This window comes from Aquarana catesbeiana, linkage group LG05 (genome assembly GCF_042186555.1).
Source record: "Aquarana catesbeiana isolate 2022-GZ linkage group LG05, ASM4218655v1, whole genome shotgun sequence".
Taxonomy (NCBI): Eukaryota; Metazoa; Chordata; class Amphibia; order Anura; family Ranidae; genus Aquarana; species Aquarana catesbeiana.
The window spans coordinates 5,078,417-5,211,987 of record NC_133328.1 but is presented as its reverse complement, the minus strand read 5'-3'; the positions used below and the strand labels follow the sequence as shown (position 1 = coordinate 5,211,987).

Genomic DNA, 133,571 nt, shown 5'->3' with positions numbered 1-133,571 from the left:
CACTCTAGGAAGTAGAACATGTTTCCCTGTTTTTAATTTATTAATTGTTTGAAAAAGAATTAAAAATGTATTAAAAAAATGGTGAGATGCTGGAAGCACTTTGTGTAAAGGTATAATTCTATGGGCTGTCGCTGTCACATTCATAGGCAATTGTACAGAGGAAATAGTTCAAACACGGAATATAAAAAAGTATACTGAAAGAAACAAAGAGGTATACAGAGGGAGAATATAGTCCGAATTGACAAAGTTTGCCTTCCTTGTATCTCCAGCCAAGGCCCCACTGAAGGTGGTGTCAAGGGACAGGAGGAACACAAGTGCCAGGAGATGTTGATTGCAGAACTTGTGGCTGGAGATGTAACCTCTGTGGATCAGGCAGGGCATCGGGTCAGGAACAGAGGAGATGAAGGGTAGCTCAGTTGAGGTTAAAGGGGTACTCCATCGGGATTGCAGGTTCTGGATGCGTGACTTGCTGGAGCTCCCAGCAGGCTTGAGGCAGGAACACACTGTGACAACAGTAGCTGAAGGACAGCCAGAGCAGGCACTCAGAGGTGACGTACAGCCAAAACGAGAGATGGAAGCGTAGTCAGAAGGATAGCCAAGGTCAGCAAAGAGAGCAGGCAGTGAGGTACCGGATAATCAGATAGGAACGTGGTCAGGAGAAGCTGAAGTCGGGAACCAATGAGCAGAAGCATAAGCAGAATCCAAGGTTGGGTCAATAACAAGCCAGGTCAGCAACGGATAGCATACAGGATACAAGCAGGGCACAAGGGAACAGCTTAAAATCAGTCAGCAATGAGCATGAGTCTGAGCATCCTTTAAATAGGCCATCTAGTGCATTGTGGTCGTGCCTCAGCATGTGCACGTGGATACCATCCATTGGGCAACACCATGCGCATGTCACGCCTATGCACCCGACGTGTCACAGTAGCTTCCTGACAACACTCTTAGACTGTTCTTGAGCTGGAGAAGAGAGAAAGAAAATGCTGTGAGCCTGGCTGTGCTTGCACTACAATTAGGGGGAGGAATATGCTTGCTATTAGTGGTTCCTAAGGGGGTACAGTACAATTGTTTGATAGCTGGCAAGGAATTAAACTCATTGACTTTTGGGGTGAGATCTCCGCACTGCACAAATGATGTACCTATTATGAGGTGTTCTTACCTTACTTTCTAGATTTTTATTTACTTTATCTTATGAAAAATGCAACGAGAGGAGAGGGAACACACAAAGGGGGAGGGGAAACCTAAAAGTCCCAGGTGGACAGATATGGCGAGAATATTTTACTGTTGGAGTATGCAAGACATTTAGGAAGCCAGGATATCACACTGTTGGAAAACCTAAGACATAAAAGAAGCCAGGATATCACACTGTTGGAGAACCTAAGACAGTGGTAGTGCTGGGGGGAGTTCTGTTCAGCCAACTTAGGTGCTCTTGATCAAGGTCATCTGCTGATCCGAGAAATGTAGTGCGGACATTTAATGGAAACTATAATCACAGGTAGTGTTACTCACTGTGTCTCCGACTTTGTGGTGTCTCGCAGAAGTGACACCTATGCCGAATTTAGGAGATAGGGTCTCCTCCAGCCACTCCCACTTCACATTCCTCACCAGTCAGCTGCCCTCTAGTCTCTGTCCCCAGCCATGCCGTGAACTGAATGGGCGGCTGCGAAAAGACTGGGAGAGCGGTGCAGGCTTCAGGAACAGCCCAGGATTTGGTGACCCCTGGCAGATCGTCATTCGACCCCCAGGTTGAGAACCACTAACCTAAGACATATAAGAAGCCAGGATATCGCACTGTTGGTTGGAAAATCCGATCATTCTGAACGCGGTGACCTAAAACACGTATGTCGGGACTATAAACGGGGCAGTAGCCAATAGCTTTCGTCTCTTAATTTATTCTGAGCATGCGTGGCACTTTGTGAGTCGGATTTGTGTACACACGATCGGAATTTAAACGATCGGATTTTGTTGTCAGAAAATTTTATAGCCTGTTCTGCAACTTTGTGTGCCGGAAATTCCGACGGAAAAAGTCCGATGGAGCCCACACGGTCGGAATTTCCGACAACACAATCCGATCGCACCATCCATTTCCATCGGAAAATCCGACCGTGTGTACGGGGCATTAGGGTGCCTCAAACTGTGCCACCCGTGACCCTCATTTGGGTTCCCATTGGTAAGTCAAGACTAACTATAAATACTCCAAAGTACCAGTTTATCTATTTTGATCTTTAGCATAACCCCCCCCCCCGTCTTTCTATTATGTGTGACTGTTTAACGGTAAGATTGTATCTCTTTATAGATGTTTAAGGTCAACTCCTCCTGAAGAAGCAAATAATTCCACGAAACATGTTGAGGATCACGCTTTGGACCCACATCTTTTGAGGCTCCACTATATTGTGGGGTTCCCACTGTTTAGTCTGTACTATTCTGTCATAGTATGCAACCAATGTTTTATATATTGCTTATATCAATGTGTTCTAATTTTTGTTCTTTATAATAAAATAATATTTTTTATACTCAATTGTCCATTCCCTGGGTACCGAGACGGTCCATAAATAATTCCTATTTGTCGTGGGGCATTTTATTGGAGTAGCTCCTGACATCTCCTATTCCTTCGTCACTTTAAGCTCCAGGATGATGGTACCCGCCCCTATTTCCTTATACCTTTTCAAAATGAGGCCTCATTTTACAGCCTTATTGATGAGGATGTTTAATATTCTGCCAGCGCTGTCAATTAGTGTATTCAAGACTGGGATGCCATTAAAGTTTATGTGCGGGTAGGCGTCCCAATACTTTTGACAATATAGTGTATTTGAGGTAGCGCAGCCTATATACCTTTTTGAATATCTGTACCATTGGGTTGAATTGTCTGTTATGTACCTGAATCTTTCCAGATGGTTTCAGCCTCTGGTCAAGAAGAACGAGCTGCCTGCAGCCTCATAAATGTAATAATTGGTAGGTAAGGTTGCTGTGCGCAGCAAATTATCTTCCCCGGGGATCTAAACTTTAGATTTTCACAGTTTCTTAGCAGGTATTCCTGTAAATACAACCTGTATTATCTACAGAGGGTTTGCTACGAGTCTCTCAGGTGGTGAAAACTTGCAGTTTCGGTTCTCCGGGACTCGGCTGGGGGTTGGACGGGTTCTACGCTCTGCCTGTGGAAACGACTTCAGCAAGCAGGTTCAGAAAATAAAACCTTTTGCTTCCAGTAGACATGCGCACTGCGGGAAAAAAATGTGTTCATTCGTTTTTTGGGGGTTTTTTTTCCATTTTTTGGGTCATTGATTATGATCACAATTCGTAAATTTGAAAATCCGAAAATAAGAAAATCCAAAAATTCGAAAGAATAACTAACTAATAATAACGAACGATTAAATTATAGGTATTGGAATTTCCTTTCAAATTTGGCTGTTGGTGAACGTAAAGAATTTATCCGAAGTTGCGAATTATCCGAAATAACGAATGCCGCATCTAAACGAATGGAACAGAACGAATTAATAATAATAAATAACAATAATAATATTAAAAAAGTTTTTATTATTATTATTGCTGTTGTTTATTATTATTAATTCGTTCTGTTCCATTCATTTAGATGCGGCATTCCTTATTTCGGATAATTCGTAACTTCGGATAAATTCGTTACGTTTACCAACAGACAAATTTGAAAGGAAATTCCAATACCTATCATTTAATAGTTAGTTATTGTTAGTTAGTTATTCTAACTATTAAATGATTGGTATTGGAATTTCCTTTCAAATTTGGCTGTTGGTGAACGTAACGAATACGAATTTATCCGAAGTTACGAATTATCCGAAATAACGAATGCCGCATCTAAACGAATGGAACAGAACGAATTAATAATAAATAATAATAAAAAAGTTTTTAATATTATTATTGTTATTTATTATTATTAATTTGTCACGTTCCATTCGTTTAGATGCGGGATTCGTTATCTCGGATAATTCGTAGCTTCAGATAGATTCGTATTCGTTACGTTCACTAACAGCCAAGTTTGAAAGGAAATTCCAATACCTATCATTTAATAGTTAGTTATTATTAGTTGAGGGTCAATAATGCGCTAAATATCAACCTTCGAATATTGCACAGTGCCCCAAAAAACTACAAGTCGATGAATATATCCTTCACTATAAAGAAACACAAATATTTCCAGCACACCGGCTGATGTGACCAGTGAGAAAATGTGACACAAACACCAAATAAATTCAAATAATTCCACACTAAAATGTGACACAGATGCCAAATAAATAGATGGTTCCACAATAATTCCAATAATAAATTTGAGTCTTTTCTAATTAATTCACATGTGCTGAATGATTTTCAAGCCTCAGTATATGATCACGGTGATAGGCGGTCAAATCCGAGTTCCTGCTGCTTTTTCACATAACGCTGGATTTAATACAAGCCTCGCTGTGTTCCCACAGTGCTCAAAAAGAAAAAAAAAAAAAAAAAGAGCCATTGCGCAGATGGTATAACATAAAATATCCTGTGCGATTAGAGCAATATACACTCACATATTCCTGCAGAGTAGATCGCATATAGATGTGGTCAGTTGCATACAATTCAAAGCTCCTCATACGCTGAAAATACCCACACGTCACTGCGGGTGACGTCACTGGCTCCTCCCGACGCGTTGCGTCACTAGACACGTGACTTTTTCAAGGGTGACCGTGTGATAGACTTGGTTAGTATTTATAGCATAGTGTGCGTGCCGGTTGCGGTGTAAGAGAACTGCTCTGGTGCACACACGTGCACTCACGGGCAACAGCAGTGTAAGAGAACTGCTCTGGCGCACACACACGTGCGCATGCGCGCGGCCACGGGCAACAGTGGACTTCCAGGGAGCGGACTGCGTGCACACGCAGGAGCGCGTCCCTAATGCCAATTGGCGCTTATGGCCTATTTAAAGGGTGCTCTGACTCACAAACAGCGCTGCGCGGTCTTCAGCTGTGTCCTGATCTTCTGATTCCTGTTATACTCTGCCTGATACCTCTTGCTGAACCCGGCTTACCCTGACTCTGCCTCTGGACTCTGATACATTCCTGATTACCGGTTCCTGATCTCGGCTTCCATTTTGACCTTGCTTCTGCTCATGCCTTTGTACTTCGCCGCCCGCCTGTTACCGAACCCGGCTATCCTTGAGACTCTGCTCCTCGCCTGGCTCAAGCACTGCCTGTTGTCCTGCCTGTGGCACCGAGCCTACTACTCCATCTGCAAGTTCTGCAAGCAACACTTACAGGCACTCGTGTTCCTCCTGACCCTAGCCACCATCTGTTCCACCTTCAGTGGGGCTTGGGCTGGAGATACAAGGGAGGCCGACCTCGTCATATCAGACTCCTACCAGGTACGTGACACATAGTGACACAGGAGTTCAATGCATCATCATGCCATTACATGCGTTCTGCCCCTAATTTGAATGGCAGTATTATATATACAGGATACAATTTTAATATACATATAAACCTATTCATTTAAAAACAAATAAAAACCAAGTTAAAAAACAAGACCTCTACTGAATGTTAAGGAGCTAAGACAGATAACTCCCTCCAGTGGTGGATCTTATTATTGCATCAAATTCTTATCACCAACTCCTACGATGTTAGGCTAGCAATGCGGGAGATTTATTTAAAACCGATAAAAATATGAATCTTATTAAAAATCTGATATAAAACAATTTAAGTAAAAATCTACGTTTAATCCCATGGACGAGAGGGTACACATGCTAAAATTCTGGGCCATTTAAAAATATAAATCGCATTGGAGGGGTAGCAATCGGGTAAGAGAATTAAGCAAAAAAGAATCAAAATGGATATTTGACATGTGTACCCCCTCACCCAATGGGATTAAACATAGATTTTGACTTAAATTGTTTTATATCAGATTTTTAATAAGATTCATATTTTTATCGGTTTTAAATAAATATCCCGCATTGCTAGCCTAACATGGTAGGAGTTGGTGATAAGAATTTGATGCAATAATAAGGTCCACCACTGGAGGGAGTTATCTGTCTTAGCTCCTTTTTAACATTCAGTAGAGGTCTCGGTTTTTTTATTTGTTTTAATTTGTTTTTAAATGAATAGGTTTATATGTATATTAAAATTTTATTCTGTATATATAATACTGCCATTCAAATTAGGGGCAGAACGCATATAATGGCATGATGATAGAAAATTCGAAGTGTGGCGCTATTGTTAAGTATAAGCAGAAAAACTAAGCATAGAATGACATCACAAAATTACAATGTGAACCAAAAAAATGCCACATGAGCACATGTGACAGTGACTGGTAAGCAAAATAATAATACATATATGTGTTCAAATCAAATAAACATCAAAAACAAATTTCAAATATAAAGTCCAAAACACCAAAGAAAAAATCTGTGATATCAGTGCATAAGCAATGATGAGCAGGTGTTTTCTTGTACGTGCAGAAAAGCTTTAGACCCGGTAGCCTGGTAGATAAATGGACCGTAAAAGACCAGAGGTGCACGGAAGTTTGAAGACAGTGCCAGGACCATCACCAGAAAGTATGGAGGCTTACCGGAAGTAGTGGCCTGAAATGGCATATGCCATACAGGTCAAAGAGGCTTAGTGACCAACAGGTCTAGATGTATTATCCGGTCAGATGTATTATCAGACAACGTTCATTGGTGAACAGAGGAGCCAGCACACATGTGAATTAAATTGCAGATCTAGCAGAACCACTGAAGCAAGGAGACAAAAGTGAGCGCGTTCAGCTGAACCAGGATGTTGGTTTTGAGGCATGGGATGTGACACCTGGACCCAGCACAGACCTTCCAATTGTTGATGTAACATCCCCTGAAGCAAGTCAAACAGAGGGCCAAAAAGACCTAGAAGTGGAAGAAACTAGTCGTGAGCCTCTTGGTTGCGCAATCGTGCTGACCAATTCTTCCCCCCCACGGTTTGTGTGATGAAGACATCTGACCGGATAATACATCTAGACCTGTTGGTCACTAAGGCTCTTTGACCTGTATGGCATATGCCATTTCAGGCCACTACTTCCGGTAAGCCTCCATACTTTCTGGTGATGGTCCTGGCACTGTCTTCAAACTTCCGTGCACCTCTGGTCTTTTACGGTCCATTTATCTACCAGGCTACCGGGTCTAAAGCTTTTCTGCACGTACAAGAAAACACCTGCTCATCATTGCTTATGCACTGATATCACAGATTTTTTCTTTGGTGTTTTGGACTTTATATTTGAAATTTGTTTTTGATGTTTATTTGATTTGAACACATATATGTATTATTATTTTGCTTACCAGTCACTGTCACATGTGCTCACGTGGCATTTTTTTGGTTCACATTGTAATTTTGTGATGTCATTCTATGCTTAGTTTTTCTGCTTATACTTAACAATAGCGCCACACTTCGAATTTTCTGTTGTTATTTTTGTCCCCGAGTCTACGGGTGTGTTGGCTGCTTCTTTAGTTTGTTTTTAGCGCAGCGCTGTACCACATTTTACAAATATTTTTCAATGGCATGATGATGCACTGAACTCTCGTGTCACTATGGCAACCGGTGCGCACACTATGCTATAAAATACTAAGCAAGTCCGTCACTCGGTCACCCTTGAAAAAGTCACGTGTGACACGCCTGGCTCCAATACTACAAAATCCCTGACTTTGTGCAAGTGTAAGAATGGATGCCAAAAGGTGGTTACATCAAATATTGATTTGATTTCGATTTTTTTTTTTTCTGTTCGCTCACTTTGCATTTTGTAAATTGATAAAAACAATTACAATATAGACTTTTGAAAGCATTCTTACTTTACAGCATGCATTCACACCTGTATTTTGCACAGACATTATATATATATATAGTGGGAGATTAGCTCGTGGGGATCACTTTTTCTCGCAAAGGAGGTCAGCATACAGGCAGTTTTCCTAAAATCGGGCGTGTTGCCCGATTTACAAGTGGTTTGCAAGTCATAAAAAAAATAAAATAAACAAAAACAGTAAATCAAATCCTTGCCGTTCGGCGCTAAACTAAACATTAGACTGCTCTCTATACAGTGCAGGGCTGGTCCTCGTCACCCACAAAATATGAGGCAAAGCAAACCTTTTTTTCAATCCAAACAAACAGGGCTCCTCTCTCTCAGATTCCCTTCTGAGACTCAGGCCAGAGCTCTGCTGTGTTCTCTTCCTGCTCATTTAAAGTCCACCTGAGTGTGGACCCAAGTGGACCAGAACATCCAGACCGGAAGCTAGCCTGCCACAGAGGCTGGAAAAACCCGGGCAGGATTCCGGTTCAGTCCCTTACAATAGAACGAATGCGAGGTGAAATATAACGATTATCCACTACATCACCTCGCACACTGTCACATATCCTCCCCCTCTACTCAAGCCCCTGTGGCTGAGCAATTGACCCAAGCATACAAGCATGATGGAGAGGGCATCTGCATTATTTTGGAGCTTGCCCGGCCTATGCTCTACTGTAAACCTAAAGGGCTGTAGAGCCAGGAACCATCTCGTCACGCGGGCATTTTTCTCCCTGTTGTCACACATCCACTTTACGGGAGCATGGTCGGTGACCAGCTTAAATGACCTACCCAACAAGTAATACTTCAGGGACTCCAAGGCCCATTTATTAGCGAGGCACTCTCTCTCAACAATAGCATAGTTTTTTTCATGCTTATTCAGTTTCCGGGCTCAGGTATACAACCGGGTGCTCCTCGCCATCCCTGTTCTGGGATAGAACAGCACCTAGGCCAACCTCAGAGGCGTAAGCACCGTTAGTACACAAAGGGCCTGTTTTAACTTCCAAAACGCCTCCTCGGCTTCAGGATTCCATTTGACCATGCCCGACCCTCTACCCTTCGTCAGGTCAGTCAGAGGGACGGCAATGGTGGCAAAGTTGGGTATAAACCTTCGGTAATACCCCATAATGCCTAAGAAGGCCCAAACTTGTTTTTGGTTTACTGGTTGGGGCCACTTTTGAATTGCCTCAATCTTATTGGTCTGAGGCTTGACAAGTCCCCGGCAAATAACGTACCCAAGGTAATTGGCTTCCTCCAGGCTTATGGCACACTTTTTTAGGTTGGCCGTGAGACCTGCTTCCCTAGAGGAATCTACCACTGCCTGTACCAGGTGCGATTCCCAATCTGGGCTGTGGATGACCACATCGATCAAATAAGCAGCCGCATACGGGCGATGTGGAAGTTTTGTCCACTACTCAGGAGTGGAAAAGGCAGCCTTCTCCTTGGCCAATTCAGTTAGCGGTATTTGCCAATAGCCTTTCGTTAGGTCTAGGGTTGTTATGTAGAGAGCCTGTCCCAACCTGTCCACGAGTTCGTCAACCCAAAGGCATCGGGTACGTATCGAACTTGGACACACTGTTGAGTTTCCTAAAGTCGTTACAAAATCTGATAGTACCATCAGGTTTTGAGACCAGCACTATGGGGCTCGCCCAATCAATGTGGGACTCTTCTATCACGTCCAACTAACATATTTTTGATTTCTTTCGCGACTGCCTCTGGTCTGGCCTCTGGAATTCTATATGGCTTTACATTTCCCCGAATCCCTGGTTCCGTCACTATGTCATGCTGGATCACCTTGGTCAGTCTGGGTAAGGGGGAGAAAAAGTCTCTATTTTTGTGCACAAACGCCTATCGTCACTTTGTTGTGCCACGGACAGGGAATCCGCTATGGGGACGTCAGATGTCATCGATACCCAGTCTGTTGGAGGTGGGAAAGCGCCCAGTAAATTATCTCTGTCCTTCCAGAACTTTAAGAGATTCACATGATAAATTTGGTGTGGTTTCCTTTTCCCTGGCTGGTAGACTTTGTAGTTTACCTCCCCCACCCTTTCGACAACCTCAAAGGGATTCTGCCACTTGGCTAGGAACTTACTTTCCACCATGGGAACCAGTACCAACACTCTGTCCCCGGGGCTGAAAGTACGGACCTTGGCACCCCGATCATAAACTCTCCTCTGGGCCTCCTGGGCTCGCTCCATATGTTCTCGCACCAGGGGCAGGACAACTGCGATTCGATCCTGCATCAAGGAGACATGCTCTATGATGCTTCTATATGGGGTGGCCTCTCCTTCCCACGTTTCTTTGGCGACATCTAGCAGCCCCCTGGGATGTCTACCATACAAAAGCTCAAAGTAGGGAATAGCCGGTGGATGCCTGCGGAACTTCACGTATGGCAAACATGAGATATGGTAGCAAAAAAATCCCAGTTTCTCCCATCTTTGTCGACCACCTTTTTCAGCATACTTTTCAAAGTTTTATTAAATCTTTCGACCAGACCATCCTTTTGGGGGTGGTAGACAGAGGTACGGAGATGGGAGATTTTGTATAATCTACACAGTTCCTTGGTAACACTGGACATAAATGGGGTGCCCTGATTGGTTAAAATCTTGTTTGGGATCCCCACTCGACTAAACACCTGGACCAACTCCTTGGCGATAGCCTTGGTGGAGGTGTTGCACAAGGGTATGGCCTCGGGATAGCGCGTCGCATAGTCCAGGATCACCAGAATATGCTGGTGACCCCAGACAGATTTCATAACTGGCCTCACAAGGTCCATGCCAATCCTCTCAAAGGGGACCTCGATTATTGGTAGAGGGACAAGGGGGCGACGGCATTTGGCACTCGGGGCGCGATTCGCAGTACTCCTTGACATGTGCATACACCCCAGGCCAGAAAAATCTCTGGGAAATTCTCTCCCTGGCTTTTTCAATACCAAGATGTCCCCCCATTACATGACCATGGGCCAGGTCTAGCACCACCCTGCGGAAGGGTTTGGGAACCAGTAGCTGTTCTATCTTGTTCTCTCCACTTTTTACAATAAATTGTTTTTAATGACCATGTAGGGGAAAGACACCCCCCCATCCAACATCTTAACATTTTCCCTGGCTCTCATGAGGGTGGCATCTCGCAGTTGCTCGGTACAGAAATCCTCTCTCCTGACCTCTAAGTTGGGTACCACATTCTGGCTACTCTCATTGTCAGGGTCAGAGGTATTCTCCTGTTTGTTACCCTCGGGCTGGGAGCTAGCATTCAGGTCATCCAGCTCCCACGACGGGGAAAGGAAGAGGATCTCCAGCTTCCTCGATCCCACCAACAGCACCCCCTTCCTTTTGGCAGAAAGGGTCCTGTGAGAGTTCCTGTGCTTCCCCAGCAGGGGGAGCTCTATCTACCAGCCTCCCTTTGCTCTCCCATGAATTCCAAAAATGGGGAAAATCTCTCCCCTCTAAAACTCCATGAAGCAGTGAAGGTACCACCCCCACTGAATGTGTTACACTGCCCCAGGGGGTATCAACCTCAACCACCGCTGTCTGGTAGACCTGAGTGTCCCCATGAATGCAAAATTACCCCAATAGTACTGGGGTGTAGTTTTGTGGGGTTCACACAATCATTCCTGACTAGGGTCACCACACTACCAGAGTCTAGCAAGGCTGTGAGTGGCTTTTCATCCACTGAAACAACACACATCTGTTTTTCAATGCAACTCTGACATGATGCAGTACATGCGACCTGTGCAAACAGAGAAATGTGTCTTTTCATAAAAGCATAATCACATTGCATAGGTTCATCATCTATAGGACAGTTTGCAGCAATATGCCCTAATGTATGGCAATGAAAACACTGTATGGTGCCCTACCCCCAGTCCTCTTAACGGCCCCAAAGACCTTCCTTGCTTCTTTGGCCAGTCTCCAGGTCTAGGAGCCACAGTCTCATCAGCTGTTACAACAGTCTTAACCAACTTCCCCCTGCTCTTGAACCCCAGCACAGTCTTACCAGAACCACTGGGCGATCTTGCACCCCTAGAGACACCGAAGTGGGGCGTAGATGGGTTCACCAAGTCCTCAGTAAGTATGAGCTCCGGCGTGTTCGCACAGCCCATGTGCCGAGCCCGCCAGGAAGTCGGCACGGCGCTAATCACAGGCAGTGAGAATTTTCCCGATGTGCAGCTGCAAAGATCGGGAAATGTCTCACTGCCTGTGATTAGCGCAGCCCCGTGCCGACTTCCTGGCGGGCTCTACACGTGGAGTGTGCGAACACGCGGGAGCTTATCCTTAGTCCTCAGTGGCAATGTACCTCTTCATTAGGTCCACCAACTGGGTTGCAGTTTTGGGGTTCCCCTGTCTGACCCACTTCCTCAGAGTAGCAGGGAGCGCATGCAGGTACCGGTCCATTACCGCACGTTCTACAATCTGAGGGCCTGTCAAGGTCTCCGGCTGCAACCACTTCTTGGTGAGGTGGACCAGGTCGAACATTTGAGAACAGGGTGGCTGGCTGCTGGAGTAGGTCCACTGATGCACGCGCTGGGCCCGGACTGCCATAGTGTCACCCAAGCGTGCGAGTATCTCTGTCTTTGGAGTCTCATAGTCCTGGGCCTTATCCGGTTCCAGATGAAAATAGGCCTTTTGAGGTGCTCCGGTCAGAAATGGGGCCAACAGACCCATCCACTGTTCTTTTGGCCAACCTTCGCGGACAGCAACTCTCTCAAAAATCGCAAGGTATGCCTCGACCTCATTGGCAGGTGTCATTTTCTGTAGGTGGTAGGAGGCACGTACCGACTTTGGTTCCACTGGCACAGGAGGTGCGGACCCCTTTTTCAGTTCCACCAGAGCCTCTGCGAACTGCCGGTTCATTTCCTGACGGGCCGCCTGTTGTGCTGCAGCGGCCTCTGCGACTCGGCGGTTGGTTTCCCGCTGAGCTGCATTGGCCTGTAGAAGGGCCTTTAACATCTCCTCCATCTTTAGAAACTGCCCGCCGAATCCACCACGTGTGGGAGACTAGCTTGTGGGGATCACTTTTTCTCGGAAAGGAGGTCAGCGTACAGACAGTTTTCTTAAAATCGCCTGCTTTATTTACAAGTGATTTGCAAGTCATAAAAAAAATAAACAAAAACAGTAAATCAAATCCTTCCCGTCCGGCGCTAAACGAAACAGTAGACGGCTCTCTATACAGTGCAGGGCTGGTCCTCGTCACCCACAAAATATGAGGCAAAGCAAACCTTTTTTTCAATCCAAACAAACAGGGATCCTCTCTCTCAGATTCCCTTCTGAGACTCAGGCCAGAGCTCTGCTGTGTTCTCTTCCTGCTCATTTAGAGTCCACCTGAGTGTGGACCCAAGTGGACCAGAACATACAGACCAGAACCAAGCCTGCCACAGAGGCTGGAAAAACCCGGGCAGGATTCCGGTTCAGTCCCTTACAATAGAACGAATGTGAGGTGAAATATAGCGATTATCCACTACATCACCTCGCATACTGTCACAACATATATATATATATATATATATATATATATATATATATATATATATATATATATATATATATATATATATATATTTATATATATATATATATATATACACATATATATACACACGCACACACTCACTATATTACCAAAAGTATTGGGACGCCTGCCTTTACACGCACATGAACTTTAATGACATCCCAGTCTTAGTCCGTAGGGTTCAATATTGAGTTGGCTCCGCCCTTTGCAGCTATAACAGCTTCAACTCTTCTAGGAAGACCGTCCACAAGGTTTAGGAGGGTGTCTATGGGAATGTTTGATCATTCTTCCAGAAGAGGATTTGTGAGGTCAGGCACTGATGAGAAGGCCTGGCTCACAATGTCCGCTCTGATTCATCCCAAAGGTGTTCTACTGGGTTGAGGTCAGGACTCTGTACAGGCCAGTCAAGTTCCTCCACCCCAAACTCGCTCATCCATGTCTTTTTGGACCTTGCTTTGTGCACTAGGGCGCAGTCATGTTTGAACAGGAAGGGGCCGTCCCCAAACTGTTCCCACAAAGTTTGGAGCTTGAAAAAAATGTCTTGGTATGCTGACACCTTAAGAGTTCCCTTCACTGGAACTAAGGGGCTAAGCCTGACCCCTGAAAAACAAACCCCCACCATAATCCCCGCTCCACCAAATGATTTGGACCAGTGCACAAAGCGCAATTCATCACAAAGGTGTTTGGGGTGGATGAACTTGACTAGCCTGCACAGAGTCCTGACTTCAACCCCATAGAACACCTTTGGGATGAATCAGAGCGGACATTGCGAGCCAGGCCTTCTCATCCAACATCATAAACGCACTTCTGGAAGAATGGTCAAACATTCCCATAGACACACTCCTAAACCTTGTGGACGGCCTTCCCAGAAGAGTTGAAGCTGTTATAGCTGCAAAGGGTGGGCCAACTCAATATTGAACCCTACGGACTAAGACTGGGATGTCATTAAAGTTCATGTGCGTGTAAAGGCAGGCGTCCCAATACTTTTGGCAATATAGTGTATATATAAATATATACACATACTTTTTTTTTGTTACTTTTTTCCAATGAAAGTGGAGTTACCCTTTAAGTAGCTTATGCATTATTATTTATTAAAGAATGGGCTCTAATATTTTTGCATACGATCGAAAACATATCACGTTTCCCCATTGATGCGAGCGATCGGCCTCTGTGCTCCCTCCTCCCTGCAGAGCTCTATATATACACACAGTTCCTCTGAACACACGTGTCTCCTTTCCTGTCCACCACAATGGTTTGATGATGGGGTGGGGTTACATTCCACTCTGGCCAATCCCAGCAGGAAGGTCTCCTCACCTGGCCTGCAATTGGCTGCCCGGGAGGCGTGTCCGTAAACCAGATTTGTGGAATGTATAAACCAGTCGTCATATGGGCGAGCCACATTGGCAGCTCATGTTACTCACCAAACGAGCAAGAGATCCATGAATGAGGTGAGGGAGGACATTGTTACATAGTCTGGTTGAAAAAAAGACACAAGTCCATCTAGTTCAACCAATACAAGATATTAAGACAATGCAAAGGAGATGGATCTCTGGGAGTTGCATGTGGAATATACAGAGATAATATGGGGGTGGCAGAGTCCGATTCCAGGAATGTGTCATTTGAAGACCAAGAAACGACGTACATGTGACTCCGCAATTTCTATGGAATATCATTTGAAGACTTGGGATTGCCCCGTCTGATCCTGGAATATATACGGGATATTCTCTACACTACTGAGGATTGCCCCGTCTGATCCTGGAATATATACGGGATATTCTCTACACTACGGAGGATTGCCCCGTCTGATCCTGGAATATATACGAGATATTCTCTACACTACTGAGGATTGCCCCGTCTGATCCTGGAATATATACGAGATATTCTCTACACTACTGAGGATTGCCCCGTCTGATCCTGGAATATATACGAGATATTCTCTACACTACTGAGGATTGCCCCGTCTGATCCTGGAATATATACGAGATATTCTCTACACTACTGAGGATTGCCCCGTCTGATCCTGGAATATATACGAGATATTCTCTACACTACGGAGGATTGCCCCATCTGATCCTGGAATATATACGAGATATTCTCTACACTACGGAGGATTGCCCCGTCTGATCCTAGGATATTTATAGGATATCCAGTACTTATATTTGCCTCCTCCTGATCCTGGAACATAAATGGTTTATCTGGTACACAATGGAGCATTCCACCTCCTGATCCTGGAACGTATATGGGATGTTGTCTACACTATGGAGGATTGCACCAACTGACTTGTAGAGTGAACATTCATTGCATGTCTGCAGGTTGTCCCATGTGAAGGTGACCTCCTCTCCTTCATGCACACAGCTGTTTCTGATCAGGGTTACCTATGATAGTCTCTGTTGTGATATAGGGAATCATTTTTTCGGCTCTCAACGGGGGAAGGGTCTCGGCATTTCCAGATTTGTTTTGGGATTGCTTGTCCTTTAGCCAACCTCGGGAGGAATACATTTACAGGAACTTGGGTCGGAAACCCAGAGAACAGGTAAATTATGTCTGATATGGTCCAATAAAGCCCCTAAAATTTCCTCCATTCCTGCTACTTTGAATGGTATCCCAGATGTGTTAATCAGGTTTCTGTTGTGCCTAGAGCAGGGATCTTCAAACTGCGGCCCTCCAGCTGTTGCAGAACTACACGTCCCATCAGGCATTGTAAAACTCTGACATCTACAGACATGACTAGGCATGATAGGGATTGTTTGAGAAATTTCCATCCTCCTACAAATTTTCTCATCACTACAGTAAAAAAACAATTGTCAATTTAAGCTCATTAACCATGTCCCACCAGGGATGGTAAGGGTCCCTCATAATGAGCACAGCAGGTGTACAGACCCGGGAACTCAGCACAGGGACGGTGGGAACCCCTCATAATGGGCACAGCGGGTGTACAGACCCGGGAACTCAGCACAGGGACGGTGGGAACCCCTCATAATGGGCACAGCGGGTGTACAGACCCGGGAACTCAGCACAGGGATGGTGGGAACCCCTCATAATGGGCACAGCAGGTGTACAGACCCGGGAACTCAGCACAGGAATGGTGGGAACCCCTCATAATGGGCACAGCGGGTGTACAGACCCGGGAACTCAGCATAGGGAAGGTGGGAACCCCTCATAATGGGCACAACGGGTGTACAGACCCGGGAACTCAGCACAGGAATGGTGGGAACCCCTCATAATGGGCACAGCGGGTGTACAGACCCGGGAACTCAGCACAGGGATGGTGGGAGCCCCTCATAATGGGCACAGCGGGTGTACAGACCCGGGAACTCAGCACAGGGATGGTGAGAACCCCTCATAATGGGCACAGCGGGTGTACAGACCCGGGAACTCAGCACAGGGATGGTGGGAACCCCTCATAATGGGCACAGCAGGTGTACAGACCCGGGAACTCAGCACAGGGATGGTGGGAACCCCTCATAATGGGCACAGCAGGGTGTACAGACCCGGGAACTCAGCACAGGGATGGGGGGGAACCCCTCATAATGGGCACAGCGGGTGTACAGACCCGGGAACTCAGCACAGGGATGGTGGGAACCCCTAATAATGGGCACAGCGGGTGTACAGACCCGGGAACTCAGCACAGGGATGGGGGGGAACCCCTCATAATGGGCACAGCGGGTGTACAGACCCGGGAACTCAGCACAGGGATGGGGGGGAACCCCTCATAATGGGCACAGCGGGTGTACAGACCCGGGAACTCAGCACAGGGATGGGGGGGAACCCCTCATAATGGGCACAGCGGGTGTACAGACCCGGGAACTCAGCACAGGGATGGTGGGAACCCCTAATAATGGGCACAGCGGGTGTACAGACCCGGGAACTCAGCACAGGGATGGTGGGAACCCCTAATAATGGGCACAGCGGGTGTACAGACCCGGAAACTCAGCACAGGGATGGTGGGAACCCCTAATAATGGGCACAGCGGGTGTACAGACCCGGGAACTCAGCACAGGGATGGTGGGAACCCCTCATAATGGGCACAGCGGGTGTACAGACCCGGGAACTCAGCACAGGGATGGTGGGAACCCCTCATAATGGGCACAGCGGGTGTACAGACCCGGGAACTCAGCACAGGGATGGTGGGAACCCCTCATAATGGGCACAGCGGGTGTACAGACCCAGGAACTCAGCCCAGGGATGGTGGGAACCCCTCATAATGGGCACAGCGGGTGTACAGACCCGGAAGCTGAGCCCAGGGATGGTGGGAATAGGGTTGCCACCTCATCCCTTTAAACCCGAACACATATGAATTACACGGGTTCTGAGACTAATTTAGTGCAGATAAGGCACCAAGTGAGTTTAATTATCACCTTAATCAGCCACAGAATCTGTGTAATCAATATGTGTTCGGTTTTAAAGGGATGAGGTGGCAACTCTAGGTGGGAACCCCTCATAATGGGCCTAGCAGCTGTACAGACCCGGGAACTCAGCGCAGAGATGGTGGGAACCCCTCCAAAATGGGCACAGCGGGTGTACAGACGTGGGAACTTGGCACAAGGATAGTGGGAGCCAGTGGCAGCTTTTCATTTTTTTGGGGGGGCCACAAACAAACCTCCCCCGATCGGCCGGCGGCACCTCCCCAACCTCTCCGCGCTGTTGGTCGGTCAGGCACTTGCCCCATTTAGGTAGCATGCAGCGGCTCTGTGTCCGCTCCTCCTCCTCTCCTCCTCGGCATCCAACAGGATCGCCTGTCCTTTCAGCCAAAGGTGATGCGTCTCAAAACCCTCTTCCTGAATGGCCGGGAGGAGGATCGGTGTTATAAAAGCAAATATTCATTAGCCGTTGTAACACACCTGGGTGGGATCGGAGCGCATTCTCTGCGCCCCGAGCCCACCCTATTTTGAAGCCTATTAGAGCCTCTGGCTCTAATGAGGTGCTTCAAAAAAAACACCCACCCCATTGGAATCCATGCATCCTGCGTACTGAGGCCAGACGCATGGATAGGGGGGGGCGGCGATGGATTGGGGGGCTCGGGGCGCAGAAGGAACTGTGAGCTCTCTGAAGGAGAATAGCGGAATATTTAAAGAAAAATATAGAAACAAGGAACGGTTTAGCCGAATGAGAAGAGGAGCCACTTCCTGCATTGAAAGTAACCCAATCAGTGAGGAGATGCAGGTACCAACAGAGTCAGCAGCAGTGGCGGCTGGTGTTCAAAATTTTTTGGGGAGTGCAAAAAAATTTTGAGAAAAAAATCATCAACTGCTGCCAGTGTGCCCATCAAATGCTGCCAGTGTGCCCTTGAATGCCCTTAGTATAATCCCCGCTCACCGTCTGCCCAGAACTTACCTTGTCTTGGTGGGGAAGCTGGTGACGGCGACGAGCCGGGTCCTCCATGCATCTCCTGCCGTCTCCTGTCCTCGCCTCCTGATAGGCGTCCAATAGTGGCGCCTGTCGTTTCAGCCAATCAGGTGGCGGGTAACAGACCCGAGCACCTGATTGGCGGAGAAGCAGTTTAGTGTTAGGAAAGCGACTAGTCATTCGCTTTTCTAACACAGCTGAGTGACCTGCGAGCGCCCAGCATGGCACTCGCAGGTCACTTTTTTTGAGGCCTATTAGAGCCTATGGCTCTAATCGGGTGCTTCAAAAACACCCCCCGCCGCTGTAATTCAGGTGCCCTGCACCCAAAAATGGGCCGGGCGCCTGAATAGGGGGTGGCAGCGTCGGCCATAGATAGATTCATGCATTGTATGAATCTCTATTGGTGATAGAGGGGGTGGCAGGAGAGAGGGGGCGGCGCCCATGCGCCCTTAAGGCACGGGTCGCCACTGGTCACTTCTCAGCAGAGAGTGAGAAAGTGGGCCCGGAGGATGAGCCCAGCTGTTCAGGCATCTGCTGAGCCGTCAATTGTGGAGGCCTCTGTCCCCCTCCTGCTGCAGCAGAAATATGGAACATCTGAGCAGGAGGTTCTGGCATGCTGGAGTTCATCACGAAGCTGGAATCCCCTTTGGGTGTGGATTTCTCAGATGATGATGAGATGGACACTGTTCCTCGCGCTGTGAAAGAGAGTCCTGTGGAGAGAGCAAGATTCATCAGGAAGTCTGCAGCAGCTGGGGGGAAGTCTCATCCCACCGTCAGCCATGACATTGCAAAGGTAACAGCACAGCAAGCAGGTACAGTGTGTGTGCAGGATGGTGATGTAGACTTTATTAATGACAATGGGCTTGCTGAGGGTTGTAGTGCTACGGGCAATCAGCCCAGACCCATAGACAATGTACGACATGCAATGCAGTCTGAATTGCCTGCTGAAAACAAAGCTACAGATGAAATCGGTTAGCGTAACTGTCAGCTTCTGGGGGAAGAGTCTGCAGAGAGGAGCTCCATGGACAATACAGTGACTTTGCCTGGACCAGACACAGCGGCTGTTCCTGAGAATGGTGGAGATGCTGGGAGCAGTAGTGCTACAACTCTCCAGGAGTCTGCATTAGCCAAGATTGAGCTTGAACCCAGGAAAGAAGCTGAGTGTTCAGAGCAGGGGGAGAGGGCGGGTCTCACCTCTGTTAATCCTAAGACTGCCATCCTAGCTGAATCAGACTCTCTGCCAGCTGGTTTGATTGTGTCTAAAGACAAGACTGCAATTGGTGTGTCTGTAAAAAAAACTTATGCTGATGTTGCTGCTACAGGATCTGGGAAGGGGGAGCAAGCAGGGAAGAAGCATGGAAATGTTTTATCTTCCTCCCTGTTTAAAAGGAGGAATGTTGTGCAGCTTAGATGGGAGGGGGGTGGTCTTCCTCCGCATAAGAGGGCAATGGTGGATAAGATTCTGCAGATGGGGTTTAGGCCCACAGATATCTTCGCCCTGATCAGTCCGGCCAGTTCCTACGAGTACGATTTGTCCTTTATCTGTCTGGAGTCTTTGGACATAATTTGGGAGAAATATGAGTAAGTGTGTAGGGGCCTGCCGGACTGGAGAGGGCTCATCCCCAAGCTTGTATCATGCCAGCCACTCATTAAAATGGTGATCGTTCTTGTCCGCAATGAGTCCATACCACAAGGGGATTTATCTGTATGGTTAAGGAGGTATGGAGACGTCCTAAGCCCCCTAAAGAAGATTTTGGATGATCGGGGAATATGGACGGGGGGATGGTCTGTGCAGTTAAAATTAAGTCATTGATAATGTCGTCCAGCATCTGCCATCCTCAGCTTTCCTGGGGAGGGACAGGCTGACCATCTTCTACCCAAGCCAGCCAAAGCTCTGCAATAAGTGTGGAGATAAGGGGGATCTTGCATTCTCCTGTCCGGTGATAAAGTGCTCTCTGTGTCAGGGTGTAGGACATTTGGCAAAGGATTGTAACATTATAAGGTGCAATCTGTGCAATGCGGTGGGACATCCTTACAGTCAGTGTTCTGAGGCAATGCATTACAAGCCTGAGGCTATGAGAGAGTTCTTCTGCTTGGACATGGAGGATGCTCAGATCTCAGCAGCTGGAGTGCCTGTGATTCCATCTGAGTCTGTGCCAATACCTAATATGTCTGTGTCTTCCCAGTCTGTGGTGCCCCAGTCTGTGCATTTACCTAGTGTTCCCTGTCTTCCCAGTCGGTAGGTAAGGTATCAGTTACCGAGAAAGTGTCCAATCCTTCTGCGTCTATGTTTTACAAAATTGCAGAGGCAGCAAGAGGTACAGGTGCATCAAGTGCGGTGCCAGTCCCCCTTCATCCATGCTGCAAGGTTTCTATTGAGCATCGTGGGGTGTAGAGGAGTGGGGAGGATGGTGAAGAGGCTGGCCTAGTGGTAGGTAAGGGAAGGGAGAGTGGGGGGGAGGGTAGGAGTGGGGAAGCTGTGGATTCCGGTTTGTCTAAGGATGATATGGAGTGGTTGGAGGATAAAAGGAGGAGGGGCAAAAGAAAGGGGGGAAAAAAAGGGGGTTTGGTTACCTCAAGTCCTAAGGTTTTGCCTTTGGCAAATGACGTTGAGGTCCTGTCAGATGATGATGATGAATGGGACTCCTTGGGTACGGCATCCTCTATGGATGATGAGTGCCAGGGTGCAATGAAGCACGAGAGGGAGTAGTTGGGCTAAGAAACGGCTGCCTCAATTACCCTAATGGCAGTTCCCACTCCTTTAAAAATAAAAACCATTAATGTTGCCAGCTTAAGATCAGTAAGTGCTCGTCACATGGCCTTATTTTTGCTCAGCGAGTTTGATGCTGACATTTTGTTTTTGCAAGAAACCCATCTGAGTAGTCTGGCCGATATACATCTGGCAAAGAAGGAGTGGAGACGTAGTCCCTCATTTTGGTTTCTTGCGGCCGAGCCTTACAGCGGAGTTGCAGTCCTTTTTTCTGGTATGGTAACGTGCCGGCGGGTAATTGAGGTAGAGATAGGGAGATGCATGGTCTTAGACGTCTCTGTGAAGGGGCATGACTTGCGCCTGATTAACATCTATGGTCCCCAGACGAAGTGGGACAGGAAATGCCTCTTTACAAAGATTAAGCCTTTTCTTTTTACGGCCCAGCAGGTTATCTTTGGAGGTGATTTCAACACCATTACTAGGTCTAAAGACAGGAGAGGTTTCAGAGATAAGCTGGGCTATGACACCCTTTTTTTTCAAGGCGATAGGAAAGCAGATCTGGTAGATGCCCACATTAAGCGCTGCCCAGACAGCACGGGGTTCACTTTTCAGCGAGGTAATAGTCAGAGTAGGATAGATAGTTTGTTTGTTTTTTGTTTTTTTTAAAGGGAGATTTTGCTTTTTCAGCACCTGTGTGTCAGGCAGTGGAGTTTTCCGATCACTGTATTCTATCTATGACTCTGAATGCCCCAGACATGCCACCTAGGGGGAGGGGTGTTTGGAGATTGAATTCGGCCCTCCTAGAAGACGAGAGCGTAAGACAATCTTTTGAGGGTTTTTTTCAAGCACAGGTAACTATCCTAGACTTTTACAACAGTAAGTCAGAATGGTGGGAGCTTGTAAAAAAGCGGACTGTTGGGCTTTTCAAGGCCATAGGAAGAAAGAAGCAGCAAGATAAGTATATCACCTACAGCGTTTGCGGAGGAAACTTGACCGCCTTGTTTCGAATGGAGGTGATTCTGGGGCGATCTCTGAGGTGAAGCTCCTCAGGAGACATCAATATGACTGGCATATGAGTTATGCAGAGTGGGTGTATGGGGCATTCCAGACTCGTCGGGATTATGATTTGGAAACACTTTTCTTAGTTAGTCTAGTAGTCCGTTATTTCACGTGGAGTGCACGGTGTCAGGTATCCTTACGGAGTAAAATCCTCCCTGTCAAAGTGGTGGTGCAGGACATTCTGGGTGAGGTTGGGAAAATTCAGGGTCTTGAGAAAGGCAGGTGGCAGCTGGAGGTCTGGATAAGGGCGTGGAGGAATATCAGGACTCTGTAGCTGCTGCCTGTTGATCTCGGGGTGTGCGGCTTTTCTTTGTATTCTTGATTCACTCCCCTAGATTTTCAGATCAAATATATTTTTGATAAAAGGCTCCATGCATGGTGACGGTGATGTTCCTCAGTCTGGCTCTCCTGTAGGGATTGTGTTGTGCGCAATTTGGTTTGTACCATTTATAATGTTCTTGTTTTGTTTAATCATATTCAATTATTTTGTAAATATGTTTTATTTATTTATTATGGTTTTATTGTATATAAGTTGTAGTTTGTAAGATTTTTCAATAATTTAAAATTAACCCCTCATAATGGGTACAGCGGGTGTACAGACCCGGGAACTCAGCACAGGGATGGTGAGAACCCCTCATAATGGGCACAGCGGGTGTACAGACCCGGGAACTCAGCACAGGGATGGTGAGAACCCCTCATAATGGGCACAGCGGGTGTACAGACCCGGGAACTCAGCACAGGGATGGTGAGAACCCCTCATAATGGACACAGCGGGTGTACAGACCCAGGAACTCAGCACAGGGATGGGGGGGAACCCCTCATAATGGGCACAGCGGGTGTACAGACCCGGGAACTCAGCACAGGGATGGTGAGAACCCCTCATAATGGGCACAGCGGGTGTACAGACCCCGGAACTCAGCACAGGGATGGTGAGAACCCCTCATAATGGGCACAGCGGGTGTACAGTCCCGGGAACGCAGCACAGGGATGGTGGGAACCCCTCATAATGGGCACAGCGGGTGTACAGACCCGGGAACTCAGCACAGGGATGGTGGGAACCCCTCATAATGGGCACAGCGGGTGTACAGTCCCGGGAACGCAGCACAGGGATGGTGGGAACCCCTCATAATGGGCACAGCGGGTGTACAGACCCGGGAACTCAGCACAGGGATGGTGGGACCCCCTCATAATGGGCACAGCGGGTGTACAGACCCGGGAACTCAGCATAGGGATGGTGGGAACCCCTCATAATGGGCACAGCGGGGGTACAGACCCGGGAACTCAGCACAGGGATGGTGGGAACCCCTCATAATGGGCACAGCGGGTGTACAGACCTGGGAACTCAGCACAGGGATGGTGGGACCCCCTCATAATGGGCACAGCGGGTGTACAGACCCGGGAACTCAGCACAGGGATGGTGGGAACTCCTCATAATGGGCACAGCAGGTGTACAGACCCGGGAACGCAGCACAGGGATGGTGGGAACCCCTCATAATGGGCACAGCGGGTGTACAGACCCGGGAACTCAGCACAGGGATGGTGGGAACCCCTCATAATGGGCACAGCAGGTGTACAGACCCGGGAACGCAGCACAGGGATGGTGGGAACCCCTCATAATGGGCACAGCGGGTGTACAGACCCGGGAACTCAGCACAGGGATGGTGGGAACCCCTCATAATGGGCACAGCGGGTGTACAGACCCGGGAACTCAGCACAGGGATGGTGGGAACCCCTCATAATGGGCACAGCGGGTGTACAGACCCGGGAACTCAGCACAGGGATGGTGGGAACCCCTCATAATGGGCACAGCGGGTGTACAGACCCGGGAACTCAGCACAGGGATGGTGGGAACCCCTCATAATGGGCACAGCGGGTGTACAGACCCAGGAAGGATGGAGAGATACAAAGTAACATTGTTTATAAACCTATAAGTCGGACAGGAGTTGGGTTCCTCTTACACTGATCTGGTGCAGTTTGACCGCACTGCAGGTTTGGTGCAAATTAGCTGCACTTTGATCAGATGGGAGATAGAGAGATACAAAATAACATTGTGTTACATTTGAATCTACTTTATTTCTACCGGAGATCAAATAGTTCAGCATTCATCTGCATATGATGTCAGCTAAAGCAACCTGACAAGCAAATCATTTTTTTTTTCTTAAATAACATCTGTTCATATTTAACCCCTTTTCAACCCTTAGTTTACCATAATCAGCCCAAATTGACTTATTTTCCCTTTAATATATAACTAAAGGCAACCCTTTTTTAAAAATGTGGGTATAGTGGAGAGGGATGAGAACCCCTGTCAGTTTTTTTTTTTTTCCTGCTGTCTGTGCCTCCATTAGTGGAGATTCATTGGAACAGTAATATTGGATGCTATGGGATGCTGATACTGGTGACAGATTGGCATGAAATGAGGTACAATACTTCATAAATCACTACTTATTAACATGGCAGTGTCCCCATCCCCTGACCTGATTGGTTTGTTTAATCCATGTTTTGTTTGCACTTCTGGAGATAAGTGGTAAGAATGCAGAAAATGCGTATTTTCCTGGGCAGTGGGCAGCGGGAATGTTAAGGTCAACATGCTGTGTCTGCCAGTGATTGGCACCTATTGTTATCTAAATCAAACAGGAGCAAGGTGAATATATTCCACACTTCAGTGAACACGTGACCTGATAATACCTTGTGTTTTTACATTATACAGCCCTGTGTGTGTTTTTAAAGGACTATGTGCGGAATGCCTCTGGGCCAAGAAGCCAACCCCAACCCCTTGCCACAATGACCCATACTCCAGGATTTACCTTCTATAGCACCAACAGTTTGCACAGTGCTTTACAATACGAAGTGATACAGTTAAAATACAATTCAATACAAGAGGGTTAGGAGGGCCTGCACATGAGAGCTTACAATCTAAAAGAGGGGGCAAGTGATACAAAAGGAAATAACTGTGTGGGAATGAGTTGATAGAGAGTAATACTCCAGTTAGTGATTAGTGATTACTTTTCAGGGATTGCCTAGAGGCAAACAGATTGCGGTAGGGAGTTCCAGAGGATGTGAGAGGCTCTGGAGAAGTTCTGGAGACAAGCATGAGAGAAAATGACAAGGAAGATAGAAAGCAGGAGGTCATGGGAACAGTGACAAGACAGTTTGGGTGATACTGAGTTGAGTGTGATAATGTAGCTCAGGGTTCTGGAGGTTAGGTTTCCTTGAAGAGATGAGTTTTTAGGGATCGACAAAAGGCAGAGAGAGTAGGAGATGGCTGAATAGATTGAGGTGGGCAGTTCTAGAGGATGAGGGAGGCTCTGGAGAAGTCCGAAAGGCAAGCATGGGAGAAAATGACGAGGGAGCTACAGAACAGGAGGTCTTGGGAACAGCAAAGGGGCGGTTTGGCTGATATTGAGACAACATTGGTGATGTAGCTCGGGGCAAAATTGTGAATGAGTTATCTCAGTGTTTCTCAACTCCAGTCCTTAAGGTGCCCCAACAGGTCATGTTTTCAGTATTTCCCCCAGATTAACAGATGTGGTAATTACTAAGGAAGTGAAACTGATCAAGTCACCTGTAAAAAATAATGGAAAGCCAGAAAACATGACCTGTTGGGGCGCCTTGAGGACTGGAGTTGAGAAACACTGAGTTATCTGGAGGGTAGGATGGGTTTCCTTGAAGACATGAGTTTTCAGGGATCACCAAAAGGCATACAGAGTGGGAGCTGGCTGAATGGATTGAGGATGGGGAGGCTCTGGAGAAGTCCTAGAGGCAAGCATGGGAAAAATTATTAGGGATCTAGAGAGCAGTAGGTGTTGAAAGGAGCAGAAAGGACGGTTTGGATGATATTTTGAGACAAGGTAGGTGATGTAACTCAGAGAAGAGTTGAGTTGTGATAGGTGTAGGTGGGATAGGCTTCTCTGAAGAGATACAGTAAGCTTTCAGCAATCTGGTTAAAGACAGAGTAGGCGATAGCTAAACAAATTGGGGATGTAAGTTCTAGAGGATGGGAGAGGCTCTGAAGAAGTCCTGGAGGTGAGCATGAGAGGAGGTGATAGGGGATCTGGTGAACAGAAGGTCTTGGAAGAAGCAGAGAGTACAGTTTGGATAATATTTTGAGATGAGGTTGGTGATGTAGCTCAGTCAGAGCAGAGTTGGGATGAGATAGGTGAAGGTTGGATAGGCTTCCCTGTAGAAAAGAGCTTTCAGCAAAAGGCATACATCTGAACAGTTTGGAGAAGGGAATTCTAGAGCAGTGGTCATCAACCCTGTCCTCAGGGCCCACTAACAGGCCAGGTTTGCAAGATACAAAAACAGAAAATGACTCCTGCACACAAGTGGTCGACCAAATGGATGAAAGGGAGACACAGGCCTTGCTGCCCTCAAGGATGGGGAATCCTAGCAAACAAAGAAATAAAAAGAGAAAAGGGCGCACCAGCCATGTGCATTATCTTTTGTAAAACATTTATTGAGTAAAATGATAAAGGAAATTACTCACAAGCAGTAGTAAATCATGTGCCGTAAACCTTGGACATCAACAAACAGCGAGAGGTTAAAATGATGAAGGAAGCCTTCCAAAGGTCTTTTAGAGGAATATATAGCACTGCTTGCTAACGCGTTTCGAAGGGCTCGTCCCTTCTTCATCAGAGCTCAGCAGTGAACCCTCCTTCAGTAAGCCCTATATATATAGTGAATGCCAAAAAGGCACAATCAATGGATGGGGCAGGGCACATAGGGCTCCTCCCTCTCTGGGAAATCCTCCCTCCTACACTCTTCGCCTGTACAGGTGGATAGACCATAATTGATTAATTAGTTGATAAATAGATTGATGAATAAATTCATTCATTAATAAATATAGTGTAAAAACTGATGAGTATCGCTGTGGTGTAATACAGTTGAGACTCAGCAGGGGCTAACCATAGGTGTACATGATAGGCAGTGATAGATGAAAGAGAGAAAATATATATATATATATATATATATATATATATATATATATATATATATATATATATATATATATATATATATATATATATATATATATATATATATATATATATATATATATATATATAGTTGGGCGCAGAAAGGTGCAGAGTGGCACGGGATGAATGCATCTATTGGCAGGAAAGGAAGTACCATAGTTAGTAGGCTGACATATATAGATGGACACTATACCTTTAGTGTCCAATTCGATCCGATCGCTGTGTAGCTACAGTGTATGTGAGCGGCCCGCCGATCCTATCCGGATGTGCAGTCAATGCTGGAACGCACGCCAGTGCGTTTGCGTTCCAGGCAGGAGGAAGGGGCGGTGCGCATCACTTCCTCTGTGCCCGCTGCCACTTACCGATGACGTAAGCGGCAGGGGATAGCGCGGCGCCATATTGCTAGAGGCAGACACTCGAGGAGACGAGGCCGGCACAACATAGGTCACGGGTCTGCCCTGCAGACAATAGCTGCGCAAGCCACAGTACCAAGGAAGCAATGCATAACTCAACAGGCTGTCGCACGTTGAATCACAGGGGCCACTGCATACTGACAAACAGTGAACATACGTACATATCTCATATATTTACCAAAAGTAAAGCCAATAGTGACTAGTGGATGGTATATAGCTTGTATAATATTATACTGAATAGTATTAAAATTGTCAACAGTACTAGTAATACATATATACACATATATGTGTGTGTGTAGATAAATTCACAATTTTACAAGGTGCACAACCCATATGCTAATCCGCATATAACGTGAATGCCCATATCACTGAGTACCATGAGACAACCGAGGTTGCAAAGGAAAGTTGTGTAGATGAAGGACTAATCCAGGCCAGACCAAAATGTAAGAATTTTTTTAAAAATATATAAAAATAATAATAATAATAATACAAATTGTGTAAAAGAGTAAGAGTTAAAAATTATTCTTAATACGTATAAAAATAATGATTGGATACACCGGGATGGTACTGAAGGAGTGGACACATGTGGCACGAACAGTAACTAGCATAATGACTACTTAGTGCTAATGTGGTCATGATAGTCATCGTATACCCCACAACGTGGGGTGGGGGGATGAAAAGGATATATATGTGTATATATATGTGTAGTATTTTCCAGGCAAAAAGCCAGGTGGTCCCTTCCTCATTACTGTGTGCAACATGTATAACGTGACAAACTTGTCACTAAAAAACAAAGGAGATACCTATATCATAGATGCTAAACATGTCAATAATGGTAACACAATAACAACATAACCACATTTTAATAAAAATTAGTGATAGATTTGATTAATCATAAGTCACTAAAAGAATGTGAAATACGATACACCCGATAAAACTGAAAAAGATCTATTAGAATGCAACAATCGAAGTCGACCTAATATCAGAAGCAGAAAGGTGTGTGTGTGTGTGGACAAAGTGACAGTGGCACATAAAAGCGCCATAAGTAGGTACTACGGAGTCACGTGATTTTGTGAACCTCAGGGTCCTCATTCAGGCCCCCGGGGGTCATACTCCCAAGGGTGAAGATCCAATAGGCTTCTCGTTTGCAGAGCCTTTGGTGTCTCCTACCCCTATCGAGGCCGCCTCCAATGGATTCGATCCCGAACACTTTCATGCCTGATGGATCACCATGATGGACTTCCTGAAAGTGCCGAGGGACCAGATATTTGACACGTGTATTTGTGATGTCGCATTTGTGTTTGCCGATACACACTCTCATAGGACGGGAGGTACGACCTACATAAAGGCGTCCACATGGGCAAAGAATGCCATATACCACGTGGTCCGTCCCACAGTTGATGAACTGCTTTAGATGATGTATTCTACCGTCTCTGCCAGTGACTGACTTTTTTCTGTGCCACATGTATTGACATGTGCCACAGTTCCTGACACTACATTTGTAGCTACCTTTCTGGTCAAAGATAGTTGACCATGCATTTATGGACCTGTTTCGGGGATCCCTCACCATACTGGGGGCTATAAGACCTCTCAAGTCTCGTGGTTTTCTATATACTATGTTTGGTCCATCAGAAAGGTGCTCACTTAACACTGGATCGTGTTTCAGAATACTCCAGTTTTTCCGTAAAATGCTTTGTATCTCAAAGGCTTTGTTGGTGTATTGTGTGGAAAAACGGGTCTGTATGGTATCCTGATTGATGGTGGAGACGGATGATGGATCATATGTCGGAGTTTCGTCATACAAGAGGGCATATTTATTGAAGGCAGTCTCAATAAGGGTGGAGTCATATCCCTTATCCAGAAACTTGTTACGAAGGACCTTGCTTTGCTCTAGGTAGTCACATTTCTTGGTGCAAGTGCGCTTCAGACGGCAGAACTGTCCAAACGGGTGTCTGCCTAGCAATATGGCGCCGCGCTATCCCCTGCCGCTTACGTCATCGGTAAGCGGCAGCGGGCACAGAGGAAGTGATGCGCACCGCCCCTTCCTCCTGCCTGGAATGCAAACGCACTGGCGTGCGTTCCAGCATTGACTGCACATCCGGATAGGATCGGCGGGCCGCTCACATACACTGTAGCTACACAGCGATCGGATCGAATTGGACACTAAAGGTATAGTGTCCATCTATATATGTCAGCCTACTAACTATGGTACTTCCTTTCCTGCCAATAGATGCATTCATCCCGTGCCACTCTGCACCTTTCTGCGCCCAACTATATATATATATATATATATATATATATATATATATATATATATATATATATATATATATATATATATATATATATATATATATATATATATATATATATATATATATATATATATATATATATAAAAATATAAAATATATAATAATTTTCTCTCTTTCATCTATCACTGCCTATCATGTACACCTATGGTTAGCCCCTGCTGAGTCTCAACTGTATTACACCACAGCGATACTCATCAGTTTTTACACTATATTTATTAATGAATGAATTTATTCATCAATCTATTTATCAACTAATTAATCAATTATGGTCTATCCACCTGTACAGGCGAAGAGTGTAGGAGGGAGGATTTCCCAGAGAGGGAGGAGCCCTATGTGCCCTGCCCCATCCATTGATTGTGCCTTTTTGGCATTCACTATATATATAGGGCTTACTGAAGGAGGGTTCACTGCTGAGCTCTGATGAAGAAGGGACGAGCCCTTCGAAACGCGTTAGCAAGCAGTGCTATATATTCCTCTAAAAGACCTTTGGAAGGCTTCCTTCATCATTTTAACCTCTCGCTGTTTGTTGATGTCCAAGGTTTACGGCACATGATTTACTACTGCTTGTGAGTAATTTCCTTTATCATTTTACTCAATAAATGTTTTACAAAAGATAATGCACATGGCTGGTGCGCCCTTTTCTCTTTTTATTTCCAGGTTTGCAAGATAACTGAAATACATCACAGGTGATATCATTTGCTGCTCAGTGATTGCAGTATTCTAGTCTGCATCTCCCCCAAGATAATACATAATACCCGGCCTGTTAGTGGGCCCTGAGGACAGGGTTGATGACCACTGTTCCAGAGGATGGGAAAGTCTCTGGAGATGAGCATGGGTGGAGGTGATAAGGAAGCTAGAGAGCAGAAGTGCTTGGGAGATGTGGAGAGGATGGCATGGGTGATATTTTGAGAAGAGGTTAGTGATGTAGCTTAGGGCAGAGTTGTGAATGGCTTTGTAGGTTGCTGTTGGCATTTTGAATTTCAATCTTTGGGTAGGCAGAAGCCAATGGAGGCATTTGGCAGAGAGGGGTGGAGGACATGAGCAGTTGGTAAAGTGGATGAGTCTGGCAACGGCATTCATGATCGACTGAAGGGGGGGGGGGGATAGCCTGTTTAGGAGTAGGCCAACAAAGAGGAACTTAAAATAGTAGATACAGTTTCAGGAATGACCCCCTAGATGGTCAATGAGCTGGAAATAAGGAATTTTGCTGCTTCCAGTGGGAACACCTGTTCTGGAGATACCTCTGTTTAGAGACTTTACCTTCCAGTGGTTTTAACATTTCCCAATTCTTTCCAAAATAAACTCTTACCAGTCCTTGTAAATACATATTTGTTCTATGTTCTGTTCATAACTGATTATATAACTGTGCCATAAATGCTAAAGCACATGATATGCCTTTGCTAGCATAAAATTTGCTACTTTGAACTTTACAATAGCTTCTCCAACGAACCATGAAACGGTTCAGTCACAAGGAAAGGGTGTTAATAATTGTCACACAAAAAAGGAGGGTGAGGGGCGTAATAATTGTTAAAGTATGTGGAAGTGAAGTGCTGTAGAAGGCTGTTTTTGCACACCTTAGATGCTGGGTAGATGCAGAACCTCGATCTCCGTAGAGTTATCTAATACAGAGTAAAAAAAAAGGTTTCCAATTTTGAAATCCCAGCCAAGCTCTGCTCATCTCTTTGATCATTGATCCTGCTTGTCCTACCTACCCTAGGCATTGTCTGACCATCATGGGGGTTCCAGAGAAGTTCCAGTTTGCCATAGACCGTGGTGGGACTTTCACAGATGTCTTCGCACGTTGTCCTGGAGGTAAAGTCCGTGTCATGAAGCTGCTGTCTGTGGACCCGGCAAACTACAAGGATGCCCCAACTGAGGGTATTCGACGAATCCTAGAGGAGGTAAGGACCCTTGTTCTATAGAAGGAGTCTATAGTTTTGTCTTTAGGAATATACTGTATGTGAGAGTATACAATATGTGATGTCTTCAGCTGACTAGAAATGGTGCTATCGGTATGAATTGATATTTTACAAAGTGCATTCTCATTTAATTGCCTCCAAACAGAAACTGGTTAATGTGCTTGACCCCAATGTGAACATATTTAGCTTTTTAAAATGAAACTGCCCTTTTGTCTATGTGGGCAAAGAAACAAGTTTACCTAAATTCCAGGTATGACCATTTTTTTTCATTGTTCTGGCTTGGACCAATGTAAGTATTTATGTGCCATACCTGTGGGATGCCTGCAGAAGCTGGAAATGACTGTAGTAAACACTGCTACTACATAGGAAGTCACATGACTCAGAATGTGGCACCACATCCAAATACACCATGAATACGGGGAGAGAGAACCAAAGGTGAATATGGACTTTAAATAAATTGGTAGCCACCAGTTGACCCAAATGAAATAGAACACTCAATTGAATAAAAATTCAAATGTATTATTCATATTAAAACCATTACATAATAACAAACAATTTCAAACATTGAAAACAAGTATTCCCATATGTATATATGGTATTGTCCCAAATAAGTGTGTCCTATATGCACACAAAAGAACCTGTCTATATGCCCATGGATATGATGGACTCTGTGGTAGGTCCATGGAGAAGGTCCTACATATCGGGTCCCTGCAGAAATTCAGGGTACCGAGGGATCCCTACCCGTTTCGCTTTACAGCTTCCTCAGGAGATCCTATTGGTACTAAGAGATGCAATATATATATTACAATATGCCCATACAAATGTACATATTCAAAAGTAATTTATACACCAACATCAAAAATGAAGTGTATTGTATATATGGCTCATGGGACAATAGAATTGGAGAGCCATATATACAATATACTTCATTGTTGGTGTATAAATTACTCTTGAATATGTACATCCCTCAGTACCCTGAATTCCTGTGGGGCCCTGATATGTAGGACCTTCTCCATAGACCTATCAGAGCCCAGCCGAAATTCAGGGTACTGAGGGATGGCTACGCGTTTTGCTTTACAGCTGCCTCAGGAGATCCTATTGGTAGTAAGAGATGCAATATACATTACAACATGCTAATACAAATGTACATAGTCGAGCGTAATTTATACACCAACAATGAAGTATATTGAATATATGGCTTGTCCGAAACCATGAAATCCGGCCGAGACAGTAGTACAGTTAAATCGCGCTTCACACAGAACAAACGTAGCCAAAACATAGCCAAAGTTCAGTAACCGGAATGGATAGTCCGCCAAGCCAGAAGTCAGGGATCAATGTAGTGGAACAGCAAGCAGGATCTGGAGCCAGAAGGGATGTCAGCAAAGCAAGTCTTGAACAGGATCGCATGAGATAGTTTCTGTGAATGTTGACCAAGGCGAAGACAGAGAACCTCTGGACTGAACGGCTTAAGTAGGCAGGACTGATGAGCAGGATATCATCAACAGCTGAGTAACTGTGCAGAGATAGAAGCTTGCAACTAGCTGAAAGCTGAGCAGCCAACTCAGAGAAGGAAGGGCTGAGCCCAGCCCTGACAGTGCTCTTGTGTTTTTTTTTCCAATTCTATTGTCCCATGAGCCATATATACAATATACTTAATTTTTGATGTTTGTGTATAAATTACTTTTGAACATGTACATTTGTATTGGCATATTGTAATGTATATTGTATCTCTTAGTACCAATAGGATCTCCTGAGGAAGCTGTAAAGCGAAACGCGTAACGATTCCCTCGGTACCCTGAATTCCTGCAGGGCCCTGATATGTAGGACCTTCTCCATAGACCTACCACAGAGTCCATCATATCCATGGCATACCCACAGGTTCTTTTGTGTGCATATAAGGACACACTTCTTTAGGGACTATAGCATGTATATACATGGGAATGCTTCTTTTCTATGTTTGATATTATATAATTGGTTTTAATATGATTATATAATAAATTAGAATTTTTATTCAATTGAGTGTTCTATTTTTTTCATTTGGGTCTACTGGTGGTTACCAATTTAAAGTCCATATTCACCTTTTGGTTCTTTCTTTCTGTAAACACTGCTACTACACCGATACTACAACACTACTACAACGAGGACTGCTAGCTTCTAGGTCCTGTGCAAAGCTCCAGCTTGGACCAATGTAAGTATGTATGTACCATACCTGTGGAATGCCTCTAGAAGCTGGAAATCACTGTAGTTTTCTTAATGAATGCAAAGTTGCTTTAAATGCTGGCCCTACACTTCGGCTGTATCTGCTTTCTCTTCTGTCCGTCAATGCTGAATTCAAAATCTCCTTCATCCTGGTTGGAACAGAGATAAGGCAACTCAGGAAGCTAGCTGTAACAGTCAGGGGTCAGGCTTGGAGACCAGTAGCTATAGCAGTAGAGAGGCTCCCACCGACCAGCTTGATAAGTAAACAAGCAGATCATCCTGGTGGATGACGTGGGCTCACCCTTGGTACAGGGTCTAAGCACTAACTGGTATTTAACAGAGCTCCTGATGGTGTAGATGGTTTTTGCTGCATATTAGTACCAGGTCATGGTCCTCAGGATCGCCCCACCAGGAGGTGAGCAAGCCGGGCTCCTGCAGCAGATATAGCAGGTTGGGATCAAGCAGAAGCGTAGCCGGTAAACAAGCCAAAGTTCGGTAACTAGTGGTTGCAGGTTGGGATCAAGCAGAAGCGTAGTCAGTAAACAAGCCAAAGGTCAGTAACCAATAGTTGCAGGTTGGGATCAAGCAGAAGCGTAGTTGAGAAACAAGCCAAAGGTCGGTAACGAGTGCTAGTGGAGATTAGGACAGTTGCAGGTACGCAAAGGAGCAAGATATTGGCTGGAGAGCATATTAATCTGCCAAATAGGAAGTGCAGAGAGATGGCTCAAATACGAAGTTAACGGGAGGAGTTCAAGGTTCACCAGAGACGAGGCAAGAAAGTTCAAAGAATCAGATAGGGAGCTGTCCAGAATCTCAGGTGGCTCAGCAAGAAGAGCCACCACTGGACGCAGCAAAAGTTGTGGATTTGGATCCTGGTCCTGACACCGGCGCCACAGGATGAACGGGAAAGGGTTGTTTGCTTCCTCATACATGGAAGTGTCAGATATTTTACTCTACTTCCAGTGGCTAAAGGGAGCGCATGGGAGCTAGAATTGTGATTGGAGGGAGGAAAGGAAGGCCTTTAGGTGCACCCCCCTGGGCAAGCATGTGCTTACTAAAGCCCCTTTCACATGGGCATTGTCAGGTAGCAAAAACAGATGGTTGACGTCCCTATCAAAACCAGGCCATGGGCATCGGACAGCTCCGTGCACACTATACAAATTGGAGGGGTTTCCTCAACCAAGGATGTTTTGTTTGCACTATAAAGCAGAAAAGTTACATAGTTACATAGTTAGTCAGGTTGAAAAAAGACACAAGTCCATCCAGTTTAACCATAAAAAAAAAATATATAAAGCCAAAAAGTGAGCCCTCTATGACCTGTGAAATCTTTTCAAAAATTCTATCGCGTTAATATGTCTAATGCTGGTATTTCAGAGTTTGGACTGAGTTTTGAAATCTAATGCAGGTTTCTTAATGCAGGAAACAGGATCTGCGTTCCCTCGGGATTGCCCCCTGGACACTCAGCAGATCGAATGGATCCGGATGGGGACCACCGTGGCCACCAACGCCCTGCTGGAAAGAAAGGGAGAACAGATCGCTCTGCTCATTACCAAGGGCTTCAAAGATCTGCTCCACATCGGGAACCAGGCCAGACCCAAAATCTTTGACCTGGCAAGTTTTACTCATTCGACCTTCGTAGAAAGTAATATCTGAGGGACAAGACCAGATATCTTCCACAACATAGTGTCTGACCCTCCTCACCAAACACCAGATACCGCCCACAACATGGTGTCTGACTCTCCTCACCAAAGACCAGATACTGTCCACAACATGGTGTCTGACCCTCCTCACCAAAGACCAGATACTGCCCACAATATGGTGTCTGACCCTCCTCACCAAAGACCAGATACCGCCCACAACATGGTGTCTGACTCTCCTCACCAAAGACCAGATACTGTCCACAACATGGTGTCTGACCCTCCTCACCAAACACCAGATACCGCCCACAACATGGTGTCTGACTCTCCTCACCAAAGACCAGATACTGTCCACAACATGGTGTCTGACCCTCCTCACCAAAGACCAGATACTGCCCACAATATGGTGTCTGACCCTCCTCACCAAAGACCAGATACCGCCCACAACAAGGTGTCTGACCCTCCTCACCAAAGACCAGATACCGCCCACAATATGGTGTCTGACCCTCCTCACCAAAGACCAGATACCGCCCACAATATGGTGTCTGACCCTCCTCACCAAAGACCAGATACCGCCCACAACATGGTGTCTGACCCTCCTCACCAAAGACCAGATACCGCCCACAACATGGTGTCTGACCCTCCTCACCAAAGACCAGATACCGCCCACAACATGGTGTCTGACCCTCCTCACTGCCACCACATAGCCCAAAATTAAACTAGTTAAAGTGATAGAAAAACTGGACATTGACTTTAGAAGTAGTGCAGCAAGGTCGTCTAAAGCCCAGGGCAAACATGTCAAACTGTGCCCCTCTTCCAAGATGTGTGAGCAATATGGGTCAGCAAAAATCCCCCAACAAAAAAATTGAGCACTTATCTGCATGCTTGCCCCCAAGCATAACCCCCCCCCCCCCCCGTCCTCCCAGTGCAAATTCACCCGCCTGCTCAAATCCCCCCTCCCAGCATAAATCTTTGCCCCCTATCTCCCAAATCCCCCCAGCAAATTTGCCCCTCTGGAAAAAATCACCACTCCTAGCACAAATCCTCTACCTCTCAAGTTTCCCCTCCAAGTACAAATACTCCTCCGCCCCCCCACCCAGCACAAATCTTTGCCCTGCCCCCATTTCCCAAATCCCCCCCAGCAAAAATCACCCCCTCCCCCCTGAAATCGCCCCTCTGAGTACTCATGCTCCCCCCCCCTTCCTCCTAGCACAAATATTTGTCCCTCCAGCAAAAATTACCCCCCCTCGAAAAAAAATCACCCCTCCTAGTACAAATTCTCTACCCCTCAAATTTCCCCTCCGAGTACACATCCCTACCCCCCAATCCACCCTACTGGTATTAATACCTCCCCAGTAATAATGTCTACTCCTAGCACAAATTACCCCCCCCTGGAGAAAAAAATCACCCCCCCCCAGCACAAATCCTCTACCCCTGAAATCTCCCCCCTGAGTACCCTCCCCCTCCTCCTAGCACAAATCTTTTCCCTCCAGCAAAAAATTACCCCCTCTGGAAAAAAATAACCCCTCTTAGAACAAATCCTCTACCCCTCAAATTTCCCCTCCGAGTACACATTCCCTCCCCCTCCCCCCCAATCCACCCTACTGGTACTAATCCCCCCACCACCCCAGAAATAATGTCTTCTCCTAGCACAATTGCTCTCCCCCTCTATCTTATCACCTCTACTAGCACAAACACTCTCCCCCCCCCAACACAAATCCTCCCTAAATCACCACTCCTTGCACACACCCCCCTAAATGTTTCCTCCTAGAACAATTCTCACCCCTTGTTGCCGCCCCCCCCCCCCCGCGCAATTCCCCCCCTCCCAATACAAATCTCCTGCCCCTCACATGATACCACAGTGCCCAGGGCAGCTATCCCTCCTGCCCACCCCTTGTCCCGGCCCTGCCTACAGCAAGTAGATTTAGCATGCCGTTAATGATGTCACAGGCACTTGTATAAACCTTTATTCTTTGTAGATCCCATGCGGGAGGGGGGGTGGGGGGGGTTTTAGGAGCTCTTTGATGGGAATCCCTGAGCTGGGCTTTAAAGAGGTTCTGAGGGCTCAAAGTTTTTCTTTCATGCATTTTATGAGGGAAGGTAAAAAACCTTCTGTGTGCAGCTTCCCTCCCCCACCCCAATACTTACCTGAGCCCCAATCACGATCCAGAGATGTGCCCCAGAGCCTTGGCTCTCCCTCCTCATTGGCTGAGAAGGCAGTGGGAGCCATTGGCTCTCACTGCTGTCAAATCACAGCCAGTGAGCCAATAAGGGGAGCAAGGGGGTGGGGACTACCCACGGCTCTGTATGTGAATGGACATTTTTGGGTGCCCCCATTGCAATCTGCTTGCTCTGGGGGCACTCGGCAGGAGGGAGGAGCCAGGAGAGCTGGTGTGGGACCCAAGATGAGGAGTAGAGGTGCTGCTCTGTGCAGCCATTCACTGGGAAGATCAGTGTTCTGCCGTTTCTCCTCCCCCAGCTCTTATGCAACTGAGATTTCTTTATAAAAAGGTGAAACAGGTATTTATAAAAAATGTATATCTATACAAAATTGTTTTGCCTTTCATTTCTATTTTGAACTGAATGGGTTGTTTTTTTAGATATGTGCAGAACGAAAATATTTTTTTTTTTTTTTTTTTTTTTTTTGTTTCGATTCCTTATTTACATAAATTAAATTCATTTAATTCTTTTTCGGAATTTGTTTTGTCTATTAGAATTTTCCAAATTATGTAGCATTGAACTCAACTCAAACAAATTCAGAAAAACCGAATCGATTCAAATTGCATTCGAAATCAAATTTATTCTATTCGAATTTTGGAAGATAGTTATATTCTTTCTATTCTTCTTTTCTATTCTTTTCTATTCTATTAAAATTTTGGAAGAAGGTTATATTTTTTTCAAGTGGTGGTTTTTTTTTTTCCTTTCTATTCTATATTCTTGTTTTCTAATTCTTTTATTTTCTAGTATAATCTTTTCTATTAAAATTTCGGAAGAAGGTTATATTTTTCTCAAACTTTTTTTTTTTTTTTTTTTTCTATTCTTTTTTATTTTATATTATATTATTTTCTATTCAAATTTTGGAAGAAGGTTAAATTCGATTTTTTTTTTTTCTATTCAATTCTTTTCTGTTGTATTCAAATTTATTCTATTTGAAATTTGAATTTCAGAAGATGGTCATAGTCTTTCTTTTTTATTCTATTCTAATATTCTATGATATTCTATTCCTTTATTTTCGGTTCTAGGATATACTTTTCTATTTTTATCCCTTCTTTTTATTTTCTATTCTAGTTTTTTTTTCTATGCTTTTATTTTCGGTTCTGTTTTACTCTATTACATTCTATTCCTTTATTTTCTTCTCTGTGGAAATTCGAATTTGATTCGAAAAAAATATTCAAATTTTTTTTTTTCGGCATTTCGGATTTAATTTAAATTTCGTTACTATTGTATATTTGGAAATTTGGATACAATATCCGAATAAGGAAAATTTTATTTTCTAAAATTTTCAATTCGTAACAGAATAAGCCGCAGATGTTGTTTTACAAGGTGATTGTTTACAGTGAATTTAACTGTCTGCCTTCTCTCATGCAGGAGGTGCGGGTGCCGGAGGTGCTGTATGAAGAGGTGATAGAGGTGGAGGAGAGGATCGTCCTCCAGCAATCTGCCTGTCAGCTTCAAAAACTCCCTTCAATGGAAACCTTCATAGGTGAGCCTAACCAGTCACCGATCGTTGTCACATCTCGGTATTCGGCTCCATTCACACACGGGCATTTCGAGTAGACGTGTGCGAGTCGTTTCGTTCCGAATTTGTTTTTTAATGCATTTCAACAAATTTAACACATTTTTCAGAAAATTCGCAAATCTGAAATAATAACTAACTATTTAAATTATAGGTATTGGAATTTCCTTTCAAATTTGGCTGTTAGTGAACGTAACGAATACAAATTTATCCGAAATTCACAGCCAAATTTGAAAGGAAATTCCAATACCCATAATTTAATCTAAACAAATGGAACGTAACTAAGTAATAATAATAATAATATTAAAAATAATAACTATTATTATTAAAACTTTTTATTCATTAGATCCGTTCCATTTGTGTAGATGCGGCATTCGTTATTTCGGATAAATTCGTATTCCAATGCCTGTAATTTAATCTAAACGAATGGAACGTAACTAATTAATAATGCTAATAATAAAAAAAAAAATTTTTATTCCCATTTATTATTAATTCGATCCGTTAATTCGAATTAATAATGAGAATAAAAAGTTTTTATTATTTGTTTAGATGCGGGATTCGTTTTTTCGGATAATTTGTAACTTCGGATAAATTCGTATTCATTATGTTCACTAACAGCCAAATTTAAAAGGAAATTCCAATAGCTGTAATTTAATCTAAATGAATGGAAGTAATGAATTAATAATAATAATAATAATAAAAATGTTTTATTCTTATTTATTATTAATTCGATCTGTTCAATTTGTTTAGATCCGGTATTCGTTATTTCGGATAATTCGTAACTTCGGATAAATTCATATTCATTACGTTCACTGACAGCTAAATTTGAAAGGAAATTCCAATACCAATAATTTAAAAGTTATTATTAGTTAGTTATTATTTAGAATTTTTGGATTTTCGATCATAACGAATGACCTGAAAAACTATTAAAAAAAAATACGAGTATGAAACGAAAATGAACAAATTTTCTCGGCAGTGCACATGTCTCATTTTGAGATTGCGGCAGAACCGCTGCAATTCTTGCGATCTTGAAATGCACTACTATCGCAAAACGCGGGTTTGGGTGCCATTCTTTTCAATGGAAACTAAAAGGTGGTGCCGTTTTGCCACGCGATCCGTTGCATCGCATCGCATCGCATCGCACGAAGCTTGTCGTCCAAAAAAAGGAGCGGGAGCTTCTCTTGGGTGACAAGCTTCATGTGGTGCGATTCGCCGCTACAATTTGCGGCAAAACGGCACCTCCTTTTTAGGTGCTATTGAAAATGGCACCTGAACCCGCGTTTTCCGATGGTAGTGCATTTTAAGATCACGGGAAAAATCGCAGTGATTCTGCCACGATCCCAAAACGCCCAGACGTGTTTGTTGATGGATCAAAGTCGCATGACAAGTCGCACCCCATTTCTGGCTATGGAACTGTTCAAATCGGGGGCCACACCGACTGTCACTTTGACCGGCACTGTTTTTGGCAGTTTCTTGTGCGACTTGCATTGAGATCTGGGCATGAAGTTTCACAGATGTTGGCAAACCGCACCTCAAACCTCACTGACCAGCGTCTTTGAAATCGCACCGGAGTCTTGCAATTTCAAAGCCGCATTCAGTGTGAACCAAGTCTTATTGTAAAGCAGTAAATATACACTATATTTTCAAAAGTATTGGGACGCCTGCCTTTACACGTACATGAACTTTAATAGAACACCTTTGGGATGAATTAGAGCGGAGACTGCGAGCAAGGCCAGGTCCATAAAGACATGGATGAGCGAGTTTGGGGTGGAGGAACTTGACTGGCCTGCACAGAGTCCTGACCTCAACGCCATAGAACACCTTTGGGATGAATTAGAGCAGAGACTGTGAGCCAGGCCTTTTCATCCAACATCAGTGCCTGACCTCACAAATGCTCTTCTGGAAGAATGGTCAAACATTCCCATAGACACACTCCTAAACCTTGTGGACGGCCTTCCCAGAAGAGTTGAAGCTGTTATAACTGCAAAGGGTGGAGCCAACTCAATATTGAACCGTACGGACTAAGACTGGGATGTCATTAAAGTCCATGTGTGTAAAGGCAGGCGTCCCAATACTTTTGATCATATAGTGTGTATACCCGAATATTCTTCTATGGTGGGTTGTCCAGCTGCTTGTTGCTGTAGCGCCCTCATACTCTAGGAAAGGTACAATAGGAATAGATCTTGGGATTGGTGGTCTTTGGTCCTCTTTTGGCTCATTGTTCTCCTCCTATATTCAGGTTCCACAGGAGACTCCCTGGAGGTCTGGGAACCGCTTCATCTGGAAGATCTGAAGATCAAGCTGCAGGGGGCGCTGTCCCGTGGGATTCGCAGCCTGGCGGTGGTCCTAATGCACTCCTACACGTGAGCAGCACCAACACCCACCTACCCATATCCACCTACCCATATCTGTGATGACAATTGGAAACGGAAGCATAGCTAACAGTTAACTATGCTTCAGCTATGAATGAACACAGTGCGTGATCGGAACCAATCACTTAGTGTGTTCATGCAAAAAATGAAGGATCTTGTAAATAACATTTATTGGCCCCTTCCCTGCTCTCCATTCACGCAGCAGTCAGCAGGAGAGGAGAGGAGAGGAGGGGAAGCCAGCAGTGTTGGAGGGGGGGGGGGCAGAGGAGCAGACAGTGGGGGGCAGGCGCCAAAAACAGAGGGGCAGGGTGGAGGGGGCAGCATATACTGGTACCCATCCCCTGTGTTTTCCTCCTGTGGCAGCTGAATGCTGCAGGGGGGAGATGAGAAGGCGGCTCGGCTTTCAGCTGCTATAGGAGGAGAATACAGATCAGTTCCCCTGGATTAGGGTGTGCCTAGGCACACCCGACACACCCTGTGCGCACGCCTCTGCCCTCCAAGTTGAGTTCTGTATCTGTGCAATGTTCCGATGAACTTGAATACATGAAACCCATGAAGGTCTATACTTTATACACAACGCTACTCTTTTATTTGTGGATATAAATAAGGATTTAGAAACAAACTAGATATGTCCACGAGTGGTGGCACGCCGGCATGGGTGGGTCACATCTCTGCAATTCAAAATGAATGGCACTACAACAAAATAAATAGGTTGGCACACGGTAGGTACTACAAGACACGGATCTGGACATGACTTTTAGGAGAAGAGACCTTTGAAGGTGAGAAGATCTTGCGATGGTTTGGAGATGTTCAGTGATCGGTCTCTTTCTACGTTCTACTCAGGTGGTCCTCACATGAACACCAGGTTGGAGAACTGGCCCGTTCTCTGGGGTTCACCCACGTCTCTCTCTCCTCGGAGGTGATGCCAATGATCCGCATGGTGCCCAGGGGCTACACCGCCTGTGCTGATGCCTATCTGACCCCATGTATACGGAGATACCTGGACGGGTTCAGCAGAGGCTTTAAGAACCAACTTAAGGTGAGACAAAGGACCGGCTCAGAACTAAAGAATCAGCACTGCTTTTCTTTGTAAATACACAATATTGTCAAAAGTATTGAGACGCCTGCCTTTACATGAACATTAATGACCTCCCAGTCTTAGTCCGGAGGGTTCAATATTGAGTTGGCTCCGCCCTTTGCAGCTATAACAGCTTCACCTCTTCTGGGAAGGCCGTCCACAAGGTTTAGGAGGGTGTCTATGGGAATGTTTGACCATTCTTCCAGAAGAGCATTTGTGAGGTCAGGCACTGATGTTGGATGAGAAGGCCTGGCTCGCAGTCTCTGCTCTAATTCTTCCCAAAGGTGTTCTGTCGGGTTGAGGTCAGGACTCTGTGCAGGCCAGTCAAGTTCCTCCACCCCAAACTCGCTCATCCATGTCTTTATGGACCTTGCTTTGTGCACTGGTGTGCAGTCATGTTGGAACAGGAAGGGGCCATCCCCCAAACTGTTCCCACAAAGTTGGGAGCATGAAATTGTCCAAAATGTCTTGGTGTGCTGACGCCTTAAGAGTTCCCTTCACTGGAACTAAGGGGCCAAGCCCAACCCCTGAAAAACAACCCCCCGCACCGTAGTCTCCCCTCCCCCCACACCATAATCCCCCCTCCACCAAATGGTTTGGACCAGTGCACAAAGCAAGGTCCATAAAGACATGGATGAGCGAGTTTGGGGGTGGAGGAACTTGACTGACCTTTGGGATGAGAGCGGAGACTGCGAGCCAGGCCTTCTCGTCCAACATCAGCACCTGACCACACAAATGCTCTTCTGGAAGAATGGTCAAACATTCCCATAGACACCCTCCTAAACCTTGTGGACGGCCTTCCCAGTAGAGATGAAGCTGTTATAGCTGCAAAGGGCGGAGCCAACTCAATATTGAACCCTACGGACTAAGACTCCATTCACACTAGCGCGTTTTTTGATGCATTTTGCATTTTGCAGAAATGCATGGGAATTTTTTAACATGGGTTCCTATGGAACATGTTCACATCAATGCCTTTTTGTTTGTCTGCATTTTTGGAAAGGGTCAGGGACTTTTTTTCATGCAAATAGAATTCAATGGACAAGCATCAAAAACGCAAGTGCACCGTTTTTGCACCGTTTTTGCACCGTTTTTGATGCATTTTTGCCGTTTTTTTTTTTTTTTATTTTTTTTAAATTTTTTTAAAATTTTTTTTTTAGACTGGAAAAAAAACTGTAAAAAAAAAAAAAAAAACGCAAATCGCGGCAAAAAAGCTGCTCAAAAACGTGGCAAGCATGAAAAAAAAACCTCCAAAAACGCCCAAAAGCAACATGCATAGGTGTGAATCCAGCCTCAGGCTGGATTCACACCTATGCATTTTTAGTGCTTTTTGCATTTTGCAGATTTGCACTACAGATTGTGTTCCATAGAAAACAATGTTAAATGGACTGTAGTGCAAATCTGCAAAATGCAAAAAGCACTAAAACTGCTATAGGTGTGAATCCAGCCTTAGACTGGGATGTCATTAAAGCTCATGTGTGTGTAAAGGCAGGTGTCCCAATACTTTTGACAATACAGTGTCTGTGTGCTCCCTGGTTTGGAACCTCTCCCTCTGTAGAGTCTAGAGGAAAATCAGGAGACGGAAATACTAACTAGAAACACTATACAAAGCCTGCTGAATTTGGCTACTGGAGCTAAAATGCAACTCCGATTTTAGATAAAGATTTTCACAAAGAACCTTCTACCTGCAGGATATACAGGTCCTCTTCATGCGTTCAGACGGGGGCCTGACTCCGATGCACAGCTTCAGCGGTTCCCGCGCCAACCTCTCTGGACCAGCAGGGGGCGTGGTAGGATACGCCATCACTACCTATCAGCCCGACGATCCCCAGCCTGTCATTGGCTTCGATATGGGAGGTGAGATGGTAGATGAGAAGCCCAGCGGGTGGATATTCCATCGTTCAATCAGTCCTAGGCCTACGCAGGAGTTCTGTGCTATGCCATGCTGGGGGGCGGGGGGGGGGGGGGGGGGGGGGCAATTTGTTTCTTTTTTTTTTTTTTTTTTATTTGTTACTATTCCGTTGTGTTCTCTTGGCCTAAGGAGAAGCAACAATTGTCCTAAAGAAAGAAAAAAGAAAAACAATTCAAGTTGAGAAGAGAGAGAACCTCTGTTGGGATTAGATTGCTGTCCGGTTATCCCTCAATCCCTGTCATTGAGAATTTCAGCAAGTAACCCCCCCCCCCCCAAAAAAAAAAAAATAAATAAAATAAAAAGATCCTTATAGTTTTTTTTTTTTGCTCTTTTTTTTTTTTTTTTCTTTATTTTCTTTCAACTAAATTCCGGTACAACAAAGCAGTTAAACAATGATAGACGGGAAAAAATAGCATTAAACATTTGTTAAAGAACGATAGAATAAATAAAAACCAACAAAACAAATCATAAATCCATATTTACCATCCCCCCCCAAGTCCTTTATAATAGACACGCCCTTTTTTATTGTATTCTCTTGGTCAAATATGTTGAATGTAACTTGGAAATTGTCCCATGAATGATGTCACCATATTGGCGTTGATACTTCTTTGTATTGCACTTGTTAAAACCTTCCTGAAAATCCATCAAAATAAAAAAAAAAAATTCCCATTCATTCATCGGTGTAGCTGAGGCTGCAGAGAAAGGGACTGAGGAATCTATGTCCTCATTCTCAAGCTCTAATGTGAGACCTTGGGGGTGGCGGGGGGTTTAGACTCCTCATATTTTACCAAAGCCCCACCAACAGGGCATTTTAAAAAAATGCATAAATAATAATAAAAAAATAAAAAAATGTAAAAAAATAAAATTCTTAAGAATAGAAAAAAAAAAATGAAGGACTTGTTTACATGTGCTTTGCTCTCCGAAGAGCAGTCAGCATTTGGATCACTCTTCAGAGAGCATTTGACAGCCTGTAAGGAGGCCTGCTGCCTCCTCGCCTCCTGTTTTTAGTGCAGCACAACCATGTAGTCGCGGGGCGCTTCCAGAGCAGAGCGGTATTCACTTGAATGGGTCTTGTTTGATGGAGGTTTATATTAAAAAATATTTAAACTTTTGGGAAAAAAAATATGACTCAAAACCATTACAGGTTTTTTTTTTTCTGTTTGTCTGGGTATTGGTTGTATTTAATCCCAACCCCCCCCCCCCCCCCCCCTCCGATCATGTTCCGTCAAGATTTGTTTATTTTTACCGATAATCCGCTTTCCAGTTACAGGGGACATTTACACTGATAAGGCACTATCAGTGCTGCCTCATCAGTGCAGCTTATCAGTGCCCATCAGTGCAGCAGATCATTGGTGCCCATCAGTGCCTCCTCATCAGTGCAACATATCAGTGCAGCCTCATTGGTGCCCATCAGTGCAGCATATCATTGCCCCCTATCAGTGCCTCCTAATCAGTGCAGCCTCATCAGTGCCCATCAGTGCAGCTTTTCAGTGCCCATCGGTGCAGCATATCTGTGTCCATTACTGCAACATATTAGTGCCAATTAGTGCATCATATCAGTGCCTCCTTATCAGTGCAGCAGATCATTGCAGCATATCAGGGCAGCCTCATTGATGCCCATCAGTGCAGCCCATCAGTGCAGCTTATCAGTGCCCATCAGTGCCTCTTCATCAGTGGCCATCAGTGCAACATATCAGTGCCTCCTCATCAGTGCAGCATATCAGTGCCGCCCATCAGTGCTTCCTCATCAGTGCCACCTATCAGTGCTTCCTCATGAGTGCAGCATATCACTGCCCATCACTGCAGAAGATCATTGCAGCATATCAGGGCAGCCTCATTGGTGCCCATCAGTGCAGCTCCTCAGTGACAATCAGTGCAGCTCATCAGTGCCCATCAGTGCCCATCAGTGCAGCTCATCAGTGCCCATCAGTGCAGCATATCTGTGTCCATTAGTGCAACATATTAGCGCCCATTAGTGCAGCAAATCAGTGCCCATCAGTGCAGCCTCATCAGCACACATCAGTGAAGAAGAAAAATTACTTTTTGCAAAATTGTATAACAGAAAATAAGAAAAAGGTGTTTTGTTTTTTGTTTTTTTAGTTTGTTTGGCAAAAAATAACCCCCCCCCCCCTCCCAGTGGTGATGAAATACCACCAAAAGAAAGCTCTATTTGTCTAAAAAAAAAAAAAAAAAGATAAAAATGTGTACAGTGTAGCATGACGGCGCAATTGTCATTCAAAGTGTAACAGCACTGAAACCTGAAAATTGGCCTGGGCAGGAAGGGGGTAAAAGTGCCCGGTATTGAAGGGATGAAGTGATTTATCTCTCCCTGTGTCTCCTTGGGAAACATTTATAGCATATGTCTTGTCAGTGGGATCATCTCAATAGTGACCCCCCCCCCCCTTCTCTCTCCACCTTCCTCTGGTTGGTAGGTACATCTACGGACGTCAGTCGATACGCCGGCGAGTACGAACACGTCTTTGAGGCCACCACGGCCGGAATCAGTATCCAGGCCCCGCAGCTCGACATCAACACGGTGGCTGCAGGAGGAGGCTCCATGCTTTTCTTCAGGTGAGAGAATTCTACATTGTCCCCGTTTATACACTTTACACTTTATTAAGTTCTTCAGAATAACTTGTCCCGACTACTAGACGGCCTCAATCTGTACAATAATGTTTGTAGGAGCACACACCCGCGTGCGCTTCACATTCTAAGACCGCACTGTCGCTAACAGATCAATGGTGGCCATACATGCTTCCATTTTTTTTTTTATCCAATTACTGTGCAAGTCAATCAAAATGATTAAATACGCAAGCAATCGCATAGCCATAACTTTTTTTTTCCGATCAATTTAGACTCCGTTTTAGATCAGATTTGATCTATTGTCCTTGTGTGAGCTCAGTGCCGGTGTGGTGGGTGGTGGGCAGTGAGCTCAGTGCTGGTGTGGTGGGCAGTGAGCTCAGTGCTGGTGTGGTGGGTGGTGGGCAGGGAGCTCAGTGCTGGTGTGGTGGGTGGTGGTCAGCGAGCTCAGTGCTGGTGTGGTGGGCAGTGAGCTCAGTGCTGGTGTGGTGGGTGGTGGGCAGGGAGCTCAGTGCTGGTGTGGTGGGCAGTGAGCTCAGTGCCGGTGTGGTGGGTGGTGGGCAGTGAGCTCAGTGCTGGTGTGGTGGGCAGTGAGCTCAGTGCCGGTGTGGTGGGTGGTGGGTGGTGGGCAGTGAGCTCAGTGCCGGTGTGGTGGGTGGTGGGCAGTGAGCTCAGTGCTGGTGTGGTGGGTGGTGGGCTCAGTTCTGGTGTGGTGGGCAGTGAGCTCAGTGCTGGTGTGGTGGGTGGTGGGCAGGGAGCTCAGTGCTGGTGTGGTGGGCAGGGAGCTCAGTGCTGGTGTGGTGGGCAGGGAGCTCAGTGCTGGTGTGGTGGGCAGGGAGCTCAGTGCTGGTGTGGTGGGTGGTGGGCAGTGAGCTCAGTGCTGGTGAGGTGGGCAGTGAGCTCAGTGCTGGTGAGGTAGGTGGGGGGCAGTGAGCTCAGCTCTGGTGTGGTGGGCAGTGAGCTCAGTGCTGGTGAGGTAGGTGGTGGGCAGTGAGCTCAGTGCTGGTGAGGTGGGCAGTGAGCTCAGTGCTGGTGAGGTGGGCAGTGAGCTCAGTGCTGGTGTGGTGGGCAGTGAGCTCAGCTCTGGTGTGGTGGGCAGTGAGCTCAGTGCTGGTGAGGTAGGTGGTGGGCAGTGAGCTCAGTGCTGGTGAGGTGGGCAGTGAGCTCAGTGCTGGTGAGGTGGGTGGTGGGCAGTGAGCTTAGCTCTGGTGTGGTGGGCAGTGAGCTCAGTGCTGGTGTGGTGGGCAGTGAGCTCAGTGCTGGTGTGGTGGGTGGTGGGCAGGGAGCTCAGTGCTGGTGTGGTGGGCAGTGAGCTCAGTGCTGGTGTGGTGGGTGGTGGGCAGGGAGCTCAGTGCTGGTGGGCAGTGAGCTCAGTTCTGGTGTGGTGGGCAGTGAGCTCAGTGCTGGTGAGGTGGGTGGTGGGCAGTGAGCTCAGTGCTGGTGTGGTGGGTGGTGGGCAGTGAGCTCAGTGCTGGTGAGGTGGGCAGTGAGCTCAGTGCTGGTGAGGTGGGCAGTGAGCTCAGTGCTGGTGAGGTGGGCAGTGAGCTCAGTGCTGGTGAGGTGGGTGGTGGGCAGGGAGCTCAGTGCTGGTGAGGTGGGCAGTGAGCTCAGTGCTGGTGAGGTGGGCAGTGAGCTCAGTGCTGGTGAGGTGGGCAGTGAGCTCAGTGCTAGTGTGGTGGGTGGTGGGCAGTGAGCTCAGCTCTGGTGTGGTGGGCAGTGAGCTCAGTGCTGGTGAGGTGAGTGGTGGGCAGGGAGCTCAGTGCTGGTGTGGTGGGCAGTGAGCTCAGTGCTGGTGTGGTGGGCAGTGAGCTCAGTGCTGGTGAGGTGGGCAGTGAGCTCCGTTCTGGTGTGGTGGGCAGTGAGCTCAGTGCTGGTGAGGTGGGCAGTGAGCTCAGTGCTGGTGTGGTGGGTGGTGGGCAGTGAGCTCAGTGCTGGTGAGGTGGGTGGTGGGCAGTGAGCTCAGTGCTGGTGAGGTAGGTGGTGGGCAGTGAGCTCAGTGCTGGTGAGGTGGGCAGTGAGCTCAGTGCTGGTGAGGAGGGTGGTGGGCAGTGAGCTTAGCTCTGGTGTGGTGGGCAGTGAGCTGGTGAGGTGGGCAGTGAGCTCAGTGCTGGTGTGGTGGGCAGTGAGCTCAGTGCTGGTGTGGTGGGCAGTGAGCTCAGTGCTGGTGTGGTGGGTGGTGGGCAGGGAGCTCAGTGCTGGTGGGCAGTGAGCTCAGTTCTGGTGTGGTGGGCAGTGAGCTCAGTGCTGGTGAGGTGGGTGGTGGGCAGTGAGCTCAGTGCTGGTGAGGTGGGTGGTGGGCAGTGAGCTCAGTGCTGGTGAGGTGGGCAGTGAGCTCAGTGCTGGTGAGGTGGGCAGTGAGCTCAGTGCTGGTGAGGTGGGCAGTGAGCTCAGTGCTGGTGAGGTGGGCAGTGAGCTCAGTGCTGGTGAGGTGGGCAGTGAGCTCAGTGCTAGTGTGGTGGGTGGTGGGCAGTGAGCTCAGCTCTGGTGTGGTGGGCAGTGAGCTCAGTGCTGGTGAGGTGGGTGGTGGGCAGGGAGCTCAGTGCTGGTGTGGTGGGCAGTGAGCTCCGTTCTGGTGTGGTGGGCAGTGAGCTCAGTGCTGGTGAGGTGGGCAGTGAGCTCAGTGCTGGTGAGGTGGGCAGTGAGCTCAGTGCTGGTGAGGTGGGCAGTGAGCTCAGTGCTGGTGAGGTGGGCAGTGAGCTCAGTGCTGGTGAGGTGGGCGGTGAGCTCAGTGCTGGTGAGGTGGGCGGTGAGCTCAGTGCTGGTGAGGTGGGCGGTGAGCTCAGTGCTGGTGAGGTGGGCGGTGAGCTCAGTGCTGGTGTGGTGGGCGGTGAGCTCAGCTCTGGTGTGGTGGGCAGTGAGCTCAGCTCTGGTGTGGTGGGCAGTGAGCTCAGCTCTGGTGTGGTGGGCAGTGAGCTCAGTGCTGGTGTGGTGGGCAGTGAGCTCAGTGCTGGTGAGGTGGGCAGTGAGCTCAGTGCTGGTGAGGTGGGCAGTGAGCTCAGTGCTGGTGTGGTGGGCAGTGAGCTCAGCTCTGGTGTGGTGGGCAGTGAGCTGAGCTCTGGTGTGGTGGGCAGTGAGCTGAGCTCTGGTGTGGTGGGCAGTGAGCTCAGCTCTGGTGAGGTGGGCAGTGAGCTCAGTGCTGGTGAGGTGGGCAGTGAGCTCAGTGCTGGTGTGGTGGGCGGTGAGCTCAGCTCTGGTGTGGTGGGCAGTGAGCTCAGCTCTGGTGTGGTGGGCAGTGAGCTCAGCTCTGGTGTGGTGGGCAGTGAGCTCAGTGCTGGTGAGGTGGGCAGTGAGCTCAGTGCTGGTGTGGTGGGTGGTGGGCGGTGAGCTCAGCTCTGGTGTGGTGGGCAGTGAGCTCAGCTCTGGTGTGGTGGGCAGTGAGCTCAGCTCTGGTGTGGTGGGCAGTGAGCTCAGCTCTGGTGTGGTGGGCAGTAAGCTCAGTGCTGGTGAGGTGGGCAGTGAGCTCAGTGCTGGTGTGGTGGGTGGTGGGCAGTGAGCTCAGTGCTGGTGAGGTGGGCAGTGAGCTCAGTGGTGGGTGGTGAGCTCAGTGCTGGTGAGGTGGGCAGGGAGCTCAGTGCTGGGGAGGTGGGCAGTGAGCTCAGTGCTGGGGAGGTGGGCGGTGAGCTCAGTGCTGGGGAGGTGGGCGGTGAGCTCAGTGCTGGGGAGGTGGGCGGTGAGCTCAGTGCTGGGGAGGTGGGCGGTGAGCTCAGTGCCGGTGTGGTGGGCGGTGAGCTCAGTGCCGGTGTGGTGGGCGGTGAGCTCAGTGCTGGTGTGGTGGGCGGTGAGCTCAGTGCTGGTGTGGTGGGCGGTGAGCTCAGTGCTGGTGTGGTGGGCGGTGAGCTTAGTGCTGGTGTGGTGGGCGGTGAGCTTAGTGCTGGTGTGGTGGGCGGTGAGCTCAGTGCTGGTGTGGTGGGCGGTGAGCTCAGTGCTGGTGTGGTGGGCGGTGAGCTCAGTGCTGGTGTGGTGGGCGGTGAGCTCAGTGCTGGTGAGGTGGGCAGTGAGCTCAGTGCTAGTGAGGTGGGTGGTGGGCAGTGAGCTCAGTTCTAGTGAGGTGGGCGGTGAGCTCAGTTCTGGTGTGGTGGGCAGGGAGCTCAGTGCTGGTGAGGTGGGTGATGGTCAGTGAGCTCAGTGCTGGTGAGGTGGGTGATGGGCAGCGAGCTCAGTGCTGGTGAGGTGGGCAGTGAGCTCAGTGCTGGTGAGGTGGGTGGTGGGCAGTGAGCTCAGTGCTGGTGAGGTGGGTGGTGGGCAGTGAGCTCAGTGCTGGTGAGGTGGGTGGTGGTCAGCGAGCTCAGTGTTGGTGAGGTGGGCAGTGAGCTCAGTGCTGGTGAGGTGGGTGGTGGGCAGTGAGCTCAGTGCTGGTGAGGTGGGTGATGGGCAGCGAGCTCAGTGCTGGTGAGGTGGGCAGTGAGCTCAGTGCTGGTGAGGTGGGTGGTGGGCAGTGAGCTCAGTGCTGGTGAGGTGGGTGGTGGGCAGTGAGCTCAGTGCTGGTGAGGTGGGTGGTGGTCAGCGAGCTCAGTGTTGGTGAGGTGGGCAGTGAGCTCAGTGCTGGTGAGGTGGGTGGTGGGCAGTGAGCTCAGTGCTGGTGAGGTGGGTGATGGTCAGTGAGCTCAGTGCTGGTGAGGTGGGTGATGGGCAGCGAGCTCAGTGCTGGTGAGGTGGGCAGTGAGCTCAGTGCTGGTGAGGTGGGTGGTGGGCAGTGAGCTCAGTGCTGGTGAGGTGGGTGGTGGGCAGTGAGCTCAGTGCTGGTGAGGTGGGTGGTGGTCAGCGAGCTCAGTGTTGGTGAGGTGGGCAGTGAGCTCAGTGCTGGTGAGGTGGGTGGTGGGCAGTGAGCTCAGTGCTGGTGAGGTGGGTGGTGGTCAGTGAGCTCAGTGCTGGTGAGGTGGGCAGTGAGCACACAAAGTCCCACATTTTATCAAAGGCAGTATATTGTAGAAAAGTCCAACTGGTATAAACAGACCTGGTGGGGAGCCACATCTGTCAGGAGCCACTTACAAACCATAACAGTAATGAAACCGTGGTCTGAAGACCCAAAGGTGCCAAGAGGAGCACCATGCACCCCTGGCCAGTCTACACCCAAGGGGGAGGCTTCCTAGTGACTGTAGACATGTTCCTGCATTCTCCCTACTTTTCTAGATCCTTTCCCTATCTCAAAGCACTGTGCCTAACAGACCGGGGGAACCTGTCCCCACCATAGCCACTCTTCTAAAGTGTGCCAAGCCCAGGGGTCTCTGCCTGACCCAAGATGGCTGCCAGAGTCACGTGGGGCACCAGCATCCAATTGGATAGCTGACTGGGTTGGCTTCCAGTCTTTTTTGAGTCTTTGATGGCGAACAAGTACAGAGATGGGAAATATAGAGACAGCAAAAAAAAGTATTTTCTGAAGTAGACTACATGTTACTACCGACCCGGCGGGGGGGGGGGGGGGGGGTTGTTAGTGAAGTGAGAGCCGAGCCAGGGGACGCACCTGGCTGCATATACTGGGCACAAGTTGGGGTAGGCGGAACACTTTGGTGGGGGTGAGTCAGCCACACCTCTTGAACTTTGACCTCTGGGGGACACGCCTGCTGACCTTTGACCTTTTGGAGGAGGTCCCTATTCCGATTCCTGAGTCCTAACCTTGTTCTTCAAGGGGAAACCCTAACCCTGCAAATGATGGGCACAGTGAGGCTGCAAATGATGGGCACAGTGAGTCTGCAATTGATGGGCACAGTGAGTCTGCAATTGATGGGCACAATGAGGCTGCAATTGATGGGGGGGGGGTTTCAGTATTTTTCAGTTTGCCCCACCAAAAAAAAATTTTGAGCACCAGCCGCCACTGCTACCCAATCTTCTCATGACAGGTGTACTATCAGTGAATGAGATCCTGAGGGTGTAGGAGGATCATGGAGAGGTGTACTTGCAAGGATGAGATGAGATCAGGGTCGGGACAAGGGGTGAGCACTGGAGGGAAAGCTGCCCTGGGCACAGCGGAGCAAGGGGACAGAGATTGGATAAGGGCAGTAAACCCATTCTACGGCATGCAATAAGAGTGGGGGAGGGGGCACAGTTCCGCATCCTTGCCCTGGGCGCTAGACAAACCTGTTCCGGTACTGATGAGATGATAATAGAGGTTTTTCTTTTGTTTGTAGCATAAAACTAATAATTTTTTTCAGGTCAGGATTGTTTGTGGTCGGCCCAGAGTCTGCTGGAGCCCATCCGGGTCCTGCATGCTACAGGAAAGGTAATGGCTCTTAAAGTAGAGATGAAGATAAGGGTACAGATACAAGGAGGGTGCACTACATGCATATGCCATATCTGGATGTGTTTCAAGAGTTGCATGAGTTAGCCTTTAGATTTCTTGGAGACGCTCCCCCCCACACATTCATGTCCTCCGTGCCCCTCCCCCACCATCACAACATAGTCCTCAGAGCCCCCAAAAGAGTCCTCAAAGATCCCCTCATGCCACTTTGCTCAGAACCCCGCCAGCAGAATTTTTTGGGGGGTGTAATAGCACACCCAAGTACCCCTCTGGCACTGCCCCTGCACAGCGCTCCCTTCGCAGGGCACATGCAATATGTGCTTTACCCTAGATCAACCATTTTCAATCGGGGTTCAGTGGAACCCTAGGGTTCCTCCAAAGGTTGCTAGGGGTTCCTTGAGCTGTGGCCGATTGACCTCCTATCTTAAGGTGTCTGCATAGTTCCGGGGTCAATGCCACCTGGTAGAGCCAGTTGCATGAAGCCAACAATCTTTAAAGCCATCTGTAGGGATTGCAGTTTGACCACCACTGTAAGGGCTGCCTCATTCCACATGACCACAAATGTAAGGGGCATTTTTTTTTTTTCGCTGACCACCAATCAATTGGTTTTAGTAAGGGTTCCTTGAGACTAGAAAATGATATATCAAGGGTTCCTCTGGGGTAAAAAGGTTGAGAAAGACTGCCCTAGATAAACCACTGGTGGCGCTAAGGCTGTTGGCAGAATTGTTTGTAGTTGGAGCCCAACCAGGTCTGGCGAGCTACAGGACAGATAATGGCTCCTAAAGTAGATGTGAGGATAAGGGTACAGAAACCAGAAGGATATAGTACAGGCATATACCAAACTCTTAGACCCCCTCCCTCCCCCCCTTCACATCGGCAACCTCCGCCCCTGATTTCTCAGAGCCCCTCTTCACACCAGATTCCTCAGAGATCTCCTCGCATCAATGTGCTCATCAGAATTTTTGAGGGTGCAATGGCACACCCAAGCACCCTCTGGCACTGCCCCAACATGGCACCCCCTTCAAGTAGATAGCATGTGCCATACTCTGGATACGCCACTGGTGGCTGGAACTGTGGGCAGGTTAGAAGTTGCAGCTATGTCATTTTTCCGGACACAGCCTGCCTCTGGTCCTACAGCAGGAGCTCCCACTGAAGGGTGGCAACACCACCGCTGTATTGGAAATGAGCTGGTGAGCATTATCACCCAACAACAGGAAGTCCAATGGACATTATAATAAGCAGTAGGGTCACCAGGTAATATTTTGTAGAGTGCTAGAGCCAGGGCTTTTTTTCAGGGGGAACTTGGTGGAACTCAGTTCCACCACCTCTGGCTCAGTCCCTTGGGGGGACTGCTCAGCACAATCACTTGTAAACACAGAAGTCCGGTTTCTGTGGTTAAAAGTGACAGCTCTGCACTCTGTGCGTAACCCCCCTGAACTCTGCACTCTGTATGTAATGCAATCCTGGTATTTAATGCCCCTTTAAGACCCTCCTACTGTTCGTGAAATTTGACTGACCACACCCACTATTTGATGTGATTTGGAGGGTGTGGAGGGTTTTTGGGGGGTTGTGGTTGAGTTCCAGCACCTATTGTTTGAGAAAAAAAGCCCTGGCTAGAGAATAGATAAAAATTATTTAATTATAGATAAGGCTACTCCTCTCAATGCCCACCGCAGGTTGTATTATTATTTCTTTTCTTTTCTGTCATTGACCAGTCCACATTGATGGAGAGATGGCGTCGACCCTCTCTGCATCATTACACTGTGAGTATAGGATGCCATATTGATGTCCCCTGAGGGGCTTGTCCGAGACACCCTGCACCCACCTAGGAATATCCTTGGTGTCCCGGATTGATTGACTTTGGGCAACCAGCAAGACTGAGGACATCTAGTTGCAGGAAGGATTTGCTGTGAGGGCAGGCAGAGTTTTGCAGCCTGTAGTATGATGTAAACCAGGGGGTCTCCCAACTGGTGGCCCTCCAGCTGTTGCCAAACTACAAGTCCCATGAGGCATTGCAAGGCCGACAGTTACAAGCATGACTCCCACAGGCAGACGCTTGATGGGACTTGTAGTTTTGCAACAGCTGGTGGGCCGCCAGTTTAAGACCCTTGATGTAAACACTCTCTCATTATTTGGATCACAGGGGGCCCCCTTACCGTGACGGATGCCAATCTCAGCCTGGGCCGCTTAATGCCCGACTACTTTCCTCGGATCTTTGGCCCCTCGGAGGACCAACCTCTCTCCAAAGAAGAGACAACCCAGAAATTCCAGCAACTGACTGCCGAGATTAACCAGTTTCAGCACAGCCGTCCAGGTGGAGGAGCGGCCCTCAGCGAGGAGGAAGTGGCCATGGGCTTCATCAGGGTGGCCAACGAGGCCATGTGTCGGCCAATCAGATCACTTACTCAGGTAGAGATTGCCTTTTAGTAAACTATGGCCTTTTCCACGTGCAAGTTAAAAATAATAACCTGATCAGACCTTTCACTTGTTTAACTTTTCAATTGTATCTAAAGTTTTAAAATAAGATTTTGGATGAAGTTTTTGGAAAGGATGAGAACCTTGTCAAACATCGCATTTGCTATCTTTGTATCTTCTAGGGAGGTCCACCATCTTTTGTCTGTCTTGGTTACCATTGTCACTGCCTTCCGCGGCATGCTTGGGTCTCTCCCGTTTTTCACCGGGAGACCTGCGCTACCAGCCGGCTTTGATCGGCTGTTCAGTATAGTAGCCTAGAAGCGATGACATCACTTCCAGTTTACCCGGAATGTCAACGGCGCCATGTGAACAAAAAAATCAATCTTGGCTAAACAGTGCAGAGGAGGGATAGATCCCAGAACCCTCCGCTGTCACTGCCTATTACTATCACATTCCTTGTGACCTCCTCGGTACATCTAAAGTGGTGACCTGTAAAGGAAGAATTTCGACAAATTTGTTAATTTGGAAACATCCGCATTAACGAAAACCCGTTTAACAAATTTTTTCCCAATATTCATAAATTCTAATATTTGTAAATTTTTAATATTCGGAAATTCTAAAATCCAAAAATTCAAAAAGAACGAAAATCAGAAAATTTGAAAATCTGAAATATTAATTAATAATAACTTAACAATTAAATTATAGGTATTGGAATCTCCTTTCAAATGTGGCTGTTGGCCAACGTAACGAATACAAATTTATCTGAAGTTACAAATTATGTGAAATAACAAATGACACATCTAAACGAATGGAACGGAATTAATTAATAATAATATGTTTTTATTACTATTATTATTGTTACATTCCATTTGTTTAGATGCGGCATTCATTATTTCGCATAATTCGTAACTTCGGATAAATTCGTATTCGTTACATTCTCTAACAGCGAATTTTGAAACGAATAGGAATTTATCCGAAGTTACGAATTATCCGAAATAACGAATGCCGCATCTAAACAAATGGAATGTAACAATAATAATATTAATTCATTCCGTTCCATTTGTTTAGATGCGGCATTTGTTAATTTGCATAATTCGTAACTTTGGATAAATTTTATATTCGTTACGTTGGCTAACAGCCAAATTTGAAAGGAAATTCCAATACCTATAATTTAATAGTTAGTTGTTATTAGTTAATTCTTTAGAATTTTCGTTCTTTCGAATTTTCGGATTTTCTTTCTTATTTTCGGCTTTTCGAATTTCTGAATTTTTCGAATTTCCAGATTAACGAATTACGATCATAACAAATGACCCAGAAAAAAAAAAATTTCGGCAGTGCACATCTAGTAAAATTTATGTCGTTTGTGACCACTGCATGGGTGTGTGTAATTTTAAAAGCGTGACATGTTCGGTATCTATTTACTCGGCGTAACATCATCTTTAATAATTTATAAAAATTGGGTTATGTAGTGGGTGTTTTTTTTGTTTTTTGGAAAAAAAATACACTATTTTTTAATTTTAATGCAAAAAAAAGGTGTATTTTTTATTCCCCCCCCAAAAAAAAAATAAAAAATTGCATTTGAAAGACCACTGTGCAAATACCGTGTGACATAAAAATTGCAAAACCCACCCATTCATTCTTTAGGGCCTCTGTTTTCAAAAAATATATATAATGTTTGGGGATTCTAAGTAATTATTTTTTTTTAGTAAAAAAAAAAGAATAGAAGATTGTTACAAAAGTGGCAGAAAATGCCTGGTTTTCAAGTGGTATAGAACAGATATGAATACAAAGGATATCTTCCAATGGGGACAACTGTGTAAGAGGGCGTGTCCTCACCCTGGACTGGGAGTGGGGGGAAATCTCTCCAATGGGACATGGATGGCAAAACAAAAAGCTTCAATTTCTCCCACAGTTTTTTTTCTATTGTTTGTTTTATTTTTTAAATTTTTTTTACATTTTATTTTAATCTTGCACAGGCAAAAGGCCATGACACGTCTCGTCATGTGTTGGCGTGTTTTGGTGGTGCAGGAGGTCAGCATGCTTGCGCCATCGCCCGCTCACTGGGAATGAAAACGGTCTTTATTCACAAGTAAGTCCTGATTTTTTTTTATTTTTTTTTTTTATTTTTTGCAGAATGAAGTTGTGTTATTTAAACCATTTTTTTAAACCTCTTTAGGACTGACCGTCTGCATTGTACTGTACTGTGGTTGGGCGGCTCCTACAGGCACAGCGATTGTATCTGTATGTCGTTGCCTGTTTGCAGGATCCAGGGCATGCACGCCCGCCCCCTCCCGCCCCCTCCCGCTGTGATTGAACACGTGGGGATTTTGTCAGCAGGCCCCGGCCAGTGCGCCCCTCAGCCCCCCTAATAGTTACTAGACATGTGCACTGCCGAAAAAAAAGTTTGTTTTCGTTTAATTTGTTTTTGTTTTTTGGGTCAGTCGTTTCGAAAATTCTAAAATTTGTAAATTCCAACATATGAAAATAAGAAAGCAAAATTCGAAATAACTAACTATTAAATTATAGGTATTGGAACTTCCTTACAAATTTGGCTGTTGGTGAACGTAACGAATACGAATTTATCCGAAGTTACGAATTATTCGAAATAACAAATGCTGCATCTAAACAAATGGAATGGAACGAAATAATAAATAATATGTTTTATTATCATTATTAATTTGTTACATTCTATTCGTTTAGATACGGCATTCATTATTTCGAATAATTGGTAACTTCGGATAAATTCGTATTCGTTACGTTCACTAACAGCCAAATTTGAAAGGAAATTCCAATACCTATAATTTAATAGTTAGTTATTATTTCAAATTTTCCTAACTATTAAATTATAGGTATTGGAATTTCCTTTCAAATTTGGCTGTTAGTGAACCTAACATACGAATTTACGAATTATCCGAAATAACGAATGCTGCATCTAAACGAATAGAACGTAACCAATTAATAATAATGATAATAAAAACATATTATTATTTATTATTTCGTTCCGTTCCATTTGTTTAGATGCGGCATTCTTTATTTCGGATAATTCGTAACTTCGGATAAATTTTTATTCGTTACATTCACCAACAGCCAAATTTGAAAGGAAATTCCAATACCTATAATTTAATCTAAACTAATGGAACATAACAAATTATTAATAATAATAATAATAATTATTATAATAAATAACTTTTTATTCTTATTTATTATTAATTTGATCCGTTCCATTTGTTTAGATGTGGCATTCGTTATTTCGGATAATTCGTAACTTCGGATAAATTATTATTCGTTATGTTCACTAACAGCCAAATTTGAAGGGAAATTCCAATACCTATAATTTAATAGTTATTTCAAATTTTTGGATTTTCAGATTTTTGTTCTTTTTTGGATTTTCGAATTTCCAAAAAACAAAACAAAAAAAAACAAGTTTAAAAGGAACACATTTTTCGGCAGTGCACTGCACATGTCTAGTTCTGAGTACTAGGAGGAGGCTGGAGATAACTGGAATACAATGTGAAGATATGATTGTATATTGGGTGACTATAGATACACATTCAGTTCTTACCAATCTACCTTTGTAGGTACGGTGGAATCCTGTCGGCGTTCGGCATGGCTCTGGCAGACGTGGTACATGAAGCTCAGGAGCCGTGTTCTGTACTGTACAGCAAAGACTCCTTCCCTCTCCTGGAGGAACGTATCTCAGCTCTAGAGCAGCAGTGTATTGAGGCTCTCCAGCAACAGGGATTTCACAGGTGAGAGATCGATCATCCCTTTTTTCCCCGTCTTCTGATTTGTACTGGTTGTGTGTCCTTCCTATGTCCAGGCTTTGAATGTTGAGGGATTTTAGCTTAGTTTAAATAGCTTGAGCCTCTCCATTCCCAGTGGTGGCCGGTCTTTAAGGGGCGCCGCCCCCCTAATCCATGTGCCCGGGCCCCTACTCTACATGCCGGATGCATGGTTTCCAGTGGGGGTTCTTCTTTCTCCCCCCCCCCCCCCCTTTTCTTTTTTTTGAAACACATGATTGGAGCCCGAGGCTCTAATTGGCTTAAAATAAGGGTGGGCTCGGGGGGCAGAGCAATGCGCCCTGAACCCACCCAGTTGTGTGACAATAGCAAATTTAATAATTGCTATTGTCTTCCTGATTCTCCTCCCAGCCAATCAGGAAGCTGGCCCTGAGACCCTGATTGGCCAGGGAGCCTTAGGACTCACGGCCAATCAGGTCTCAGGACCCACTTCCTGTTTAGCCGGGAGGAGAAGCAACGGCCCCAGCCCTACCTTGGATCCTTGTCATCTGACTGCCTCTGATTGCTGTCCTCCTGTCTGTCTCCCGCAAGGGGGGGGGGGGGGATTGCCGCCTTCTCGTCCATCTCCCATGGGGGTGGGGATCACTGCCTTCCCATCCATCTCCCGCGCGGGGGGGGGGGGGGGGTGGTGTTAGTTTGCCCCCCCCAGATATTGAGCACCAGCCGCCACTGGGCTGATTATTGGCCACAAATGTACCCATCTGATGGGGGAGATTATCCGCTTGCCACCCGTCCACCGTCAAATGATTTAGGGGCGGTGTGGCTCTCGTTCTGGGATGACATCATGTCGTCGTCCCAGAACGTCCGCTCTTGCGTGCCCGCTGGTCACATGTAAACACGGGGATGCCAGTAATCGGCGCTCCTCACCTTACACTGACAGGGGACATCGAGACGTAATCAGGACACTGATCATTAGTGCCCTGATTTACAATACATGGCCAGCAATCAGTGCCCATTAGTGCCGCCCATCATTGCTGCCCATTAGTGCCACCCATCAGTGCCCACCAGTGCCGCCTATCAGTACTCATCAGTGCCACCTATCAGTGCCCATAAGTGCGGCATATCAGTGTCTCCTCATCAGTGCTCATCAGTGACGCCTCATCAGAGCACCTTAGTGAAGGGGAAAAATTACTTGTGTACAAAATTTACTGACTGAAACTAAGAAAAACTTTTTTTTTTTTACAACATTTTCAGTCTTGAACAGCAGTGATTAAATACCACCAAAAGGAAGCTCTATTTGTGTGAAGAAAATAATGAAAATCTCACATGGTTACAGTGTAGCATGACTGCGTAATTGTTATTCAAATTGTGAGAGCGCTGAAAGCTGAAAATTGGCCTGGGCAGGAAGGGGGTGAAAGTGCCCGGTAGGCAAGTGGTTATACAAATGTCCTACAGGAGGAAACAAAATATTATGTCCATAGAAGCCGCGGACAATCAGCTGTTGTTTGTCCATCCTGTGGGATGGACAGATTTTCTTTTTATGTATTTTTCATTAGTTTTGCTCACTGGTCTACTTTTAAAAAAACAAAAGGAGTGTATAAAAATTGATAAGATCTATTACTATTCTCCTACAAGATCACAGATTGATACGGAGCCATTCCTGCACCTCCGCTATGAGCGTACGGACTGCGCCCTCATGTGTTCAGCGAAGGGATACCCAGCAAACCCTGAATCCTGCCATGCCGGGGACTTCAAAAGTGCCTTCACAGCCAGGTAAGAGTTCAGAGGAACATCAAGGGATGTATTGTGAGGCATTTCAATAAATTTATTAGGAAAATAAAAGTTCACAGGGCACGGTGTCTCCGGAGACTGAGAGGAATGTGTCTTTGTACCCAATGATCAGCGACCAGCAGTGCAGAGTATTTCAGGGGAGGAGAGTTATAGTGGAAGGAGCAGAGTCCTCCAGCAGTGCAGAGTATTTCAGGAAAGGTTATATAAACTTGCATAGACAGAAGAGTTTTGCAGATTTGGGGAGTTCTGGCAAAAAACCTGGATCCTCTGGCAGAAATTTAGCATGTTGAGGGTGGTGGTCCCGCTTTGAGGGGAGACCTTCAGTATATGGAGGGTGGTGGTCCCACTTTGATGGGAGACCTTCAGTATATGGAGGGTGGTGGTCATGTTTTCATGGGAGACCTTCAGTATATGGAGGGTGGTGGTCCCACTTTGATGGGAGACCTTCAGTATATGGAGGGTGGTGGTCATGTTTTCATGGGAGACCTTCAGTATATGGAGGGTGGTGGTCCCGCTTTGATGGGAGACCTTCAGTATATGGAGGGTGGTGGCCCGCTTTGATGGGAGACCTTCAGTATATGGAAGGTGGTGGTCCCACTTTGATGGAAGACCTTCAGTATATGGAGGGTGGTGGTCATGTTTTCATGGGAGACCTTCAGTATATGGAGGGTGGTGGTCCCGCTTTGATGGGAGACCTTCAATATATGGAGGGTGGTGGTTCTGCTTTGATGGGAGACCTTCAATATATGGAGGGTGGTGGTCCCGCTTTGATGGGAGACCTTCAGTATATGGAGGGTGGTGCTCCTGCTTCGATGGGAGACATTCAGTACATGGAGGGTGGTGGTCCTGCTTTGATGGGAGACCTTCAATATATGGAGGGTGGTGGTCCTGCTTTGATGAAGCATTGTATAACATAATGTTGAGAAGAACTGTTTGCAACATTCATGATGACATTGGCTTTTCCAGGTACATGAAGGAGTTTGGATTTACCATTCCATCCAGGCCCATTGTAGTAGATGACATCCGGGTACGGGGGACTGGCAGTACTGGTATCCGCTGCGAGAGCCGTATCAAACCCAGTGGACAGCCGGCACGTATAGAGAACGTAGGTGAATGTGTGCAGCCAGTCATTCTTCATATCCTTGAAGGTGGAAGACCTTTGTCTGTCTGCTTCCAACATGATCTCCAACTAATCACCCTTCCCCTCTGCCCAGGTAACTAAATGCTACTTTGAAGAAGGGTATAAGGACACCCATGTGTACCTCTTGGAGGAGTTGTCATGTGACCACACCATCCCTGGACCCGCCATCATTATTGATAAGAACAGGTATGTCCTATCACCAATGTTATCTGTGAAGGGTCTTATTTCTTAACAGTATATCTATTCTGAGCTCTGCCATAGAAGGCTTGCAGGAGGTAGGCACTGCTAGCATTTAAAGGAGTATTCATAACTGCAAATCTACTGTAGCGCACCCCCGAAAGAGCGTGGTCCTATTTCCCCCATCTTGAGCACAGCCAGGCATACAGCATTTTCTTCACTCTTCCCCTGGCTCAAAGAACAATGTAGGGATGTCTTTTTTTTTGGGGGGGGGGGGTTTATTGGAACTTGGATGGGGATGAGGGGCGCATGGGATACCCCAATAAGCTAAAGAACTTAATAACTTACTTCAGGGCTCCTTAGCTTACTGGCTGAACTGTGCAAAAGGAATGTCCTACAGGATCTCCTATGCTGCTATTGACATGTACTCCCCCCAGAGGTTAAAAGCTATACACAGTCACTACTCTTCAGTGCTGGGGTCATTTACTCACATAGCCACATGATCATTGGTTCCTGCCTTTCGATATCCACCAGGATCTTTCTAGTGAGGGAGATGTAGACTCACACTACCATGGGACAGCTAGGCTCTTCCCCACCAACGTCCTCCTGGCCATCTCCAGTGAGCTTCTCCAGGCCCATCTTGATAGAAGGACTATTTAAGGGCTCTCCATCCACCTAATGTACACCCCCCTCCCTCCCCACAGGAATTTGCTGGAGTCCATCAATATTCAGGCTGCCTACCCTGTCCTTCCTCCCACTATAATTCTAGAATTCTCTAGACAACAGGGGGACGTAATTGGAGCAGCAGCCACTGAGACACTTAGCAGCCCTAAACAATCAACTCCTGCTCCTCTTGATTACAAAGGAACCAAGTAAAGTTACTTAGCAGCCTACATTACACTGGAAGGGGGCTTCACTACAATGATTTGTGTTTTTTTATATCTTCTGGGAATTCTGCTTTAAATTTAATCTATAGTTGGAATAAAGGGTGTTGTGTTCTCTTTGTCGGTCATTTGTAGCACCATCCTGGTGGAACCAGACTGCACGGCTTCTATCACGGAATACGGGGACGTCCAGATCACAGTGGGAAGCGGGAAGCATCAAGCGATTGGCACAGAACTGGACACCATCCAGCTGTCCATCTTCTCCCACCGCTTCATGAGCATCGCAGGTTGTCCATCACCTCACCTCCTGCTTTATCAATCTTATATTAGGATATGTAGTATCATTAGGAAATGTTGTTCAATCTCTTTTTACAGAACAAATGGGTCGTATCCTGCAGCGGACGGCCATTTCCACTAACATCAAGGAACGTCTGGACTTTTCCTGTGCTCTATTCGGCCCTGATGGCGGTCTGGTGTCCAATGCCCCCCATATTCCTGTCCACCTCGGAGCCATGCAGGAGACGGTTCAGTTCCAGGTTTGAACAAGCTCTCAGCTTTTATATTAACTTTGTCCCTATAGTAAATGGTTACTAAATACCTGTTCTTGCATATTCTTGGTGAAGCACATCCCTGAAAGAGCCTCTGGTGAATTAAGTCCTATTTTTTTTTTCCCCCCCTTAGAGCACACAGCATGTAGGCAGGCGCAGGCTTTATTCTCCACTGCAGGTGGTGCTTGGCTGCAGCGGCAATGCAGATGGGGGAGGAAGTTGGGAGGGACTTGGTCCCTTTTATGGCTTCCTTCATTCACAGGGAAGCAGCTATCCCATGGGATGGCAGCACCCCATATGACTTTGGAGGTCATCTTGGGTCAGCCAGAGTCTATTTAGAACCCTGGCTCCCATTCTTGGCTCCCTTTTTAGCCAGGTTAGGGACAGGAACCCTGTCTGCCAAGGACCGTGGAAGCGATTAGGTAAGGTTCCAGTGGAGTAGGGAAAGAGCAGGCTCTTCATCTACCTCTTCAGGAAACCTTATGGCAGAGGCTGTCAGCATCCTGAAGTCTTCTGTCTGCTGATTTGCTGCTCTTTTTGTAAGCTTCCCGCTGGGCCCTTTTTGTATTGTTGATTTGGCTGTTACAATATTCTTGGCAAAACGGGACTCTGTGTTTACTGCCTGCTGCCACATGCTGCACCTACCCAACAAGCATTTTTGGCATTCTTCCACTGGCTCCAAAGAAAAGTGTAGGGTTTTCTTTTTTCGTTCTTATTGGGCACTAGGGATACCCTGAAACTGTGGAACTGAACAACTTGAGGACTCCTCAACTCCTGGTTGCACTGTGCACAAAAAAAAAGAATGCCCGGCAGGATCTCAATGCTGATAATGACCTGTACTCCTTTCAGGGTTTAAAAGATACACACAGTCACTATTCTTCAGCACTGATGTCATCTATTCACATAGCCACAAGATCATTAGTTGTCTCCTGCTGACATCCACCAGACTCATGTAAACTCACACCACCATAGTATAGCTGGGCTCCCTCACAAAACTTCCTACTGGCTCTCTACAGTGAGCTTCTCCAGACCCCACTTGATCCCCTGGATCAGCTAAGCCTAGGTGGGACCTATGTGTCTTCCTGACGGCTTCCTTCAAGACTTCTGCCCCGGGGGGGACGAGCCCCTGCACAGGGGTCTCCTCTAGCGTGACTGGACTCAGGAACACTGCACTTTGCTGCTCAGGCTTCAGACTACTTATGGGCTCTCTCACCACCTACTGGGCACACCTCCCCAGGGATTGGCTGGAGTCCCATAAATATTCAGTTTGCCTACTTTGTCTTCTCCTATGTTTCTAGAATCCTCTAGAAGACAGGAGGAAGTACCAGAGAATCAGCCTGTGAATCACTGAGAAGCCTTAAACAATCAACCCCCTTGCTCTTTTTATTACAGTGGAGCTAACTAAATTTGCCTGGCAGCCTGCACTACACTAGGAGGGTGCTACACTGGAATTTTCTCACTTAAAGTGATTTGTAAAGGCTCGTTCTTTTTTTTTTCTTCTTCTAAAAATAACAAACATGTTATACTTACCTCCTCTGCGCAGTCGGTTTTGCACAGAGCAGCCCGGATGCTCCTCTTTTCGGGTCCCTCTTCTGCTCTCCTGGCCCCTCCCTCCTATGGAGTGCCCCCTCAGCCAGCAGCCTTCTATGGGGGCACCCGAGCCGAGCCAGAGCTCCGTGTATCCATTCAGACACAGAGCCCCGGCCCCGCCCGCCCCCCTCTCTCCCCTGATTGGCTGACTGATTTTGATTGACAGCCGCCGGATCCAATGGCGCCACTGCTGTGTCTCAGCCAATCAGGAGGAGTGTCTGGGACAGCTAGGACACTCGTGGACATCGCTGCAGAGAGAAGGGGCTCAGGTAAGTAATTAGGGGGGTGCTGGGGGGGGGCTGCTACACACAAAAGCTTTTTTATCTTAATGCTTAGAATGCACCTTCAGCCTTTACAACTCCTTTAAAGTATGAGCTGACCATGCAATGTAAATGTAATAGCAATGTTCTCCGAGCACTCAAACTTTTCAAATGACAAATGTTACTTATCCAATTACATTTATATATCGGCAATTAATGTTAAAATTAGCAGACTGTGTGACAGGCAGAAGTATTTGTTGAATGTGTCAGACGTTCCCTGGTTGGGGGTGTGCAGATGGCACTGTGTTTGTTTAATACTGTAACCGTCAGATACAATTAGAGTCTATATAGACTCTTGTCTGAGCTCTTCTCCAAGGTTTGAGCTTTGGGTGATAATTTCTCTTAATAATATAAATTGATGTTTAAATGGCATTTTTACATTTACATTTTTTGTGGGTTTTCCTCTTCTATGTCACAGATTAGAAGCCTGCAGGATGACCTGAAGGAAGGGGATGTCATTCTAAGCAATCACCCGTGTGCTGGAGGAAGCCACTTACCTGACCTCACTGTCATTACACCGGTAAGTGCTCATCCCATTTTATCAGACTGGGGGAAGTGGTTGAGCTCTGGGTGTCAAAGAGCAAATCCTTTAAAAATACACTAAAAACTGACTTTAAAGAGGAACTTCAGTCCCCCAAAATTTGACCCCACACCCCATCTTTAAAATTCTGGCGTGGGTGCAGATGCACCAAAGGTCTCTGGAAAATTTTTTAGGGACTTGCAGCACATCTGCGCATGGGTGGGTGGGGGGGGGGTCCCACACATGTGCAGGCAGTGTGAGATTTTAGGACCCCATACCTGTGCTATCTTCACGGGTCCTGTATCTGCAAGACTAGATATCTAGAGCACCCCAATCATCAGAAGTCAAGAGTCCCCCACCCTCCTTTACATCGCACTGAATTATTTCCACTTTCAGCAGAACATGGAAGTATCTGAAGGTTAAAAAAAATCCAATGTTCTAAATTTAAGAAAAATGTATCTTTTAACAATCACTAGGTCACATGCTAGGCTTCCTTAACCACATGCCGACCAGCGCACAACGATATACGTCGGCACAATGGCACAGCTGGGCAAATAGGCGTACAGGTATTTCCCCTTTAAATTGTGTCATTGTGGGCCCGCGCATGCCCGCCACGTACTCTGTGACCATGCCCGCTGGTCCCGCGGACTTGATATCTGCCGGGGGCCCGCGATCGTGTCACGGAGAGGCCTTTTGTAAACAAAGCATTTCCCTGGTCTGAATAGCAACATGACAGAGATCTACTGCTCCCTGTCATCGGGAGCAGTGATCGCTGTCATGTTCTAGTGAGCCCATCTCCCCCACAGTTAGAATCACTCCCCTAGGACACACCTAACCCCTTGATCGCCCCCTAGTGTTAACCCCTTTCCTGCCAGTGTCATTTACACAGTAATCAGTGCATTTTTATAGCACTGATCGCTGTATAAATGTCAATGGTCCCAAAATAGTGTCAAAAGTGTCCGATGTGTCCGCCATAATGTCGCAGTCATGATAAAAATGGCAGATCTCCGCCATTACTAATAAAAAAAAAAAAATGATAATAAAAATGCCATAAAACTATCCCCTATTCCAGTGATGGCGAACCTTGGCACCCCAGATGTTTTGGAACTACAGTTCCCATGATGCTCATGCACTCAGCAGTGTAGTTGAGCATCATGGGAAATGTAGTTCCAAAACATCTGGAGTGCCAAGGTTCACCATCACTGCCCTATTCTGTAGACGCTATAACTTTTGCGCAAACCAATCAATGACGCTTATTGCGATTTTTTTTTTTTTTTTTTTTTTTTATTTATTTTTTACCAAACATATGTAGAAGAGACATATTGGTCTAAACTGAGATTTTTTTATTTTTATATATATTTTTGGGAGATATTCATTATAGCAAAAAGTAAAAAAATATTGCCTTTGTTTTCAAAATTGTCGCTCATTTTTTTGTTTATAGCGCAAAAAATAAAAACCGCAGAGGCGATCAAATACCACCAAAAGAAAGATCTATTTGTGAGGAAAAAAGAACGTCAATTTTGTTTGGGTACAGTGTCGCACGACTGCGCAATTATCAGTTAAAGTAACGCAGTGCTGAATCGCAAAAAGTGCTCTGGTCAGGAAGGGGGTAAAATCTTCCGGGGCTGAAGTGGTTAAAAGGAATAACAAGGTCTATGTCTTGCATTCACTTGTGTGCTACAGGCAATGATGTCATCAGGAACCAAAGAAGATCCCTCCCCAGAATCCCCTGAGATTTATAATCCTTCTTAAATTGGCATAATTTCTCAGACAAGATATTAAGAAATGTGGCGGCCTTGTAAACTTCCACCTTTTTACACCTTGTCATAATCATCTAATTTTCCCTTCCTTTGCGCAGGTGTTTCGGCCTGAAGCTCCCCGTCCGGTGTTCTTTGTGGCCTCTCGTGGGCACCATGCTGACATTGGTGGGATCACGCCAGGTTCTATGCCGCCGCATTCCAAGTCCCTGAAGGAAGAGGGAGCCGTGTTCATTTCCTTTAAGCTGGTGAAGGAGGGACAGTTCCAAGAAAAAGGTCAGAAGAATGCGATGCCAGAAAACCATGGAGCATGAAGGCATATTGGGATGTGTAGGTGATAAAGTAGGGTGATATTGTCTGCTGGACCGTTCAAAATGTTACCTTCCAGCTACAAGCCCCAAGATCTTATCTCCTGGCAGCTCAGCGTGTGTGCATGTAGTGTGTGTGAATATATGTATAAATGTGTGTGTATCTATCTAACATTTTATATAATATATATATACACACACACACAGTGGGGAGGGAAAGTATTCAGACCCCCTTAAATTTTTCACTCTGTTATATTGCAGCCATTTGCTAAAATCATTTAAGTTCATTTTTTTCCCTCATTAATGTACACACAGCACCCCATATTGTACACACAGCACCCCATATTGTACACACAGCACCCCATATTGTACACACAGCACCCCATATTGTACACACAGCACCTCATATTGTACACACAGCCCCCCATATTGTACACACAGCCCCCCATATTGTACACACAGCCCCCCATATTGTACACACAGCCCCCCATATTGTACACACAGCACCCCATATTGTACACACAGCACTCCATATTGTACACACAGCCCCCCATATTGTACACACAGCACCCCATATTGTACACACAGCCCCCCATATTGTACACACAGCCCCCCATATTGTACACACAGCCCCCCATATTGTACACACAGCACCCCATATAGTACACACAGCACCCCATATTGTACACACAGCCCCCCATATTGTACACACAGCCCCCCCATATTGTACACACAGCCCCCCATATTGTACACACAGCCCCCCATATTATACACACAGCCCCCCTTATTGTACACACAGCACCTCATATTGCATACACAGCACCTCATATTGCATACACAGCACCTCATATTGCATACACAGCACCTCATATTATACACACAGCACCCCATATTGTACACACAGCCCCCCCATATTGTACACACAGCCCCCCATATTGTACACACAGCCCCCCTTATTGTACACACAGCCCCTCATATTATACACACAGCACCCCATATTGTACACACAGCCCCCCATATTGTACACACAGCCCCCCTTATTGTACACACAGCCCCCCTTATTGTACACACAGCCCCTCATATTGTACACACAGCCCCCCATATTGTACACACAGCCCCCCATATTGTACACACAGCCCCCCATATTGTACACACAGCACCTCATATTGTATACACAGCACCCCATATTGTACACACAGCCCCCCATATTGTATACACAGCCCCCCATATTGTATACACAGCCCCCCATATTGTATACACACAGCCCCCCATATTGTACACACAGCACCTCATATTGTATACACAGCACCTCATATTGTATACACAGCACCTCATATTGTATACACAGCACCCCATATTGTACACACAGCCCCCCATATTGTATACACAGCCCCCCATATTGTACACACAGCACCTCATATTATACACACAGCACCCCATATTGTACACACAGCACCCCATATTGTACACACAGCACCCCATATTGTACACACAGCCCCCCATATTGTACACACAGCCCCCCATATTGTACACACAGCCCCCCATATTGTACACACACCCCCCCATATTGTACACACAGCCCCCCATATTGTACACACAGCCCCCATATTGTACACACAGCACCCCATATTATACACACAGCACCCCATATTATACACACCCCCCCATATTGTACACACAGCACCCCATATTGACAGAAAAACACAGAATTGTTGACATTTTTGCAGATTTATTAAAAAAGAAAAACTGAAATATCACATGGTCCTAAGTATTCAGACCCTTTGCTCAGTATTTAGTAGAAGCCCCTTTTGATGAGTCTTTTTGGGAAAGATACAACAAGTTTTTCACACCTGGATTTGGGGATCCTCTGCCATTCCTCCTTGCAGATCCTCTCCAGTTCTGTCAGGGGGGATGGTAAACGTTGGTGGACGGCCATTTTTTAGGTCTCTTCAGAGATGCTTAATTGGGTTTAAGTCAGGGCTCTGGCTGGGCCATTCAAGAACAGTCACGGAGTTGTTGTGAAGCCACTCCTTCGTTATTTTAGCTGTGTGCTTAGGGTCATTGTCTTGTTGGAAGGTAAACCTTCGGCCCAGTCTGAGGTCCTGAGCACTCTGGAGGTTTTCATCCAGGATATCCCTGTACTTGGCCGCATTCATCTTTCTCTCGATTGCAACCAGTCGTCCTGTCCCTGCAGCTGAAAAACACCCCCACAGCATGATGCTGCCACCGCCATGCTTCACTGTTGGGACTGTATTGGACAGGTGATGAGCAGTGCCTGGTTTTCTCCACACATACCACTTAGAATTAAGGCCAAAAAGTTCTATCAAACCAGAGAATCTTATTTCTCACCATTTTGGGGTCCCTCTGCCATAAAGCCCCGACTGGTGGAGGGCTGCAGTGATGGTTGACTTTCTACAACTTTCTCCCATCTCCCGACTTCATCTCTGGAGCTCAGCCACAGTGATCTTTGGGTTCTTCTTTACCTCTCTCACCAAGGCTCTTCTCCCCCGATAGCTCAGTTTGGCCGGACAGCCAGCTCTAGGAAGGGTTCTGGTCGTCCCAAACGTCTTCCATTTAAGGATTATGGAGGCCACTGTGCTCTTAGGAACCTTAAGTGCAGCAGAATTTTTTTGGTAACCTTGGCCAGATCTGTGCCTTGCCACAATTCTGTCTCTGAGCTCTTCAGGCAGTTCCTTTTGACCTCATGATTCTCATTTGCTCTGACATGCACTGTGAGCTGTAAGGTCTTATATAAACAGGTGTGTGGCTTTGCTAATCAAGTCCAATCAGTATAATCAAACACAGCTGGACTCAAATGAAGGTGTAGAACCATCTCAAGGATGATCAGAAGAAATGGACAGCACCTGAGTTATATATATGAGTGTCACAGCAAAGGGTCTGAATACTTAGGACCATGTGATATTTCAGTTTTTCTTTTTTAATAAATCTGCAAAAATGTCAACAATTCTGTGTTTTTCTGTCAATATGGGGTGCTGTGTGTACAATATGGGGTGCTGTGTGTACAATATGGGGGGCTGTGTGTACAATATGGGGGGCTGTGTGTACAATATGGGGTGCTGTGTGTACAATATGGGGGGCTGTGTGTACAATATGGGGGTGCTGTGTGTACAATATGGGGTGCTGTGTGTACTATATGGGGTGCTGTGTGTACAATATGGGGGTGCTGTGTGTACAATATGGGGTGCTGTGTGTACAATATGGGGTGCTGTGTGTACAATATGGGGGGCTGTGTGTACAATATGGGGTGTTGTGTGTACAATATGGGGTGCTGTGTGTACAATATGGGGGTGCTGTGTGTACAATATGGGGTGCTGTGTGTACAATATGGGGTGATGTGTGTACAATATGGGGTGTTGTGTGTACAATATGGGGGGCTGTGTGTACAATATGGGGTGTTGTGTGTACAATATGGGGTGTTGTGTGTACAATATGGGGGGCTGTGTGTACAATATGGGGTGCTGTGTGTACAATATGGGGGGCTGTGTGTACAATATGGGGTGCTGTGTGTATATTAATGAGGGAAATGATTTCAACAAATGGCTGCAATATAACAAAGAGTGAAAAATTTAAGGGGGTATGAATACTTTCCGTCCCCACTATATATATATATATATATATATATATATATATATATATATATATATATATATTTTGCATTTGCCGTCTCCTCCAATGTCCTCTTGTCCTGTTTTCCTCAATGGACAACTCAATAAACCTCCTCCATATCTCCAGACACAATCTAGTGACACTGTACAGAGTGATAATTGTGACTATTGTGTAATCTTTTGAATTGTAAATTGACCTAAACATAACTAACCTTAATTTGGGCTTAATTTGTTGTACAGATGGCTGAGGATGAATCTAAAAAGCTATATGAAATGTGGTTTGGCAAACATGTAAAAACGAAAAGTCCTATTAAAAAGTGCTTTTAACCTTTCAATGAGTTAACGGACATGGAATGCAATGTCCTGTTGTTTGTAATGACCCAGTGACTACCAACCGCATGCTTTAAAAAGGAACCATTTAGAGCAAAGTGACAGGTTCTCTTGATAATTTACCATGACCCCACTGATACTCACCTAAGATGTGCTTCCCCAATTCCCTGATCAGCTGTTGGGAGATCTGATTCCAAACTCCGTGTAACCTTTGTGCTGGAGCTTACACAGGGTTAATGACCCCCCCCCCGGTAACCGGTAACTGACTACCTAAGTGCCAAATGCTGCATCTTGGGAAGGAGGATGGAATGTCACGTGCTCCACCATACCTGCCAGTATCAGGTATTTCCCAAGACAGGCTAAATCCATGCGAAGCTGAGTGTGAGGAGGAGAGGAAATTGTCATTAAAGGAGGTTTTCTAAAGAGAACCTGTAGGGCTTGTGCATACTGGCTGTGTCTTTCATACCTGACCTCTCTTGTGTTTTTCTTCAGCTGTTACAGAGGCACTGATGGCTCCAGGTTTGATCCCGGGCAGCAGCGGGACACGCAACCTCCATGACAATTTGTCAGATCTGAGGGCGCAGGTGGCAGCCAATCAGAAGGGCATCCAACTGGTGAATGAGCTCATTGATGTTTATGGACTGGAAGTGGTTCAGGCGTACATGGCACACATCCAGGTGAATGATTTTAGATTGGCCTTTCTCAACCTTTTAGCCCAGAGGAACCTCTAAAATACTCTTCAGGTATTATGAAACCCTTGCTAAAACCAGTGGTGGTCAAGTAACCACCCTTCAGGCTTATAAAAAGATAAATGGTGTCCTGCTTCTGGCTTTGCCATAGTGGCCTTGGTCTTGTAACTATGTAGGTACCTCAAATGGAAGGTCAATCAGCCAAAACTTAAGGAACCCCCGGCAACCTCCTGGAGGAACCCTAGAACTGGAGGGAACCCTGATTCTGAATGTCAGTTTACACAGAATTACTGTAATATAAAGTGAATCTGTCACCTGAAAGTACATCACAGATGGGTGTAATGATATAATAACACTGTCCTATATTAAAAAATATTCTGTTGTGCCCCAGGAGAACCCTGAACACTGTGTACGCTCAACATGCATATATTGAAGCTCAAGCATGCACCGTCCATGATGACAAGCGTGCTTCTCTTAAAAGATTGCTCGGTTCTCAGGTCTCCCTGAGCGGAGCTGGTAACCCGAACCCTAGTCACCGCTGTCTGCCCCCTCTGCAACACCTTTTACTGGAGCACTAGGCTGTAAAGGGGACAGGAGCGGCCAGCTCAGGCTCTCAGCGGCTTGCTAAGAGGCTGAGCCATGTGCCAGTCCAGGCATGTTGGTGAGTCCCGACCATATGGTCATGATCTTTCCCCAGCCTGGAACCGGCTCTGTGGCATCAGCCGACAGGGGTCTTCAGCCCCCTGTCTGCTGAAAATGGGTCACAGGAAGGCAGAACGGACTGCACTCCTGTGATCCATAGGAGAAAAACAGCCAACGAGCTTTGGCTGTACTTTTTTCCTTTAGGCTCAGTTCACACCTAGGTGTTTTTTGGGCGTTTTTCTTGTTTTAAGCCTCAGCTCTAAAAACGCTCAACAAGACAAATGCCATTCATTTCAATGGCCCCTGTTCACATCTGAGTGTTCTGTCGCCTAAAGCAAAACGCCCGTCGCTCAAAAAAGTACATGAGCTTTTTTTTTTTGGCAGATTACAGGGGTTTTACTGCTTTACTGCTTACTGCTTTTATATTGGTGACCTTTTAACCTTGAAAACACCTGTAAAAAAACGCCCGAAAAACGCCTGTAAAATAGCAACGCCTGTATGTGAACTGAGCCTAAATAAGACACTTTATACACAGGTCAACCATATACATTCCAAGGATGCTCACTAGATTTTATTAAGAATTTTTACATACATTTAATTCCCTAGATACACAGGACCAGCATGAAAAGTGACCTTTTGGCTCTACCAATACAAGGTTGCTGCCACATCTTCTAAGAATTGCCAAAAGCATGTGAATAAATGGACACCCTCCAATTGATGAGTTCAGGGGTCTCAAGTGAAGGGTCCTGTTAATACTACATCATACAAAGACATTGTAGACAACTGTGCTCTTCCAACCTTGTGGTGACAGTTTGGTTAAGACCCTTTTCTCTTTCAGCATGACTGTGCCCCTGTATACAAACCCACCTCCATAAAATCATGGGTTGACCAGTTTGGTGTGGAGGAACTCAAGTGTCCTGTACAGAGCCCTGACCTCAACCCTATTAAACACCTTTGGGATGAATTGGAATGAGCCAGGTCTTCACAACCAACATCTCCATAAAGACATGGTGTAACCAGTTTGGTGTGGAGGAACTCGATAAGTCCTGCACAGCAGCAGCGGCCGGTCCATAAGGGGCGCATAGGTGCCGCCCCCCCTAATCTCTATGCGCTGGCCCCTAATCTCCATGCGGGGCGCTGGACAGGGTTTTTTTTTTTTAAGCACATGATTAGAGCCTGAGGCTCTAATTTGCTTCAAAAAGGGTGGGCTTGGGGAGCAGAGGACTGCGCCCCGCTCCCACCCACTTGTGACCTTAGCGAATCAACATTCATTATTTGTCAAAAACCATGAAATCAGGCTGAGACAGAAGTAAAGTTAACTCACACTTGTTTAATAATAAAAGTAAAAAGAAACGTAATCAAAACATAGCCAAAGTTCAGTAACCGGAACGGATAGTCAGCCAAGCCAGAAGTCAGGGATCTATGTAGTGGAACAGTAAGCAGGATCTGGAGCCAGAAGGGACGTCAGCAAAGCAAGTCTTGAACAGGATAGCAGGAGAGTGTCTCAGTTTCTGTGATGTTGACCAAGGCGAAGGCAGAGCTCCTCTGGACTGGACGGCTTAAGTAGGCAGGACTGATGAGCAGGATCATCAACAGCTGAGTAACACTGGAGAGATGGGAACTGGCAATTAGCCGACAGCTGAGCGGCCAGCTCAGAGAAGGAAGGGCTGAGCCCAGCCCTGACACTATTGTCTTTCTGCTTCTCCTCCGGGCCAATCAGGACCAACCAGAATCCTAAGATTGGATTGGCCAGGAGGAGAACCCGGGGAAGCCACCCACGACCTGAATGGGGTAAGTGCGGGGCTGGCGGGCGAGTGTGTGGAACAGGTGGAGGGTTTGTTTGCCACCCCCACAGAGCCCTGACCTCAACCCTACTGAACACCTTTGGGATGAATTGGAGCACTCCTTGTGAGCCAGATCTTCTCCTTCAGTATTGGTACCTGATCTCACAAATGGGCACAAATTCCCACAGACACACGCCAAAATCTAGAGTGGAGGATGTTCTAGCCACAATGAGAGCCATCTACATATTAATGGCCATTGGGGGAGGAGGGGCAACTCTATATTAATAGCCATGGTTTTAGAATGGGATGTCCAACCAGCTCATACAGGTGTTCTGGTCAGGTGTCCACCAACTTTTGAAAATATAGTGTATAGGAGGTGAGGTATATGAGAAGTGACCTATTGAATCTGTCATTTTCATAAAGATATTTTTACCATAATAGAAAAGGCTTTTAATTCTTTGCTTTGGATGTGTCCATCCTCAGGCCAATGCTGAGGTGGCGGTGAGAGAAATGTTGAAGGCATTTGCTGAGCGCTGGGAGAAGCAGACGGGAGCGCTGGAAGTGGAATCCCTGGATTTCATGGATGATGGTTCTCCAATCAGACTGAAGGTGCAGATTAACAAGCAAGAGGTAATAAGACATAATGAAATGATAAGACTGGACTTTTTTGTTTTGCCAAATTCTACTTTTATAGATTTGCAGCTCTTGGATAATACTGCATTTAGGCTCCTTGCACTGGACAGCATCTAGCCGCCGTGCATCCCAGTGTTTTAGTGAACCCAGGAGGGACAGGTATGAAATACAGCTCGCTTCCTGCAGCCTGTCAGTCTATGGCAGGCTGCGATTGGACGGGTATGAAAACTGTTGCAAGTGGTTCTCACATTTAGAATCCTATGCATTCAGTCACAAATTACTAATTTTAAAGACTTTATTCACACTGGATCCTATCCAAAAGCACCCCTCACCCCTCGTCTAGAAGCAGAAACCTGATGTTTCCTTGCTTTTTATTGGGGTTACTGTTTGGGTAGGTTACCACCTAGTTTGATGGGGGTTCTGATGGATTCCTTTCCAGGAACTGGAAACACCTAGTGCTAATGGTGAGGTGGGATCCTGAGGGACCCAGTGCCTCCTGGTACGATGGAAGCGCCTGGTCTAACTGGGGACTGGAAAGGTAAAGAGCTTGGGAGTGGCATTTTGAGAGTATCAAAGAAACACTATGGGTTTCGGGTCCTGGGAGTGTCACAATACCATATGCTTTTTTTGCACAATTTCTTGGATAAGCCTGTGGACCAGTTTGGAATTTGGAATAAGTTTTAAATCTAGCTGCAAGGCCTTTCAAAATTACAGAACAGTCCAGTTGAAGGTGACTTCCTAATATTCGCTATACCATGACCTGGGAAAATGAGAACCTTCACAGACCTAATGAATGTTGTATTGTTCCTTTAAACATGGTGGCAGATCTAACCTTTGACGCTTTTGTCATTCTAGGGCAGTGCTGTATTTGATTTCAGTGGCTCTGGGCATGAAGTTTTTGGGAACTGTAATGCTCCCCGTGCTATCACTCTCTCCGCTCTGATTTACTGCCTTCGCTGCATGGTGGGGCAAGATATACCCCTAAATCAGGTAAAAGTCTAAGCAGTCATAGTTGTATCAAGTCTCCGAACTCTTCATCATGAAAGGAAATCGCAAAAAAGGCCTCACTGTTACCTCTGTCTCTTTTCTTTAGGGTTGTCTTGTGCCCATCAAATACATCATTCCCAAAGGATCCATCCTGGACCCCTCACCAGATGCTGCTGTTGTTGGAGGAAACGTGTTGACATCACAGAGAATCGTGGATGTCATTTTTAAGGCCTTTCAAGTCTGCGCAGCATCACAGGTGGGACTGAGCCGTGTTTAGAGGGACCTGGAATTATTGTCTTGAAACTTATTTGTTACCGTTTTGGATAGAGAAGGAAAGGGTTTAATCCCCCAGATACAGCTAAATTAGAGTGGCCTTCTTTAGTCATGAACTATTACTAGTTGAATCCAGCTCCTAGGTTATACATGTTCTAGAAAATAAAACCTTAAGAGGGTCTCGCCCTTTATCCTATCAACATGCATACTTTATCCAAACAAAAAAGTTTTGACTTTAGCAAACTTTGACTAGAATTTGAAGAATAAATGAACATCTCTTTGTCAAAATCATAGGTAACACTTTGGGGAAGTGATGATATAATGATTGACAAACACTGTAAAGACCAGACTGATTTGGCATCCAAATAGTTTTTTGAGCAGATAATACACTTGTCATCTTCTAAAACAAACGTTGTCCAGTATATAGACCAGAAGTTGTAGAAATGAGTAATATGGGGAAATGTGAGTTTGGACTCTTCTCAGAAGCTGTAGAGGTGAGTAGTATGGGGTAATCTTTGAGTTTGGACTCTTCTCAGAAGCTGTAGAGGTGAGTTGTATGGGGTAATCTTTGAGTTTGGACTCTTCTCAGAAGCTGTAGAAATGTACAGGGAAACATGAGCTTGGACTCCTCTCAGAAGCTGTAGAGATGAGGTGTATGGGGTAATATTTGAGCTTGGACTTTTCTCAGGAGCTTTAGAAATTAGTAACATTGGGTAAGTAGTGAGCTTGGACTCTTCTCAAGAGCTATAGAGATGGGTAGTATGGGGTAATCTATGAGTGGCAACGGGTAATCTGTTAGCTTGGACTCTTCACATGAGTTGTGTATAAAAGTAGTATGGGGTAAAGTGTGAGACTTGAATCTTCTCATGAGCTGTAGAGATGAGTACTATAGTGTAATCTGTGAGTCTAGACTCTCTTCTTATGCCGCGGACTTTTCGACTGGACTGGTCCAACAGACTTTCCAGGGGATTTTCGACGGACTTTTGACGGACTTCCGATGGAATTTCTAACGAACGGACTTGCCTACACATGATCACACCAAAGTCCGATGGATTCGTACGTGATGACGTACACCGGACTAAAATAAGGAAGTTGATAGCCAGTAGCCAATAGCTGCCCTAGCGTCGGTTTTTGTCCGTCGGACTAGCATAAAGACGAGCGGAATTCTGGGTCCGGCGGAGCTACGATGTAAAGATTTGAAGCCTGTTCCAAATCTAAAATCCGTCAGATTTGAGACTGGAAAAGTTTGCTAAAGGTCTGGTGAAGCCCACACACGATCGGATTGTCCGCCGGATTTCGTCCGTCGGCATCCGTCAGACCAGTCCGGTCAAAGTCCGACCGTGTGTACGCCCCGATAGACGCTGTGGAGAAGAGTAGTATGATTATTTACTGAGCTTGGACTGTTCTCATGTGCTGTAGAGAGGAGTAGTAAAAAAAAAAGAAAAAGTGTCCCGCGGTGTCCATCTATCTTCAATCACAGTGCAGACAGACCCGAAAAATAGAAGGGAAAAAAAAAAAAGCTCCGCCTTCATGGGAGGCGTCCCGCCGACTGCTGTCTCTTGGCTGTGACAGCTGTTATATAGGCAAGGGCGGGGGTCACCCGTTGGCGTAACCCTGCCTTTGGTCAGGTCAGGTGCATGCTTTGGCCAATCATCAGACATCAATGCACTGCGATCTCGCAGTGCATTATGGGGTGTTCCTCGGCGCCCGAATTTGCCACGAACATCCCATGAAATTCGGGGAATGGGAGATTTGAACATCGGGCTCATCCCTAATCGTGGGGTAATCTTTGAGCTTGGACTCTTCTCCGGAGCTGTAGAGATGCGTAGTCTGGGTTAATTGGTGAGCTTGGACTCTTCTCAGGAGCTGTAGAGAGAAGTAGTTTGGGGTCTTCTGTGATTTTCAACTCTTCTTGGGGTAAAAGTGAATTGTCTTGTGCTGTACAGGGCTGTATGAACAATGTCACCTTTGGGAACGAGAAGATCGGTTACTATGAAACAGTGGCTGGAGGTGCAGGCGCTGGACAGCACTGGGATGGGAGAAGCGGAATCCACAGTCACATGACCAACACCCGAATTACTGACCCAGAGATCCTGGAGAAGCGGTATGGTGAATAATAGTGGTGTGTGGCTAGATTGTGTACATATTACAAATGTAAGGCTGGGATAAAGTTACCGATGCACTTAGGGTCTGAAAACTGGCACTTCTTTTATCCGCTTTTGTCAATGGAAATACATATTCCTTTGGGCCCATTCACACGTTTCAGTTCTGATGCTTATACATGTGTTTATGTATATTGCTCTAAGGCAGCCCAGGTGTGAATGAGTCCTCAATACCGCTGATTCCTGGACTAATTCATGAATTTTACATTAAAGTAGATCCAACTTCTAACTGAATGACATTTACTTTACCTTACTAAAGAACTCTGCATAGTAAATAATTACCATGGTTTTCGTTTTTTGTTGTGTTGTGTTTTTATGGTGTTTTTTTTTTTTCTTTTTCTTTTTTGCATGTTGCTGTTTATCTCTTCCAGCCTCTTTTAACCAGTTCCTGTCTATATTCCTTCGCTCACTAATATACAATTCCTTAGACAATATCTCACAAATTACAGCGCTAGCAGTGCAACTTTCTAATATAATCAGATGTAAATAATCCCTTTCAACATTTCTGAGGGAGGGTCAAGTCACCAACCAATTGTTTAAATGGATTTTGAGCCTCAAGAGACGGCTTTGAAAACTGGTAGGAAGAGTGTCAAGAGATGGCCCTTAAAACCTTGGTGGGGAAGAGCCTCAAGAGATGACCATCAAAACGTTGGTGGAGAAGAGCATCAAGAGACGACTATCAAAACCTTGGTGGAGAAGAGCATCAAGAGACGACTATCAAAACCTTGGTGGAGAAGAGCATCAAGAGACGACTATCAAAACCTTGGTGGAGAAGAGCATCAAGAGACGACTATCAAAACCTAGGTGGAGAAGAGCATCAAGAGACGACTATCAAAACCTTGGTGGGGAAGAACGCGGTGCCCAAGATTTCCAAACGTTTTGATACAAAGACAGTTTGTCAGTGAGTTTAGCCATCAGCTTTTCAAAAACCATGGTTTGGGATAGTCTACCCTTTAATTTGGAAATGCTGGTGGGTTGGGTTTTCTAAATTTGGCTATGGTCTGTTTGGCAGCAGTAAACCGATCTAAGATTTTACATTTTATATATATTTTTTGGAAAATGATTCAGTAGGGCTTTGTAGAGGTTCTTGTGTATTTGGTTTCCATATATTGTATAAATAATTCAATGTACTTTGGTCCAGAATTTCCAGACAATAGGGAGGGTCCACCATATATGAAGAAATGTACTGGCTTCTGTGCAAGCGGGATAATTTTTTTTCAAATACAGAATTCCGCTCTCTCCTATGCAGGTACCCGGTGGTCCTCAAGCGGTTTGAGCTGCGTCCAGGCTCGGGTGGTGATGGGAGATTTACAGGAGGGGATGGAGTAATCCGGGAGCTGATGTTCAGAGAAAATGTCATTTTGTCGGTTCTCACGGAGCGAAGAGTATTCCGCCCCTATGGACTAAATGGTTATTGTACAAATCTTTCATTTTCATTCTGCCCTGTGACTGCAATTTTCTACATGTTAATCTCTTCTGTGTTCTCTGTAGGAGGATCTCCTGGAGATGCCGGCCTCAACCTCCTCCATCGCCGTGATGGGAGAACCATTAACCTAGGAGGGAAGACCTCTGTTCCTTTGGAGCCTGGGGTAGGATGAGAGATTGCGTGTTTATTTTTTATTTTTCACTTTCGGACACATCCACCTTTCCCATGACAGTCATGGGTCATTGACTCTGCAGGGGAGCGCCAATACGTCAGAGGCCAGAGGGAGGGGCTTAGCTTCTGACATTTAACAAAAAGTCAACACCTGTATATTTGTAATGTCATTGTTTATTTTTCTTAGGCTCTATCATTTTTAGGAAGGGTAAAAGGAGGAGTATGTATGAAACACCTGATGGGGATAAGTGGAGTGATTTCAGAAAAATTTATTTAGTCGTGAGATGACCTAAGCGGAAACTCTCTTTTGATCATTGATCTACTTCAGCAAAATTGGCTTTAAAATATTAACTTCTTGCCTTATTCCTTTTTTCCTTTTCCTTTTCCTTTTCTTTCCTTTCTCGCTTCCCTTCCCTTTCTCGCTTCCCTTCCTCACTTCTTTTCCATTCTTTCCCTTCCTTTCCCCTGCCTCTGCCCCTATGTCTCCCTCTCTTATCTTTCTTACCATCCCTTCCTCCCTTCCTTGCTTTCCTTCCCTTCCCTGGCCTCCAGTCCTTCCCCTCCCTCATTCCTTCCCTTCTCTCCTTTCCAATTCCTTCCCTTCCCTTCTTTCATTTCCTTTCCCTCCGTCCCTTCCTTCCCCTCCCTCACCCTTCTTTCCCTTTTGACTTTCTCACTTCTCCTCCCTCACTTCTTTTCCCTTCCTTTCCCTCTCTCTCCCTTAACTTTATTCTCCTGCCTCTGGTCCTTCCTTCCTTCCTTCCTTCCTTCCTTCCTTCCTTCCTTCCTTCCTTCCTTCCTTCCTTCCTTCCTTCCTTCCTTCCTTCCTTCCTTCCTTCCTTCCTTCCTTCCTTCCTTCCTTCCTTCCTTCCTTCTCTCTCTTTTTTTTCTCATGCTTCTGTCCCTTCTTCTCCCTCCCTTTCCTTCCTTCCTTCCTTCCTTCCTTCCTTCCTTCCTTCCTTCCTTCATTCCCTTCCTTTTTCCTTTCCTTGCCTTGCCTTCTTTCAACCCTTCAATCTTTCCTTCCTTCCTTCCCTCTCTCTCCCTTTTTTCCTTTCTTCCTTTCCTTTCCTGACCTGACCTCCACTCCTTCCCTTCCCTACTTCTTTTCCCTTTTTTCCCTTCCTTTCCCTCTTTTTCCCTTCCCATTTTTTCCTTTCCTTTCCTTTCCTTTCCTTTCCTTTCCGGTACTGCTGGACCAGGACCAGGATAGCTGTAGGGTGCAGATCCTGACCCTGTTCTAGATAACTAGCTGTCATGCTCCTCCAGGGAATGACTGATCCACGGCCAGCATGGACCCATTGTTGATAGAACTCCTCCTCTGAATCTGTGTGCCTGGCCAGCGATCATGAAAGTATAGAAGCCAAAAGGGTCAAAATGATGGGCAGTCGGCATTTTTAGTATGGAACCATGGAGGCCTTTGTTGTCTTTTCCGCAGAGGTTCCCTTAAAAGTGTATGTGACCCCAAGAACAGAACGTAATGTATTGCAGTTTATCAGTCCTTACATGTGATGGCTGTATTCATTTCTTTTATTTTCACCTGGTGATCCTGCCAATAACACACTTCCTGTCCTCGGGTGACAACCCTAACTGTACTGTATCTATGGAGGAACAGGGTAGCCACCCTAGGACAGGAATAAGGACTACAGAACACTATCCCTGTTCATGGTCCTTGTTCAGGTTTACATAACTTTTAAAGGATATCCAGTTTTTTTTTCATCTGGAAAGCAGTTCCTCTTTCACCTCGAGGACTGTTCTTACCCCAGTTTGCCTCCATTAACCATAATGGGATTTGGCTGGTTTGAGGTGAAACAAACAAGCTATAAATTGCCAAATGGAAAACCAATGAATGAACTATAAAATGCATCTTCTGAATATTCCATTCCGTTTTGTCCAGGACATCTTCACCCTTCACACCCCCGGAGGAGGCGGATACGGCGATCGGAACCAAGATGGCGACACCCCAGTTCCTAACAAGAATCCAAACTGCAGCTTTGTGGAGCGGGGAAGTGTCTTTGACTACCGCATGGCACAGGAAACCGTATGACGAAAGGGCTGGCGTGGTCACTGAGGCCGGAGACACCCGGATGCCCCCAAGTTGCTGGTAACTGTTACTGCCCCCTGGAGGTAGCAGTGGAAGGACAATGGCCGCGGATCTGGTTTATCGGGCACATTGGAGCCTTAACGTTTGTTTTCTTTTTATCCCTTATTGTGTATTTTTATTTTTTGCTCTCTGTGTCCCAACTGGGGATTCCCTTCCATTTATTTCCTGTCCCAGAGGAGAGCTCTTCAAAGGAGGAGGGAATCCCTTCGTCCACAGGTGTCCCCATTGGAGGATTTCCTTTTATATTCCTGTTTTTGGTGACAACTCAAAAATGTTGGTTTGTACTGGAGATCATGGTCACCAAGACGGGTACAGAGGGTAGACATGTGCAGAACAAAAAAAGGGTTTTGTTTCAATTCGTTATTTTAAATAATCCAATTTATTTAAATTTGTTTAATTCCCTTTCGGAATTTGTTTTGTCAGTTTTTTTTAATTCAATTCAAATTAGTTTAGAATCGGCATTGGAATTCTAATTTATTTTATTCTAAACTTGAATTTCAGACGACGGTTATAATCTTTCTATCTTATTCTATTCCCTTTGCATTTGCTATTCTATTCTTTTCTATTTGAATCTACTCCTATTCAAATTTCAGAAGACCGTTATACTCTTTTCTATTTTATTCTAGTCTATTGTTTTTTCCATTCTAGGCTTTTCATTTTTTTTTTTTTATTTTATATTCTTTTTTTATTCTATACTTCTCTATTTGAATTTCAATGAATTTCGGAAGCTGGTTATATTCTTTTTATTTTATTCTATTCTATAGAAAATAACACACACACACACCCTTGTCATGTTGCAACCAAAAACTAAATGTATTTTATTGGGATTTTATGTGATGGACCAACACAAAGTAACACATAATTGTGAAGTAGAAGAAAAATGATAAATGATACAAATAAAAGTGATACAAATGTGAAAAGTGTGTGTGTGTGTGTGTGTGTGGGGGGGCATTTGTATGGCGCCCCCCGGAGTCAATACTTTGCAGAACCCCCTTTCTCTGCAAGTCTTTTTGGGGATGTCTCTACCAGCTTTGCACATCTAGAGAGGACATTTCTCCCCATTCTTCTTTGTAAAATATCTCAAGCTCTGTCAGATTGGATGGAGAACGTCTGTGAACAGCAATTTTCAAGTCTTGCCACAGATTCTCAATGTGATTTAGGTCTGGACTGTGACTGGGCCATTCTAACACATGAATATGCTTTGATCTAAACCATTCCATTGTAGCTCTGGCTGGATGTTTCGGGTCGTTGTCCTGCTGGAAGGTGAACCTCCCCCCCAGTCTCAAGTCTTTTGTAGACTCTAACAGGTTTTCTTCTAAGATTGTCCTGTATTTGTCTCCATCCATCTTCCCATCAACTCGGACCAGCTTCCCTGTCCCTGCTGAAGAAAAGCATCTCCACCACATGATGCTGCCACCACCATGTTTCACGGTGGGGATGGTGTGTTCAGGGTGATGTGCAGTGTTAGTTTTCCCCACACATAGAGTTTTACTTTTAGGCCAAAAATTTGAATTTTGGTCTCCTCTGACCAGATCACCTTCTTCCACATGTTTGCTGTGTCCCCCACATGGCTTCTCACAAACTACAAACAGGACTTCTTATGACTTTCTTTCACCAATGTCTTTCCTCTTGTCACTCTTCCATAAAGGGCAGATTTGTGGAGAACACGACTAATAGTTGTCCTGTGGACAGATTCTCCCACCTGAGCTGTGGATCTCTGCAGCTCCTCCAGAGTTACCATGGGCCTCTTGGCTCTTCTCTGATGAATGCTCTCCTTGCCCGGCCGGTCAGTTTAGGTGGACGGCCATGTCTTGGTAGGTTTGCAGTTGTGCCATACTCTTTCCATTTTCCGATGATGGATTGAACAGAGCTCCGTGAGATGTTCAAAGCTTGGGAGATTTTTTTTATAACCTAACCCTGCTTTATACTTCTCCACAACTTTATCCCTGACCTGTCTGGTGTGTTCCTTGGCCTTCATGATGCTGTTTGTTCACTAAGGTTCTCTAACAAACCTCTGAGGGCTTCACAGAAGCTGTATTTATACTGAGATTAAATTATACACAGGTGGACTCTATTTACTAATTTGGTGACTTCTGAAGGCAATTGGTTACACTAGATTTAGTTAGGGGTATCAGAGTAAAGGGGAGAATACAAATACCCCCCACACTTTTCACATATTTTATTGTAAAAAAAAATGAAAACCATTTATCAATTTCCTTCCACTTCACAATTATGTGCCACTTTGTGTTGGCCTGTCACATAGAATCCCAATAAGATACATTTATGTTTTTGGTTGTAGCATGACAAAATGTGGAAAGTTTCAAGGGGTATGAATACTTTTTCAAGGCACTGCGTGCGTGTGTGTGTGTGTGTGTGTGTATATATAAAACAAGGAAGCGGCTGGCTCCTTCCCCGGTTTCCATCCTGACCGATCCCCTGAAGCAGCCGGTGGGAGGGGGAAACCTGACAGCGCTGTGGTTGGGGCCAGGGAAGCACACAGGGGCCCGGAGCTGCAATAGGGAGCCGCGTGTAGAGGAATCAGTGCCCTCCATTTCCCTCCTGCAGCCGATGAATGTCTACAGGAGGGAGAGGAGGAGAAGTGAGCATTCAGCAGCTACATGAAGGGATCGGTTCCTCTATATGCCACTTCCCCCGCCGCCTTCCTATCCAGGCATACAGGGGCATACATGGGGCTGGATCGCAATGGCAACCCTTGCGACCCCTGTATATACTCCCCTGGTCCCAGGCCAGGCAAGCACTACCATGAATAGGTTACAGTCACTAGGATCCCTTTGTTCTGGTCTGTACTTTTCCTTCCCAGGTTCTTCCCTTTCAGCCCTCATCAACATAATAACGACATTTTTAAATAAAACCTCTTTTCCTTACAATTCTTATTTTAGAGTCAGCGATGTCATCACTGGATCTCTGTGCTCCTCTATGGGGATGCAATATAGATCCTTCCTGGTGGGAGGGGCCAGCAGAGCGCTGTACATTGCTCTTGATTGATCACGCAGTAACTACCGACTAGAAACTCTCCTAGTCTAGCGATTTAACATTCCTACCAGATTCACATAGAAAAAGCCGTATTTGGAGCCCATTCAAGTTTATTATTTTAACTGATGTCCTGATGAAGGGGGAAGTGTTTGGCCACGAAACACGTTGGATATTTTTTAATTGGTGTAAACTGATAAATCAATTTAGAAAAAAAAAGGAAGCTGAGACCAAGTGAAGGAATTAGAAAGAAAAGTGACTACTGACAAACTTCCTCCTTAATGAGGAGCTATATATTTTCTATGAAGAGAGTTTAGGGGCCAGTTCACACCACAAAAACGCACTCCAGATCTGTTCTGGATGCGTTTCTGCATGCACGTTTTTGATACGTTTTCGGATGCATTCCAGGTGCTTTTTTTTCTTCTTTTTTTTTTTTTCATGTTTTTTTCCCCACTATACTAGGGTCCAGTGCGTTTTTGATGCATTCTGGTGCGTTTCATACTTTCTTTATGCGTTTTACTGCGTGGCCAAGACCATACAGCGGTTTAACAGGACAGGTTCCACTCAGAACAGGCCTCGCCATGACCCAATTTGGACATTTTCACTTAGGGGTGTACTGACTTTTGTTGCCAGCGGTTTAGACATTAATGGCTGTGTGTTGAGTTATTTTGAGGGGACAGCAAATTTACACTGTTATACAAGCTGTACACTCACTACTTTACATTGTAGACAAGTGTCATTTCTTCAGTGTTGTCACATGAAAAGATAGAAGAAAAGATTTACACAAATGTGAGGGGTGTACTTACTTTTGTGAGATATAGTGTGTGTGTGTGTATATATATATATTGTCCTGTACAATATCTATAACATTTCGCTATATACAGTTACAATGTATAAATGTGTGTGATGTATATAGAAGACTGACATCTAGTGGTGGAAGGAAGTACTGTGAGGTTGGGGATGTGAAGAGTAACCCCGGGATACATCTCAGGGACGGTGCCCCAAACTCCCCAAATATCACTCCTATCTGCGTTCCCAGAATCTGCCTCAAAGGTTAGGAAGGGGATTTTTCCGTTTCTTTTTAGTGGCTGCCGGAGCGATAATTCCGAGATATTGGAAATCCCAACACACTCCCTCAATAATCGTTTGGATAACGGAATTAAAGAAGCCGATGAGGATGGACGAGTTATCGGTGGAGCTGCACTACGGATTCTCCCATTTCCAAGGTGTTCGGCTCCCCTGGATATCTTTTATGGAAAAAACGGATCTTGCCTCCTTATTATCTGAAAACTCTCTCCTGGGACCATAAAACCAATTTTTCCTAATATATTATTGGACGCTTTGTAGACCGGCACAAGTCACCCCCCCCCCCCCCTTTTTTTTTTTTTTTTTTTTTTTTTAATGCTTATGGTTTCTACTGTTCAATCACTAATGTACACCTGTAAATTATTCCTAATATTTCTCACTTTAATTTACATGGGCAGATTTCTAATTATATTTAGGGCATTATCGTAACATTTACATGTTATTAATTGGGATTTTTATTTTTTTCTCTTTTCTCTCTTGTAAATTTCTATAAATTTATGATAAAATAAAATATATAAAAAAATGATAAAAAAAAAGTTATTTTTTATATAACTCCACTTTTGTTGAGGGAAAAAAAATTGGTGATCTCTATACATTGTAGGAAATTTAACAAACTTTGTAGCAGGTTCCCACCTTTCTGTTATTCTGAAGCAATAGCAGATTTTCTCACTGTGCAGACTGATAATGATTTGGAGGGTCTGGTTCATTATAATCTCCTGGTGCATTCTTAGTAGACATGTGCACAGCCAAAAAATTTGTTCATTTTCGTTTTCGTTTCATTAGTTTATTTATTTATTTATTTTTTTTGTTTTTTGGGTCATTCGTTACGATTGCGATTTGTTAATTCGTAAATTCGTAAATGCGTTCGTTCGTACATTCGTAGATTCGAACATTCGTTCATTCGTACATTCGTACATTTTTACATTTGTTCATTTGTAAATTCGTAGATTCGTAAATTCGTAAAATCATACAATTGTAAATTAGAAAATTCGGAAATTTGTAAATTCAAAGTTTGGAAATCCAAAAACCCGAAAATTCAAAAATCTGAAATAGTAACTAACTATTAAATTATAGGTATTGTAATTTCCTTTCAAATTTGACTGTCAGTGAACGTAACAAATACGAATTTATCCGAAGTTACGAATTATCCAAAACGAATGCTGCATCTAAACAAATGGAACGGAACAAATTAATAATAAATAATAATAATAAAACATTGTTATTGTTATTTATTATTATTAATTCATTACGTTTTTTTCGGATCATTCATAACTTCGGATAAATTTGTATGTGTTACGTTCACTGACAGCCAAATTTGAAAGGAAATTACAATACCTATAATTTAAAAGTTACTAGTAATTACTAATAGTTAAGTTATTATTAGTTAACTATTATTTCAGATTTCCGAATTTTCGAATTTACAAATTTACGAATTTACTAATGTACTAATGTCCAATTTTATCGAATTTTACGAATATTCGGAAAAAATTTGTTAAACAAGTTTTCGTTAATTCGGATATTCCCGAATTAACGAATTTGTCAAAATTCGTTAAAAAACGAATTCGGAACGAAACGAATTGCACATGTCTAATTCTTAGAGTTCTGATTTAGAAAAGCTGCAGTGTCCTGCATCCCTTTAGACCTCTTTAACCCTTTAAGGCAGTGATTGGTGAACCTTGGCACCCCAGAGTTTTTGGAACTACGTTTCCCATGATGCTCTTGCACTCTGCAGTGTAGTTGAGCATTGTGGGAAATGTAGTTTCAAAACATCTGGGGTGACAAGGTTCACCATCACTGCCTTAGTGCCGGTTCACACTGCTGCGCTGTGAATTTGTTCCGTTTTTTTGTCCTGTGTGAGGTGCGATTTTTACCGCGAATTTCAGGAGTTGGACATAGCTGCGATTGATGTTCTAGCCAATGGAATCATAATGTAAAAAAAAAAAAAAAAAAAAAAAAAAGGTGTTAACTTCCTGTGTACTTCCTGGTTTTTGTGGAGAGTAGTGTGGTGGAATTCGCACATATCTGAACCAATAACTAGATTCCAGAACAATTTACATTGATGTCTATGGAGGCTAAATTCGCAACGCAACGCTGTAAACTCGCACAAGACCCTTTTTTTTAATCGCATTCGTAGAGGAATCGCAATGCATGTATGTGAACGACCATCATTGAAAACAATGACTTTATGGATGACATGGGAATTTAGAATGTTTTTGACGCATCGCATTCGTTATGGACTCGCATCAGTGTGAGCCGGCTCTTAAGGAGTATCTTGCCCAAACTGAAATTCCCATTGCAAGGGATGCCTAAAATCTGACTTGCATCTTAGTGCAGACTTCTGAGAAACTCAGTAAGCCAATCTTCTGGGGAAGTTCTGTATACCATCTAGGTGGCCATATTTCATTTCATAGAGAATTACAGCAGCTGCAGGTTGAAAAGGAACGGTCGTTTTTAAAAACATTAAATTGCTGATGTAGCAAATGTATAGATTTTTTCCAGCAAAATGGGGTTACCATTTATAGTGAGTATTGTATTTTTTTTTTTTAAATGCTGGGCAAATTATTATTATTATTATTATTATTATTATTATTTTACTTCACCACATTGGGTATAAATAAAACGCTTTGAGATATTTAGTAATTGGGTCACTGGATTTTTTTACTTACGCTTTTTTTTCTTTTCGTCATTAATTATATGTAGCTACAAAACCTTTTTTTTTTTTTTTTTTTTTTTTTTTTTGGATCGCGGTATTAGCTGACATGTTTCAGGGGACAAACCCCCTTCCTCAGAGCAGAATTTTGCTCTGAGGAAGGGGGTTTGTCCCCCTGAAACACGTCAGCTGATAGCATCATTAATTTGGACCTTTGGGGTTCGAAGGGCTAACTTCTGTTTTTTTTTTTTGTATTTTATGATATGCTATCAACCTCTTCCGGACCGCCCGCCGTCGTTGTACGTCAGTACTTTGACGCTAAATACCGTTGTTGTGGCAGCAAATATCTGCCATAACCCTGGTATTTTTAAAAACGGCGGGCTGTCCTCTTACTGATAAAAGTGGTCTCTGTGGCAGATTCGCCGCAAGATCACTTTTATTAGGGATGGGAGAGGGAATGTAAACATTGCTTGTAATAGAAAAAAAGCATGACAGGACCTCTTTAATGTGAGATCCGGGGTAAAAAAAACTCAGATCTCGCTTTTTTTTTAATTGCATTTAAGTGTAAAAGTCTTTTTTTTTTTTTTTTTTTCCTCAATAGACTTACACTTGAGTGCAAAAAAAGAAAAGTCTATTGAGGAAAAAAAAAAAAAAGACTTTTACACTTAAATGCAATAAAAAAAAAAGTGAGATCTGAGTTTTTTTTTTTTTACCCCAGATCTCACATTAAAGAGGTCCTGTCATGCTTTTTTTTCTATTACAAGCGATGTTTACATTCCTTGTAATAGTAATAAAAGTGACCCAATTTTTCTTTTTAAATAGGCAGTGTAAAAAAAAAAAAAGTAAATAAGAGAAATTTTTTTTTTTTTTTTATAGCGCCCTATCCCGCCCTGCCGAGCTCGCGCACAGAAGCAAACGCATGCGTAAGTCGCGCCCTCATATGCAAACGGTGTTCAAACCATACGTGAGGTATCGCCGTGATCGTTGGAGCGAGAGCAATAATTCTACCAAAAGAAATACTCTGTAACTGAAAACTGGTAACCTCTAGAAATTTTTAAACGTCGCCTATGGAGATTTATAAGGGTAAGTTTGTCGCCATTCCACAAGCGGGCGCAATTTTGAAGCGTGACATGTTGGGTATCAATTTACTGGGCGTAACATTATCTTTTACAATTTAAAAAAAAAAAAATGGGCTAACTCTACTTTTTTTAATTAAAAAAAAGTGTATTTTTTTCCCAAAAAAGTGTGTTTGTAAGACCGCTGCGCAAATACGGTGTGACATAAATTATTGCAACGACCTCCATTTTATTCTCTAGGGTGTCTTGGAAAAAAAATAATGTTTGGGGGTGGTGGGGAGGGGGGGGGGTGTTCTAAGTCATTTCCTAGCAAAAAAAAAAACTGATTTTAACTTGTAAACAACAAGTTTGAAAAAAATAGTCCCGGTCCTTAAGTGGTTATTGGGTTTGTGAGTATAATTTATATCTTTTACCTTTTTAATAAAGCGCTGTAGGTAATGCACTCGGCATTTACACCCTTTTTTTGTTAGTTTTGCACAGAGAAAGGTTAGACCTTCTGCCAAGTTTTTATTGGCTTTGCCCCCTGGGGGGGGGGGGAGACTCATCCGTCTTGCTGACCACCGACATCAAGTGAGGGGAAATCCAAAATGTTATAGGTGTCACCAGAGCAAGAAGTGAGGGAACAATAATCCAAGATGGCGGCGTTACCCCCCACTTTGGGGAGTATTGCCCTCCAAGGAAGGAAATTAAAAAGAAATCTCCCAAGCAGGATATAAATCGTAAAAAATAAATAAATAACCTGGAAGGGTTTGTTACCTTTCCCTAATCAATCCAAAGCTAAAAAAATATTAAAATATTTACAATACATATACTTGTTTCTTTTTTTAAAAACATTCACTGCACGAATGTCACCAACCTTCGTGCAAGCCGATTGAAATGTCCCTGTAATTTAATTTTTGTAAGAGATTATTCCCTGTATCGTCAGCTCCACCTAGTGTCCAAAATGCGGTACAGATTTCTGAAGTACAAATCGGTGAGCAAACAATCAAGCGCATTTTGGCCACTAGATGGAGCTGACGATGCAGCCAATAAATTGCTTACAAAAAAAAATGATGACATTTCGTTCAGCTCGCATGAATACGTCGGACATTCGTGTAACTAGTATTCTATAAATCGATCCCTTTTAAGTAGAAGTATTAACAAACTACAGGAACGCATGGACCTCTTTTTTTTTTTTTTTTTTTTTTTTTTTTTTTTTTTTTAGTTGATTCTTACAATTGCTAAAGGAGGGGTAAGGAAGCCAACTACTGCCCTGTAAATACCAGTCTGACATGCCTGGTCCGTAAAGTTAATTATTTTAATATTCCACAAAAGGCAATAAATCCACTTTGTGTGAACCAAATGGTTTTGCAAACCCAGACAGTACCTTGTAAAATTAGTAGCGACATTATCGATGCTGTACATGCACTATATTACCGAAAGTATTGGGACGCCTGTCTTTACACGCACATGAACTTTAATGGCCTCCCAGTCTTAGTCCGTAGGGTTCAATATTGAGTTGGCTCCGCCCTTTGCAGCTATAACAGCTTCAACTCTTCTGGGAAGGCCGTCCACAAGGTTTAGGAGTGTGTCTATGGGAATGTTTGACCATTCTTCCAGAAGTGCATTTGTAAGGTCAGGCACTGATGTTGGACGAGAAGGCCTGGCTTGCAGTCTCCAGTCTAATTAATCGCAAAGGTGTTCTATCGGGTTGAGGTCAGGACTCTGTGCAGGGTAGTCAAGTTCCTCCACCCCAAACTCGCTCATGCCTGTCTTTATGGATCTTGCTTTGTGCACTGGTCCAAATCATTTGGTGGAGGGGGGGTTATGGTGGGGTGGAGGGGGGATTATGGTGTGGGGGGAGGGGGGATTATGGTGTTGGGTTGTTTTTCAGGGGTTGGACTTGGCCCCTTACTTCCAGTGAAGGAAACTCTTAAGGCGTCAGCATACCAAGACATTTTGGACAATTTCATGCTCCCAACTTTGTGGGAACAGTTTGGGAATGTCCTCTTCCTGTTCCAACATTACTGCACACCAGTGCACAAAGCAAGGTTCATAAAGACATGGATGAGCGAGTTTGGGGTGGAGGAACTTGACTGGCCCGCACAGAGTCCTGACCTCAATCCAATAGAACACCTTTTGGGATGAATTAGAGCGGAGACTGCGAGCCAGGCCTTCTCATCCACCATCAGTGCCTGACCTCACAAATGCTCTTCTGGAAGAATGGTCAAACATTCCCATAGACACCCTTCTAAACCTTGTGGACGGCCTTCCCAGAAGAGTTGAAGCTGTTATAGCTGCAAAGGGCGGAGCCAACTCAATATTGAACCCTACGGACTAATGCCCCGTACACACGGTCGGACTTTGCTCGGACATTCCGACAACAAAATCCATGGATTTTTTCCGACGGATGTTGGCTCAAACTTGTCTTGCATACACACGGTCACACAAAGTTGTCGGTAAATCTGATCATTCTGAACGCGGTGATGTAAAACACGTACGTCGGGACTATAAACGGGGCAGTGGCCAATAGCTTTCATCTCTTTATTTATTCTGAGCATGCATGGCACTTTGTCCGTCGGATTTGTGTACACATGATCGGAATTTCCGACAACGGATTTTATTGTGGGAAAATTTTATCTCCTGCTCTCCAACTTTGTGTGTCGGAAAATCCGATGGAAAATGTGTGATGGAGCCCACACACAGTCGGAATTTCCGACAACATGCTCCGATCGGACATTTTCCATCGGAAAATTCGTCCGTGTGTACGGGGCATAAGACTGGGATGTCATTAAAGTTCGTGTGTGTGTGTGTGCGCGTGTGTAAAGACGGGCGTCCCAATACTTTTGATAATATGATGTAGCTTGTGCAGAGAGAGGAGCTGGGGCAACCAGGTCCACCCACTACAAACTGCCTGCAGAAAACTACAAGGGTGACAAGACCAGTCCCCCTGCACAAGGAGAGAGATCAGCAGTGAGCGGTCTTTATTACAGGAAGTCTCACACTGGATTACTGCACAGATCGGGAAGAAATACACAAAGCTCCCCGTCGCCTGAGATTCAAGAAGAAGACAGAAGACTCTTGTATATAGACAACATTTACTGATCCCGGAGTCCAGCTTTATCATTCTGTCAGTCCCTCATCTCCTGGAAGCTCTGGATCTCCAAACAGTGAACTACTGAACATACAGCTTATAAACTTCTTCCATAGAGAAGATCCCTCTATAGGTCCTCATTGGGGTCCTTTAGACATGAGTGAGGTCATATAGAGGAGCTCCCTCTCTATGTCCATATTAAGTTCCTTTAGACACGTTTTAGGTCATATAGAGGAGGTCCCTTTATGGTATATATCCTCACTGGGTTCCTTTAGACGCATGTGAGGTTATATAGAGGAGGTCACTCTATATGTCTTCATTGAGTTCCTTTAGATACATGTGAGGTCACATAGATGAGATCATCTTATAAGTCCTTATCAGGTTCCTTTAGACACATGTTAGGTCATATAGAGGAGGTTCCTTTACTGTATATGTCCTCACTGGGTTCCTTTAGACGCATGTGAGGTTATATTGAGGAGTAGGGATGAGCCGAACACCCCCCGGTTCGGTTCGCACCAGAACCTGCGAACGGACCGAAAGTTCGCACGAACGTTAGAACCCCATTGACGTCTATGGGACTCGAACGTTCGAAATCAAAAGTGCTCATTTTAAAGGCTAATTTGCATGGTATTGTCCTAAAAAGGGTTTGGGGACCCGGGTCCTACCCCAGGGGACATGTATCAATGCAAAAAAAACTTTTAAAAACGGCCGTTTTTTCGGGAGCAGTGATTTTAATGATGCTTAAAGTAAAAAAAAAAAAAGTGAAATATTCCTTTAAATATCGTACCTGGGGGGTGTCTATAGTATGCCTGTAAAGTGACGCGTGTTTCCCGTGTTTAGAACAGTCCCTGCACCAAATGTCATTTTTAAAGGAAAAAATCTCATTTAAAACTGCTTGCGGGTTTAATGTAATGTCGGGTCATGGCAATATGGATGAAAATCAGTGAGACAAACGGCATGGGTACCCCCCAGGCCATTACCAGGCCCTTTGGGTCTTGTATGGATATTAAGGGGAACCCCGCACCCAAATTAAAATAAGGAAAGGTGTGGGGCCACCAGGCCCTATATACTCTGAACAGCAGTATACAGGCTGTAGGTTTGTTGTTAAGTAGAATCTCTTTGTAATTTTGAACGGGTACATTTTTAACGTGTTTAGCTCCAGCCAAAAAATCTTTTTTAAGCTTTTTGGAAAACATAGGGAAGGGTTATCACCCCTGTGACATTTGTTTTGCTGTTTTTCCTCCTCTTCAGAAGATTTCACCTCACTTTTTGTCCCAATGGATTGGAAAGCATCAGTGGAAAGGAGAAATGTTTTTCCCATATTAACTCTTACAGGAGAGAATTTCCCTTCCTAGGGGTAGATTTATTCTCACTTCCTGTTGTCTCCTTCCGTTTGCAAGTAGGAGTCGTTTGTAAGTTAGTTGTTTGAAAGTAGGGTCCTGCCCTATATACTCAGCAGAAATTTGGGCCTTAGGTGTTGCTGTGGCCACAACACTATAAGCCCTCACAGGGCCCTGCTGTGAAATATTAGATCAAGAATTGTAATTACATGCCCCTGTTGAACAGGAGCTGAAAAATTAGGCCTTAGGCACTGGTGCTGGTGCCACAACACTGCAACCCCTCACAGACACTCTAGTTGGAATGCGCTAACGAGCCCTGCTGCAAAGTATTACATCAAAAATCGTAATTACACACCCCTGTTAAACAGGGGCTGAAAAATTGTGCCTTAGGCACTGGTGGTGGCACCCAGAACCAAAAATGTTCTTACAAGCTATCAGCGTGATGATTGAGGAGGAAGAGGATAATTACTCAGGGATAGTCACTCAGCATCAGCATAGGCAGTCTTTGAAGGGATCTGAGATTTCAAAAAAAATTATTCGGTTACATCAGCATCAGGTGCTTGGTAGCTGGTGGTGATCCAAGACTCATTCATTTTTATGAAGGTCAGTCGATCGACCGAGTCAGTGGACAGACGCACCCTGTGATCGGTTACCACGCCTCCAGCAGCACTGAATGTGCGTTCCGAAAGAACGCTGGATGCAGGACAGGCCAGTAGCTCAATTGCATACTGTGCAAGCTCTGGCCAGTGATCCATCCTCAAGACCCAGTAACCCAGAGGATTTTCGGTGGGAAAGGTGTCCAAGTCTGATCTTGCCCCTAGGTATTCCTGCACCATGTAAAACAGACGCTGGCGATGGTTGCTGGAACCGATCATACCTTGGGGCTGCGGACCAAAAAATTGTCTGAACGCATCGGTCAGACGGCCACCTTCTCCACTGCTCCTTCTTTGACTGACCGAAGCCTCAGCAACACGTTGTCCAGAAACAGGAGTTTGTAACCTCCCAGTCTCTGGGAACGCGTTGCACAGACCTTTCTGCAAGGCCTCCTGAAGATGTTTCATCCTCTGCTCCCTCTGCGATGGCAAGATAAGGTCCGCAACCTTACCCTTGTAACGTGGATCAAGGAGGGTTGCCAGCCAGTATTGGTCCTTCTCCTTGATACCACGAATACGAGGATCCTTACGCAGGCTTTGCAGGATCAGGGAGGCCATGCAGCGTAGGTTTGCTGAGGCATTCGGTCCGGAGTCCTCTGGGTCACTAAGGACGACATGGTCCGCAGCCACCTCCTCCCAGCCACGTACAAGTCCATGTGTTTCTTGGGACTGATCCCTTAAAGACTGCTGCTGATGCTGAGTGCCAGGCTCCACCTCCATACTGACACAATCTTCCTCCTCCTCCTCCTCCTCTTCCTCCTCGTCCTCTTCCTGTGTGATCGGCGGGCACGCAGGAACACTGTCTGGATAAAGGGGGCCTTGAGAGCTAAGGAAGTCCTCCTCTTCCTGCCTCTGTTCTGCCTCAAGTGCCCTGTCCAGTATTCCACGCAGCGTGTGCTCCAACAGGTGGACAAGGGGGACAGTGTCACTGATGCATGCACTGTCACTGCTTACCATCCTCGTAGCCTCCTCAAATGGTGACAGGACAGTGCATGCATCCCTGATCATGGCCCACTGGCGTGGGGAAAAAAAACCAAGCTCCCCTGACCCTGTCCTGGTGCCATAGTCGCACAGGTACTCATTGATGGCCCTCTGCTGCGTGTGCAGCCGCTGCAGCATGGCCAACGTTGAGTTCCACCTGGTGGGCATGTCACAGATTAGGCGGTTCTTGGGCAGGTTAAACTCCTTTTGGAGGTCCGTCAGCCGAGCACTGGCATTATATGACCGGCGGAAATGCACACAGACTTTCCTGGCCTGCCTCAGGACATCCTGTAAGCCCGGGTACCTGCCCAAGAACCGCTGCACCACCAAGTTAAGGACGTGAGCCAAACAGGGCACATGGGTCATTTGTACCTGTCGGAGGGCAGAGAGGAGGTTGGTGCCATTGTCGCAAACCACCATTCCTGCCTTAAGTTGGCGTGGCTTCAACCACCTCTGAACCTGCCCCTGCAGAGCTGACAGAACCTGTCAGAGGAGGGGGTGGAGTAGAGAGGTGTGTCACAATCATTAGCATTTTGGAGGCGTGGTGGCGGAACAACCTCCAACACTACTGCACCTTGTCCTGCATCCTTCCCAGCTGCCAGCAGAGTCACCCAATGCGCTGTGAAACTTAGGTAACGTCCCTGTCCATGCCTGCTGGACCATGAGTCAGCGGTAATATGCACCTTACCGCTGACCGCCCTGTCCAGCGAGGCATGGACATTGCCTTCCACATGCTGGTAGAGAGCCGGAATCGCCTTCCGTGAGAAAAAGTGGCGTTTGGGTACCTGCCACTGAGGAACCGCACATTCCACAAACTCACGGAAGGGGGCAGAGTCTACCAACTGAAAAGGCAGCAGTTGAAGTGCTAGCAATTTTGCCAAGCTAGCATTCAACCGTTGGGCATGTGGATGGCTGGGAGCAAACTTCTTTCGGCGGTGCAGCAGCTGGGGCAGGGAAATTTGCCTGGTACAATCTGACGTCGGTATACCAAAATCAGATTGCCCACAAGTACGTGGCTGTGACACACCTAATTCTACACCTTCATTCCTCTCAGTGCAGGTCTCAGAGAGGACTGAAGGTCTAGTGGGGTTGGAAATCTCAGCTGATGAGGAGCAAGCAGAGGTCCTCTTTGTTCTTTGGTGTGGGTCTTTTAGATACGCTTGCCAACGAACTGCATGGCAGGTCAACATATGTCTGGTCAAGCATGTGGTACCCAAGCGGGAGATGTTTTGGCCACGCGAGATACGCTTGAGACATATGTTGCAAATAGCAGCGGTGCGATCTGATGCACTCGTCTCAAAAAAGGCCCACACCAAAGAACTTTTTGAATAACGCGCAGAGACTGCAGCGCCCTGCACATGTGGAGCTTTGGGGTGTGATGCAGTCAATGTGCTGCCCTTAGGCTGGTCCCTGGAGGGCATCCTGCCTCGTTGGTGATGTGCCGCCTCCTCCTCCTCCTCCTCCTCTCTCCTATCAGGCACCCACGTTGAGTCAGTGACCTCATCATCCCCTCCCTCCTCATCACTGGAGCAAACCTGGCAGTATGCTGCAGCAGGGGGAGCATGATTGCCAGATTGCTGTCCTCCTTGGGCACCCCCTCTGTTCGTTCTCGTGTTACTGCCTTCATCGAGCTCAGTATCATCATCAGAGCCTTCCAAACGCTGGGCATCCTCCTGGAGCATGTACCCAACACTGTGGTCAAACAGTTCGAGGGACTCCTCAGGAGGACATGGTGGGGCTAGGGAAGGAGTCACTGATGACATTGAGCCGAGGGAAGAGGCCGCTGCTTTGCCAGACAAAGTACCCTGGGCATGGGTGAGAGAGGATGAGGAGGATGAGGACGGCTTGGTCATCCACTCGACCAAGTCTTCCGCATGTTGCGGCTCAACATGGCCAGCTGCCGAAAAAAAGGCCAAGCGTGTCCCATGGCCACGTGCTGATGAGGATGCACCGTCTCCACGACCAGCACTAGACACAGAGCCTGCTTGCCCTCTCTTATTGGCTTGTGACTGTCTGCCTCTCCTTCTTGGCCTTCCAGACATACTAATGGCCTGTAGCTGCACTAAGCTGGGATATATATATATATATATATATATATATATATATATGTACTGATACTGCAGCTAGCAAAATCAACTGCCTGCCTGTAGTATGAGAACACCACCAACCTTCTACAGGTAGCTTTAGCTGAACACTGTGAGGTGGACGCACCCCACTAACTTGTAGGTTTAGCAGAACACTGTGAGCAGGACGCACTGCACTAACTGTAAATAGTCTAGCTGCCTGACTGTGGTACTAATAGGATCAAAAGAACACCAGCAATTTTCTTCAGGTAGCTGTATTTACTGTAACAAGACAAGCCTGCCTGTCAGTAAGAAGATAACAGAAACGGATCTAGCTGAACACTGTGAGCAGGACGCACCCCACTAGCTTGTAGGTTTAGCTGAACACTGTGAGGTGGACGCACCCCACTAACTTGTAGGTTTAGCTGAACACTGTGAGCAGGACGCACCCCACTAACTTGTAGGTTTAGCAGAACACTGTGGGCAGGACGCACTGCACTAACTGTAAATAGTCTAGCTGTCTGACTGTGGTACTAATAGGATCAAAAGAACATCAGTAATTTTCTTTAAAATACTGTAACAAGACAAGCCTGCCTGTCAGTAAGAAGATGACAGGAACGGATCTAGCTGAACACTGTGAGCAGGACGCACCCCACTAGCTTGTAGGTTTAGCTGAACACTGTGAGGTGGACGCACCCCACTAACTTGTAGGTTTAGCTGAACACTGTGAGCAGGACGCACTGCACTAACTGTAAATAGTCTAGCTGCCTGACTGTGGTACTAATAGGATCAAAAGAACACCAGCAATTTTCTTCAGGTAGCTGTATTTACTGTAACAAGACAAGCCTGCCTGTCAGTAAGAAGATAACAGAAACGGATCTAGCTGAACACTGTGAGCAGGACGCACCCCACTAGCTTGTAGGTTTAGCTGAACACTGTGAGGTGGACGCACCCCACTAACTTGTAGGTTTAGCTGAACACTGTGAGCAGGACGCACCCCACTAACTTGTAGGTTTAGCAGAACACTGTGGGCAGGACGCACTGCACTAACTGTAAATAGTCTAGCTGCCTGACTGTGGTACTAATAGGATCAAAAGAACACCAGTAATTTTCTTCAAAATGCTGTAACAAGACAAGCCTGCCTGTCAGTAGGAATATAACAGGAACGGATCTAGCTGAACACTGTGAGCAGGACGCACTGCACTAAATGTAAATAGTCTAGAAGATAACAGGAATGGATCTAGCTAAACTGAATACAGTGTATATATATATATATGCAACACCTGGGATGCATATATATACACAATACACTTTAAGTGCAGCTAACTGACTGACTGTCCTGCCTAATCTAGCTAACTCAAATGAAATGACACTGTCTCTCTCTCTCTCTCTCTAAGCACACCGGAACACACTGCACAGGGCCGCCGTGCAGGCGGCCTTATATAGTGTGGGGCGTGTACTAAATCCCCTGAGCCATAATTGGCCAAAGCCTCCTTGGCTTTGGCCAATTATGGCTCTCTGCTAAGGCGGCGCTGTGATTGGCCAAGCATGCGGGTCATAGTGCATGCTTGGCCAATCATCAGCAAGCAATGCACTGCGATGCCGCAGTGAATTATGGGCCGTGACACGAATTTGGCGCGAACGGCCCATATCGTTCGCAATTCGACGAACGATCAAACAGCCGATGTTCGAGTCGAACATGGGTTCGACTCGAACACGAAGCTCATCCCTATTGAGGAGGTCACTCTATATGTCTTCATTGGGTTCCCTTAGATACGTGTGAGGTCATTTAAAGGAGATCGTCTTATAGGTTCTTATTGGGTTCCTTTAGACATGTGTGAGGTCATATAGAGAAGGTCACTCTATATGTCTTCCTTGGGTTCCTTTAGACACATGTGAGGTTTGTATCTACAAACACCAAACCCAATCATCATCCATAGACGGACCTCAGTCTTATTCATAAAAACAAAATGTAATAACCAATGAGGTGGCAACTTTCAATAGTTTTGAAAGGAAATCTCTCTAGTTATAGGAAGTATTGCATTTTTGCTTCCAACAACTAAAAGCAAACCCTTGGCTGGCTAAGTATGTGGAAGCCCCATAGAAAGTCACCCATAGAAGGCCACCACCTTCAGTATGACATAACAGCTAACATGGAGCAGTAGGCTCTACAGAGGAGTTCTATAAATTTGTATAACATCTCATTTTTGTGGATATAAATGTTGGGGTATCTTCCAGGCGTTCATTAGAACTGAAGAAGGGACTTAGAGAAGCTACAAAATGTCTTCAACATTACAAAACAAGTCCAGTTGAATGTGATCTACTACTACTAGAGACCTCTCGTTTTCCATGCTCATGTGGTAACTTTTCCATCCATGAATTGGAACGGTGTTCTTTGCATGCAGTGTATTATTCATGTACGCGCTCCATATTTATGGTGATCTGTAGAAGACTAAACCTTCTCCTCTTCCATAATCTGGTGGCAGATCTTGCATTGTTCAAAGAAGGGGGGTGCAGTAGACTTTGCTGCACGTGCAATTGATGTTGTGCCCTCCAGTTTTCACAGCAACACCTGTAATGCCAAACATGGGGTGTAGCTCGGCACATATCTGTGAGGGGAAACAAAGTCAGAGATGTAACCAAAGATGTGGGTTATGTTTTGTCTTGTGTCTTCAGGCTTTATAGTGTGGTTAGTGTGGGTGGGAGGCTCTAATAGGCTTCAAAAAATAGGGTGGACTCGGGTCGCAGAGCACTGTGAACCAAGCCCACCCAGTTGTGCGACAATAGCGAATGAATAGTCGCTATTTTGACACTGATTCTCCTGCTGGCCAATCAGGAAGCGGCTCTGAGACCCGTTTCCCGATTGGCCGAAAGGAGAAGCGTTCCGATTGGCCACTGAAGAGGAGGAAGGAGGCAAAAGCCGTCATGATACCCGTGAAGGAGAGCAAGGGAAGGGGAAGCCGCCCGTGATGCCTGCCGCTTGTCGCCCGGGTGAATCGCTGCCCGCCATAGATGGGGCAATTGCTCCTGACCCCACCGACCGGACTGGGGGGAATGGGACGTGGTGCAGCTTACCCAACTGACCGGGGGTGGCTGTGGGTGCACTGTTTGACGCCCCCCACCCAAAGAAATTACCACCAGCCGCCATTGGATTACAGTACAGGTGTTATGGATTATATCCTCTGTCCCTAGATACCAGGGCTTCACCTGAACCGTCCCTACTTGGACTCTTTGGGCTTCTTACACAATTTCTTTAGGAGGTGCCTTACTCCATTGCCTGGGAAGCTTCTTCCTCTCGGAATACATTCATGACCCACTTATTTGCAGTGTGTGTTATTAACTACCATCTAGATTTCCTTGGCAACTAGGCTCAGGGCCATATCTCTCACTCAGGTCCAGTACTCTCTCATCAATGTACTCTTGCCTTGAGATTCACAAATTGGGACTGATGTGAAACTTGAAGGTTAACTTACAATCTTACCAACTGTACAGTTGTGTGAAAAATTGTTGACTTTTTTTTCTTTTCAACAGGCACATCATATTTAACCTGAACGACCACAACATACAGGGATATACAATTTAATACTGACATATAATCACACACATAGGTTGGACTTGATGTCTTTTTTCAACCTCACCTACTATGTAACTATCCTGTTTCCCTGAAAATAAGACCTAGCGTGATTGTCAGTGATGGCTGCAATATAAGCCCTACCCCCCAAATAAGCCCTACCCTGTTTCCCCGAAAATAAGCCCTACCCTGAAAATAAGACCTACAAGGACTTTAAATAGGGCTTATTTGGGGGGGTGGGGCTTATATTGCAGCCATCACCGACAATCACGCTAGGTCTTATTTTCGGGGAAACCGGGTATGTAACTATGTAACCTCTTCTCCCAAAAGGACGTACATGTGTATCCTCTGGTTGAAGCGGGTATACCGGGGGGGGCCATGGACCCAGGATTGTTTTTTTCCAGCTGGCGATGTTGAAAAATATAAAAGCAATCCGAGCAGCTAAAAAGCTACTGGATTGCTTTTACATTCGGCAGAAGAGGATCCCCCCTCCCCCCTTGCGCCACCTTCCCAAAGTCCCCCTTCCCCACGGCGTTCCTCCGCTTCAATAATCAGCCTTACAGCTTCAAATGCGTAGGGTTAGCCCCCAAGTGTCCCGGATTTCGAGAGACTGTCCCTGATTTGGAAGTCCATCTGTCCCTCATTTTGGTCTGATCTTTATAGTTGTATATAAAATGCACTTTTTATCAATCGAAAAGTGTTTCCCAGCGCTAAACCTTTCATCCAATTTCTAAATTGCTGCATTTGTAAATTCAAAAGCCAATATAAATGAATAATAGCGGTAAAAAAAACAAAAAACAAAAAACAAACAAACAAAAAAAATCACTTGGTTTAACTAATCATTTTTTTTGTATAATTCTCCTTTAATTAAGGATCGGGCCTATTTTTCACATTTGTTGTTTACAAGTTAAAATCATTTTTTTTTTTTGCTAGAAAATTACTTAGAAACCCCAAACATTTTATATTTTTTTTTCAGACGCCCTAAAGAATAAAATAGCGGTTGTTGTAATACTTTAAGTCACGCTGTATTTGTGCAGCAGTCCTACAAATGCTATTTATTTTCTTTTTTTTTTCATTTAAAAAAGTGTGAACAGTAAAGTTACCAATTTTTTTCTATACTGTGAAAGATAATGTTACGCCAAGTAAATTGATACTCAACATGTCACGCTTCAAAATTGCGCCCGCTCGTGGAATGGCGACAAACTTTGGCACTGAAAAATCTCCATAGGCGACGTTTAAAAATGTATTGGCTTACAGAAGAGGTCTAGGGCTAGAATGAATGCATTCGCTCAAACGATCACCGCGATACCTCACATGTGTGGTTTGAACACCGTTTACATATGTGGGCGTTTTAACCCCACGCAGAAGGGGTTAAAAGCGCCCGCTTAGCACTGCTTTCAAATCGCTTTTAAGGCGATTTGAGAGCGGCGCCCATTCATTTCAATGGGCAGGGGCGGAGGAGGAGTGGTGTATATATACACCGCACTGCAGCAAAAAAGCTGCTTGCATGACTTTTTTTTCCCATCCTGCAAGCGCACCGCCCCGGTGTGAAAGCACTCGGGATATCACACTGGGGAGCATTGAGGGCCGCTTTACAGACACTATTTTTAGCGCAAAATGCCTGAAAAGTGCCCCCCAGTGTGAAAGGGGTAAAGTGTGCTTGATGAGAATGTGAGGCCATCTGTACAAAAATGTTGAAGCTGAACCCAGAAAGGAGTCTATCAGTACAGTAATGATCCAGCGCACACACTAGCAAATCCATGAAGGCAAAGCTCTGATTGGATTCCCATTGATATGTCTTTAGGGGTATTCTGAAAATGGGCAGTTCATGCAAGGAGACCCACAAACGTTTTTGCAATTGAAAGAATTTTGCACACCTCCCAACTTTTTGAGATGGGAATGAGGAACACCTACTTACAAACGTATGTAAGCATAGGACACGCCCCCCGACACACCCCCTTAAAGGAGAATTAACCAAAAAAAAGTTAATTAAATCCACAAGGGCTTTTTTTTTACCACTACTTTTCCTTTATATTGGCTTTTAAAATTTACAAATGCAGCAATTTAGAAATCAGATGAAAGGTTTAGCACTGGGAAACACTTTTCGATTGATAAAAAGTGCATTTTATATACAACTATAGAGATCACACCAAAATGAGAGACAAATGAGGGGGGCAGAGGGACATTGCTCCAAGTCAGGGACAGTCCCTTGAAATCAGGGACAGTTGGGAGCTTTGATTTTGGGTGGTGGAGCGATCAACACTTTCACTAAGTTGATGTGAAGAACTGGTGGACAATTATACAAAATACCTACAAGTAGATGTTTCTGCTACCGAGGGCGATACCAGCTTCTGAGGCCATGGGTGTACTTACTTTTCACAGTACATCATTACATCTATTGATATTTTTATTGAATAAATTATAAGCGTAACTAAACCCTCCTATCGGTTTCAGCCAAGGAAGCTGCCATCTTGGCCTCTGTTAGACCTTCATCTACCATAATGCTGCACATGTGATCAGTTATGACACCAGCCATTTGACAGTTTGGTTGAGAGCACAACCAATGTGACATCACGTGCCAAAACTGTTTAGAAGCCGCACAATGTCACTTCTCACCATCACCAACATAGGGGGTCATTTACTCACTTAGCCACAGGTTTACCGGTTGCCTCCTGCTGATATCCACAGGCTCTTCTTAGCGTGTGAGATGTAGACTCACCGATTTCCTCCTGACCCAGCTTGAGCCCAGGACAATGGATCTGCGAATAGGGCCCCCCCCCCAGTTAAGCCTAGGTGGGACCTCAATGTCTTCACAAAGTCATGTGCCCATTTAATAATAACATTGGATTAGATGAACAATTATCTAAAAATCTCCTTGCATAGATGGAGCGACTGCAAAACCTTCTCCTCACTCAGTGGTGTATTTAGGTTTTGTGCTGACCTAGGCCTGACTTTGTGCACCCCCTAATTTGAATATGACCCACCCCTTCCTGTCAAGACCACACCCCTTCCTCTTTAGGCTCCACCCTTTCCTTTTAAAACGAATGCAGGGTACTGGTGCTCCAACGCACAGTGCATGCAACAAACAGTATGCGGGTCCTCTAGAACGAACTTCTTCTGGACTAGACTTCCCAGCAGAATCACCATTGCTTCACCAAGCCAGTCCACCACCGAATGTTTCTTAAGGTACTGTCACGGTGAGGAGCATGCTTTGCAGTCGCTCCATCTTTGCAAGGATATTTTTAGATAATTGTTCATCTAAGCACATGTTATTATTAAATCGGCACATGACTTTGTGAAGACATTGAGGTGCCAGCTAGTAAATGACCCCCTATGTTGGTGATGGTGAGAAGTGACATTGTGCGGCTTCTAAACGGTTTCGACACGTGACGTCACATTGGTTGTGCTCTCAACCAAACTGTCGAATGACTGATCACATGTGCAGCATTATGGGATTTGAAGGTCAAACAGAGGCCAAGATGGCAGCTTCCTTGGCTGAAACCGATCTAAGCACATGTAATTATTAAATTGGCACATGACTTTATCTCATTGAGCTTTTTGGATTGTTTGTCCTTTCAAGACTGTCCCGATCAGCACTTCCAAATGTGGTTTCCCCTGAATGTTTTTACTTGTATTCACACCCCTCTTGGTGTGCTCACCCACACAGCTGCTCTTTGGGCTCTTGCAGGACATTCACAAGGTTCCCAGTTCAACATATGTCCCGTTTTCCTGGCGCCAGACTGTTTTTGTCATTTTAGTCCTTCACAAAGGCTTCACTAACACTCCTGCCCCATGGCTCTAGAAAGAAAAAAGGGGTGATCCCTAATGCCACACAACCATGAAATCCTGTAGAGTTGAATCAGAGTGGCAACCTCAGCCTGGACTCCTACCAGGCCATGCCCCCAACGTGTTTCGCTCCGCCCCCCCTGAAGCTTAGTCATGGAGCTATCACCATGGGTAAGCCTAGGGGGGGGCGGGGCTTATTTCTTTGTAGGGGCCGGTACGGGCTCCATCCCCAGCCAGCACTCCTAGCATCAGATGCTGAGGAACTCACACCCCACACTAATCGAGCCTGAGCAGTACACATAGAGATCGTTGGTCATTCCTGTCCCATGGGCAGTGCCCCTGTACAGGGGTCTCCTCCTGCAGAACTGGACCCAGGAACACTGCACTGCCGCTCAGGCCTCAGAATATTTATATCCTTCCTCCACCTTCTGGGAACACCTCCCCCAGGGATTGACTGGAGTTCCATAAATATTCAGGCTGCCTGTTATGCTTTCCCTCCCACTATACTTCTAGAAGCCTCCAGAAGACAAGGGGAAGTAACAGAACAGCAGCCTGTGGAACACTGAGAAGCCCTAAGCAATCAACCCCGGCTCCACTGAGTACAGGGGAGCTAAACTAAAATTTGCCTAGCAGCCTGCTCCATACAAGGAAGGTGCTCCATATATTACTGGTTTCTGTAGCAATATGACATAGTACAAAGTGTTACCTTATCCACAAGAAGTTGAATTATGGAGTCTATGGACGAAGTGCTCCGCAAGTTGACTCGAAGGACAGAAAATGCTGTAAGACATAAAATTTCCATAAATGAAAAAAAAAATCACTGGTTGTATATTATGCATGTGCTTTCTTTTTTTTTTCCAGAAAGAAAAAAAAAAAAAAAAAAACACATAAAAATGTATAAAATGTTTTATAAGCCCCCATTCACACTTGTGATTGGTCATGCAACGCCCAGGGCCGATCATCTGCAGGTAATCGCTGCAGGGCCAATTACATGCAAATGACTGGAGCTTTCTGCCTGCAGCTAATTATTTTCTGTATATATTGTGTTCTTTTCAAAAATATCTTTACCTTGCTGGTTGTTGATGTATGTAGATTTTAACATGAGAGAAACAACCCTGGGCGCCGCCCGTCTATCCATGCATTTGGCCCCTTTCAGGATATCGGATGCATGAATTGTAATAGGGAGAGCAGGGGAAGGGGAAACTGCCACTGTGATAACCGTGGAGAGCAGGGGAAGTGGAAGTTGCCGTGATAACCGCAGAAGAGCAGGGGAACCCGCCGGTGAAGCCCGGGAGAAGCGCTGCCTGCCAATAGATGGGGTAAGTGTAAAGGGGGGGGGTTGGGGGATGGTGGTGGCACTGTTTGCCACCCCCCCAAAAAAAATTACCCCCAGCCGCCACTGGTGGTGACTGGTTAAGTAATAAAGATTGGTCACACCAACAGCTCCCCCCAGCCTGTGTTTGGACAATGATGTAGAAGTAGCACACTGATGAGCCCACCCCTCTGCTAATTCTATTCTTTCCTACTGTCTGCATTTTCCATGTCAGCCAACTGGTCACCAGTGCTGACCCCTTCCTCTCCCAGCGCTGGCCCCTTCCTCTCCCAGCGCTGGCCCCTTCTTCTCCCAGCGCTGGCCCCTTCCTCTCCCAGGGCTGGCCCCTTCCTCTCCCAGCGCTGACCCCTTCCTCTCCCAGCGCTGGCCCCTTCCTCTCCCAGCGCTGGCCCCTTCCTCTCCCAAGGCTGGCCCCTTCCTCTCCCAGCGCTGGCCCCTTCCTCTCCCGGCGCTGGCCCCTTCCTCTCCCGGTGCTGGTCCCTTCCTCTCCCAGTGCTGGCCTCCCGGTGCTGGTCCCTTCCTCTCCCAGTGCTGGCTCCTTCCTCTCCCGGTGCTGGCCCCTTCCTCTCCCGGTGCTGGTCCCTTCCTCTCCCAGTGCTGGCCCCTTCCTCTCCCGGCGCTGGCCCCTTCCTCTCCCAGTGCTGTCCCCTTCTTCTCCCAGTGCTGTCCCCTTCTTCTCCCAGTGCTGGCCCCTTCCTCTTCCAGTGCTGGCCCCTTCTTCTCCCAGTGCTGGCCCCTCCTTCTCCTAGTGCTGGCCCTTCCTCTCCCAAAGCTGGCCCCTTCTTCTCCCACTGCTGGCCCCTTCCACTCCTAGTGCTGGCCCCTTCCTTTCCCAGTGCTGGCCCTTTCTTCTCCCACTACTGGCCCCTTCCTCTCCCAGTGCTGGCCCCTTCCTCTCCCAGTGCTGGCCCTTTCTTCTCCCACTGCTGGCCCCTTCCTCTCCCAGTGCTGGCCCCTTCCTCTCCCAGTGCTGGCCCCTTCCTCTCCCTGTGCTGGCCCCTTTCTCTCCCTGTGCTTGCCCCTTCCTCTCCCAGTGCTGGCCCCTTCCTCTCCCAGTGCTGGACCTTTCTTCTCCCAGTGCTGGCCCCTTCCTCTCCCAGTGCTGGCCCCTTCCTCTCCCAGTGCTGGCCCCTTCCTCTCCCAGTGCTGGGCCCTTCCTCTCCCAGTGCTGGGCCCTTCCTCTCCCAGTTTGAATGCTGCTTTACAGGAGATCACAGGAGGTTAGCACTACTCTGAGTTCAGGTAATAACAGTTGTTGCATTTCTTCTCAACAGTAGAGTAAAACATAAAACACCGGTCACACAAAAGTTCTCTGAACTTTCGACCGTCAAGATTGCGGTGACGTACAACACTACAACGAGCCGAGAAATAGAAGTTCAATGCCTCCGAGCATGCATTGAATTGTTCCTAGGCATATAATGTATATTGTAGATCAGCATCTGACTGTGAATTTGTGCCACATCCAAAATTATTTTGGATTATTCCTCAGTGGAGCCTCAAGCATTTAGTTTATGCCCACTTTTCCTGGGCTTTTCTTTTTTTTTTGAAGAGAACAACATATATATACTCTTGGTGGAGTACAAAAACCCACTTCTACCTGTTTACATCATCTCCAACACATAGAAGTTTGTTCAATTTGGAATCAAGAGCATACCGGGCAGACAGACTTTGTCACTGTCGCTGTTTTTAATCACAAATTTTATGAAATGTCAAGTCAGCCAATACAGTGTTTAATAACTATTTAAAGCATACACTACCCCTGAGGAAGGAGTTTAATTGACTCCGAAACACGTCGGGTGAAAAGTACTGCTTCAAAACTCTGTATATACACGATTGTAATACTGATGGATTTACATTCCTAAATAATAGATGTTACAGTTGTTGTTATATTTTATTATGTTCATTCAATAAATTATATTTGTACCAAGTATACCTCTTTTATGATTGCTACATGTGCCTGAAAAGTCCACCACTAGGGGACCCCCTATGCTGTTTTGTTTCTAAGCATGCATGGTTTTTTGCGCGTCCAAATTTCATACAGACGAAGAACTTTTTCCAACCGAAAAATAGAGAACCTGCTCTCAATCTCTTGCTGGCGGGAATTCCGCCAGCAAAAGTCCGATGGAGCGTACACACGGTCGCATTTTTCGACCAAAAGCTCACATCAAAGTTTTGCTGGCGGCATTTCTGATCGTCTGTATGGGGCATAAGGTTCTCCAACAGTGGGATATCCTGGCTTCTTATATGTCTTATGCCGAGTACACACGGCCGGACTTTGCATCGGGCAAAACTCCGTCGGCATTTCCAACGGAAAGATTTAGAACATGTTCTATATCTAAGTCTGTCGAAAATGCCGACAGAAAAAGTCCGATGGGGCATACACACGGTCAGAATGTCCGACCAATAGCTCCCATCAGACTTTTTCTGCCGGAAAGTCCAACTGTGTGTACACGGCATCAGGTTCTACAACAGTGCGATATCCTGGCTTTCTAAATGTCTTGGATACTCCAACAGTGCAATATTCCCACCATATCTGTCCACCTGGGATTTCTAGGTTTCCCCTCCCTCTTTGTGTGTTCTCTCTCCTCCCGTTGCATTTTTCATAAGATAAAGTAAATAAAAATCTAAAAAGTAAGGTAAGAACACCTCATAATAGGTACATCATTTGTGCAGTGCGGAGATCTCACCCCAAAAGTCACTGGGTTTAATTCCTTGCCAGCTATCAACAATTGTACTGTACCCCCTTAGGAACCACTAATAGCAAGTATATTCCTCCCCCTAATTGTAATGCAAGCACAGCCAGGCACACAGCATTTTCTTTCTCTCTTCTCCAGCTCAAGAACAGTCTAGGGGTGTTGTCAGGAAGCTACTGTGACACGTCGGGTGCATAGGCGTGACATGCGCATGGTGTTGCCCAATAAATGGTATCCACGTGCACGCATGCACGCACACTTGGAGGCAAGTCCACAATGCACTAGATGGCCTATTTAAAGGATGCTCAGACTCATGCTCATTGCTGACTGATCTTAAGCTGTTCCCTTGTGCCCTGCTTGTATTCTGTATGCTATCCGTTGCTGGCCTGGCTTGTTATTGACCCAACCTTGGATTCTGCTTATGCTTCTGCTCTATGGTTCCTGACTTCAGCTTCTCCTGACCACGTTCCTGTCTGATTCTCTGGTACCTCACTGCCTGCTCTCTTTGCTGACCCTGGCTATCTTTCTGACTACGCTTCCATCTCTTGTTTTGGCTGTACGTCACCTCTGAGTGCCTGCTCTGGCTGTCCTTCAGCTACAGTTGTCACAGTGTGTTCCTGCCTCAAGCCTGCTGGGAGCTCCGGCAAGTCACGCATCCAGAACCTGCAATCCCGATGGAGTACCCCTTTAACCTCGACTGATCTACCCTTCACCTCCTCTGTTCCTGACCCGATGCCCTGCCTGATCCACCGAGGCTACGTCTCCAGCCACAAGTTCTGCAATCAACATCTCCTGGTGCTTGTGTTCCTCCTGTCCCTTGACACCACCTTCAGTGGGGCCTAGGCTGGAGATACAAGGAAGGCAAACCTTGTCAATTCGGACTATATTCTCCCTCTGTATACCTCTTTGTTTTTTTCAGTATACTTTTTTATATTCAATGTTTGAACTATTTCCTCTGTACTATTGCCTATGAATGTGACAGCGAGAGTCCATAGAATTATACCTTTACACAAAGTGCTTCCAGCATCTCACCATTTTTTTAATACATTTTTGATTCCTTTTCAAACAATTAATAAATTAAAAACAGGAAAACATGTTCTACTTCCTAGAGTGGTCGATTTATGGCCAGGTCCTGTCTCATTGTCTAGTTCTCAGAAAGGACCTCTTAGATATGTCCTCGGTATGTGCAGTTACTTGTATCTTGGAACCCCGTAGCCCACCATGGAAGTTAAAAAGACCAAAATTTCAGAGTTCTTGGGGCCTCCACAGAGCTAATCATTAGTGGTCCTGCAACTGCTTGGAGGCGAGGTGACCCCACCAACTGGCAAACCTCCCAGTAAATGGAAGAATTCCTCCGCATTTTGGTTCCTCTAAGATGGCAGACTACATGTAGGAATAAGGTGTACAGAGAAGCTACATAGATATCCAAAGATATGCAGACGGAGTTGTGGATTCTATGAATGTTTTCCATAATGTGATATGATCCTGGTAAGCTTTTTTTCCAGTGTGGTGGTCAGACAACGCACACAGGCCATGTAAAATCTCCATAGTTCTGTTTTTAGAAAAAAAAAAAGACTAAAGACATCCTCCTCGTCTGCACTGCTTTGATGGCGACAGCAGGTTTTGTGTCCAAAAAGTGATGGCGCTCTTGACATATTCAAGTGCATATAAGTGTGATGGTGCTGTTTCCTGCTATTGATACACGGATACCTGTGACGTTAAATTTAGGGCTTAGAAGGGAGCATATCTGTGGGGGAAAAAAAACAGAGATAGGAATGAAGCTGGTGGCTTCCTGTTATATAAAAATAAGATAAAACAATGGTAAAAAAGAATGACCACAACTACTAATCCCATTAAAAATAGTACAAAACATAGTTACATAGTCTGGTTGAAAAAAAAGACACAAATCTATGTAGTTCAACCAATGGAAAAATAAATAAATAGAAAACCTCCATATTCAGAACCGTATATCCACAGCTGATGCAGAGGAAGGGAAAAAAAACCTTATAAAACATGCTCCAGCATGGACAAGAACATTCCCTCCTGATCAGTCACCAAATGGATATTTCCTGGATCAAAAATCTCTGCTGTTATTATCTATAAATGTTAATAGCCAGATATATTCTGACCACTGACTACCAATGTAAGAAACATTTTTCCCCACTCGCCACCAATGTAAGGGGCATTCATCCCACTGACCACCAATGTAAGGAGCATTCTTCTCACTGATCACCAATGTAAGGAGCATTCTTCTCACTGACCACCAATGTAAGGATCATTCTTCCCACTGACCACCAATGTAAGGGACATTCTTCTCACTGATCATCAATGTAAGGAGCATTCATCCCACTGATCACCAATGTAAGGAACATTCTTCTCACTGATCACCAATGTAAGGAGCATTCATCCCACTGATCACCAATGTAAGGAGCATTCTTCCCCATGGCCACCAATGTAAGGGGCATTCTTCCCACTGGCCACCAATGTAAGGAACATTCTTCTCACTGATCACCAATGTAAGGGGCATTCTTCCCACTGGCCACCAATGTAAGAAACATTCTTCCCACTGGTTACCAATGTAAGTGGCCTTCTTTTTACTGGCCACCAATGTGAGGGGCATTCATCCCACTGGCCACCAATGTAAGGAACATTCTTCACACTAATCACCAATGTAAGGAACATTCTTCCCACTGGCCACCAATGTAAGGAACATTCTTCCCACTGGCCACCAATGTAAAGAGCATTCTTCCCACTGATCACCAATGGAAGGGACATTCTTTCCACTGGCCATCAATGTAGGGAGTTATCTTCCCACTGGCCACCAATGTAAGGAACATTCTTCCCACTGGCCACCAATATAAAGGGGCATTCATCCCACTGACCACCAATGTAAGGAGCATTCCTCCCACTGGCCACCAATGTAAGGAGCATTCCTCCCACTGGCCACCAATGTAGGGAAAATTCTTCACACTGATCACCAATGTAAGGAACATTCTTCCCACTGACCAACAATGTAGGGAGCATTCTTCTCACTGATCACCAATGTAAGGAACATTCTTCTCACTGATCCCCAATGTAAGGAACATTCTTCTCACTGATCCCCAATGTAAGGAACATTCTTCCCACTGATCACCAATGTAAGGAACATTCTTCTCACTGATCACCAATGTAAGGAACATTCTTCCCACTGACCACCAATGTAAGGAGCATTCTTCCCACTGGCCACCAATGTAAGGAACATTCTTCCCACTGATCACCAATGTAAGGAACATTCTTCTCACTGATCCCCAATGTAAGGAACATTCTTCTCACTGATCACCAATGTAAGGAACATTCTTCCCACTGACCACCAATGTAAGGAGCATTCTTCCCACTGATCACCAATGTAAGGAACATTCTTCCCACTGATCACCAATGTAAGGAACATTCTTCTCACTGATCACCAATGTAAGGAACATTCTTCTCACTGATCCCCAGTGTAAGGAACATTCTTCTCACTGACCACCAATGTAAGGAACATTCTTCCCACTGATCACCAATGTAAGGAACATTCTTCCCACTGACCACCAATGTAAGGAACATTCTTCTCACTGATCACCAATGTAAGGGACATTCTTCTCACTGATCACCAATGTAAGGAACATTCTTCCCACTGACCACCAATGTAAGGAACATTCTTCTCACTGATCACCAATGTAAGGAACATTCTTCTCACTGATCACCAATGTAAGGGACATTCTTCTCACTGATCACCAATGTAAGGAACATTCTTCCCACTGACCACCAATGTAAGGAACATTCTTCTCACTGATCACCAATGTAAGGAACATTCTTCCCACTGATCACCAATGTAAGGGGCATTCTTCCCACTGGCCACCAATGTAAGAAACATTCTTCCCACTGGCCACCAATGTAAGAAACATTCTTCCCACTGACCACCAATGTAAGGAACATTCTTCTCACTGATCACCAATGTAAGGAACATTCTTCTCACTGATCACCAATGTAAGGAACATTCTTCTCACTGATCACCAATGTAAGGAGCATTCTTCTCACTGATCACCAATGTAAGGGGTATTTCTCCGACTGTCCCCCAGTGAGTTGGTTTTTGTAGGGGTACCCCGAGACCTGAAATTTATTTGAAGAGTTCCTCGAGAGTAAAAATGTTGAGAAAGGCTGTATTAGATTATCACGTTACATGCAAAGGTTGCTTTCTGAGATATATTACCTTCTGTAAAAGGGGTGTCATTGAAGAATCAGCAGATGTAGAACCCTTTAAACTCACTTTAAAGACATACTTTCCTGCAAAGAACAATGTGGAGAAAATGCTCATGGATAATGCAATGTAACCACAGACTGTATTATGGAGAAAGATCAATAGTGGCAATCTATAAATAAATAATAGGAGATACCAATATTCTGTCTTTTGGTAAGAGAACTTCTAACGGTTTATTTATATAGAGCAGTGTTCTCCAAACTGTGGCCTGGGGGCCGGATGTGGCCCTTTGCTTGCCTTAATCCAACCCTTAGGGCACTGCTCCTCCAAATGACACCAATGATGGAACACCATCACTGACCGTACCAATGGGGCACTATTCCAATCGGAAGGCTGTCCACTAAGTTTAGCAGGGTGTCTATGGGAATGTTCAACCATTCTTCCAGAAGTGCACTGATGTTGGACGAGAAGGCTTGGCTCGCAGTCTCCGCTCTAATTCATCCCAAAGATATTCTATCAGGTTAAGGTCAGGACTCTGTGCAGGCCAGACAAGTTCCTCCACCCCAAACTCGCTCATCCATGTCTTTATGGACCCTGCTTTGTGTAGTCATGTTGGAACAGGATTGTTTCTCTCATGTTAAAATCTACATACCGCCATCCACCGGGGACCTGCTGAGTGACCACAGTATTATATTTTTAGATGCCTACTAATCTTTATATAAGTGTGAGTAGCCATTTGGCTGATTTTAATTGAATATACCATTAGTTGCATCTTCTTCTGCACTTCCTTTTTGGCACACCTTGCTTTTCTCCCATAGTATATAGACAGGCTAGGCTAGTATATAAACGGGATAGGGTAGTATATGGACAGGCTAGGGTAGTATATAGACAGGCTAGGGTAGTATATAGACAGGCTAGGGTAGTATATAGACAGGCTAGGGTAGTATATAGACAGGCTAGGGTAGTATATAGACAGGCTAGGGTAGTATATGGACGGGCTAGGGTAGTATATAGACAGGCTAGGGTAGTATATAGACGGGCTAGGGTAGTATATGGATGGGCTAGGGTAGTATATGGATGGGCTAGGGTAGTATATGGACAGGCTAGGGTAGTATATGGACGGGCTAGGGTAGTATATAGACGGGCTAGGGTAGTATATAGACGGGCTAGGGTAGTATATAGACAGGCTAGGGTAGTATATGGACAGGCTAGGGTAGTATATAGACAGGCTAGGGTAGTATATGGACAGGCTAGGGTAGTATATGGACAGGCTAGGGTAGTATATAGACAGGCTAGGGTTGTATATGGACTGGCTAGGGTAGTATATGGACAGGCTAGGGAAGTATATGGACAGGCTAGGGTAGTATATGGATGGGCTAGGGTAGTATATAGACAGACTAGGGTAGCATATGGACAGGCTAGGGTAGTGAATAGACAGGTGGTCTCTAGGGATGCACGGGGGAGCAGCTGCAGGCATCAGCCAGGCAATCTGAGGCCCCGAGCAGGAACAGAAGGGCCACGGGGACCATAAGGCCGACCGCATTCTCAAAGCCACATGTAGATCCCAGGCGAGCAGATCGGTGTCCCGGGAGCTGCGCGCTGCGTACGCCTCGCCCGGAGCTCGGGGATCAGACGCTTCCTCCTGGGTGCTCCTCCAGGACCCTCTGTACTGGGTGATAGAAGGATGGAGATGACGGGGGAGGGGGGGGTGATTCTGCAGACACGAGCCTGTCACTCATCATCCCGGGGTGAGGGGGAGGGGAGGACAGACAGCCGGATCCGGGTAACTTCCCTTATTTCTGGGGAGACACAGGGAGAGTTGTCCCTATAGGACTGTCCATGGAGAAGGAGCTTCTCACAACCGGAAGTCCCCTTTCCTTTTCAGGCTGTCCCTAACCTGCACAGCCAGCCAATGAGGAGGAGGCACTTCCGGATCCCCCGACTGATGTGTGCTCTAGGCCGGCGCCTACCTTGCCTAAAAGGTAGCGCTGGCCCTGATCTGATTGGATGCAGTCACTTGGCAGCTGACAATTTCCGCCCAGCTCATTTGACTTTTCAATTGAGGGATGTTCACCCACGAAGGGGATTGTACCCGGTTCATCAGGAACCACCTCAAAATGTTATTGGAGGCATTCCCCTGTACAGGAATGTGTGTGAGCGTCGCTTGCAGGACGTCGCGGCGCTAAACATAAACCAAACCCGGCATAAGATATTAGAGCCAAAAGCACCAGGATGTTTTCTTGTAAAAATAGGTAGTGGGTACTAACAGCAGTGAGCGGGGGGGAGCGGGGGGAACGGGGGGAGCCACCAACAAGGACAGCATCTTATGGAGCAAATCTTTATCCAGTAAACTGAGATTGCAGCAAGGTGGCATGAACAGTACGGGGCTCATTTACACTTGCTTCCATATGTGGCGCTGGACACGCCATTTTCAAAGCACTTCGAAATGCCAATCAGAGCTCCTGTCACTAAATAAAATGGTGACCTTACAGTCCTGGTCACATGTTGTGTTTGCTTCACTTCAAAAATGATCCCCCCGTGTCACTTTCTTGGTACTTCAATGCATCGCCAAAGCCTCCATAGAAGTCCATGACAACACTCACTAACGGCACCGGAATCTTTTAAGAGGCTTTTATTCAGCTTTAGTGTCACTTTGTGTTGGAGGTTTTGCAGGTATGAGATCTCCCAGGATGCACTGGGAAACCAAGAAGCGAACAAGGAAGACGTCATCAGCAGTCACTTCCGGTTCATGTGTATATATTCTGGGAGTGTCTGGTGCAGACGTCACATCTGGTGTGCAGCCTGGAGCAGCAGGAAGGTGAATGGGGTTACTATTGAGTGGGGCATCAGCAGAGCTGGGGGTACTACTGAGCAGGGGATCTGCTGAATGAGGGTACCAATGAGCTGGGGATCTCCTGAACAGGGATACTAATGAGCTGTGGTTCTGCTTAATCAAGTTACTAATGAGCTGGGGTTCTGCTGAGCGAGTGTACTAATGAGCTGGGGATCTCCTGAACAGGGGTACTAATGAGCTGGGGATCTCCTGAACAGGGGTACTAATCAGCTGGGGTTCTGCTAAGCGAGGGTACCAATAAGCCGGGGATCTGCTGAACGAGGGTACTAATGAGCTGGGGAGCTGTTGAACAGGGGTACTAATGAGCTGGGGATCTACTGAACGAGGGTAATAATAAGCTAGGAATCTACTGAACGAGGGTACCAATGAGCTGGCGATCTACTAAACGAAAGTACCAGTGAACTGGGGATCTGCTGAACGAGGGTACTAATGAGCTGGGGATCTGCTGAACGAAAGTACCAGTGAACTGGGGATCTGCTGAACGAGGGTACTAATGAGCTGGGGATCTGCTGAACGAGGGTACCAATGAGCTGTGGATCTGCTGAACGAGGGTACCAATGAGCTGTGGATCTGCTGAACGAGGGTACCAATGAGCTGTGGATCTGCTGAACGAGGGTACCAATGAGCTGGGCATCTGCTGAGCAGTGGTACTAATGAGCTGGGGATCTGCTGAGTTGGGGTACTACTGGACCCCTTTAAAACACATAAAAAATTAACACACACAGGGCATTTGCCAAACTTCATTAAAGCTTCAAAAAAGCATCACCGAAGCATGAAAAACATCAAAAAAGCATGTTGAAGCGGTAGGCGCTTTAATGTGTGTTCAAGTCGCAGCAAATGTAAATGAGCCCTTTGAGTCGGAGTTTTTTTTTTACACACATTTTTCTTTGTTTCCAATTTTCTCCTCTAGCTGTTTAATACTCTGTACATCTTTTTTTCTATTCAAGAGGAGAAAAAAAACCCCACAGGGGTGAGTTGTACAGTGACTGATCACTGCCAATCAGAGGCTATCACAGTGATCAGGTGATCGGGAACTGGGCCTCTCGGTCGGGAATGAAGGGCGCCGATCATCAATACGAGACCCCAAGCTCTCTGTGACAGCTCGGTCTCTGGGCTGGAAGTGTATTGTGAAGCGCGCTCTCAGCACAAACACAATGGAGAATATTTGTGGCCCCCACAGATATAAACCCACCTCCGTGAGGCCGCATGACTGTATACCCTCGTCTGCAAGGGTTTATGAGTTACCAGGGCACCAATGAATCCTGCCACAGGAGTCCTCTCCTTCCACTAAACATTGACTCTGCCAATCTGTCCTATGTACAGGGTTATCTTGCCTACGATCCTCCAAACTGGCAGCTAGATGGAGAGAAGCTGGACCCAAACTTGGGTAAAGTGTCCAGAACAGGGGTGTCCAACTCAGCCGACAACAGAGTGCTGCAACCAAGAGAGCAGAGAGGGAGGTGCAGAGTTGTATGTGAGCACCAGTGATGCTGAGGGACGATCTTAAGGAACAAAACCAAAAGGCCTAGACTTGAGGTCTGAGCAGTGACCCAGCGAGAGGAGACCAGGAGGCTTGGTGTCCTTTTTGTCCTTTGTGTTTGAAATGATGGTGGAAACATCTGTGAAGGCAACTGTTTTGTTACATAGTTACATAGTTACATAGTTAGTAAGGTTGAATAAAGACACCAGTCCATCCAGTTCAACCTGAGTGAGTGTGTGTCTACAACCCTGACCCTTGTTCCTAACCCTGTACATCGCACACTCACATCAGTCCCTACCCTCAATCAAAGGTCCCCATTCATATACTAGGGCCAATTTTGGACAGAAGCCAATTAACCTACCAGCATGTCTTTGGAGTGTGGGAGGAAACCGGAGTACCCGGAGGAAACCCACTTTTGTTGGAGCTTTTACTTTCTTTTAAAATTAAGGTAGCCAACAAGCCTGGAACTGTATTCCTTAATCCTAGGCTGAACTCATTGGGAAGGACTACACTTGGGTGAAACCCCACAAATATCACAATATATACACTATATTGCCAAAAGTATTGGGACGCCTGCCTTTACACACACACATCCTATTTAATTTGTTCATAAACGATCTGGAGGATGGGAGAAACAGTTCAATCTCTGTATTTGCAGACGATACTAAGCTAAGCAGGGCAATAACTTCTCCGCAGGATGTGGAAACCTTGCAGGAAGATCTGAACAAATTAATTGGGTGGCAACTACATGGCAAATGAGGTTCAATGTAGAAAAATGTAAAATAATGCATTTGGGTGGCAAAAATCTGAATGCAATCTATAGACTGGGGGGAGAACCTCTGGGGGGATCTAGGATGGAAAAGGACCTGGGGGTCCTAGTAGATGATAGGCTCAGCAATGACATGCAATGCCAAGCTGCTGCTAACAAAGCAAACAGAATATTGGCATTAAAAAGGGGATCAACTCCAGAGATAAAACGATAATTCTCCCACTCTACAAGACTCTGGTCCGGCCGCACCTGGAGTATGCGGTCCAGTTCTGGGCACCAGTCCTCAGGAAGGATGTACTGGAAATGGAACGAGTACAAAGAAGGGCAACAAAGCTAATAAAGGGTCTGGAGGATCTTAGTTATGAGGAAAGGTTGTGAGCTCTGAACTTATTCTCTCTGGAGAAGAGACGCTTGAGAGGGGATATGATTTCAATTTACAAATACTGGACTGGTGACCCCACAATAGGGATAAAACTTTTTCGCAGAAGAGAGTTTAATTAGACTCGTGGCCACTCATTAAAATTAGAAGAAAAGAGGTTTAACCTTAAACTACGTAGAGGGTTCTTTACTGTAAGAGTGGCAAGGATGTGGAATTCCCTTCCACAGGCGGTGGTCTCAGCGGGGAGCATTGATAGCTTCAAGAAACTATTAGATAATCACCTGAATGACCACAACATACAGGGATATGTAATGTAATACTGACACATAATCACACACATAGGTTGGACTTGATGGACTTGTGTCTTTTTTCAACCTCACCTACTATGTAACTATGAACTTTAATGACATCCCAGTCCGTAGGGTTCAATATTGAGTTGGCTCCGCCCTTTGCAGCTATAACAGCTTCAACTCTTCTGGGAAGGCCGTCCACAAGGTTTAGGAGGGTGTCTATGGGAATGTTTGACCATTCTTCCAGATGCGCGTTTGTGAGGTCAGGCACTGATGTTGGATGAGAAGGTCTGGCTCGCAGTCTCGGCTCTAATTTATCCCAAAGGTGTTCTATCGGGTTGAGGTCAGAACTCTGTGCAGGCCAGTCAAGTTCCTCCACCCCAAACTCGCTCATCTATGGTTTTTATGGACCTTGCTTTGTGCACTGGTGGGCAGTCATGTTGGAACAGGAAGGGGCCGTCCCCAAACTGTTCCCACAAAGTTGGGAGCATAAAATTGTCCAAAATGTCTTGGTGTGCTGACGCCTTAAGACTTCCCTTCACTGGAACTAAGGGGCCAAGTCCAACCCCTGAAAAACAACCCCCCACCATAGCTCCCAACTGTCCCTGACTTCAAGGGACTGTCCCTGATTTGGAGCAATGTCCCTCTGTCCCTCTTTCCTCCTCATTTGTCCCTCATTTTGGTCTGATCCATATAGTTGTATATAAAATGCACTTTTTATCTTTCAGAAAGTATTTCCCAGCGCTAAACCTTTCATCCAATTTCTAAATTGATGCATTCGTAAATTTTGAAAGCCAATCTAAAGGAGTAGTAGAGGTTAAAAAAAAGCATTTGTGGGTTTAACTAATCATTTTTGTTTGTATAATTCTCCTTTAAGGGGGACATGGCAGGGGGTGTGTCCTATGACTACATTCTTTTGCTAATAGGTGTCCCTCATTCCCATCTGAAAAAGTTGGGAGGTATGCCACACCATAATCCCCCCTCCCCCCACACCATAATCCCCCCTCCCCCCCCCCCCACCATAATCCCCCCTCCACCAAATGATTTGAACAAGTGCACAAAGCAAGGTCCATAAAGATATGGATGAGCGAGTTTGGGATGGAGGAACTTGACTGGCCTGCACAGAGTCCTGACCTCAACCCGATAGAACACCTTTGGGATGAATCAGAGCGGAGACTGCGTACCAGTGTACAAAGCAAGGTCCATAAAGACATGGATGAGCGAATTTTGGGTGGAGGAACTTGACTGGCCTGCACAGAGTTCTGACCTCAACCCGATAGAACACCTTTGGGATGAATCAGAGCGGAGACTGCGAGCCAGGCCTTCTCGTCCAACATCAGTGCCTGACCTCACAAATGCTCTTCTGGAAGAATGGTCAAACATTCCCATAGACACCCTCCTAAACCTTGTGGACGGCCTTCCCAGAAGAGTTGAAGCTGTTATAGCTGCAAAGGGCGGAGCCAACTCAATATTGAACCCTACGGACTAATGCTGGCCATACACTATACGAAAAATTGGCCGAAAAATCGTTTGTATAGACACTTCGTTCATTTTTCGGTAAGTTAATGGGCACAAATCGATAATCGTTTGTGACGTTTTTGTGGAAAAAAAACGAACGGGAAGTTTGGAAAATTTCTGCCGAACGTACGATAAATTGCAGGGTTAATGTGTTTCCCATCCGAACTGTATGCACTTGGTATATGGAAAAAAAACGAACAAAAAATTATTTATTCATGTCCACTGAACAATTTATCGGTCATTACATGATGGCACGATCGTTTGCGGTCACGGTCGAACGTTCGTTTTTCGAAAATGTGTTCGGCCGATTTTTCGTATAGTGTATGGCCAGCATAAGACTGGGACGTCATTAAAGTTCATGTGCGTGTAAAGGCAGGCGTCCCAATACTTTTGGCGATATAGTGCATTTCTTGTATTTTATAATGAATAGGTTTTGTTGGTAGCCCCAGTGATGGGGTCCTTTTGTACCCTCAAACATGTTGGCTTTTCCTGAAAAACTCATAAATTGTTTCTGAACTTGTGAAACTTTGTTACGCGCTTATATATTATTTTTTTTAAAGCTTTAAAGTTTTACTGCTGTGCTTAAAACATACTTTTATGGTTGTGTCCTCTTTGTACACTGCAGAAATAACTCCCCACCCCCTCCCGAAGTGTAAAAGAGAAAATAAAAAGGTCGTCCTTTAGAAAGGACTTCCTGCAGAAAGGTCATCGGTGACTACAACCTCCACCATCCCACCGCCCTCCACCCGTAACGTATACAAGAAAAATCCTCAACCCGGAAAAAAAAAAGACTTTCTCAATACGCAAAATAGAATTCAGTTCAGCTGTAGCCAACCGTGCCGGGACTTTCCCCGAACCGTTATGGTTGTAGAACTAAAGCTGGCCACACATGTCACAGTACGATAGTACAACCTAAATTTAGATACAGTGCAACAGAAAGTGTATGGGGGTCACTTGGGATCCGAGGTACGCCTAGGCTTGGTTCACGTTTGCGCTCACGCGTTTGTCTCCACATGTTTTTTAGAGCATTCCCCGCGCGTCGCATGTAGGGCAGCCCAGTCATTCCAATGGGTTTCCCTAAGAACGGCTTTGAAAATCGCGCAATTTCGGCGAGATTTCAAAGCCGCAGATCAGTGCAAGTCGCAATATAAAAAAATCGCAGAAAAGTAATGCAGGAAGCTTTTTTAAAGTCGCTGCATCTTGAGTCGCAACAATTTGAACGGTGTCAGGGCTGCGATCAGCACTTCCTTCTCTGAGCTGGCCATTCAGCTGTGGACTAATTGCCAGCTCCTATCTCTCTCCACAGTGACTCACCTGTTGATGATATCCTGCTCATCAGTCCTGCCTACTTAAGCCGCCCAGTCCAGATGATCTCTGCCTTCACCTTGGTCAACATCACAGAAACTATCTCCTGCGATCCCATTCAAGACTTGCTTTGCTGGCATCCCTTCTGGTTCCAGATCCTGCTTGCTGTTCCACTACATTGATCCCTGACTTCTGGCTTAGCTGACTATCCATTCCGGTTACTGAACTTTGGCTATGTTTTTACTACATTTGTTCTATTTACTTTTATTATTAAACAAGTGTGATTTAACTGTACTTCTGTCTCGGCCTGATTTCATGGTTTCCGACAAACGGTTCCATTGCCAAAAATAGGGTGCGACTTGTCATGCAATTTTGAACTGTCAAATCGCATGACAAATCGCATTGGTGTGAACGAGGGCTAAAAGTGCAAAAAAAAACCAAGAAAAAGAAGTCCCTGACTCTTTTCCAAAATTGTACCACACCAAAATGCTTAGTGCTTTGACGCACGCAAAAAAAGCGCATGTTGGCAGATGCTTGGGAGTACCAATAAAGTTTTGTAAAGTTTTTTTTTTTTTTCTATTAAAATAAACATGTTCTACTTACCTGCTCTGTGTAATGGTTTTGCACAGAGCAGCCCCGATCCTCCTCTTCTTGGGTCCCTGGCTGAAGCTCCTGGCCCCTCCCTCCTGTTCAGTGCCCCCCACAGCAAGCAGCTTACTGTGGGGGCACCCGAGCTGAGCCACAGCTCCCCGTGTCCATTCAGACACAGAGCCGTGGTTCGGCCCCACCCCCTCTCTCTCTCCTGATTGGCTAACTGGGTTTGATTGACAGCAACGGGAGCCAATGGCACTGCTGCTGTCTCTCAGCCAATCAGTAGTGAGAGTACCGGACATCGCTGGATGGAGATGGGGCTCAGGTAAGTATTGGGGGGGGGGGTGGAGCTGCGCTCAGAAGGTTTTTACCTTAATGCATAGAATCTGACTGGTTAGATGTTAAATTTTAAAACCAGCGGCAAGGCTGCTGATCTCACAGGTTTTCTAATCTGACAGAAGTTCACTACTTTTAAAATTAAGCATCTAACCAGTCAGACGGAGTTCCAAGTACTGCATTTCACTATATAAAAACTCACTTTACTGTTAAAAATAAGTGTAAAATACAAAACTCCGGTGGGTGTAATAAGATGTCCGCTTTCCCCCTTCTCAGTGTATCCTTACTATGGAGGAGTGCGAGGTGTAGCAAGATGGCGGCAGCGAAAACGTCACTTCCGTTACACATTCTGACGGGTCGCCTAATCTGACGAGAACACCAGCGTTTTGCAAGGCAAACCAAACATACCCAAAGCTAGATTAATCAAATAGTGTGTGTGTGTGGGGGGGGGGGGCACAACTCACCAGGGAGAAGAGACTGGATCAGTCCCAACCAACCACAAGGCAGAACTGTTTTACCTGCATTGAGAGACCAGAATCCCCCCAGTATCCGGGCCTAAGGGGGGTCCCTCGTATGTAAGTTTTACAACCGAACAGAGGGGCTTCATCACAGGAAAGAGGCTGAAGCTGTACAGCTGGCCAGATGAATCCGGCAAGGTGAGGGCAAAAATAAAAATGTTCTTTGTTTCACAGCTATAACCAGTTGAGCATTTCCGGAACAAAAAAGAGAATTCCACCTGGGGGAGGCGACTCATTTATATATAGTATAACCAGTCCTGATTGGGCGAGGGGGCAGAGCCTATCCCATTCGTGTATGCTGTCATGCTTGTGTCAGGAAAGGACATCAATTTTATTTGGGTACAGCGTCGCACGACCGCGTAGTTGTCAGTTAAAATAACACAGTGCCGTATCGCAAAAATGGCCTGGTCATTAAGGGGGTAAAACCTTCTGGGGCTGAAGTGGTTAAGCCCACATAATATACAGTGGATTTGATAATACTAGAGCTAAACTTGTGCTCGGAGGGGACATTTGAGGGGTAGAGGATTTTGTGCTAGGAGGGGTGATTTTTTTTTCTTTTGGATGGGGGGGGGGGATTTGGGAAGAGAGATGATTTGAACTGAGAGGGGAGATAGGGGGGCAAAGATTTAGGAGGGGGGGGGATTTGCACTGGGAGGAGGGGAAAGTTATACTTAGGGAATAAGCATGCAGATTGGTTGCTGACGCATAATGCCCCAACACGTTGGGGGAGGGGGGGCATAGTTTCACATGTTTGCCCCGGGCTCTAAATGACCTTGTCCCGACACTGAGTGGCCTATACTGCTACACTAAACAGCATTTACATATTTATGCATGCTCTGTAGTAGTATTCTGAACCCCCGAGGCGGGTCCATGACATCTGGGATTCAGAGGAAGTGCGTTGAATGATGCTGGCTGTCATTCGACACAAAAGACTGAGGACATCTAGTGGCAGACAAGAAGTATTGTGCAAGGGAGTCAAAGGTGTCTGCATACAGCCGCAGCCAGCAGGCCTTTGCAAATCATTGATAGGCTGACAGATGCTGCGGCTGTTTTGGATGTAATGACACACCGCTCATCCATATCTGTACATAACATGTATGTAACTGCTAACTGCTCGGACGGGTAGTTGCATTTGTACAGCAAAGGCGTCCGTTAGCCTTTCATTACTTTGTACAAGCTGCTGGCCAATGGCCATGGCTGCATGCAAACACCTATGGCTCCCAGACGCAGAAATAATCAGAATTGTGGTGGTGTACGCCCCTCTGCATCCGTGTGCATGAGCCCCAATGTTAAGTAATGCAGCTAAAAGTTTTTTTTATTAGTATTTCCCAATAGCAGGAGATCCAAATAAAGGGGAAAAAGTGGGGACTGTTCACCATATTAAAAGCATCAAATCAATTTATTGATCCATCCTATAAACGAAGCACTTCATTCAGTGCACAAACATACTATCGCGTTTCACTTGGTTAGGAGCCTACTCATAGGGTAATGGCAGAGTTATGTTTAAATGTCAATAAACTTACCTGATATATAGGCTTCAGTTGCTGTGGTAGTAGATGATGTACTGGTCACAGGGCGTTTGGTTGTTGTTGAGTTTATTACTGGGCTTGTTGGGAGACTAGTAGTAGTAATTGTGGTGGTAGATGGAGTACTGGTCACAGGAGGTATGGTTGTTGTTGAGTTTGGCACTGGGCTTGTTGGGAGACTAGTAGTAGTAATTGTGGTGGTAGATGGAGTACTGGTCACAGGAGGTATGGTTGTTGTTGAGTTTGTTACTGGGCTTGTTGGGAGACTAGTAGTAGTAATTGTGGTGGTAGATTGAGTACTGGTCGCAGGAGGTATGGTTCTTGTTGAGTTTATTACTGGGCTTGTTGGGAGACTAGTAGTATTAATTATGGTGGTAGATGGTGTACTGGTCAAAGTAGGTATAATCGTTGTTGTTGAGTTTATTACTGGGCTTGTTGGGAGACTAGTAGTAGTAATTGTGGTGGTAGATGGAGTACTGGTCACAGGAGGTATGGTTGTTGTTGAGTTTGGCACTGGGCTTGTTGGGAGACTAGTAGTAGTAATTGTGGTGGTAGATGGAGTACTGGTCACAGGAGGTATGGTTGTTGTTGAGTTTATTACTGGGCTTGTTGGGAGACTAGTAGTAGTAATTGTGGTGGTAGATGGAGTACTGGTCACAGGAGGTATGGTTGTTGTTGAGTTTGTTACTGGGCTTGTTGGGAGACTAGTAGTAGTAATTGTGGTGGTAGATTGAGTACTGGTCGCAGGAGGTATGGTTCTTGTTGAGTTTATTACTGGGCTTGTTGGGAGACTAGTAGTATTAATTATGGTGGTAGATGGTGTACTGGTCAAAGTAGGTATAATCGTTGTTGTTGAGTTTATTACTGGGCTTGTTGGGAGACTAGTAGTAGTAATTGTGGTGGTAGATGGAGTACTGGTCACAGGAGGTATGGTTGTTGTTGAGTTTGGCACTGGGCTTGTTGGGAGACTAGTAGTAGTAATTGTGGTGGTAGATGGAGTACTGGTCACAGGAGGTATGGTTGTTGTTGAGTTTATTACTGGGCTTGTTGGGAGACTAGTAGTAGTAATTGTGGTGGTAGATGGAGTACTGGTCACAGGAGGTATGGTTGTTGTTGAGTTTGTTACTGGGCTTGTTGGGAGACTAGTAGTAGTAATTGTGGTGGTAGATGGAGTACTGGTCACAGGAGGTATGGTTCTTGTTGAGTTTATTACTGGGCTTGTTGGGAGACTAGTAGTATTAATTATGGTGGTAGATGGTGTACTGGTCAAAGTAGGTATAATCGTTGTTGTTGAGTTTGGCACTGGGCTTGTTGGGAGACTAGTAGTATTAATTATGGTGGTAGATGGTGTACTGGTCAAAGTAGGTATAATCGTTGTTGTTGAGTTTGGTGCTGGGCTTGTTGGGAGACTAGTAGTAGTAATTATGGTGGTAGATGGTATACTGGTCACAGGGGGTTCGGTTGTTGTAGAGTTGGCCACTGTGCTTGCTGGGAGACTAGTAGTGGTAATACTTGTGGTAGTGTTTGCAGCAGTATTTTCAGCTGGGGTTGTTGTCATATTTACAGCCAAACTTGTTGCGGTACTCATTGCAGGTTGGTCGGTTGTGCTTATTGTAGTTGATGCAATAGTTGTATCTTCTTCAGAAGTGGTTACATTTGTCATATTGGTTATGGTGTTGGACGTTGTAGTCACTGAATCATTTGTTAGACTTGCAGGAGTTGTGGTAGAGGTAGTAGGTATGGTTGTGGAAATGATTGTACTTATGATTGGAGTTTGCGTTGTAGGGGGTTTGGTTGTGGTGAAAAATTCGGTCATGGTAGCAGAACTAGTTGTATTGGCTGGTACTGCACTGGAAATGATGGGTTCTTCTGGTACTCGAGTGCTGGTAGAAGAAGACTCAGTTGTTGGAATAAAAGATGAATGTATACTTGTAGATGACTCCTCTTTAGGAATAGTAGATAGAAGTATACTTTCATTCATAACAGTGGGTGACGTTTCAGTAGCATATGAAAATTGTGCAGATGTTTCTAGTGTAGTAAAGGCAGTAGAGATGTTGGTTCTTGATGAGGTGAGATTTAAGTTTTCTATGTTAGAAGTAGACATATAATCAGCTATGTTGGAAGTAAACTGGGTTGTAGTGTTAATAAGGGAATCAGTTGTAGAACTGGGTATAGGTTCAGTCATGGTGGGTACAGAATGAGTCGTAGAGGTGGTTGTGAAGTCAGTTTTAGAAGTGAGTAAGGTGCCAGTTGTAGGAGTGGGTGTAACATCAGTTGTGGTGGATAGGGTGTCAGTTGGTGTGTTTAGTATGAGCGTGGATGAAGATGTTGGTATAGATTGAATTGTAGAGCTGGCTATAGTATCAATTGTAGCACTAGCTAAAGGGTCAGTTGTGGTGGGTATGGATTGAGTTACAGGGATGGATGTGAAGTCAATTACAGGGGTGAGTGCGGGGTCAGTTGTAGAGATGGGTGAGGCTTTAGTTGTAGAGTTAGGTATGGTTTCTGCTGTATTGGTAGATATGGCTTCTGCTGTACTGGTGGGTATGGTTTTAGTTGTATGGTCGGGTATGTTTTCAGTTGTATTAGTTGGTAGGGTTTCATTTGTGTCGGCGGTTATGGTATCAGTTGTATTGGTTGGTATGGTTTCAGTTGTGTTTAGTATGAGCATAGATGAAGAGGTTGGTATAAATTGAATTGTAGAGCTGGCTAAGCTATCAGTTGTAGAACTAGATAAAGGGTCAGTTGTAGAAATGGGTGTAAAATCAATAACGGTGGTGAGTGCAGGGTCAGTTGTAGAGATGGGTGTGGGGTCAGTTGTAGAGATGGGTGTGGGGTCAGTTGTAGAGATGGGTGTAAAATCAATAATGGTGGTGAGTGCAGGGTCAGTTGTAGAGATGGGCGTGGTGTCAGTTGTAGAGATGGATGTAAAGTCAATAACAGGGCTGGGTGTGGGGTCAGTTGTATAGATGGGTGCTGGGTCAGTTGTAGAGATGGGTGTAAAGTCAATAACAGGGGTGGGTGTGGGGTTAGTTGTAGAGATAGGTGTGGGGTCAGTTGTAGAGATGGGTGTAAAGTCAATTACAGGGGTGGGTGTGGTGTCAGTTGTAGAGATGGGTGTGGGTTCAGTTGTAGAGATGGGTGTGGAGTCAGTTGTAGAGATGGGCATGGAGTCAGTTGTAGAGATGGGCGTGGTGTCAGTTGTAGAGATGGATGTAAAGTCAATAACAGGGCTGGGTGTGGGGTCAGTTGTATAGATGGGCGTGGGGTCAGTTGTATAGATGGGCGTGGAGTCAGTTGTAGAGATGGGTGTAAAGTCAATTACAGGGGTGGGTGTGGTGTCAGTTGTAGAGATGGGTGTGGAGTCAGTTGTAGAGATGGGCGTGGAGTCAGTTGTAGAGATGGGTGTGGAGTCAGTTGTAGAGATGGGCGTGGAGTCAGTTGTAGAGATGGGCGTGGAGTCAGTTGTAGAGATGGGCGTGGAATCAGTTGTAGAGATGGGCGTGGAGTCAGTTGTAGAGATGGGCGTGGAGTCAGTTGTAGAGATGGGCGTGGAGTCAGTTGTAGAGATGGGCGTGGAGTCAGTTGTAGAGATGGGCGTGGAGTCAGTTGTAGAGATGGGCGTGGAGTCAGTTGTAGAGATGGGCGTGGTGTCAGTTGTAGAGATGGATGTAAAGTCAATAACAGGGCTGGGTGTGGGGTCAGTTGTATAGATGGGCGTGGAGTCAGTTGTAGAGATGGGCGTGGAGTCAGTTGTAGAGATGGGCGTGGTGTCAGTTGTAGAGATGGATGTAAAGTCAATAACAGGGCTGGGTGTGGGGTCAGTTGTATAGATGGGTGCTGGGTCAGTTGTAGAGATGGGTGTAAAGTCAATAACAAGGGTGGGTGTGGTGTCAGTTGTAGAGATGGGCGTGGAGTCAGTTGTAGAGATGGGCGTGGTGTCAGTTGTAGAGATGGGCGTGGTGTCAGTTGTAGAGATGGGCGTGGTGTCAGTTGTAGAGATGGGCGTGGAGTCAGTTGTAGAGATGGGCGTGGTGTCAGTTGTAGAGATGGGCGTGGAGTCAGTTGTAGAGATGGGCGTGGTATCAGTTGTAGAGATGGATGTAAAGTCAATAACAGGGCTGGGTGTGGGGTTAGTTGTATAGATGGGCGTGGAGTCAGTTGTAGAGATGGGTGTGGAATCAGTTGTAGAGATGGGTGTGGAGTCAGTTGTAGAGATGGGCGTGGAGTCAGTTGTAGAGATGGGCGTGGAGTCAGTTGTAGAGATGGGCGTGGAGTCAGTTGTAGAGATGGGCGTGGAGTCAGTTGTAGAGATGGGCGTGGAGTCAGTTGTAGAGATGGGCGTGGTGTCAGTTGTAGAGATGGATGTAAAGTCAATAACAGGGCTGGGTGTGGGGTCAGTTGTATAGATGGGCGTGGAGTCAGTTGTAGAGATGGGCGTGGAGTCAGTTGTAGAGATGGGCGTGGTGTCAGTTGTAGAGATGGATGTAAAGTCAATAACAGGGCTGGGTGTGGGGTCAGTTGTATAGATGGGTGCTGGGTCAGTTGTAGAGATGGGTGTAAAGTCAATAACAGGGGTGGGTGTGGTGTCAGTTGTAGAGATGGGCGTGGAGTCAGTTGTAGAGATGGGCGTGGTGTCAGTTGTAGAGATGGGCATGGAGTCAGTTGTAGAGATGGGCATGGAGTCAGTTGTAGAGATGGGCGTGGAGTCAGTTGTAGAGATGGGCGTGGAGTCAGTTGTAGAGATGGGCGTGGAGTCAGTTGTAGAGATGGGCGTGGTGTCAGTTGTAGAGATGGATGTAAAGTCAATAACAGGGCTGGGTGTGGGGTTAGTTGTATAGATGGGCGTGGAGTCAGTTGTAGAGATGGGCGTGGAGTCAGTTGTAGAGATGGGCGTGGAGTCAGTTGTAAAGATGGGCGTGGTGTCAGTTGTAGAGATGGATGTAAAGTCAATAACAGGGCTGGGTGTGGGGTCAGTTGTATAGATGGGTGCTGGGTCAGTTGTAGAGATGGGTGTAAAGTCAATAACAGGGGTGGGTGTGGTGTCAGTTGTAGAGATGGGCGTGGAGTCAGTTGTAGAGATGGGCGTGGAGTCAGTTGTAGAGATGGGCGTGGTGTCAGTTGTAGAGATGGGCGTGGAGTCAGTTGTAGAGATGGGCGTGGAGTCAGTTGTAGAGATGGGTGTAAAGTCAATAACAGAGGTGGGTGCGGGGTCAGTTGTAGAAATGGGTGTGGTGTCAGTTGTAGAGATGGGTGTGGGGTCAGTTGTAGAGATGGGTGTGGGGTCAGTTGTAGAGATGGGTGTGGGTATGGTTTCAAATGTAGAGTTAGGTATGGTTTCAAATGTAGAGTTAGGTATGGTTTCTGCTGTACTGGTAGATATGGCTTCTGCTGTATTGGTTGGTATAGTTTCAGTTGTATTGGTTGGTATGGTTTCAGTTGTATCCGTGGGCATGGTTTCAGTTGTATCCGTGGGCATGGTTTCAGTTGTATACACGGGCATGGTTTCAGTTGTATACACGGGCATGGTTTTAGTTGATATGGTATCCACTTCCATGGCCGATGTTGCAGCAGGTGGGCTCTGAGTTGTTGAATAAGTGGCTGCAGAATTAATAAATCAAATCATTATCAACAACATAGAAAAAAAAGGCCAGTTATTTATTTTTTTAAGTTTGTTGAATACCCTTTAGAGTCAAGAAGGTGAGGATATTGACCCTAGGACATGTTCTATGGTGGGCCAGTTTGATAGGCACCATCATATTTTTATATGACCCTCCACAGAATATATACTATGTAACGGCTTACCTAGGTTGGAGTTCAAGGTGCAGAGATGTATGCTCACCCTTGCAAATACACACAGCCCACGGTAATAAGCTATCTGGGCTGTGAATCTGTGCACAGGGGCTTGACAGGAATTTGCCAAAGGATAGTCGAGGTAAAGCCGTAGTCAGGGACTCCAGAAGTCAGAATAAACGATAAGCAGAGCCAGGGTCAGAAGCCGGAGTCAGTCTTCGAACGCTGAAACTGGCACACAGGAATACTGGCACCTTTAGCAAAACAGGAAACAATGAACTAACAAAGCCCTCAGAGTGAGGCAGTGTTTTTTTTTTTTACCCGGCTGATTGGATAAACTGCCTCAGCTGAACCAGGAGAGACAGGTACAAATTGTAACAAGATCCAGAATATGGCCCTAGTACTTCATGCAGAACTAGGCAAAGCTGGAAAGCAGGCTGAAAGGAACTGAGGTGTGGCTCAGAGGCAAAGTAACAGAAGCACCAAACAGGCAGTTCATGGGTTCAATACCTCATTGAGCCACTTGGGGCGTGACCATGCCTGGCCGACTACATGGCACGGTAGAGACCGCGACATACTAGAGTCAACACCCCCACCTTCTTGGCTCTTAATATACAATATAACAACAAAAAGAAAAGGTCTTGTGTCACCAATGACATACCTCCATCCCTAAGAATAGCAAATCTATACAAGAAGTCACCCTGAGACTTTAGATGAGGTGAGCACAGTAAAAATATGTGTTCAAAGATAGTATACCTATATGGGTGATGCAAACAATTGCTAAGCCAACAGGATTGCACATAGTAACATTAATGCATGTATGTCCTAAAGTATGCACAGGCATCAAAAGACCCAATGCCTTTCTGCAAGACTGTACCTCGCTTCCTCAGGGGTAGATGCATGTT

At 45.7% G+C, this 133,571-nt stretch overlaps 2 protein-coding genes across 3 annotated transcripts; one reads left to right on the top strand and one right to left on the bottom strand.

Annotated features, from left to right (window-relative positions):
• Positions 1–14,683: 14,683 nt before the first annotated feature.
• OPLAH (5-oxoprolinase, ATP-hydrolysing) lies at positions 14,684–88,895 on the top strand. 2 transcript variants are annotated; one of them, XM_073629384.1, is made up of 27 exons: positions 14,684–15,826; positions 31,830–32,013; positions 35,650–35,841; positions 39,456–39,570; positions 41,843–41,966; positions 42,819–43,014; positions 44,742–44,907; positions 47,395–47,533; positions 53,692–53,759; positions 55,921–56,186; positions 58,169–58,281; positions 59,771–59,941; positions 61,568–61,705; positions 62,690–62,828; positions 62,938–63,050; positions 64,061–64,212; positions 64,301–64,461; positions 66,802–66,903; positions 68,762–68,936; positions 73,417–73,601; positions 76,523–76,669; positions 77,528–77,662; positions 77,766–77,915; positions 79,879–80,036; positions 81,344–81,504; positions 81,586–81,683; positions 83,589–88,895. In XM_073629384.1, exons 2-27 carry the CDS (start codon positions 31,846–31,848, stop codon positions 83,736–83,738), a joined length of 3,882 nt encoding a protein of 1,293 aa, XP_073485485.1. In that variant the 5' UTR covers positions 14,684–15,826; positions 31,830–31,845; the 3' UTR covers positions 83,739–88,895. The 2 variants fall into 2 exon arrangements, with proteins under 2 accessions (XP_073485485.1, XP_073485483.1); XM_073629382.1 differs by lacking the exon at positions 14,684–15,826 and adding an exon at positions 19,014–19,432.
• Positions 88,896–110,140: 21,245 nt separating this feature from the next.
• On the bottom strand, positions 110,141–133,333 carry LOC141145748 (uncharacterized). Its single transcript, XM_073632629.1, has 5 exons — positions 133,328–133,333; positions 131,025–132,474; positions 126,871–130,713; positions 115,320–115,393; positions 110,141–112,838 (listed from the first exon to the last, which is right to left on the bottom strand). Exons 1-5 carry the CDS (start codon positions 133,331–133,333, stop codon positions 112,749–112,751), a joined length of 5,463 nt encoding a protein of 1,820 aa, XP_073488730.1. The 3' UTR covers positions 110,141–112,748.
• Positions 133,334–133,571: the final 238 nt, after the last annotated feature.

Bases quoted from the DNA above. Each gene is read 5' to 3' on its own strand.
- LOC141145748 (XM_073632629.1), bottom strand. The intron at 115,394-126,870 runs GTAAGTTTATTG...TGTTCTTTGCAG, and splicing joins AACTGAAGCCTATATATCAG to GAAAGTATGTCTTTAAAGTG. The intron at 112,839-115,319 runs GTAATATATCTC...TTTCCCCCACAG, and splicing joins TGACACCCCTTTTACAGAAG to ATATGCTCCCTTCTAAGCCC.
- OPLAH (XM_073629382.1), top strand. The intron at 39,571-41,842 runs GTGAGCCTAACC...TCCTATATTCAG, and splicing joins TTCAATGGAAACCTTCATAG to GTTCCACAGGAGACTCCCTG. The intron at 58,282-59,770 runs GTAAGTCCTGAT...CTACCTTTGTAG, and splicing joins AAAACGGTCTTTATTCACAA to GTACGGTGGAATCCTGTCGG.